Below are 144,179 nucleotides of genomic sequence, written 5' to 3'. Positions count from 1 at the left end.
TGTCCGTCTGTCTGTAAACATTTTAGTTTCCGGCGCATAACTCAAACTATCAGGAATTTTTTCATGAAACCTGACAGTAATGTTAAGTGACTAGAGAAGCTGTTTTTTTTTTTTTTTTTTTTTTTTTTTGACATTTTGGGATTTCTGTGATAATTTTTTCCATATTTCCATGGCAACCAATTCAACTTAGGAAAATTTGGAGTGGGGTTTCATGTGGGGGCCGAGGGGATATGTTATCTCCTGATGACTCTTGTTGTAATCTTGTTCATATGCAGGGAGAGTCAATATGTTTTTTGGTAACATGACAAGCATTTCTCAGTGTTTATGTCTTCTTAACTTAAAGAAAGGAGAAAAATAGGGGCTGGTGAGGGAATGATAGGATATAACTGTTTTGAGTGATAACAGGAGCTACACTACCGTTCAAAAGTTTGGGGTCACTTTGAAATGTCCTTATTTTTGAAAGAAAAGCACTGTTCTTTTCAATGAAGATCACTTTAAACTAATCAGAAATCCACTCTATACATTGCTAATGTGGTAAATGACTATTCTAGCTGCAAATGTCTGGTTTTTGGTGCAATATCTCCATAGGTGTATAGAGGCCCATTTCCAGCAACTCTCACTCCAGTGTTCTAATGGTACAATGTGTTTGCTCATTGCCTCAGAAGGCTAATGGATGATTAGAAAACCCTTGTACAATCATGTTAGCACAGCTGAAAACAGTTTAGCTCTTTAGAGAAGCTATAAAACTGACCTTCCTTTGAGCAGATTGAGTTTCTGGAGCATCACATTTGTGGGCTCGATTAAATGCTCAAAATGGCCAGAAAAATGTCTTGACTATATTTTCTATTCATTTTACAACTTATGGTGGTAAATAAAAGTGTGACTTTTCATGGAAAACACAAAATTGTCTGGGTGACCCCAAACTTTTGAACGGTAGTGTATCTTGTCTCATGGAGGTATCATGACATGAAATATAACAATAAATGGTTGTAATTATTGGCAAATTGCTGTAGTGTAAGAGGAATAAATCACTACAGGATGCGCTGTTATTGGAAACTAATCCACTTTGGGGTGATAATGGCATAACATTACCCAGCCATTGCTTATTGTCCTGTTACGGTTTATTCTTTATCTATCATCAATATTTTAAAATTGACCGTTTTTTGAGTCAACAAGACAGATGGAACAAGTAAGTGGAATATAATGCAAATTCAGAACATGCATGCATACTCACTATGGTTGGCAGTTGATTAGATTTATACAGTTCACAGTTAATGGAATGCATATAAAAATATGTCATACAACCCCAATTCCATAAATTTGGGACACTGTGTAAAACGTAAATAAAAAACAGAATAAGACTGTTTGCAAATCATGGAAACCCTGTATTTCACTGAAAATAGTACAAAGACAACATATAAAATGTTGAAACTAAGAAATTTTATTGTGTTTTGAAAAATATATGCTCATTTTGAATTTGATGTCAGCAACAAGTTTCAGAAAAGTTGGGACAGGGCAACAAAAGACTGAAAAAGTTGTGTAATGCAGAAAAACAAACAAACCCTAATTTGGTTAATTGGCAACAGGTCAGTAAAATGACTAGGTATAAAAAGAGCATCCCAGAGAGGCGGAGTCTCTCAGAAGTAAAGATAGGGAGGGGTTCACCGCTCCATGAAAGACTGCGTGGGCAAACAGTGCAACAATTTAAGAATAACGTTCCTCAATGTAAAACCGTAAAGAATTTGTTGATCACATCATCTATGGTACATATCATCATTAAAAGATTCAGAGAATCTGGGGAAATCTCTGTATGCAAGAGACAAGGCTGAAAACTGACACTGGATGTCTGTGATCTTCAGGCCCTCAGGAGACACTGCATTAAAAGCAGACACGTGTCTGTAGTGGAAATCACTGTATGGGCTCAGGAACACTTCAGAAAGCCATCATCCGTGAAAACAGTTCATTACTGCATCCACAGATGCAAGTTAAAACCGGATATAAACAATATCCAGAAACACCGCCACCTTCTCTGGGCCCGAGCTCTTTTACGATGGACTGAGGCAAAGTGGAAAATTGTCCTGAGGTCTGACGAATCAAAAGTAGAAATTCTTTTTAGAAATCATGGACACCACGTCCTCCAGGCTAAAGAGGAGAGGGACTATCCGGCTTATCATCAGTGGACAGTTCAAAAGCCAGCATCTGTGATGGTATGAGGGGGCATTAGTGCACATGACATGGGTAGCTTGTACATCTGGGAAGGCATCATTAATGCTGAATGATTTATACACATTTCAGAGCAATATGCTGCCATCCAGACAAAATCTTTTTCAGGGAAGGCCTTCCTTCTTTCAGCAAGACAATGCCAAACCGCTTTCTGCGCATATTAAAACTGCATGGCTCCATAGTAAAAGAGTTCGAGTGCTAAACTGGCCTGCCTGCAGTCCAGACCTGCCTCCCATTTAAAACATTTGGTGCATTATGAAGTGCAAAATAAGACAAAGGAGACCCGAACTGTTGAGCAAATGAAATTGTATATCAGGCAAGAATGGGACAACATTTCTCTTTCAAAACTAAAGTAATCAGTCTCCTCAGTTCTCAAATGTTTACAGAGTGTTGTTAAAAGTAGAGGCATGCCCCTGGCCCAACTTATTTGAAATGTGTTGCTGACATCAAATTCAAAATGAGCATTTTCAAAAAACAATAAAATTTCTCAGTTTTAACATTTGATATGTTGTCTTTGTACTATTTTCAATGAAATATAGGGTTTCCATGATTTGCAAATCGTCACAGTCTGTTTATTTACATTTTACACAGTGTCCCAAATTTATGGAATTGGGGTTGTATATAGCAAGGGCTGACTCCAGGTACTGCTTACTTTGCTGGCTAAGGCTTGTATAAATAGATGAAGAATATAGCTATCTCTCATTCACAGCACCAGGGCAAAGGGAACTCTTATTTTGGATCAGCAGGTACAGAGGTCATGTGAAAAGGCAGCCATGTTGTTTCAGTGCCAATATCATAAAGCTGTATTCAAGAGCTTATCTACGTCATAACGCATAATGCGCTCAAAGACAATGAATTCCCCTCTACTACCAAAATAGCTTGTAGTGCATCATTCTCATCCAAGCCAAAAGATCAATAACTTCATTCCCATTTTAGCCTCTCTGCCCCGTCCCAGAATAGGACAGCTTGCAAAACCCATATGCCGTGTCAGCTAATCACATCTGTGCCATGCAGGCCAACTCCAGCAGTCTTGCCAAAAGGTCACCAGGGGTCTATGAGGTCTAAAATATATTCAACTTGCCATTTTGATTTAAAGGATGTCCTCTAATTTGGCTTAGAGCATGTGGCTTAGTTTGAACCAATAAGCCAAGGTGTAAAGATCTGTGAAATAAGGGGCCTTGACAACAATTATAAATCAGTTACATATACTGTAGTCACATAATGAGGACATTATGTGCTTTACAATCATTCTGGTTACACTTTACCTTGTATTACAAACCATTGTAAAAATATACCAAGTAATGCATGAATCATAGTTGGGTCTGTCTCAGAAACTGGTCTCTCATTTGGGACATTATGGTCAAAAAATTAATTTTCTAATTTTACTATTTTTTTTTGCATTTACCTAACACTCAGTGTTTCTTTTGTCATGTTTAATAAGAATAAAGATAGTATCTTGCTTTATCTGGCCTCCACTGTGGAAAATTTTTTTGATTACAATTCAAATGCTTTTGTAAAATTGATTTACATATAAAATAACATCATCATGAAGAATTAAAGCCCCTCCTTCACAGATGAGTGAAAATATTGAATAAATTTCCTCTTTTTGATTGCTTGGGTTAAAAATGCCAAGTTATGATGACTGAATTGATTATTCACTTAAATATGAATAATATGATACATTTTGGGTATTTGATATGGCGAAATAGGACACAATGGAAAAATCAAGAACACACCGGAAAGATGAGAATAACGGCGCTGGTAAAAGAACAGCGACTGTACCAGCTGAAGGTCACGCGGGTCTCTGCTGTGGTGCGCAAGCAACGGGACATCACTACCACACCGGACGGAGCGCGCCCCGGGGGCGGGGCAAAATGACTGGCAGTAGATTCTATCAAAAGTTCGATCTAAATTGACCATGGTTGCAAAATATTGGCCAAAAATATGCAAACACTATGAAATATGAAAGTAAGATGAAAAAGAAATACTCTATTGCCTTATACTGCAAGACTAAGGCTACATCCACACGACAACGGCAACAAGATTTTTTTTTTTAAATATCACGTCCACATGGGCAACGGATCAGTAAAATATCAGGTTCATATGGCAACGCAACGCTTGCTGAAAATGATGCAATACACATGCCACACCTCTACGTGCGCTGTAAGACGGTCCCATCGGAGACACCAGAACAATAGAAGAAGTAGACGCATACGCATAAACCCCTTCTTCTGTAGCATTTAGCATTAGCCACATAAAGTTTTGATTATTAATCAGTAGCACAAAACGAAAGACGCGGAAAGAGGAATGAACGGGGGTAGATGGAGAGAGAGAGGAATGAATGGGGGTAGATGGAAGCCGGTACGCCAACATTCTGATATCCTCCAGAATTCTTTAATGGTCCGGAATAAATTGAATGCTACACGTTGATGGATTACTTTGTTCTTCTACGCTCTTTTTGAGGAATGTATTGTCGGACTTAAACCAACATCTGAAGAGGTGAGATCGCTCCTTTTTTTTTCCTATGTTTGCTGGCGGGATTGTTTTTGTTTTTGGAAAGCGCACGGGCGGTGCGCGGTTTGGTACTGCTTCCGCAGTGTTTGGACTAAAGACTCTGCCCTAAGGGCTATTCTCTCTCTCTCTCTCTCTCTCTCTCTCTCTCTCTCTCACTTTGCACCATTACACAATAAATATTCACAGTGAAAATATTTTGTAAGCGCGTTTCATGAACCAAGTTATAGGATTTGTTGACAACTCGCATCGAGTTCGTTACACTTCTACCCGGCGTGAAGCACTGACAGTCATGTGGTTGTGACGTCATCGTAAACAAATCCGTTCTACTCATCCAGACGACTTCGCAACGGCGCCATTGCCAGATTTTTTCACTCTGGAACCCGTTCTCAAAAGATTTTGTTTTGGGGCACCCAAAACGCCGGTGCCGTGTGGACGCCAGGCTGAAACGATAAACAATTTTATCAGATTCACCTGAATCCGTTGCCATGTGGACAGGGCCTAAAACAAAATAAAACTGTCAAAACTCACCTTTTCAGTGATAACGTCCGAACAGATCACTCGCGTAACAGAAAGACCGCAAATGGAAGCACAATCAACTTCTAACTGTTGGAGTGGAAAATTCCATTCTACACATGCAAATTGTTAATGTGTGTCCTTCCCCGCACACAAATAACACGCTACAGTAAAAAATAGACCACGACTCATTTTATAGCTCAGAAATTCATACAAGACCAGCTACCATCGTAACACATTCTGTAAGAAACATATTCTATACCTAACTTTCAGCTTTCGTTTTAAAAAACAAAATCGCAGATTTATAACTACATTTTTATATGGCGTAGTGATTTTAAGTTACTACTTTTGGTGAGGTGACCTTGACCCTGAGGCTTTCCGTTTAGATCAAAACACACGATCGTATTGGTTTTGGGTCTGCGGAAAATGGAGTTACAACGGTGATCAAATATTTTGCATGATATTTTATTACGGTTATGATTATTCTGTGAGCGCACCAATCCTTAGGTGTATAAAGTTACAACTTAAAATACAATTAGTGATAACTGTAGACTTTTCAGTGGACTACAACCTTTTTAAGGGAATGCGATGTAGTCAACCATTTATCATGTCCCAGATCGAGCTGCCATTTTTCCACAAATTTGCAGAATTTTTGCCAAATTCTGAATAGAGTATTCACATCAAAGATTTAGTTTTATCTGTATTATTTCTTTCATCATTTTATTTCAAATTAAAACCAACATCACCATTCAAAACCGTATAGTTTATTGACTGTCAGTATATTTAGTGGGGTACCCCCACAGTACCCAGTTTCTGACACAGACCCAGTTACAATATTCTGAATGTACAAATGATATTATCAAATAATTCTGATGATTCAGTGACTTTAGGATCCTGAGCCATAACATTTTAACTCTCGGTAAGGTCAAAGCAGACGCAACTTATCAATATTATATATTTTTAATTACTATTTTGTTGTAAAGGTATCTTAACGTCATATACATAACCTATTTATGACATATTGTGCCATAACATCAGCTAGAATTTGTAGCTTCATCTACACTAGAACCCCCCCCCAACACAAGTCCGAAATGTAATTTTTCATTTCAATTCAATGTTACTTGTATAGTACATTTAACAATAGACATGATCATAAAAGTGGCGGCACGATGGTGTAGTGGTTAGCACTGTCGCCTCACAGCAAGAAGGTTCTGGGTTTGAGTCCAGCGGCCAACGGGGGCTTTCTGTGTGGAGTTTGCATGTTCTCCCCGTGTCTGTGTGGGTTTCCTCTGGGTGCTCTGGTTTCCCCCACAGTCCAAAGACATGCAGGTTAGGCTAATTGGTGGCTCTAAAATGCCCGTGAGTGTGAATGGTTGTTTGTCTCTATGTGTCAGCCCTGCAATGACCTGGCGACTTGTCCAGGGTGTACCCTGCCTCTCACCCATAGTCAGCTGGGATAGGCTCCAGCTTGCCCGCGACCCTGCACAGGATAAGTGGCTACAGATAATGGATGGATGGATGGATGGATGGATGGATGGATGGATGGATGGATGGATGGATGGATGGATGATCATAAAAGCAGCTTTACAGAAATCTGTATGTAGCTTTAGATCCTTAGTGAGCAAACCTGAGGCAACAATGTCAAGGAAAAACTCCCTGAGATGACACAATGACCCAAACAACCAGACTCAAATGAGAACCCATCCTCTTGTGGGTAACACTGGATAGTGGGATTATAAATCATCACACTTCTATAACTGTGTTGTACAGATACTAGAGAAACATTTCTAGCCGTGTTGCATGGATGTTCACAATAATATAATGTATATAAGAGTCCTGAAATGAGCACAGGACAGTGTTTATGACTACAGCAGCAGTACTTAAGTGCAAGTCTACAGTATCCACATGAGATTATCCACTAAGCAAAGCGTGAGTTGTGAGCATCAGTGACTGTAAAAATTCATGGAGAGCGAAATGTCTGTAAAAGTGAAGCAACCACAGGTCTAGTGCCCCTGCTGTCTGGCTGCAGTATAATGTGTAGCTCTGCCCATCCCCATGTGTTTCAGTGACAAAATTGTCTCTTTTCCATGCCACTTTTCTCATCTAAATTGTCTTCCCATCTACAGTGTCTAATTTAGAAGAAGAACAACAACAACTTTATATACACTTGTGAAATTCCTCTCTGCATTTAACCCATCTGAAGCAGTGAACACACACATGCAAACAGTGAGCACACACATACTCAGAGCAGTGGGCAGCCATGCTGCAGTGCCCAGAAAGCAGTTGGGGGTTAGGTGCCTCACTCAAGGGCACTTCAGCCCAAGGCTGCCCCATGTTAACCTAACCGCATGTCTTTGGAGGAAACCGGAGCACCCAGATGAAACCCACGCAGACACGAGGAGAACATGCAAACTGCACACAAAGGCCCCTATCTGCCACTGGGCTCAAACCCTGAACCTTCTTGCTGTGAGGTGACAGTGCTAACCACTACACCACCGTGCCGCCCTGTTAGTTTTCTCTATGTTGATATCTGCACATTTTTTTATTGTCTCATCTCATCTCATTATCTCTAGCTGCTTTATCCTTCTACAGAGTCGCAGGCAAGCTGGAGCCTATCGCAGCTGACTACGGGCGAAAGGCGGGGTACACCCTGGACAAGTCGCCAGGTCATCACAGGGCTGACACATAGACACAGACAACCATTCACACTCACATTCACACCTACGGTCAATTTAGAGTCACCAGTTAACCTAACCTGCATGTCTTTGGACTGTGGGGGAAACTGGAGCACCCGGAGGAAACCCACTCGGACACGAGGAGAACATGCAAACTGCACACAAAGGCCCCTATCTGCCACTGGGCTCGAACCCAGAACCTTCTTGCTGTGAGGCGACAGTGCTAACCACTACACCACCGTGCCGCCCTGTTAGTTTTCTCTACTAGTATGTTGATATCTGCACATTTTTTTATTGTCCCCCAGAAATTAGTTATTAAAATGTCATTCTCCTATATTGTAAGAAGGTATGGATAAAGTTGGGAATGAAGCGATTGACAGCCTTGGTGATGCCGCACTGGACCTTGGTATTGGGAGAAGGTGGTGGGCCTGCTAAATGAGTAGGTTTACCTGACTTTGACTCTTGTTTCTACTGCACAAACTCTGGAGTACTTCATGGAGTATTTAAAGTAGGAAAAAAAGAAAAGAAAGAAAGAATTTGTGTGTCGTCTCGGTTTTTTATACTAGATTACCTCCCCAACAGTGTTTTTAGACTGAAAGTCCTAGTGTTGTAGTCAAGACCACCTAAATCAAGACCAAGTCATGACCAAGACCAGAGTGTATTGAGACCGAGACAAGACCAAGACTTGGAGGGGTTGAGATCAAGTCAAGACCAAGACCAAGGCAGGGTGAGACTGAGTCAAGACCAGGACCAGACCAGTGCGTGTGAAGGGGGGTGGGGAGGGGTGATGGCCGTTAATAGTAACGAAAATTTCAAATTAGCAATGAGTCACATTATTGGTTGCATTTGAAGCAGGACATTTTACATCCAATCACAGTAACAATGTTAACAAATAAATCAGACAATGCACAGGCAATTTAGTGAAATCCCCGCAGTTGTGGTCTTGACCAGTTTTGAAGTCAAATCCAGAGTCTCTATGTCTGAGACCGAGATAAGACCGAGTAAAAACGTGGTTCATTCTGAGACAAGACCTTCAAAAAGTAGTCTCGAGACTGGTGTCAAGATCAAGACCAGTCTCAAGTACAACAACACTAGATAGTACTCTTAGCCTATGACTGAGTGAACCAGTATCAGGGAGTATTTATTGATACAGACTTTGAAACACTTCTGTAAGTTGCTCTGGATAAGGATGTCTACCAAATGCCATAAATGTAAATGTAACCTCCAAGCAGATGTAGATCATGAGCATGAAACAGCATCACTGCCTTTGTGTTGATTTGTGGTAATTCTGACACAATTGTGCAGGTGAGATCTTTCGTGTCAGTATGAAGACATGATTTATTAATATGATTTCATAATTTTATGATTATTTTTTACATTTTCATTTCTTTTCATGTATTACTTTTAAACCAGTTGTAAAATCTAGCGAGTAGTTACAGCAGTTAGTTAGTACAACCCCAAATCAGAAAAAGCTGGTATGGTATGGTGAAATTGAAACTAAAATTTCTGACCTTTATTACAGTAAAAACAATACAATGGCACATTATTTGATGTTTTGCCTCATTAATTAATTAATCAATTCATCCATCCATTTATTCATTTTCAAAATAAACACATTTCAATTTTGATTTTTGCAACATGTTTCAAAAAAGTTGGAACGGTAACGCATTTACTACTTTATAATGTTGCCATTCCTTTTTACAACACTGAAAAAATGTTTAGGGACTGAAAACACCAAGTGCTGAAGCGTTTCAGGTGTTATTTTGTCCCATTCTTTCTGCAAACAGGTCTTAAGGTGTGAAACAATACGGCATTGTCATATTTTTTTGTTTCTAAATTCGCCACACATTCTCTATTGGGGACAGAGGGGACGCACTCTCTTCTTCCACAGCCATGCCTTTGTAATGTGTGCAGAATGTGGTTTTGGATTGTCTTGTTGAAATCTCCCTGGAAAAGATGTAGTTTTGAAGGCAGCGTACGTTGCTCCAAAATCTCAATGTACTTTTCTGCATTAGTGCTGCCATCACATTAGTGAAAGTACCTTTACCAAGGGCATTGACACAACCCCATACCATGATAGACCCTGGCTTCTGGACTTGTTGCATGGTCCGTTTCTTCTATGGTCTGGAGCACACTGTGTCCATTTCTTACAAAATGAAAAAAAAAGTTATACTGATTTGTCTGACCACAATAAATGATACATGTTTCCACCGTGTAATGGTCCATCCCAGGTGCCTCCAAGTCCAAAGAAGTCAATGATGCTTCTGGACACAGTTAACATAAGTTTTCATTTTTGCAGAGAAAAGTTTGATTCAAGATTCGTTTGTCATTTTTCCCACACTTCCATACAGTAAAGCATGAAATACCATTCCTCTTAGCCTAAAAAATGTACATTAAATCACTATGGAAAGAGTTTTAGTTACAAATAACTACTAAAAAACACATTCGCTCACACATTTACATTTAGCAGCAATTTTCGTTGAGGTAATTCTTTTTATACATTAGTTGCACGGTGTGGTGAGTAAGAATTGCACTAGTGGAGTGACTCCATATTGTAGAGCTTGACAAAGTTTTGACAAAGTAATCCTGAGTCCATGTGGTGATATCAGCTGTACAACCCTGATTCCAAAAAAGTTGGGACAAAGTACAAATTGTAAATAAAAACGGAATGCAATAATTTACAAATCTCAAAAACTGATATTGTATTCACAATAGAACATAGACGACATATCAAATGTCGAAAGTGAGACATTTTGAAATTTCATGCCAAATATTGTCTCATTTGAAATTTCATGACAGCAACACATCTCAAAAAAGTTGGGACAGGGGCAATAAGAGGCTGGAAAAGTTAAAGGTACAAAAAAGGAACAGCTGGAGGACCAAATTGCAACTCATTAGGTCAATTGGCAATCGGTCATTAACATGACCGGGTATAAAAAGAGCATCTTGGAGTGGCAGCGGCTCTCAGAAGTAAAGATGGGAAGAGGATCACTAATCCCCCTAATTCTGCGCCGACAAATAGTGGAGCAATATCAGAAAGGAGTTCGACAGTGTAAAATTGCAAAGAGTTTGAACATATCATCATCTACAGTGCATAATATCATCAAAAGACTCAGAGAATCTGGAAGAATCTCTGTGCGTAAGGGTCAAGGCCAGAAAACCATACTGGGTGCCCGTGATCTTCGGGCCCTTAGACGGCACTGCATCACATACAGGCATGCTTCTGTATTGGAAATCACAAAATGGGCTCAGGAATATTTCCAGAGAACATTATCTGTGAACACAATTCACCGTGCCATCCGCCGTTGCCAGCTAAAATTCTATAGTTCAAAGAAGAAGCCGTATCTAAACATGATCCAGAAGCGCAGACGTCTTCTCTGGGCCAAGACTCATTTAAAATGGACTGTGTCAAAGTGGAAAACTGTTCTGTGGTCAGACGAATCAAAATGTGAAGTTCTTTATGGAAATCAGGGACGCCGTGTCATTCGGACTAAAGAGGAGAAGGATGACCCAAGTTGTTATCAGCACTCAGTTCAGAAGCCTGCATCTCTGATGGTATGGGGTTGCATTAGTGCGTGTGGCATGGGCAGCTTACACATCTGGAAAAACACCATCAATGCTGAAAGGTATATCCAGGTTCTAGAGCAACATATGCTCCCATCCAGACGACGTCTCTTTCAGGGAAGACCTTGCATTTTCCAACATGACAATGCCAAACCACATACTGCATCAATTACAGCATCATGGCTGCGTAGAAGAAGGGTCCGGGTACTGAACTGGCCAGCCTGCAGTCCAGATCTTTCACCCATAGAAAACATTTGGCGCATCATAAAACGGAAGACACGACAAAAAAGACCTAAGACAGTTGAGCAACTAGAATCCTACATTAGACAAGAATGGGTTAACATTCCTATCCCTAAACTTGAGCAACTTGTCTCCTCAGTCCCCAGACGTTTACAGACTGTTGTAAAGAGAAAAGGGGATGTCTCACAGTGGTAAACATGGCCTTGTCCCAACTTTTTTGAGATGTGCTGTTGTCATGAAATTTAAAATCACCTAATTTTTCTCTTTAAATGATACATTTTAAGCATTTGATATGTCATCTATGTTCTATTCTGATTAAAATATGGAATTTTGAAACGTCCACATCATTGCATTCCGTTTTTATTTACAATTTGTACTTTGTCCCAACTTTTTTGGAATCGGGGTTGTAGATGAATGACGGTTTTTGATGCAGTGCCATCTGAGGGATCAGAGATCACAAGTGTTCAGCTTAGGCTTGCGCCCTTGCCCTTTTACGCGTGGAAATTCCTCCAGATTTCTTGAATCGTTGAATGATATTCTACACCATAGAGGATGAAATATCCAAATCCTTTCCTACATTTCTTTGAGGACCCTTGTTTTTTTAAACATTTCAATCATTTTCTCGTGCATTTGTTGACAAACTGAAGATCCTCGATCCATCTTTGCTCCTCAAAGACTAGGCCTTTCATGGATACTGATTTTGTACCAAATCATGATTACAATCACCTAGTGACATCACCTGTTTCAAATCACATCATTATTTAATTGCTTTACCTCATTACTAGCCCTGAATTTCTCCCATGCCAACTGTTTTTGGAATGTGTTGCAAGCCTGAAATGCAGGAATGGATGTATATTAACAAATGAAATGAAGTAAATCAGACAAAACATGAAATATGTTGGGTTCAATCTGTCTGCATTGAAATACAAGTCAAAGTAAATTTAGAAAATCACTGCTTTCTTTTTTTTTTAATTTGCATTTTCCATACCATCCCAACTTTTTTTCTGATTTGGGGATGTACTTTGGAGCTACTCTCTTTTTACTAGTTAGACATTGGGTAATGTTTCGACACGTTGACATCAGTTCATTACGGAGTATTTCAGGACTGAGGATAATGGACAACATAAAGCATGATTGTTGAAATCTATATGCTCTTATATACAGATTATTTGGGGTAAATGTGAAAATATTTCTTTTATAACTCGCTGGAGATGGCCCATTGGCATGTCATTAATTTAATTAAAGAGAAAACATCCGACTGTGAAACAGTTCTGAGTACGAGGTGACTCAAAGCAATTGCAGGAATTTTAGGTTATATTCTTACATGATCATGTCGTGAAACACAACGACATCCTTGACCCTCCAGCAAACCGTATTCACATCACAAGTGTGTGTGTGATTCTCCAGCAGGAAACACAGCATAAACAATGTTTATTAGTGCAGCAGGATTGTGTTGTCATGAGCGTGAAGTCAGAGAAACTGCAGTAAGTTGTCTCTCAGGAGGTGCATTGGTGGAACTGACAAATCTGTGTCATAAGGAAGATGAGTTACACTTGATGCAAAGGAAGATAAACATACTGTGACTCACACACACACACACACACACACACACACACACACACACACACACACACACACACACACACAATTCAGGTCAAGAGCCATAGTGGGCAGCATATGATGCCCTGAGGCTATAGAAGAGTGGAGTACGCATCAGTCAGTGCCCTGAAGGCACACACACACACACACACACACTACAAACACAAGGTGAATTCCTACTACGAGAAGAATCCAGAGCATAGAGTTTATTCCAATAACAGTGTAGCATTTCTGTTTTTAACTGACAGAATAGTGGATGTGCCTCTGTTCCTGAAAGAAGGTTATATTTCTTGTAAAACAGTACAAAATACATTTATGATTTATGTAAAAATGAACATCATATTCTGATTGATTAGAGTTCTGTGTATTTAAAACTCAACCTATGCTTTCACAATTCCATGAATGATTGGTGATGTAAGAGTAGGAATATCAGATGCTCGCTGGCCGTGCTGTGAAAATTGTCCATGCAGACACTCATCTAAGTTTCCAAATCTGTCATTGCTTAACTCTTGAATATTTTCTATCATGAATACTATCATTAAAAAGCTTATAATCTGCTTTCCAAAGAAATGTATCCCGTTAAGATCTGTTCAATGCTTTGGGAGTAACAGCAGGTTGAAGTTGGTACAACAGAGAAAAAACTCTGCTCGCATTACGTCGGGAAACTGCTGGCGCTTTTTGAGTCATGGGAAAGCAGTCAGTCTCTCTCTCTCTCTCTCTCTCTCTCTCTCTCTCTCTCTCCTGATCAGTTTCCGACTGGATTACTTGTGAATATTAATCAGGTAACCTTTATAGGGATGTTCTCTCGCTCTCACTGTTTCTGATGAAGTATTCAGCAACATTTTCCGTCTGCTAAACTGTGGGTGGTAGAAATGGGCAACTGGACTTGCTTGAAGATTCTTGAAAACGTTTCACCTCTCGTCCAAAAGGCTTCCTCAGTTCTGTCTGACTAATAGGGAGTATCAGATATTTATCCTCTCCTGGATCAGATATTTATCAGAGGATAAATATCTGATACTCCCTATTAGTCAGACAGAACTGAGGAAGCCTTTTGGACGAGAGGTGAAACGTTTTCAAGAATCTTCAAGCAAGTCCAGTTGCCCATTTCTACCACCCACAGTTTACTATGACCTGGATGATTGAGAATCTTCACAGACATGTTTCCGTCTGCTAGTTTTGATGTTATGATTCACAGGAGACTTTGAAGTGAGTTTTCATAGCTTTACCTACTTATTTTTTCAAATCAAACTGATTCATGTAAATAAATAACTATTTTAGAATATAACTGTAGCTGTTTTGATTAAAAATATTGAGATCTTAGTGGTTGGAATGATATTTTCAAAAACCGGAAGTCAGAAACGCGAGTGTCCATTTCAATTCAATGAATGTGAATTGTTTATTGGATGTGGATCGCACAGGTTTTTTTGAGGTTATCTTTGAAAGCTGTGAATATTAATCAAAATAATCATTTATATTCTTTCATATAAACACTAGTAGGCCCTACTTAGAAATACAAAGGCCTATAGAGCACAAAGAGGGAATTAGAAATAATCTTTTATTCCTTTTTTTATTTTGATAGAGAACGGTAGATGTGAATGAGATTCAATGCTTATTTGTGCATATTTTATCATTAACATTGATTTATCCGTCTTTGTGATGTATAAATGAGAGTTAAGGTCAGCTTTATATTGCACAAAGAAAGCCATTTGGTGAAACTTTGAAGAAGAGAGTGTACCAATTTAACATTGTTACCTAATTAGCATAATCAAATACTAATTTGCATTATTGGTTTGCACTAATTTTTCAGATTTTGTATTCTGTATTGAGGTATTTCACCTGACGTCACAGGGTCACGTGACGCCCCGGTGTCCGCCATTTTGGACGGCAAGCTAGCTAATGTCAACAACAGTAGCTGGTATGTTACTGTAGCAATGTTTACATTCAGTCATTTGGATGACTGTTAAAACCTTTCAGTCTCAAGTTTTTCCTTTACTGGATTTACTAGTTTACTGAGCTAGCGCGCGCCAGCTGGCCGGCCGGCCGGCAGGCTGGCTAGCGCGAGCTAGCCAGGCTCCCGGCCGGCAGGCTGGCTAGCGCGCGCTAGCCCGGCTCCCGGCCAGCAGGCTGGCTAGCGCGCGCTAGCTCAGTAAACTAGTAAATCCAGTAAAGGAAAAACTTGAGACTGAAAGGTTTTAACAGTCATCCAAATGACTGAACGTAAACATTGCTACAGTAACATACCAGCTATGATGTTGTTGACATTAGCTAGTGCTAACAGCTAGTTGCTAATACACTGCTACAACTACACCGACCCTAATAATACAGTTCTTAGTCATTGCCTGGTAACAGCAAATTTATAACGGGCCATGTCTCAACAGACTAAGAAGTTATTTCAATGACATTTAATAACATTTTGTTTATCCTGAGGACCGAAAGTAAATGAAAATGTGAACAAACCTTAGCTGTAATTAGATGGCGACCACTGGCTCCAGGGACGACCCGCTGATGTAGGCATGTTACCCAGCCTGACACAAAATATTTGTAGGTATCCAAACTCGTATACGCTTTCAGATCAATACCTGTGTATGGCAATGGGTTTTTAACAACATAGGTATACAGATCATGTGGGCTGAAGTCAGGTAAAGACGAGGGCTTCGTGTACTTCCGTACATCAGTGAACAATCCTGGTGGAAGCAGGTAAACGTCGTTCTCTAAGCCTGCTAACCTCAATTTTTGCAAATACCTCTCCCTCTGCTCGCCCTGTAAATGCCCTACGTCGCTGGATAGTGAAGGTGTTTTCTGCATCTCGCTCCTTTTTCTTCTATGTTTTTCGTTTGTCGCCTTCCTCGCATTCAAACTGATTCGAGCCATGCCGTCCAAAATGGTAGCATCACATGACTTGGTCACGTGAGTGAAATACCTCAATACAACCATCTATGTGCTGCCAATTTCCATGTGAATATCTTGAAAAACAAAAAGTTATTAAGAAAAAACATTTGAGCTCATTGGTTAATGAGGCCCATTTTGGACCACGTGATCCTCATACAGAATATTACGGCAGTTTTCTAAAAATTAAGCCATTTTTTCAATCTTTGATTTGTAATATCTCAAGAACAGATAAACATATTTTAATTATGTAAAAAGTATGTTGTTCTGCATTCAATTCTGAATTCAATGAGAGAAGTTTTAAGCAATTTGGATTGAATTTTCACCTGCTATGCCTAGCAAGAGAAACAGCCTCCCAGCTGCGGAAAACTCACGAACCTCTATTACACACTAAAATCTCATGTACCACTGTTGAATTTTCAAATCTGATTGGTCAGAAGGTGTTGATTTATTTTCTATAACAGCTCTGACGCTATTGCTGGCTATAATTACAATTACAAGTTTAGATTAATGTGTTTGTTCAAGTACCTTAGAGTTTCGACAATAACAGTATACACAGAAACATGTATGGTAGATACTCCACAAAAACATTATCCTTAACATGCTGAAGAAGTCATCTCCGATGTCAGAGATTTGTCTCATCTCATCTCATTATCTCTAGCTGCTTTATCCTGTTCTACAGGGTCGCAGGCAAGCTGGAGCCTATCCCAGCTGACTACGGGCGAAAGGCGGGGTACACCCTGGACAAGTCGCCAGGTCATCACAGCGCTGACACATAGACACAGACAACCATTCACACTCACATTCACACCTACGGTCAATTTAGAGTCACCAGTTAACCTAACCTGCATGTCTTTGGACTGTGGGGGAAACCGGAGCACCCGGAGGAAACCCACGCGGACACGGGGAGAACATGCAAACTCTGCACAGAAAGGCCCTCGTCGGCCACGGGGCTCGAACCCAGACCTTCTTGCTGTGAGGCGACAGTGTTAACCACTACACCACTGTGCCGCCCGTCAGAGATTTGTAACAGTAAATACATTTTTTTTGCCTTCAGGATAAAGGAGTTTAAATTTATGTTTTCTCCATACCATGACAAGATACACTACCTGGACAAAATAAAGTCACCATTTGTGTGGAGTTTTATTTTTTTTTAAATCCTGCCCTCTCTCTGAAATAGCCCCTGCTATTTGCAAAACTGTACTTGATTGCTAAACCTACACACAAGCAGGGCCTATGTGAGAGGAAGGGGGAAACATTCCCTGTGTCCGAAATCGCTCACTCATTCACTACTCCCTACTCACTATATAGGGAATTACTATATAGATGGAGCGGTGCGGTGGTGTAGTGGTTAGCGCTGTCACCTCACAGCAAGAAGGTCCAGGTTCGAGCCCCGTGGCTGGCGAGGGCCTTTCTGTGCGGAGTTTGCATGTTCTCCCCGTGTCCGCGTGGGTTTCCTCCGGGTGCTCCGGTTTCCCCCACAGTCCAAAGACATGCAGGTTAGGTTAACTGGGGACTCTAAATTGACCGTAGGTGTGAATGTGAGTGTGAATGGTTGTCTGTGTCTATGTGTTGGCCCTGTGATGACCTGGCGACTTGTCCAGGGTGTACCCCGCCTTTCGCTCGTAGTCAGCTGGGATAGGCTCCAGCTTGCCTGCGACCCTGTAGAACAGGATAAAGCAGGTAGAGATAATGAGATGAGATGAGACTATATAGAGGACTATATAGTGAGGTAATTGGTAAAATGAAAAAAAAAAAAGCTTTCGGATACTACTCCATCGCGCTGGTATTTACGTCATTACTGTCGCACAATTAAAACGTGCCAGATCAGTCACCTAGTGTTTTTTTTAATAATAAATGCATGCATGTATTTTTGTAATAAATCCATATTATACTGAGTGTATTTCCCACATTAATCAATACAAAGTACCTGCATCTTTCAGTTATTTTAAATCAAGGCTGAATACTTTCTTCTTTGCCGCTGCCTTTTATTAAATCAAATTTGAGACTTTTAATTTGATTTCTTTCAGCGTGACCGCAATGCATGATGGGATATATTGCTTTGGTTAGTGACCATCGGTTGTACACTACTTTTTGTGATGCATTGTGGGATACTTGGAGTGCACTATATAGGGTGTAAATAATCCTCACTAAGGTTTCAGACAGCACTACAAAATGGCGTCCTCACCATATAGTGCCTTAGGGAGCGATTTTGGACACAGGGTTTGTAAAATGTGAACATGAAATATTGAAAGATCACACTTGATTAAAGATAGGAATAAAACTCCAAACATTTGGCATTTTTCTCCTGTGGGTTCACCACCCACAGAGGTAGCAGTAGGGGACTGGTGCAGTGTGGATTGGGTGGCAGTCGAAGGCAGGGGCCTCGACGACCTGATCCCCGGACACAGCGGCTGGCTGTTGGGACATGGAATGTCACTTTGCTGGGGGGGAAAGAGCCTGAGCTTGTGCGGGAGGTTGAGAGGTACCGGCTAGAGATAGTCGGGCTCACCTCCACGCACAGCTTGGGCTCTGGAACCCAGCTCCTCGAGAGGGGCTGGACTGTCCACTTTTCTGGAGTCGCCCGTGGTGAGCGGCGGCGGGCTGGTGTGGGCTTGCTTATAGCTCCCCAGCTCAGCCGCCATGTGTTGGAGTTTACCCCAGTGAACAAGAGGATCGCCTCTCTGCGCCTTCGGATTGGGGAGGGGGCTCTTGCTGTTGTTTGTGCCTACGGCCCAAATAGCAGTATAGAGTATCCGGCCTTCTTGGAGTCCCTGGGAGAGGTACTGAGGGGTGCTCAGACTGGGGACTCCATTGTGCTACTGGGGGACTTCAATGCTCACGTGGGCGACGGTGACACCTGGAGGGGCGTGGTTGGGAGGAACGGCCTCCCCGATCTGAACCCGAGTGGTGTTTTGTTATTGGACTTCTGTGCTAGTCATGGTTTGTCCATAATGAACACCATGTTCGAGCATAGGGGTGTCCATAAGTGCACGTGGCACCAGGACACCTTAGGTCGGAGGTCGATGATAGATTTTGTAGTCGTTTCATCTGATCTCTGGCCCTATGTCTTGAACACTCGGGTGAAGAGAGGGGCTGAGCTGTCAACTGATCATCACCTGGTGGTGAGTTGGATCCGCTGGCGGAGGAGGAAGCTGGACAGACCTGGCAGGCCCAAACGTATGGTGAGGGTCTGCTGGGAACGTCTGGCCGAGCACTCTGTTGGGGAGGTCTTTAACTCCCACCTCCGGGAGAGCTTTTCCCAGCTTCCAAGGGAGGCGGGGGACATTGAGTCTGAGTGGACCATGTTCTCTACCTCCATTGTGGCCGCAGCTGTTCGGAGCTGTGGCCGCAAGGTCTCCGGTGCCTGTCGTAGCGGCAATCCCCGAACCCGGTGGTGGACACCAGAAGTAAGGGATGCCGTCAAGCTGAAGAAGGAGTCCTATCGGGCCATGTTGACCTCCAGGACTCCTGAGGCAGCTGACGGGTATCAGCAGGCCAGGCGTGCTGCAGCTCGGGCAGTTGCGGAGGCAAAAACTCGGAACTGGGAGGAATTCGGGGAGGCCATGGAGAAGGACTATCGGTCGGCCTCGAAGAAATTCTGGTAAACCATCCGGCGCCTCAGGAGGGGGAAGCAGTACTCTGCCAACACTGTTTACAGTGCAGGTGGGGAGCTGTTGACCTCGACTGGGGACATTGTCGGGCGGTGGAAGGAATACTTTGAGGATCTCCTCAATCCCACCATCATGTCTTCCACTGAGGAGACTGAGGCTGATGACTCAGAGGTGGACTTGTCCATTACACAAGCCGAAGTCACTGAGGTGGTTTACAAGCTCCTCGGTGGCAAGGCACCGGGGGTGGATGAGATCCGCCCTGAGTATCTCAAGTCTCTGGATGTTGTGGGGCTGTCTTGGTTGACACGCCTCTGCAACATCGCGTGGCAGTTGGGGACAGTGCCTCTGGAGTGGCAGACTGGGGTGGTGGTCCCTCTTTTTAAGAAAGGGGACCGGAGAGTGTGCTCCAATTATAGGTGAATCACACTTCTCAGCCTCCCAGGGAAGGTTTACTCCAGGGTACTGGAGAGGAGAATTCGACCAATAGTCGAACCTCGGATCCAGGAGGAACAATGCGGTTTTCATCCTGGTCGCGGAACACTGGACCAGCTCTATACCCTTCATAGGGTGCTCGAGGGTTCATGGGAGTTTGCCCAACCAGTCCACATGTGCTTTGTGGATCTGGAGAAGGCATTCAACCGTGTCCCCCGTGGTATTCTGTGGGGGGTGCTTCGGGAGTATGGGGTTCGGGGCTCTTTGCTAAGGGCTGTCCGGTCCCTGTACGAACGGAGCAGGAGTCTGGTTCGCATTGCTGGCAGTAAGTCAGACCTGTTCCCAGTGCATGTTGGACTCTGGCAGGGCTGCCCTTTGTCACCGGTTCTGTTCATAATTTTTATGGACAGAATTTCTAGGTGCAGCCAGGGGCCGGAAGGAATCCTGTTTGGGAACCACAGGATTTCATCTCTGCTTTTTGCGGATGATGTTGTCCTGTTGGCTTCTTCAAACCAGGACCTTCAGCATGCACTGGGGCGGTTTGCAGTCAAGTGTGAAGCGGCTGGGATGAGAATCAGCACCTCCAAGTCCGAGGCCATGGTTCTCGACCGGAAAAGGGTGGCTTGTCCTCTCCAAGTTGGTGGAGAAGTCCTGCCTCAAGTGGAGGAGTTTAAGTATCTCGGGATCTTGTTCACGAGTGAGGGAAGGATGGAGCGCGAGATCGACAGGCGGATCGGTGCAGCCTCCGCAGTGATGCGGTCGCTTTACCGGTCCATCGTGGTGAAGAAGGAGCTGAGCCAAAAGGCGAAGCTCTCAATTTACCGGTCGATCTACATTCCGACTCTCACCTATGGTCATGAGCTTTGGGTAATGATCGAAAGAACAAGATCGCGGATACAAGCGGCCGAAATGAGTTTCCTTCGCAGGGTGGCTGGGCGCTCCCTTAGAGATAGGGTGAGAAGCACAGTCACTCGGGAGGAGCTCGGAGTAGAGCCGCTGCTCCTCCACATCGAGAGGAATCAGTTGAGGTGGCTTGGGCATCTTTTTCGGATGCCTCCTGGACGCCTCCCTGGGGAGGTGTTCCAGGCATGTCCCCCCGGGAGGAGGCCCCGGGGAAGACCCAGGACACGCTGGAGGGACTATGTCTCTTGGCTGGCCTGGGAACGCCTCGGTGTTCTTCCCGAGGAGCTGGCCGAGGTGTCTGGGGAAAGGGAAGTTTGGGCTTCCCTGCTTAGACTGCTGCCTCCGCGACCCGGTCCCGGATAAAGCGGAAGAAGACGAGACGAGACGAGACGAGACAAGACGAGATGAGACGAGAGACATTTGGCTTTAAATAAGCAAATATTTAAGAGCCTTTGATTGGATAATTACTGCAGAGATTAATACGTTTCAGCTGGCATCAAAACTTTTAACCCGAACTGATGCAGTGAGTAGCTTCTCATTTCTTAAATAACCATGTAAGACGATGTATCCTGTGGTCATGGAAAAGATGTTACTGTTTCAGAAGGGTCAAATTATTGGCCTGCATCAAGCAAAGAAAATAAGTAAGTAAATTGCTGAAATTACTGGAATTGGCTGAAGAACTGTTTAATGCATTATTAACCCCTGAATGTATAGCGGTGAACTTTCTGGATTCAACTTTGGAGTCAACTTCACTGAATAAACATGGTCAGAAAAAAATCGTGACTGGCCATGATTGGAGAGCACTTAAATGCTTGGTGAAGTCAAATCATAAAAAAAATCAACAGTAGAACTTACAACTATGTTTTATAGTGAAAGTAAGAGCATTTCCAAACTCAAAATGTAACGAGAACTCACAGGATTGGGACTAAACAGCTGTGTGGTAGAGGTCTGCGCGGGACAGAATTTTCAGTCCCGCTCCCGCCCGCTCCCGCATTGTGCGGTCCCACTCCCGCTCGCTCCTGCAAAGAATTATGATTTTCAGTCCCGCTCCCGCCCGCACCTGCCATATTTTGTCCCGCTCCCACCCGCAAATCCCGCATGATGCAGACGTTCGCGTTATTTCTCATGAAAGTTCTTGTCATTTGCTTGGGGAATTAAACATGCTGAGCTTAGCTGAGCTCTCCACTGACCGATCTTTCACCTAGCGCACGTAGCGAGGGTGCGCGTTGCCAGGCGGCATGCGCAGCTGAGGCTTTACAGAGATACCCAACACACCTACCAAAATCTACAGTGGATATTAAGAATATTGTACATTGCACATAGCTTATATGTCACTCCTCACATTTACATTCTTGGAAATACAAGTAGGCCTATAAGAAATTAATATAATTTAAAGACACAGCATGATGGTGCCCTGCCCCCTACTTTGAGTGGATTTGAGCATAAATATCTACAGCTCACGTTCAGGGCTGCGTTTCCCAAACAACCAACCAAGTTAGCATTAAACCAATATGGTACGATGTAAGTTTGAACTAACTAACATCCAAAAAATGACTGTTTCCCAAAGCTGTAGTACCAACTTGGTCTGAACCAAGTTGATTTGAACCAACACAGTTCAAACCACGATGTTTTCAGATGTGTTCGGATGGTCTCGTTTATTGTCGGAATTCAGAGAAGCAACCCGAAGTTGGCTGACAGTGCAAATGGCATTTCACCATTAAATGACCGTTAAGCCAAATTTGGTGCATCCATAATCTTCCCCTGATGCTTGCAACTTGGTGTAGATGTTCATTTAGACTAATATAAAATTGCAATACTCTTCATTTGGAAATCACGTGTAAACAAAAGGCATCTCCATAAATTAAAGCATCATATACTAGTTTTGGCTATAAGGCTATTTGCCCTGATTAAAAATAGCTAAGCAAACTGCTGTGAAATGGCACAGATAACGTTATGTAGATCTACATGTTGTGTATTTATAGGTGGCATTGTTAGGTTTATTGTAAGTTTATTGTTTAGACTCTGACATTCTACTGACACATTCCAAGTTGAGCGCTGCATGCGCTCATGATTGACAGCTCTCACTTTGATTGACAGCTCTCGCTTTGTGCACTCGCACTCCCACTTCCAAGTCTGTGGCGTTATAATTCCAACCGCGATTTCATTCTCCTCTCATATGAAGTGTTGCACAACCACAACCAGCTCCTCAGATTATACACTGTCTATTTCTCGCTTTAAATTGAACAATCTGTGCGATACACCGTCAAACAACTGAAATATTTAAACATCGAGACATTCCGTCCGCCATGTTGAATGCAGTTGACACCTTCAGACAAAGTTGGTTAGGTGAAACTAAGCACTGAGAGGTGCAGTAGATCTCAAACACGGAAGAGCGGAAAGGAATCGGAAACGTACGCGAGATTAGACCACATCTGCAAATTTAGGCATCTTAAAATGTTTTTATTAATGCCAAATAAAATATCCAGCACAAATTATATATGATAGACATAAATTATTAATTTATAAATTTTATTTTAAACACGTTTTTAGTTAGCGGGACTGCAGCTTATCACCTCTCCCACCCGCTCCCGCATTGTGCGCTCCCGCCCGCGCCCGCAATGAGCTTTCAAAATTTGTCCCACGCCGCACTGCTTTGCGTTGGGTCCCGCGGGAGTGCAGGGCTCTACTATGTGGCCAGAAGAAAACCACTTGTTGGTGAGACTAATCAAAAGAAAAGGCTTCAGTTTGCAAGGGAGAAAAAAGACTGGACTCTGGAGGAATGGAAAAAAGTTATGTAATCTGATGAGTCCAGATTTACCCGATTCCAGAGTCATAGGTGCATCAGGGTAAGAAGGGAAGAACATGAAGCGATGCACCCATCATACATAGTGACCACTGTACAAGCCTCTGGAGGCAGTGTGATGATCTTGGGTTACTTCAGTTGGTCAGGTCGAGGCTCAGCAACATTATGGGGCAATAAAATGAAGTCAGCTGATGACCTGAATGCACTGAATGACCAGGTTAACATCACATCAATAGATTTTTTTCTTCCCTGATGTCACGGGCTTAAAATTGGGGCTCAGATTGTGAAAGAGTGGTTCAGGGAGCATGAGGAATCATTTTCACCCATGAATTGGCCACCACAGAGTCCTGAACTTAACTCCATTGAAAGTCTTTGGGATGTGCTGGAGAAGACTTTACGGGGAAAATTAATGCAACTCTGGATGGAAATAAATGTTGTGATGTTGTAAGGGTGTCGAAACAATGCCATGGTGAATGCATGCTGTAATCAAAGATAAAGGTGGTCCAACAAAATATTAGTGTGTGACTTGTCTGATTATGAGAGAGAGATAGAGATTGTAGCTGTTGTAATCTATATCACAAGCAGCAAAGTTTGTTTGTTTGTCTTGAACTAATGTCGCCATTTCTCGACAGATTTTCACCAAATTTGGCAAGTAGGTCCGGGGATGACCCGGAATTTTGCAGATATAAACAAAATTCATGTACGGGCCCCAGGGAGGTCCCTGGGGGGCACAACATCCACCCACCCCCTCCCTCAATGCCTTTACGTTACATTTATCAACACAAACTCTTGATAGATCTTCACTAAACTTGCCACGTAGGTACAGGAGATAGCCACAATTTTGCAAAACTCAAAAATTCCATATTTGGGCCCCAGGGGGTCTCCAGTGGGCCCCTGGGTGGTGGATGTTTGTATTTTTGCTTGTCTTGGGTTAACATCACCATTTCTCAATGGATCTTCACCAAATTTTACATGGAAGTCTGGGGGTAACCCAGAATTTTGTGAAACCCGGGCAACGCCAAGTAACCTGCTAGTGTAACTATAACCTGATAAAAAAAAGATGTTTTAATTTGAATCACTGGCAAAATGCTGTAGTACAATAGTAATATAACTAATAAAGCAGTAAAATACTTCAGGATGTACTGCTGCTGATTATTTTCCTTTAACAGCATGCTCCATTGGGTTTTATTCCTTACATAACAAAGTCTCAGGTCATGCCATTGGAATTTATGTATCCCACACTCTGGCCAAAGTGCACGTCTGTCTTCCTGGTGATGAAACCAGCTGGATTGCTTTTTCTCTTACCTTGTTCATATATCCAGAGAATTCCCCCAGGGCAGGGGTGATTAAACTGGAGCAAACATAAGTCACAAGTGCTACAGTAGCCCCATCCACAGTACAGCACTGATGAAGAGAAATTACTTTGTAGAAAGAGAAATGTACGGTGTTTTAAAAATTTCAGTCCCAGTTTTTGACATGGCACGCTTCCTCTCCGTGCTAATGCAAGCCAGCAGTTATTTCTAAACAGAATGATAATTAATTTGTGCTCTGATCTTATCATGAAGTCACATTCCCTTCAACAAGATACCATCTGACCATCCAAACACCATTAAATGAAAAAGATTTGAATCATTTTTAAGGTTTACATTTATCAAGCAATTTATACTGATAGGGACTCATTAACGCCTGATAAATCTATAATGATAATGATAACACGAAGTAACTGCTCCTCTTAGTAAAACCCTGCTTTAATTCAATCTGTCTCTGGCTTCATATTCGTTTTTTTCTTTCTTTCTTTTTTTTTTTAACCCCAGGCCCCCCTCCCCTACAGGGACATTAACTCTTTCAGGAGTATAATTTTAATCGGATGCTTTTTGTTAAATGTTTAACTTAAATTGGAGCCCTCATAAATATTCCAAATCACTCGCCTAGTGTTTGATGAGGAAATGAGACTCCTACCCACTGAGATTCCCCAGGCTATGAGATGAAAAAGAGAAAAATTCCTACAACTTAATACTTAGAAGTAGTCGTCCGGGCCACATTCTGATGCAGAGAGCCTACTCAACATAGTAAGAGATGCCCGTGCACATAAATGATTATTGAATTTTTTTTTCCATAGTGCCAGCGTGCATTGTAGGCATTGACCAATTAAGATTTCACTTTGAGCTTCGTGAAGAAAGAGCAGGTGTGAATATTTTATATCCAGCTAATTGAGTAACTCAACAGTATAAAAGAAAAACATATTAAATGCTCCTTGGAATTTATTCAGTCAAGATCTTCTGGTATTTTATATCGGATCTTCACTACCAAACTGTCATGTGAATACTTATTATACAACCTCTGAGATTTTTTTTTCCCATTTGTGTGTGTCTATGTTTCATTATACTTTGGAACAACGTATAGGTTCCAGGTCAGAATTGTAGGTCAGGTGGAATTTTTCAACCTAGGTTAGAATTTTTTAAACCAGTTCCTAATTTGCTACTTATATTAGGGGTACTTACTATATCTACAGTGGATATAAAAAGTATACACGCCCCGTTAAAATGATAGGTTTTTCTGATGTAAAAAAAAAAACCCAAGACCATGATAAATAATTTAAAAACTTTTCCCACCTTTAATGTGACCTATAACCTGTACAATTCAGTTGAAAAACAAACAAATCTGTTAGGGGGAAAAACATTTTTAAAAAAAAGTACAGTAAGCTGGTTGCATAAGTGTGCACACCCTTAAACTAATACTTTGTTGAAGCACCTTTTGATTTAATTACAGCATTCAGTCTTTTTGGGTTCACAGCTGCCATCAATTAAAATGACTGATTAACTCCAAATAAAGTTCAGACATTTACTCAGTTGCATCCTCCAGCAAAAGCCAGGGTTCACAGAGAGCTTACAAAGCATCAAAGGGATCTCATTGTTGAAAGGTATCAGTCAGGAGAATGGGTACAAAAACATTTCCATGGCATTAGATATACCATGGAGCACAGTGAAGACCATCATCAAGAAGTGGAGAAAATATGGGACAACAGTGACATTACTGAGAACTGGACGTCCCTCCAAAATTGATGAAAAGACAAGACGAAAACTGGTCAGGGAGGCTGCCAAGAGGCCTACAGCAACACTGAAGGAGCTGCAGGAATTTCTGGCAAGTACCGGTTGTGTGCTACATGTGACAATCTCCTGTATTCTCCATATATCTGGACTATGAGGTAGGGTCAAAGAAAAACATCCAGGCCCGGCTAAATTTTGCAAAAAAAAAAAAAATCAACTCTCCCAAAAGCCTGTGGGAAAATGTATTATGGTCTGATGAAACAAAGGTTGAACTTTTTGGCCACAATTCCAAAAGGTATGTTTGGCGCAAAAACACTGCACATCACCAAAAGAACACCATACCCACGGTGAAGCATGGTGGCGGCAGCATCATGTTTTGGGGTTGTTTTTCTTCAGCTGGAACAGGGGCTTTAGTCGAGGTGGGGGGAATTATGAACAGTTCTAAATACCAGTCAATTTTGGCCCAAAACCTTCAGGTGTCTGCTAGAAAGCTGAAGATGAAGAGGAATTTCATCTTTCAGCACGACAATGACCCCAAAGAAGTTTTGGAATGGCCCAGCCAGAGCCCAGACCTAAATCCAATTGAAAATCTGTGGGGTGACCTGAAGAGGGCTGTGCACAAGAGATGCCCTCGCAATCTGACAGATTTGGAGCGCTTTTGCAAGAAAGAGTGGGCAAATATTGCCAAGTCTAGATGTGGCAGGCTGATAGACTCCGACCCAAAAAGACTGAATGCTGTAATTAAATCAAAAGCTGCTTCAACAAAGTCTTAGTTTAAGGGTGTGCATACTTATGCAAACAGCTTATTGTATGTTTTTTATTTTTTATGTTTTTCCCTCTAACAGATTTGTTTGTTTTTCAAATGAACTGTACAGGTTATAGGTCACATTAAAAGTGGGAAAAGTTTTTAAATTATTTATCATGATCTCATTTTTTTTTACATCAGAAAAACCTAGCATTTTAATGGGGTGTGTACACTTTTTATATGCACTGTAGGGTTAGGATTTGGGAAGACTTTGTATTTTATAATAAAACAAAGTACCTTAGGGGTTAGGTTTCGGGTTAGGATTTGGGAAGACTTTGTATTTAAACTCCTTGATGATATAATAAGACTGGACTCATTAATAAATTCAAATTATACATCACTTCTTCCATCACAAGCATCGCTAGTCTAGTGGTTAAGAACCATGGTATGGTATAGTATGGATTTATTTAGTAAAATTGATCCATGTAAAAAAAAAAAAACAAGTATAAATAGCACCGAGGATGACACATAGAAGTACAAATACACTCATTTCCAATGTGGCCCTCTAAATCAGAAGGTTCAGAGCTCGAATCTTGGTTAAGCATGAAAGATTTTTTAAAAAATGCTAATTAGGTAGACAGGAATAGGTAGACAGACAGACGAGAAAATACTAGGTAGGTGTAGACAGAGAGGAAGTGGATGGAAGAAAGAGAGACAAAAGAAGTGATGGAAAATCCTTTTTAAGAATCTTAGATAATCCAAAATTTTACTTAGGTTGGAAATTATGAGCCATGTTAAAAATTTTAACCCAGGTCAAAATAAATAAATAAATCACAGAGTCTGAAATTTTTTGACCTGTAACATATATACAGTACATGTTACAAATCTCAAATATAATGCTAGACTTCTTCATACTAGGTTTTTCCCCTTCTAGTTCGCTTTCCATTCTTTCCCCCCTCTCTCTCTCTCTTCTATCAGTAACAAGTGAAAATAAGTAAAACAACTCTTCCTCCCATCATTTCTCCCCCCCTCCCTCCTTGTCTCTTTTCCGACTTCTCTCAGCAGACAGGCAGACAGGACCGTGAGTCTGTGCCATGTTCTGGGGTCATGACCTCAGTGTGGCAACCACACCAGGAAGTCTCAGTTACACACTGCAGGAAGCCTTCAGTCAGCAAGCAGGGAGATTGTGCCACCTCGCACAACCCACTCCATTTACATATGCAACGCTTTAGCAGCATCTCTCAACCTCGACGGCTGCCGCAGCCACGTGGCCAGTCAGAATACAAATGTCACTCAGGGCACGAAGAGGGCAAATCAAGACATGTGGGGAAACTCTTAATGTCGTCCTGTGGTGAGCTGAGAGGACTAACAATGCAGTGCACTTCCATCAGTGCTACATATGAACTAAGGTGAGGATTATCATGATAATTACCAAACAAACACCGTCTGAAAGACAGCATGAATCTACACACTGCACAATTAACTGTTAATTAACCACAGAAATGTTTTTTAAAGGATGAACGAACTACCCAAGTATCCACCACTTGACATGTTTGCATGATGTTAACTTGCGCTCACACATAAAATACTGTATTTGGATTCTTTTTTGTGAAAATGACGCAGATCGAAGAGCATAAAGAGATAAATTAGGCTCTCCGTTATTTATTCTTAAGATACTACAACTGTTTGCGTGGAAATTATATTAAAACTGAATCCCAGGTTAAGTTAACTTAAGCCCACCGCACACCTTCCCGATTCACTTACGATTTTGTCGGGCCGATTAAATCGCTTGCGAATCGTAAATATGTGCGGGGCCACCTCGTAGCCGATTTCATCGGTTCTCGGTTGCTCGGTTCAGATCAAACTGGTCTTGATATTGTCGGACACGATCTCCTCGTACGCAACGCTATCGGTAGTGTGTGCGTTGTTACTACGATCTCATCGGTTACGATAATTTTAAACAGCCAATTGGAGTGCCAGGATTGATCACACGTGGACTGCAGACTGGGAAGCACAACTTGTGTCACTTTGGGAAGGATCCACCTGTCTTTATGACATTATTTCACCTGATTGCAGCAAACGGGAAAAGAAGAACGAGACTATGGCTGTAATCGTGCCAGCTTTGAAAATGCCTGGTAAAGTATTATAGCATTGTCAGTGGTACAGAAATCGCTTGTCTGGAATCCTGGAACAAGTTGAATTTTAAGAACGACTGAACAAATTAGAATCAATTCTTATTATTGATTTGTTTAGTTGGGATTATTATCCTTTGTTGATTCTAATATTCAAAATTTAATACTTCTCTATGTATGTACGTACGTATGTATGTACTGTATGTACAGTGGTGCTTGAAAGTTTGTGAACCCTTTAGAATTTTCTATATTTCTGCATAAATATGACCTAAAACATCATCAGATTTTCACACAAGTCCTAAAAGTAGATAAAGAGAACCCAGTTAAACAAATGAGATGAAAATATTATACTTGGTCATTTATTTATTGAAGAAAATGATCCAATATTACATATCTGTGAGTGGCAAAAGTATGTGAACCTCTAGGATTAGCAGTTAATTTGAAGGTGAAATTAGAGTCAGGTGTTTTCAATCAATGGGATGACAATCAGGTGTGAGTGGGCACCCTGTTTTATTTAAAGAACAGGGATCTATCAAAGTCTGATCTTCACAACACATGTTTGTGGAAGTGTATCATGGCATGAACAAAGGAGATTTCTGAGGACCTCAGAAAAAGCATTGTTGATGCTCATCAGGCTGGAAAAGGTTACAAAACCATCTCTAAAGAGTTTGGACTCCACCAATCCACAGTCAGACAGATTATGTACAAATGGAGGAAATTCAAGACCATTGTTACCCTCCCCAGGAGTGGTTGACCAACAAAGATCACTCCAAGAGCAAGGCGTGTAATAGTCAGCGAGGTCACAGAGGACCCCAGGGTAACTTCTAAGCAACTGAAGGCCTCTCTCACATTGGCTAATGTTAATGTTCATGAGTCCACCATCAGGAGAACACTGAACAACAATGGTGTGCATGGCAGGGTTGCAAGGAGAAAGCCACTGTTGTCCAAAAAGAACATTGCTGCTCGTCTGCAGTTTGCTAAAGATCACGTGGACAAGCCAGAAGGCTATTGGAAAAATGTTTTGTGGATGGATGAGACCAAAATAGAACTTTTTGGTTTAAATGAGAAGTGTTATGTTTGGAGAAAGGAAAACACTGCATTCCAGCATAAGAACCTCATCCCATCTGTGAAACATGGTGGTGGTAGTATCATGGTTTGGGCCTGTTTTGCTGCATCTGGGCCAGGACGGCTTGCCATCATCGATGGAACAATGAATTCTGAATTATACCAGCGAATTGTAAAGGAAAATGTCAGGACACCTGTCCATGAACTGAATCTCAAGAGAAGGTGGGTCATGCAGCAACACAACGACCCTAAGCACACAAGTCGTTCTACCAAAGAATGGTTAAAGAAGAATAAAGTTAATGTTCTGGAATGGCCAAGTCAAAGTCCTGACCTTAATCCAATCAAAATGTTGTGGAAGGACCTGAAGCGAGTAGTTCATGTGAGGAAACCCACCAACATCCCAGAGTTGAAGCTGTTCTGAACGGAGGAATGGGCTAAAATTGCTCCAAGCTGGTGTGCAGGACTGATCAACAGTTACCGGAAACTTTTAGTTGCAGTTATTGCTGCACAAGGGGGTCACACCAGATACTGAAAGCAAAGGTTCACATACTTTTGCCACTCACAGATATGTAATATTGGATCATTTTCCTCAATAAATAAATGATCAAGTATAATATTTTTGTCTCATTTGTTTAACTGGGTTCTCTTTATCTACTTTAAGGACTTGTGTGAAAATCTGATATTGTTTTAGGTTATATTTATGCAGGAATATAGAAAATTCTAAAGGGTTCACAAACTTTCAAGCACCACTGTATGTATGTGTATATACAGCGGTGCTTGAAAGTTTGTGAGCCCTTTAGAATTTTCTATATTTCTGCATAAATATGACCTAAAACATCATCAGATTTTCACCCAAGTCCTAAAAGTAGATAAAGAGAACCCAGTTAAACAAATGAGACAAAAATATTATACTTGGGCATTTATTTATTGAGGAAAATGATCTAATATTACATATCTGTGAGTGACAAAAGTATGTGAACCTTTGCTTTCAGTATCTGGTGTGACCCCCTTGTGCAGCAATAACTGCAACTAAACGTTTCCGGTAACTGTTGATCAGTCCTGCACACCGGCTTGGAGGAATTTTAGCCCATTCCTCCGTACAGAACAGCTTCAACTCTGGGATGTTGGTGGGTTTCCTCACATGAACTGCTCGCTTCCGGTCCTTCCACAACATTTCGATTGGATTAAGGTCAGGACTTTGACTTGGCCATTCCAAAACATTAACTTTATTCTTCTTTAACCATTCTTTGGTAGAACAACTTGTGTGCTTCGGGTCGTTGTCTTGCTGCATGACCCACCTTCTCTTAAGATTCAGTTCATGGACAGATGTCCTGACATTCTCCTTTAGAATTCGCTGGTATAATTCAGAATTCATTGTTCCATCAATGATGGCAAGCCGTCCTGGCCCAGATGCAGCAAAACAGGCCCAAACCATGATACTACCACCACCATGTTTCACAGATGGGATAAGGTTCTTATGCTGGAATGCAGTGTTTTCCTTTCTCCAAACATAAGGGTTCTCATTTAAACCAGAAAGTTCTATTTTCGTCTCATCCATCCACAAAACATTTTTCCAATAGCCTTCTGGCTTGTCCATGTGATCTTTAGCAAACTGCAGACGAGCAGCAATGTTCTTTTTGGAGAGCAGTGGCTTTCTCCTTTCAATCCTGCCATGCACACCATTGTTGTTCAGTGTTCTCCTGATGGTGGACTCATGAACATTAATATTAGCCAATGTGAGAGAGGCCTTCAGTTGCTTAGAGGTTACCCTGGGGTCCTTTGTGACCTTGCCGACTATTACATGCCTTGCTCTTGGAGTGATCTCTGTTGGTCAACTACTCCTGGGGAGGGTAACAATGGTCTTGAATTTCCTCCATTTGTACACAACCTGTCTGACTGTGGATTGGTGGAGTCCAAACTCTTTAGAGATGGTTTTATACCTTTTCCAGCCTGATGAGCATCAACAACACTTTTTCTAAGGTCCTCAGAAATCTCCTTTGTTCGTGCCATGATACACTTCCACAAACATTTGTTGTGAAGATCAGACTTTGATAGATCCCTGTTCTTTAAATAAAACAGGGTGCCCACTCACACCTGATTGTCATCCCGTTGATTGAAACACTTGACTCTAATTTCACCTTCAAATTAACTGCTAATCCTAGAGGTTCACACACTTTTGCCACTCACAGATATGTAATATTGGATCATTTTCCTCAATAAATAAATGACCAAGTATAATATTTTTGTCTCATTTGTTTAACTGGGTTCTCTTTATCTACTTTTAGGACTTGTGTGAAAATCTGATGATGTTTTAGGTCATATTTACGCAGAAATATAGAAAATTCTAAAGGGTTCACAAACTTTCAAGCACTATCACGTGATATCTTGAACATGTGACCATCTATTCAGACTGAACGTATATGATGTGTGCGGGGAATTTTGAACTGATCAAATCAGAACTGTATACTCGTAACTGATCGCCTGACACACAAAGCCCCAGTGAAATTGGGAAGGTGTGCGCTGGGCTTTAGCTAATTATAAAAATAACAAACTACCTTTAGCTTCCAGCATCAAGAAAGAAAAGTTTGATGGTGGAGTGTTGTTGGAGGAGTGGCTGGCTACTTTATGTCCCAGTACACCTTCATGTCTGTGTTACCTTCTGGCTTTCCCTTTTAGTTATGCTGGCATAGCTAGTCTTTTTGAAGTCCCTGGTTGCACTCAGCACACAATGTACACTATTCTTAACCATTATGTGACACTGAGTATACCTAACAGTCTCTCTCTCTCTCTCTCTCTCTCTCTCTCTGTCTCTGGACCTGATCCATCCTGATGCCCTACTTCTAGTTGGTACTCTCATCACATCGCTCCTGTGGAGGACGGCCCTATATGGACAGCCTAAAGATACACTTAGAAGATGGCTTTGGAAAATTAATACAAACAGTCTTGCTACAATGTCTTAGGACTACAATTGACATAATAATTTTAGGACTGCAGTTGCCATGAATAGTTTTGCACTCAAATCTCCATCGGTAAACAGTCAATAACTTCAGCAAAATAGACCTCGTCAAAACTTTAATGAATTTCCTGGTTACATAATTGCACATTTTGACCACATAAAACATAGTTAGAGAAGCGAGTTATTTATAATCACGCTATCTGTTATTACTCAAATGAGGATGGGTTCCCTTTTAAGACTGGTTCCTCTTACGGTTTCTTCCTCATGTCGTCTCAGGGAGTTTTTCTTTGCCTCCATTACCTCAGGCTTGCATATTAGGAATAAATTTATACATTTAAAATTTATATTTCTATAAAGCTGCTTTGTGACGGTGTCAATTGTTAAAAGTGCTTGTGATGGCCACAGCCACACGAGGTAAGATCAGCCCACATTCTACCTTTGCACCTTCTTAGTTTACTACACAGTCTATCATTTACAGTCATCTATATGATCATACTCAAACAATTAACGGAGTTTGTCTGATTTACAGTTTATTTGCTTTAACCTTACATTGTTTTTATGGAGTGCACACATTTTAACACTGTAGGGTTGCAAAAGCTATGTTTCTTTGTTTGAGCTTTTTTTTTTTGAGTTACCTTGAGCATTGGGGGAGGTCCCTTCCTGGTCGGGCAAATGGCATGGCTGAGGGCTGAGGAGACCTAAATCTTGGAGCCTGCCCATTAGGCTGTACCATGTCTCACCATGCACCCAAGGGGGAGTTTGCCTTTAGTTACTTTTGCTTTGTATCTGTTTGTAGTCAATGTTTATTTTTGTTTACCCCTTCTGTGTTATTTGGTTTGGCCAAGCCACTATATATGTTCCCTTTTGTCTCATTGTGTCAGGTCAGTTTTTCTTCAGTTAATATCATGTCAGATGTTTGTGTTGTGGTGTCCTGGTTATTATTAACCCTAGATATGAAGTTTATCTTTGAGTGGTGACCATATTTCTGCGTTAGCATTGCAAACGAGTGAAAATATTTTTCAACACAAGATAAACTTCATATCTTCGCACCACCATGTAATGTTCTTTATATTATATAGACACATCCACAAAAAATACACAAGTTCATCAAAAGAATTTTAACTTTGAACCGGTTTGCCATTTTGACAATGTGTGTCAAGTCAGCGGGAAAACACTGGGAGTGACATCATCGGAGTGAAATATTAGGAATTATACATACGGGCCACTTTTTCCATGGAATAAAAACATTTATTTTTTTCATGGTCCGGTTTCCATCAAATCCTGCGCTCTGATTGGCTGGCGAGCAGGTCCGTATCCTATGATACAGACCCCAGTTATGGACCCCGGTTATGGACCTCTGGCGACTCGTTCCTTCACAACAACAACAAACATAGTAGCATTTTTTGTCAACATTTATCTTTTTTTAATAAGTTTTATTTATAAGATTATCAAAAATCTTATAAATTTTTGCCAGCATTTCTCAGGAGAATAGCATTAATTTTACAGCATGGATAGTGATAACGACAGTTTTCACAGCGAAAGCGAGTTTTACTACCCTGAGGAAGAAGAAATAAAAGAAAACATTTCAGGAGAAAGCTAAAAACCTCTAACGGCTGCCAACGCCGAGCAAAAACATGGCTGAATCCTGAATGACTCAATTTTGTATAAATAGGGGACTACATAGGCGGCAAAATGTAGTTTTTTTCCTGCCATGGAAGTGCACTTGTATACTGAGGAGGAAGCCATTTGCATTACAGCTGTGAATGAGGATTCAAAATGGCGGCTTGCCTCGGCTCGGCTCGGTTTTCCCTTTCGGGCGCTCTCGTTTTCTGTTAGAATTTGTTAAAGAAAAAAATAAATATATTATTTACCAGCTTAAGGTTGGTCCGTATGGTGAAATACCGTGACCTCGGCCTTGAATACTGACCTCAGCCCAGAGGGCCTCAGTCAGTACTTTCAAGACCTCGGTCACAGTATTTCATGATACGGACCTCCCAGCTGGTAAATAACATGCATGTATTCTATTCCCTTCTAGTGGGTTTATTGATGGCATGCAATATTATCATATCGCTTATCCTACATGTATTACACCACTCTCCCCAATGAAGAATGAGCGTGCAATATTGTTATAGTATTGTACGTTGTCAAGACAACATGACAACACACTTTAGAGCTCATGCGAAGATCCAATGACAAAACTTTTCTGCTGCATATGCGCACATTATTTCTTTGTTGGCCGGGAAAGAGAGAAGATGGGGTTAATTCAGTGCTAGGGTCAAGAACTAAATAAATGAACTGAAAACTGAAACTAAAGATGCGCTGAACATCCGATCGGCTACCAAAACTTCATTACATATTCTTCATGCATATTTACAAGAGAAAAACATACCAACGGACATAAAAAAACTGGAAAAGAGACACATTGGAGATGTCAAATTTCCGTGCTAGCGAGTAACTGTGACAGTTTGTACACAAACATGGCTGCAAGGTTTGCTTCATTAAAAGTGGAAGATTTAAAGAGATAGATGCGCTGAACACCCGAAAGGCTACAAAAATTCATTTGATATTCTTCATGCATATTTACAAGATAAAAACATACCAACGGACATCGAAAAACTGGAAAAGAGAGCAATAGTGGAAATATTGTCAAAGTTCTACTTGGAGGTGAGGAAACATGATGGAGACTTTTACTCGTGGACTTCACTCAGCAAAGCCCTTTTGTTTTGAACAACTGCAATGTAACAATTAACTAGAATCAAAAGTAACTTTGAACTTGAACTGTAAACCTGTATATAGTTTGTATATAAGTTGGGTTCTTGTTCAGGTTTTTTGTACTTGTGCCATTTTTATTGTTAGAACTTTGACTTTGTACAGTACACTGGATTGACAGAACATTGAATTACATTCGATCAGAATCAGCATTCAATATTGATAAGTTTCCCCCTGTTCTTAACTTTTTGTAAAATCTATAATTGTTCCGGGCGGCACAGTGGTGTAGTGGTTAGCACTGTCGCCTCACAGCAAGAAGGTCCGGGTTCGAGCCCTGTGGCCGGCGAGGGCCTTTCTGTGCGGAGTTTGCATGTTCTCCCCGTGTCCGCGTGGGTTTCCTCCGGGTGCTCCGGTTTACCCCACAGTCCAAAGACATGCAGGTTAGGTTAACTGGTGACTCTAAATTGACCGTAGGTGTGAATGGTTGTCTGTGTCTATGTGTCAGCCCTGTGATGACTTGGCGACTTGTCCAGGGTGTACCCCGCCTCTCGCCCGTAGTCAGCTGGGATGGGCTCCAGCTTGCCTGTGATCCTGTAGAACAGGATAAAGCGGCTAGAGATAATGAGATGAGATAATTGTTCCATCGAATGTATATGTATAATAATATTGGCTGTTTTTTTCATGGTATATCAGATATATTCCATTCAGCTACTCGTCTTTGACTCATTCAATATCATGCTAGCTGAATGGAATATATCTGATATACCACTCAAAGCCAGCCAATATCATTTAAATACCTCACTCAGATCCGTGATGTATTTTGTATGAAAAATGCGAGTTTTTCAACACAAGAAGATATGAAGTTTATCTTCAAGCCAACATGTGATTTTCTTTTTATTATATCGACACATTCCCAAATAAAAAGTACCCAAATTTCTCAAAACAATTCATCAGTTTCCTCACAAGTAACATATAGAGATTGAGTCACGGTTTTGGTTCTCCACGTCCTGGATGGAGCTTGTATGAAAATTACGAGTTGTTTATTTCCCAGTAAAACACTTGTGTCCATATGATATATAGATATGATTCATCACATGTACAGTATGTGAGTATATTAGAATACTCCAATATGGCTTTTACCAAAACAAAGCACAGTTAAGTGTCCAAGATAAATTTACTGGGAAGTTTTTAGGAGTGCTAACTCTAAGTGGATTAAATTGCAGTGAAAACTTGAGTGAGGTCTGATTTATGTAATGAGAACGAAATAAACACATTGAACTGAATTTACTGAGTTTGTCTATTTATCTTCTCTTTTACTTATTATGGTGCCCATCTATCCATCTATTATCTGTAGCCACTTATCCTGTGCAGGGTCACGGGCAAGCTGGAGCCTATCCCAGCTGACTATGGGCGAAAGGCGGGGTACACCCTGGACAAGTCACCAGATCATTGTAGGGCTGACACATAGAGACAAACAACCATTCACACTCACATTCACACCTACGGTCAATTTAGAGCCACCAATTAGCCTAACCTGCATGTCTTCGGACTGTCGGGGAAACCGGAGCACCCGGAGGAAACCCACGCAGACACGGAGAGAACATGCAAACTCCACACAGAAAGGCCCTCGCTGGCCACTGGGCTCGAACCCAGAACCTTCTTGCTGTGAGGTGACAGTGCTAACCACTACATCACCACATCTTTGTGATGAGACACTGGCATGTATTAAATGTAACACAAAATCCTTTCCTGAGGTTTTTTTAAGATGAATTTTTCAAAATTGATGAAAACCGTAGCCATTTTCATATGATACTGAATGAAACTGTTCAGTGAGACATTTTATTAGAGCACACATCTAGTGTTTTAATAAGAACAGTCACCTATGAGACCACTGTGTACAGTCCATTATGTACTCTCTCTCTCTCTCTCTCTCTCTCTCAGGTCACCCCCGCTGGTATCGCAAGCACAGCAGTCACAATATTGTTGTACAACACAGACAGATTGCTTATAATAACCGTTAGAGACCTTTCATTTTTCACTGTCAGCAATTTACAGGATAATTTTGGCATCCTTTAAGGATACAACTCTACTAATAAGAGGATAAAAATAAACAAGCTAGTTGTAAAAGCTCTATATCAGGACAAACTAATCCTGTTTACAAGTCTCAGTGCATCTCTGCCAATGATATTGAACGACACCAACATGCTTAGGTGTGACAATTTTCACTATTTTTAAAAGCAAGGTTCGCTTGACCCAAAAGCTTTTCAGTGCCAGAAAGGATAAGAGGATCAAACGTCATGATTCGAATTTCATTAGAAAAGACAAGCTAAGAAGAAGCAATTCACCTAACAGTGAAATACAGCCACCTCTGTTTGCAGTCAACCATATCATCAGTTGTTTTTTGTCTTTGCTATTATTGATCAGTCATACAAGGTAATTCAATGAAATGCTCGTAGAGTCGCTCAACCAAGAGCACTTTACAGCATGACTGTGAAGTGGAGTCCAGAGAAAGTTTTAAACGATCGTGACAGTATCGGAAATTAAAAACGTAGTAGCACAATATGGAACTGGATCATTTATTCACAGAATTATGCTCTAATCAGCCATATTACTGCGGAAACCTGCTGTACACCTGCTGATACATGTATTTTTCCAAACAGCCAATCATGTGCAGAGGCGATTCTAGTGTCTGTTGTGGCCCCAAGCAAAAATTTCCAGGGGGCCCTTCTGACCAGTGTTCATCACCACTATGTTATAAATAATCTGGCACCAACGAAAAATGTATGAAACCAAAGTTTTTTAAATTCCAACTGTGAAAATACAATGGTAAAGAACAATAAAAACAATAAAAAACAAAATAAATAAGCCCTCGGGCCCCGACTCTTGGGGGGCCCCTGGGCCAGGGGGCCCCAAGCAGTTGCCTGCCTTGCCTGTTCACAAGCTGCGCGTCTGATCATGTGGCAGCAGTGCAAGGCATAAAATCATGCAGAAACAGGGCAAGAGCTTCAGTTAATGTTCACATCAAACATCAGAATGGGGAAAATGTGAGCTCAGTGACTTTGTGGTATGGTTGTTGGTGCCAAAGAGAAGAAGAAGAAACCTTTATTTGTCACATGCACACTTCAAGCACAGTGAGATTCATCCTCTGTATTTAACCCATCTGAAGCAGTGAACACACGCACACACACCCAGAGCAGTGGGCAGCCACACTACAGCGCCCTGGGAACAGTCAGGGGTTAAATACCTTGCTCAAGGGCACTTCAGTCCAAGGCCACCCCACGTTAACCTAACTGCATGTTTTTGAACTGTGGGGGAAACCAGAGCACCCGGAGGAAGCCCACACTGACACGGGGAGAACATGCAAACTCCACACAGAAAGGCCCCCGCCAGCCATTGGGCTTGAACCCAGAACCTTCTTGTTGTGAGGCAACAGTGCTAACCACTATACCACCGAGAGGCTGGTTTGAATATCTCAAAAACTGTTGATCTGGGAGTTTCATACACAGCAGCCACTAGCGTTTACAAAGAATGGTACGAAAAACAAAAAACATCCAGTGAACAGTGACGGTAGAAATGCCTTTTTGATGAGAGAAGTAAGAGGAAAATGACCAGACTGCTGCAAGTTGACAGGAAGGCCATGTTAACTGAATTAGGCCATACTCTCACTAGGCATGGTTGCCTTGTACCATGCCTGAGTACGATTGCCCCCCTCCCCCGCTGGTCTGTGCTCACATTGAGTACGTTTACATCATCACAATGCGACTTTTTTGTGTAGAAGAAAAGTGCTCACGCATAGCACGATGGAGACTGTTTTTACATTGTGGCTTATTTGGAGTTGTTTTGGGCGTGGTGACACACGACCCTTTTACATGCCATAAAGATTTATCAATTACTTTACATTGCATTGATGGCATTTAGCAGACACTCTTATCCAGAATGATGTACAACGTACCCAGAGCAGCCCGGGGAGCAGTTGGGGGTTAGGTGCCTTGCTCAAGGGCACTTCAGCCATTCCTGCTGGTCCAGGGAATTGAACCAGTGACCTTTTGATGTCAAAGCTGCAGCTTGAACTTTTAGGCCGTGGCTTCCTTTTCACTTATGACTCTGAGGGAGGAATTTGCAACTTTACTTGCTGACTACAATTCACGTGCATCAGTAAGGTGAGAACCAGCTGACCTGCTATTAACCCAAATATTCTTAAATGAATTGAAAAGTGCACATGTGACTTCCATGCTTGGGTTAGGTTCGTGATCACACTGATGCATACCGAGCCCAAGTTCAGCTGAACCGTGCCCAAGCACACCTCTTCCAAGCGGGCCAAGTGAACCATGCTCACGTCTGGCACACAATTATTAATAATAATACAACCCCGATTCCAAAAAAGTTGGGACAAAGTACAAATTGTAAATAAAAACGGAATGCAATATTTACAAATCTCAAAAACCGATATTGTATTCACAATAGAACATAGACAACATATCAAATGTCGAAAGTGAGACATTTTGAAATTTCATGCCAAATATTGGCTCATTTGAAATTTCATGACAGCAACACATCTCAAAAAAGTTGGGACAGGGACAATAATGCCGCTTTTCCACTACAAACGCGGCTGAGCCGTGCCGTGCCGAGTCGAGCTGAGTCGGGCTGAGCGGGGCTGTTGGAGTTGCATTTCGACTACAACCGCGCTGAACCGTGCTGGTTGGAAGTGGGTGGACACATTGGGTGGAGTTAGCGAAAGTGGGTGGACGTCATGTGATGTCGTTAAGCAGCGCAAACAGTGACATCAGTGACAGTGGCGGAACAAGTCAGAGCCGGGCCGGGGGCGGGGCAAATGACCGGGCCCTTTATTAAAGCTTATCATAACATCATTTTAGGCTACAAAATGTCCGCAACTGCGGTGTTTACCAATTTCAACACTACCGGGTGCAACTATGTTATTTAGTACATCAAGTCCTTCAAACGAACATGTAACTCAGAAACAAAAAACATTAGGATACTGTACATGGCTCATAATAAAACATCAATAGCCTATACTGCGCACATTATTTGAAGGGCATACGAATGAGCGCTCAGAGTGGTGACAGGAAGAGTCAGAAATAAAAGGAGGGCGGTGCAAACCTCACTGAATGCACTGTGTTTACCAATTTCAACACTACGGGGTGCAACTATGTTATTTTGTACATTAAGTCCTTCAAACGAACATGTAACTCAGAAACAAAAAAACATTCGGCGACATACTGTACATGGCTCATAATAAAACATCAATAGCCTACTGCGCGCATTATTTGAAGGGCATACGACGAGCCTTGCGCTCCGCGAACTCGTCCACGATGCTCTGTATGTCACTGATTCAGTGAGCTTTTAAGCGGTAGTCTCATGACCCGGAGAGTAAACAATAAACATGGAGGACATGGAGTCGTTAGTGTTGCTGGTCTCGGTGCTGTGGCTTGACAACGCCAACAGATACTGGCAAGAGCGTATAGATGAGGCGAGGCGCATAAGGCTTCAGAAATTCTCGTAATTCGTAATTATTCTTCTTCCGGGTTTGCGGTGTTTACAGATCCCAGCGCGCTCGCGGGGCGTGTGTGGGCATGTGAGGACACTCCTCCTCACCAATCAGTGCACAGGGGAGTGTCTGCTCACGCCCCCAACCTCAGTCAGCACGGTTTGGCTCGCTTCAGCCCCACTCCAAAACGGTGCGAGTTTTAGGGGCTAAGCAGGGCTGAAACGAGCTGAGTCGTGCTGGTTTTTGGTAGTCGAAACGCGAGCCGTGTCGGGCTGAAGTGAGCTGAAGCGAGCTGAAGTGAGCTGAAAAAGGGTAGTGGAAAAGGGCCATAAGAGGCTGGAAAAGTTAAAGGTACAAAAAAGGAACAGCTGGAGGACCAAACTGCAACTCATTAGGTCAATTGGTAATAGGTCATTAACATGACTGGGTATAAAAAGAGCATCTTGGAGTGGCAGCGGCTCTCAGAAGTAAAGATGGGAAGAGGATCACTAATCCCCCTAATTCTGCGCCGACAAATAGTGGAGCAATATCAGAAAGGAGTTCGACAGTGTAAAATTGCAAAGAGTTTGAACATATCATTATCTACAGTGCATAATATCATCAAAAGATTCAGAGAATCTGGAAGAATCTCTGTGCATAAGGGTCAAGGGCGGAAAACCATACCGGGTGCCCGTGATCTTCGGGCCCTTAGACGGCACTGCATCACATACAGGCATGCTTCTGTATTGGAAATCACAAAATGGGCTCAGGAATATTTCCAGAGAACATTATCTGTGAACACAATTCACCGTGCCATCCGCTGTTGCCACCTAAAACTCTATAGTTCAAAGAAGAAGCCGTATCTAAACATGATCCAGAAGCGCAGACGTCTTCTCTGGGCCAAGGCTCATTTAAAATGGACTGTGGCAAAGTGGAAAACTGTTCTGTGGTCAGACGAATCAAAATTTGAAGTTCTTTATGGAAATCAGGGACGCCGTGTCATTCGGACTAAAGAGGAGAAGGACGACCCAAGTTGTTATCAGCGCTCAGTTCAGAAGCCTGCATCTCTGATGGTATGGGGTTGCATTAGTGTGTGTGGCATGGGCAGCTTACACATCTGAAAAAACACCATCAATGCTGAAAGGTATATCCAGGTTCTAGAGCAACATATGCTCCAATCCAGACGACGTTTCTTTCAGGGAAGACCTTGCATTTTCCAACATGACAATGCCAAACCACATACTGCGTCAATTACAGCATCATGGCTGCGTAGAAGAAGGGTCCGGGTACTGAACTGGCCAGCCTGCAGTCCAGATCTTTCACCCATAGAAAACATTTGGCGCATCATAGAACGGAAGATATGACAAAAAAGACCTAAGACAGTTGAGCAACTAGAATCCTACATTAGACAAGAATGGGTTAACATTTCTATCCCTAAACTTGAGCAACTTGTCTCCTCAGTCCCCAGACGTTTACAGACTGTTGTAAAGAGAAAAGGGGATGTCTCACAGTGGGAAACATGGCCTTGTCCCAACTTTTTTGAGATGTGTTGTTGTCATGAAATTTAAAATCACCTAATTTTTCTCTTCAAATGATACATTTTAAACATTTGATATGTCATCTATGTTCTATTCTGAATAAAATATGGAATTTTGAAACGTCCACATCATTGCATTCCGTTTTTATTTACAATTTGTACTTTGTCCCAACTTTTTTGGAATCGGGGTTGTAATAATAATAATTAGTTCAATTTATATAGCACCTTTCTCACACGCAAGGTCGCTTTACAATTAGAGGGAAAAAAAAGTCCACCCAAAAAGGATTAGGACGTAATTCCAATCATGTAGCTACCTACAGTCCCACCAAAAGGCACACAAAGATAAATCCCACACTGCCTGCATAGCCGCCGCGACGCCACTGGGCAACATTGCTTGGAACACCCCGCCATGGATCCACGAAGTGAGCACAAAAGCACCATCACACAGAGTGCTGGTATGTCCCAAACAGTGACGGAGCCAGACAATTTTTCTAGGGGTGGCCAGACTGATACCATTGTTCACACAGGGGTGGCACATAAATTAATATCTTCTTCTTGTTATTTTTCTGTGTGGCAAGTCACTGTAGGTCTAGTGGTGTTTCTTGGTCACTCACTCATTAATTTGGGCAGGCAGTGACTGCCATGTAGAATTACATCATGAAGACCTGCATAATAAGCTTTTTAATGTATTACAAAGCTCATCTCATCTCATCTCATTATCTCTAGCCGCTTTATCCTTCTACAGGGTCGCAGGCAAGCTGGAGCCTATCCCAGCTGACTACGGGCGAAAGGCGGGGTACACCCTGGACAAGTCGCCAGGTCATCACAGGGCTGACACATAGACACAGACAACCATTCACACTCACATTCACACCTACGGTCAATTTAGAGTCACCAGTTAACCTAACCTGCATGTCTTTGGACTGTGGGGGAAACCGGAGCACCCGGAGGAAACCCACGCGGACACGGGGAGAACATGCAAATTCCGCACAGAAAGGCCCTCGCCGGCCCCAGGGCTCGAACCCAGGACCTTCTTGCTGTGAGGCGACAGCGCTAACCACTACACCACCGTGCCGCCCCGTATTACAAAGCTGATAAAAAAAAAAAAACAGTTGTGAAAATTGTGCCTTTTTAATTGGCGATAAAGCTCACACAATAATTAAAAAAATTTACACACATAAATAAAAGAGAAGGTACTTATAGGTACTTATACTTGTGACCGTGGCACATTCCGATTTTTTAGAATTCCGTCTGTGATTCAGAAAGAGGGCAACTCTGAAGCTTAATACGGAGAGGAGACGAGGGGATCGGGACATTTCGTCCAATGACCATTTCATCCAATAGTTAAGACATTTCGTCCAAAGCCTTTTTCATAAACACTATCAATTATTTTATATTTCAGGTATTCCAGTGTTCGCGAACGAAGCCCCCGGGAGAGCACTGCTCTGCGCCTAAAGATTTAACATGATCCAGCCAGCTTTAAAAATTAATAACTCAGCCAACGGAGCTTACAGTGAAGCCAAATTTTACAGGCACCTCCCCCTAAGCCTCCTCCTTGGAAAGAGCATGGTCTCGGGTCGATAGGACCGCACCTCAGCCCGGGATTCGCGAACAAAGCCCCCGTGAGAGCGCTGCTTGGCGCTTCAAGATTTAACTGTTTCCCTGTAAATGTTGTTCCAAATCTTGTGTTATGTTGTGAAGCACTTTGGGGCCAACTTTGTTGTATTTAAATGTGCTATATAAATAAAATGACTTGACTTGACTTAACATGATCCATACTATGGCACTCATTTGCTTTACAAAAATGTGTTTTGCTTTGGTCAAATTCCATTGAGAATTCCTCCTTTTCAGTTGAATCCAATCTCAGTTGAAAAGGGTAGAAAGGCAAGATATCTCAGAGCACATGCAGTTAGACATAGCAAGTGGACAGATACAGCTCATGAATGCCTGTTCTGTGGGAAACTATGCAGATCTAAAGCTGGCCTTGCAGCCCACGCACATTAGTGTTCCACGTAAATTCCCAAAAATCATAGTCATCATCGTTTACGATAGACGACCTATACCTATCTATCTTCGCTCAGTCATTGAAATCATAGTAATACTGAGAAAATTCAGCATTGTTTACAGACACGCTTTCAGCAGCTACCATCCGAGTTGCTTTGTGTATCCACGATCATGGCGGATGCTCATGACATAGCACGTTTTGATCACGTGGTTGCAAGTCATCTATAGACAGCCATAGACATATGAACATAGACGCTGCCCTCTGCGTAGAATCATACGTCATCCTCGCCACCATATTGGATGTGGCAAAGTAGAGATTCTTCAACCATCTCTGGTATAGCGTCTGTCTAGACAGTAGCCGAGAATAAAGATGCCTCATTCATGTGCTGCGTTTAACTGTACCAACAGGTTTACCGTCCAAACGAGATCACATGGGATTACCTTTCACAGGTGAGACTGGAAAAATACTTTTCATTGTATTTGGTCATTATAACGTAATTTTACGAACAGATTTTTCTGACTTTGTGGCTAATATGAAGTCTCGTGCATAATAGCCGCTCGGTGAAACCTGTCTCCAAACAACGAAGTATTTCCTTCGTAACTACGCTGATTGTTGTTAGTTGCTTAGCTAACTTTTCACATACTATGTAGGTTTCCCAAAAATAAAGACATGAAAAAGCAGTGGGAGACAGCTGTGCGACGGGAAGGGTTTTCTGCTACTCCGTCATCCATGCTCTGCAGTGAACACTTCAGAACGGAGGATTTTGACAGAACAGGTCAGACAGTCAGGATCAGAGAGGGAGCTGTTCCTTCAGTCTTCAGTTTCCCAGCTCATCTCCACCGGGAAGGTGTAGAGTTATAAGCAGTGAGAATTAGATAATACAGTGCCACACTATGATGAACGTATGATGAATGTTTTTAACCTTTCTGAATGTGAAGGAATCAGTGATGTATTTTGTTTTGGTATGGCGTTAGAACCTGGCCGAACTCAGTTTGGCGGTCATTCAGCTCACTTTATTCAATGAGAGTAGGTCTGTGTGGTGACTCAATAAATAAAACAGTACATTTTTATTTTCATTCACTATTTCCAGTTTTTCCACTATTTCCATCATTTATCATATTCAGTCTTGTAGGTTGGTTATTGTGGCCTCAGGTTTTGGTAGCTTGCTACGGAATGCTGACTGATTAGCTTACCTGAGCTATCTATCGCGTATCTGTCGCTAGTTTGCAGTGTACAGGGTATTTCACACACTATTTATAACCATCACATTAAAAGTTATATATGTTGTTTTGATGCCTGTTTGTTTCCCAAATATATATGTGTGTGTCTTAATGGGTGAATAAAAGGCATCGAGTTAAATATTATTGTAGAAAGGGGTTTATGAAGTTCAGTCCATTTACTTGCATTGGTTTACGGGGAAGATTTGCCACATCAAATATGGCAGACACTCTGACGTATCCCAGCAACAGGTCCACCAGCTCAATGCGGCGTCTATGTTTATATGTCTATGTAGACAGCTACTTGTTCTTCTTCTGTAATTGTGTTGGTGGTGGTTGATATTCAAGTTGAGTGTATTACCACCACCTACTGTTTGGGTGGAGAACTACTATTTCGAGAGTGCACTGTTAAATTGCGTCCGTATGGGAACTACTGCATACAGACATCTCATCTCATCTCATTATCTCTAGCCGCTTTATCCTTCTACAGGGTCGCAGGCAAGCTGGAGCCTATCCCAGCTGACTACGGGCGAAAGGCGGGGTACACCCTGGACAAGTCGCCAGGTCATCACAGGGCTGACACATAGACACAGACAACCATTCACACTCACATTCACACCTACGGTCAATTTAGAGTCACCAGTTAACCTAACCTGCATGTCTTTAGACTGTGGGGGAAACCGGAGCACCCGGAGGAAACCCACGCGGACACGGGGAGAACATGCAAACTCCACACAGAAAGGCCCTCGCCGGCCCCGGGGCTCGAACCCAGGACCTTCTTGCTGTGAGGCAACAGCGCTAACCACCGTGCCGCCGCATACAGACATAGTTCTGCAAAAATGTTGCTGATAAAGCAGTGTTGGGGGTGGCCAGAGGGGTGGCCAGACATTAATTTAGGGTGGCCTTGGCCACCACTGGCCACCCCTTAGCTCCACCCCGGTCCCAACCCACCTGCACAGCCACCGCGACACCACCGGGCAACATTGCTTGGAACACCGCACCAAGCACAGAAGCACCACTGCACAGAGCGCTGGACAACCCCGATGTTAAAAGAGCAATGAGCTCACTGCAGTCCATAGCAAGGAGTACAGGCATCATCCACAGCGGACCAAGGCCTGAAAGAAACCGATGCCCAAAACTGGGTCTGGAGCTATGCCACAACCAGTGGACAAAACATTCAAAAATAAATAAATAAACAAACATCAAACTATACAAACACAAAAAGAAAAACAAAGGGAGGAAAAATAAAAATTAAAAAAATCCTGTGAGAAGTGGCAGCCAAAATGCGCACAGTGTACTCTTAATCGGAAACAGAAATGATGTCCAAATGTCCAAATAATCCTGCTCAGGCATGGTACAAATAGCCTAGTGTGACTATGCCCTGAACTACTTACAGCAACAGCATGAATCCATGGACTCAGCCTACAACAGTTCAGGTTGGTGGTGGTGGTGTAATGCTGTGGGGAATGCTTTCTTGGCACACATTGGGCCTGTTTATCCAAACTGAGCATTGTTTCAATTCCACAGCTTTGATATTGTTGCTGACCACATGAAGGCCTTTATGGGCACAATAAAACCTGGTATGAGTGTGGGGTTCCTAATAAAGTAGCTGGTAAGTGCATGGATGATTTTATCATTTTTCCAAAATAGATGTCGGCAAAGAGTGTGTAATTTGTAAGAGGTGAAACTCATTGTATATTCGTTATTTTAATGAAACTTTACATGGAGAGAGAATGAGTGTGCCAAATCCAATCACTAAACCAATATAATAATAATAATAATAATAATAATAATAATAATAATAATAATAAAATGTTCTTTAAATCTGATTAATATCCAGTTACTTTGCAACATTGATCTTTTGCTGTTTTCTTTTCTCTGATTACCTTATGTCATCTTTTTAACAATCTGTTGGGCTCTTGTCCGGGCTTTCGGTTTAGACTCACATTATTCAAACTCTAACGTGTATAAACTGTCACACACCAGTTTTTTTTGCAGGATGTACAGTATCTTTACAGGAACAAAATGAAATAAAAACAAATGACATTCATTTGTGTGGGTTACACACTTCCATTCCTCCACTTTCTTTTATGTATCTAATATTTCTAATTTAGCACCGGCCAGAAAAAGCGACACAAGAAGCCATAAATTCCCTCCTAATTCCAAATAATTCCGATTACATGGACGAGTAGTTTTCAATCAGAAAGATAATCTTGGTGATAGATGGTGGGATAATTGGCTGTCTCGGCGACGTAAATATTGTGTCGTTCTATTAATCTTGCCGAATGAGGTGTCAACCTGTCACTCATTCGTCAAACTGAATTAGGAAATATAACGAATAAATAAATGCATGCAAGTCAGGCTCCTGGAGGAAGAGCATGTGTGTGTATGTGTGAGTTTGTCTGGGAGAAAGAGAAAGTGTATTGAACATCCGTAGAATCTTCTATGAAAGAGGTTTCCTCTCAAAAGCGATTCTTTAAATTGGCTTTAAATAATGTGACTGTCATCTAGTAATGTAGAAACATATGAATAGCATATGCTTATGCTACATGCATAATAAACTTTTTTGAGAAATATTGTATTCCTTTTGGGCGGCACGGCACGGTGGTGTAGTGGTTAGCACCGTCACCTCACAGCAAGAAGGTTCTGGGCTCGAGGCCAATGGCGGATGGGGGCCTTTCTGTGTGGAGTTTGCATGTTCTCCCCGTGTCTGCGTGGGTTTCCTCCGGGTGCTCCGGTTTCCCCACAGTCCAAAGACATGCAGGTTAGGCTAATTGGTGGCTCTAAATTGACCGTATGTGTGAATGGTTGTTTGTCTCGATGTGTCAGCCCTGCGGAAAATAACGAAGTACATTTACTGAAGTACACTTTTTGATTATCTGTACTTTACTTGAGTATTTTTTTTTTTGGAAACTTATGACTTTAACTTCACTACATTTGAAAGACAAATATCGTACTTTTTACTCCACTACATTTCTATCAAGGTCCTCGTTACTCATTACTATGAAGCAGCTTTGAAAGTTGATGGGCTTTTTTCTTTTCTATTCTAAAACGTGATTGTTTTTTTTCGCAGGTGACACTGAGACAGCCGATCAGTAATCACTAGGGTCACGTCACGTCCATAGACTGGATAAAATCAAGTTCAATTATTTCTCAGCAGCATTATTTGAACACGATCAGTTGATGGCAGAATGGAAGGAGGCGGTTCTTCTGGAGAATGCACGCCCCCATGGCCCATGAACCCATGTTTCAGTTTTCCGAAAGGATTAAAGATTCATTTCATTTTAAATGTTTGCTTTGTTTACCTAAAACGAACCACATCACGGCCTCCAAAAACTCGCCTTCCAACCTACAGAAGCATATTGAGGTCTGTGAACGTTTTATTCCAAGAGAAAGCTTGCAACAAAGTTGTCTGTGCTTTTAGAGCTAGCGATAACGTTGCAATAGCTATGCAGTCTGGTTAGTCAAATGACTTTCTATGGATTTGCCCGCCAAGTTGCCGTAGCCTTGTCCACGGCTAACGTTAACACATAGCTAGTTAACTTGGACACTGTTAGTTAGCATGTAAAAACAGAGTTATGCTAACATGAATAACGTTAACTGATCTGAAGTCCTTTCAGAAATATGTTTAGCATAATCTTGCCAAATTAACAGAATGTAGAAATCTTTCTTTTCTAGTAGCGTTAGCTACCCAATATGATTTCGAGTTTGAAAAGAGTTTGCTAGCATGGCAGGTGGAGTTTCACTGACTAGCTAGCTTAACATTAAACCACCATGATGGCACGGCATGCGTTCATTTTGTGAATTCACATTTCTGTCTTTGCTAACGGCATTAGGTTTTGTAAGCATTGTGGCAATAATACAACCATGCGTTGACAGAAAATGTACTTTTAATACTTAAGTATTTTTAAAAGCAAGTATTTCAGTACTTAAGTAAAAATTTGACTGGACAACTTTCACTTGTATCGGAATAACATTTGACCAGTGGGATCTGTACTTTGACTTAAGTAATGAAGTTGGGTACTTTGTCCACCTCTGCCTGTGACAATCTGGCGACTTGTTCAGGGTGTACCCCACCTCTCGCCCATAGTCAGCTGGGATAGGCTCTAGCTTGCCCGCGACCCTGCACAGGATAAGCGATCATGGATAATGGATCGATGTATTCCTTTTGTACTTTTGGGAAATGTTTTATTTCAGAAATTCATTCACTTAAAGTGCTAGTCTTATGAAAATGACATCATAAAATCCCAGGTTTTCTGTGTGTGATATGCTCAAATAGGTTATAAAGTTTACCAATAAATGAAAAATCGGTTTGAATTTTTTTTTTTTTTTTACATCTGAATTCCGTTCCAAAAATCACTAAAAGCTTGTCCGCCATTAGATCGCAGCAATTTATTGGTCAGGGGTGCTGCATGTGTGACGTCATATGTACAACTGCCTTCTTTTGTAAAGCTCTCTCCACAACTTTATGACAACAGGGACGAAGAAGTGATTCAGAGTAAGCATGTTTTGGTTTGTTTTTAGATCAGTAATTGTCTGTCATCTATCTAAGTATTATATTTGGCCACGTAGAAACTACCTTAGAATGTTATTGATCTGACTAAGGACAACTAACAAATTAAAGCAACAGGCTAAACACAAGCTCGACACTTCCTGTGTGGCAGTGAGCTCTTTGGGATGGCGCTTCGGACTTCTGTTTCCAGATCGTAGGAGCTGCTCTGCGTACCAGACGTCGCTTAAATCCTTCTATGTGAATTTCCATCCATCCATTATATGTAGCCGCTTATCCTGTGCAGGGTCATGGGCAAGCTGGAGCCTATCCCAGCTGACTATGGGCGAGAGGCGGGGTACACCCTGGACAAGTCGCCAAGTCATCACAGGGCTGACACATAGAGACAAACAACCATTCACACTCACATTCACATCTATGGTCAATTTAGAGTCACCAGTTAACCTAACCTGCATGTCTTTGGACTGTGGGGGAAACCGGAGCACCCGGAGGAAACCCACACAGACACAGGGAGAACATGCAAACTCCACACAGAAAGGCCCTCGCCGGCCACTGGGCTTGAACCCAGAACCTTCTTGCTGTGAGTCAACAGTGCTAACCACTACACCACCATGTCGCCCTCTTTGTGAATTTGCCTCACAAATGTATCTTTTTCAAAATGTATGGAGCAGACACCAAGCCATCCTGTCGGCTTGAAGTTGCCTGTCTTTGTCTGTACAAATCGAACCCATTCTTTCCATAAGTCTCATCTCATCTCATTATCTGTAGCCGCTTATCCTGTTCTACAGGGTCGCAGGCAAGCTGGAGCCTATCCCAGCTGACTACGGGTGAAAGGCGGGGTACACCCTGGACAAGTCGCCAGGTCATCACAGGGCTGACACATAGACACAGACAACCATTCACACTCACATTCACACCTACGGTCAATTTTGAGTCACCAGTTAACCTAACCTGCATGTCTTTGGACTGTGGGGGAAACCGGAGCACCCGGAGGAAACCCACGCGGACACGGGGAGAACATGCAAACTCCGCACAGAAGGGCCCTGGCCGGCCACGGGGCTCGAACCCGGACCTTCTTGCTGTGAGGCGACAGCGCTAACCACTACACCACCGTGCCGCCCCATTCCATAAGTGTCCTGCCGAATTTGGGCTATAACGGATTGAAATTCCGCTTTTTTATCGGCTACACTTGAACACCCTTGAACGACACACCTCTCAGGACGCATGCTTTGGTTTTAATTTTGTTTTGGAATAAAAAACATGGGGCGGCACGGTGGTGTAGTGGTTAGCGCTGTCGCCTCACAGCAAGAAGGTCCGGGTTCGAGCCCCGTGGCCGGCGAGGGCCTTTCTGTGCGGAGTTTGCATGTTCTCCCCGTGTCCGCGTGGGTTTCCTCCGGGTGCTCCGGTTTCCCCCACAGTCCAAAGACATGCAGGTTAGGTTAACTGGTGACTCTAAATTGACCGTAGGTGTGAATGTGAGTGTGAATGGTTGTCTGTGTCTATGTGTCAGCCCTGTGATGACCTGGCGACTTGTCCAGGGTGTACCCCGCCTTTCGCCCGTAGTCAGCTGGGATAGGCTCCAGCTTGCCTGCGACCCTGTAGAACAGGATAAAGCGGCTACAGATAATGAGATGAGATAAAAAACATTGTTAAAAACGTGCTACACTTTGCAAAGCAAATGAAGCCAGAACTTTCAAGCGTTGCATGTATGACGTCACTTCCTTTGAATTAACAATAACTTACTAGGAACGCATCCGTGTATTGGTGGACTCAAAGAGCCAAACTTTACCAGCTAAATAGAACATGTTCCCGGTCTCGTATTAAAATACAATTTAGGCAGTAAACTATTTCACCTGTCTAGTTTTATAAGGTATAATTTTCAGGGGTGACGTCATTTTGGTAAGACTAGCACTTTAACGTAGAGTATAACTGTACTAACACTTAAACTTCTGATTGAAATAGATTATTTTAATATTAGATTGAACTGGTTTTCAGGATGTCTGTCTCATCCCAGTAAGGACTCTGCATGCTACTGGAAATATCTGCCCACTCACTAACTTGTGGAAAAGAAAAAAAAAAGCACTGACATCTTCTTAATTTAATTTATAAAGATCATAATTAATGACCTCCAGGCAGCAGAAGAGCACCCCATTTTAATGTGGCAACTAAAAAGGCCTGTGCTATAAGAATAAAAATGAAGTTTTCATTGAATTCAGAATGAAATATCAAATATCAGTAATGTAAAGGAAAAGGTCAGCCCTAATAGAGTCCCTCCCTGCTTCTTAATGGCCCATAATTCTCTTTAAGGAGCTCAACTGGCACGGCTACGCTGAGAGCTAATTGTAAACGATTAATGAATTCAGCATCAGGTGTTGGTAAAGGCAAACAAAGGCTGCGGAGAGACGAGCAGCGCCGCTGCCCTTCGACATCATCATTAGCCACCATCAGGTGAGTGAGTGCGAGGCCGACGCGTGACAGATTACATTTTCTCGGACGACAGGCTGCAGATTTATCTGCGTTATAAAGTAAGAGCAGTAAGCGGCCTTCAATCACAGGAAAGGGAAATTGGATTAACGAGCTAATGATCACAACAAGACACAGAGAGAAACCAAATGTGATGGCTATTAATGCGTGCTGGCTGCTTTTCCGCAATCGAAGAAAGACCTTGTGGACAGATCTGGACGTTTGATTCTTTTTTTTTTTTTTTAAATACAGATAAGAATGGAAACATTTCATTCTAAAAGTACATGCAGATGTAAACTAGGTATGCTCTCAGTCAAATGAATCTTCTGGTTGAGAGGCAGATTCATTTATCCTATTTTCGTCCTGTCTGCATATGTTATGGCCCCCTCTCCCTTTCTTATTAAATCACTAAAGCAAAAAGCCTATATGTAGAATCAGGCTGTCATTCCATGGGGCTCGTATCGCATCCCCAAATTTACAGTGAGTGTCAGAAGCTTGTGTATGTACCAACCCCCCAACATATATGCCTCAACACCACCAAACATGGGTCATGCCCTTCTGCTCATACACACACACACACACACCACCACCACCACCACCAGTGCGTGCAGGATGTGTGGCCCAGGCCTCATAAAGCTGACATCTTCACTAAACTATGCTAACAAGGCTCAGTGATTTGTATATGCACAGCCAGGTGGTACGGCTATGCGAGAGGTATGGAGAGCCACGGGACAGCTAGAAGTGTGCTGTAAGTATGAGGAAGCATGTGCTTGAGAGATTAGGCAGAGAATCCTCTACACAGGGGGGCAGCCATGATCAAAGCACAGTGTCCCTGCATACTAGTCCATCCTGTTGTGCAGGGCACCATGAGCAACCCTGTGGGATCGCGCCTCTGAAGTACGGAACATTCCAGCACTGAATTAACACACTGAGCAGAATTTACGATGCGTCCTGCCTTGTGGTGGATGCAGGTGGAAAAGCAGACAGCTGCTCTCTTCTCTATGGGTCTGGATCTTATTTTAGGACTGTCTCACTGAGACTTTAATATACAGTATATTATTCATGTATATATTTATATAATTATACATACAGGACACTTTTTCAATGGAATAAAAATGTGTATTTTATTCCCTTCTAGTGGGTTTCATTCATTTTGTTGATAGCATGCAATAGCATGTACCAACCCCCCAACATATATGCCTCAACACCACCAAACATGGGTCATACTGTACAACTCTTGATTTGCATATCACTTATTCTACGTGTATGACGTCACTCTACCCAATGGAGATGTTGAATATGGTTTACGATATTACATGGTTGTCAAGGCAACATGATGTCACGCATCGGAGATGTAAAACTTCCGTGCTAGCGAGCGACTGGGACAATTTGTAAGCAAACATGGCCGCCAGGTTTGCTTCGTTAAATACGGAAGATTTTGAAAGAGAAAGCTGTGTCGAACACCTCAAAGGAATGTGTATGAATAATAATAAAAATATTGGCTGGCTTTTTTTCACGGTATATCAGATATATTCCATTCAGCTTGCATGATATTGAACTCGTCTTCAACTCTAATTAGCTGAATGGAATATATCTGATATACCACTCAACACCAGCCAATATCCATTATCTGTAACCGCTTATCCTGTGCAGGGTCGCAGGCAAGCTGGATCCTATCCCAGCTGACTATGGGCGAGAGGCGGGGTACACCCTGGACAAGTCGCCAGATCATCGCAGGGCTGATGCATAGTGACAAACAACCATTCACACTCACATTCGCACCTACGGTCAACTTAGAGCCACCAGTTAACCTAACCTGCATGTCTTTGGACTGTGGGGGAAACCGGAGCACCCGGAGGAAACCCACGCAGACACGGGGAGAACATGCAAACTCCATACAAAAAGGCCCTCGTCGGCTACTGGACTTGAACCCAGAACCTTCTTGCTGTGAGGTAACAGTGCTAACCACTACACCACTATACTTTCTTACTGTACAGTTGACCGTTTATATTTTTAACTTGAGTAAAAAAAAAATTTTTTTAAAGTAAAAATTGTATTTCAACCATTACCAAAATCTGTTTAAATGCATAATTGCACTTTTGTGTATTCCTGTACCCTTTTCCCTCCACTAAACTGAGGTCAGGACAGAATAAATTGCAGTTTGTAGAATGTAAAGTCTCATTGTAGCTCCATCTCCAGTCACATCGCATTTTCCTTCTTTTTCATTTACATTATTCTTCCCATCACTGCCTTTGCTGCGCAGGTGCAATTAAGCCACAAACCCACTCACCAAACTTGCTGCGAGATTCTAGAGGTCTGTGCTCTCAGCGCTGGTGACTGTCAGCAGCTGTGGAGTGAAGCCATGCAGCACTGTTGTCAGACGGTGTCACGTTTCCAGCCCTGACACTGTCCTCCTGTGTGCTGCCCATGGCTCTGCCTGAATGGGGCTTTTGATGGGGCTAGCCCAGGGTCTTTCATCACCTCCTGCCTGCCCTGGAGCACAGGGGTGCGGGTCACGGCACACAACACCTGGCAGGTACACCGCACCACGTGCCACGAGTCTGGAACAAAAGCGACTCTGTCCTGGACGTTTATTGCAAATTAATTTCCTCTCTCGCTTGCCATCTTCTCATCGTTTTCACATTCATGAAATGTGCCAAGGGAAAGGCAGATCATGCAAAGTGAATCAGTGCAGGATTAACTATGACAGGAAGCTACCGTTATGAGGACTTCATCTTGGCTCCATGTTGTATTCTGACCTAATGCAGGGAAATTGTCCTGTCTAAGTGTAGTCTTTTGTTTTAAATTGCTCAAAGATAAATAACACGAAAGGGCAGATCTTTATGCTCAGCACATGTTATTAACTTATATAGAATCACGCCTCTGCAGGCTCACACACCACACAGACATAGGAGACAAAGGAGCATCACTGGACCCATCCTATAACATGCTTATCTGTGGTTCAAAGCTTGATGACTGAATTATCTCCGGCTGGGCTGGGGAGGAAGCGGATATCGGTATCCTCTCAGTGTGGTGGGCAGCACGGCGCTCCCTCTGCTCCCTCCTGCTTAACTCAGCCTTGATGAATAATCCACATGAAGAGAGATTGCTGAGAGAAGGGGATGAGCAGAGGCTACCGGTGGCAGAGGCATGATCACAGGGTCTATTTTCTCTATCTATTTCTTACTGTCTTCCTGTTTCAATCTCTGCCTCACTTTCATTTCCTCTGAACTTGAACGCTATTGAAAAAGGTGTGCGGGCTAGGAGTTGATGGCGGGAATGAAAGCTTCATCTCTTGTTTGAACACCGAAATTTCAGTTGCTGAAAGACGGACGATTATCACAATCTGAGCACCTGCTCGAGAGACACACTATCCCGAGCTTCAGCTGCTTTCGAAGCTCTTGGAAAGTAAGAGAGTACATCGATCCGAATAAATATAAGGTTTTAATATTAAAAAGAACAGTATGACTTAGTTCATTCTAATACGCCTTCACAATCCAACCTGAACCACTCACAAATCTCCATCAGCCATTAGCATCACCTCTGACACGCAAGGTCACCTGCCAATGAGTCTCCACTCTCCAATTAACGGCCCTGATGGACACTGCTAATTGAGAGGATTTATAGATCTCTTTTATTGGACTTTATGAGGAAGGCAAGTGGAGGGCATTAGCATTTATGGGCCCCAGGGTCCACGTTGAGAGCGTGGTGCTGTACGCTCCTCCTTAGCCTGCTGAAGATCTGGCCCATTACTTACTGAGGGAGAGGAGCCAAGAATAGAGCACTACAGCACTCAATAGCTGAAGAGAAGACAAGAAAACATGAGAGAAATGAGACGTGGAGGTAGATAATATATAGAGAAAAAAACAAACTTGGAGAAGAAACAGGAAGTCCCTGACAAAAAAAGAAGTTTATTCAAGTGTGTTTCAAGTATACTTCTTTTAAACTAAAAATAAGGGAGTATGCTTTCTGTTTACTTTTTATTTACTTATCAGAGATATACTTAATAAAGTTATAAGTATACTTGCGGGCGGCACGATGGTGTAGTGGTTAGCGCTGTCGCCTCACAGCAAGAAGGTCCGGGTTCGAGCCCCGTGGCTGGCGAGGGCCTTTCTGTGCGGAGTTTGCATGTTCTCCCTGTGTCCGCGTGGGTTTCCTCCGGGTGCTCCGGTTTCCCCCACAGTCCAAAGACATGCAGGTTAGGTTAACTGGTCAGCCCTGTGATGACCTGGCAACTTGTCCAGGGTGTACCCCGCCTTTCGCCTGTAGTCAGCTGGGATAGGCTCCAGCTTGCCTGCGACCCTGTAGAAGGATAAAGCGGCTAGAGATAATGAGATGAGATACTGAAAAGTATATAGAAAAGTCTAAGTATATTAAGCTTATATTTATACTTTTGATCAAGACATACTTAACACAAGTGTAATAAAGTATTAAAATATTTGTGCCTTATGTTTAAGTGTACTTGCCCTGTAGTTGTGCTTATCCTTTTGATAGTAGTCTATAAAATACTTCCTTTTCACACATATTGGCTTCTTTGTGATATACGGCAGCATGTTTTAAATCCCATCTTTTAAACATACATGTACCATAAGTTTGTGGTCAGCTCAAAACACTTAAGTTGTCTACTGGTAGTGTGCATGAGGTAAGGGTTAGGGCTAGAAAACTAATAGTATATCTAGAAGGGTAATTGCAGTATACTTCAAAACTAAAAAGTGGACTAGATGTATATAACTAATAGTATATTTCCAATATGCTATAAAGTACACTTTTATAAACTAAAAAGTGGACTAGAAGTGTGTAACGAGTAAACCAATGGTTGTTGGCTCCTTCGATCTCGAAAGATCATGGTGATCTGCGCCAGGGGTCATCCATCAGTTGTCGAGTTGCAGCACCTATGACTGTATAGGCCAATGTGTGAGCTACAGTTGCTGTAGGTGAAGTTGCTTGGTTGGGTGTCTGTTGGTGCCGACCAAGCAACTTCCAAACCAATAGTATATTTCCAGTATACTACAAAGTATACTTTAGTAAACTAAAAAGTGGACTAGAAGTATAAAACAAGTAAACTCATCGTATATTTCCAGTATACTATGAAGTATGCTTTTGTAAACTAAAGAGTGGACTACAAGTATAGAATTAGTAAACTATTAGTATACAAGTTTACTTGTGGTATACTTGCAGTTAAAATAAAAAATACTGGGACGCCGTGCCATGGGTCCGGGGACCCGGGTTCGATTCCGACTTGAGGTCATTTCCCGATCCCTCCCTGTCTCTCTCTCCCGCTCATTTCCTGTCCTGTCTCTACACTGTCCTATCCAATAAAAAAGCCCCCAAAAAATCTTAATAAATAAATAAAAAGGCAAGTTTATTTATATAGCACATTTCATACACAGTGGCAGTTCAATGTGCTTTACAGAAGTAAAAGCAAAACAATAGAAAATAAAATTACATAAAATAAATGGGGAAGAAAAATAAGAATTAAACAATAGTAGAAATAAAATAAATGAAGAAAAAGTTCAGTAAAAAACCAGCAGAATAAAATAGAATAAAAGTTAAGTAAAATTTAAAACATGCAGAGACTGTAAAAGTAAAGAGTTTAAAACATGTAGAGATGACAATATTAATAATTTAGCAGAAAGCATCTGAAAATACTACTTGCATACTCAAAGATTACTTCTCTTAGACTTAAAGTATACTTTTTATAAACTAAAAGTGGGCCAATTTAGTCCCAAGAAGTATTAGATTAGTAGTATACTGTAAGTACATTGATATCAGTATACTTGGTACACAAAAGTATACTTAAGGGAATATACTTTAACTTTACTTAAGTATACTAAATAAAATGAACTTGAAGTATACTTCTTTTTGATAAGGGGTGGATATGAGAGAGAGAGAGAGAGAGAGAGAGAGAGAGGTCATGTAATGTGTGTGTGGTTATTGATTGTATTGTCAGCAGGGTTATGCAGGGTCTTGAGTGGTGTGGACTCCAGTCCATCTGTGGACAATAGTCAGTTACAGCTCACTGCTCTGTCTAATAAAGCACAGACAGATTCATATCACACGGTGTTTTGTGTGTGTGTGTGTGTGTGTGTGTGTGTGTGTGTGTGTGTGTGTGTGTGTGGTGGAACACTGTACACCTCAGGATGGGGAAAAGAGCAAAGGTTAGAGATTTCATTTCTAAAATGTCATTGGCCTGTGTTGTTTTAAAACGTGCGGCTCTTGTTGTGAAGGGATTCCTCACTGGCTATAAAATCTGATTTAAAAAAAAACAGGAGAAAAAATTCATGATGGGATGGAAAGAAGAAAAGGACAGTACACTCAATTACAGCTCAGCACTCCATTTAATAAATATAGCAGATGTCATGGCGAAAATTTGCTTGGATACGTCAAAATAAGCTGATACGCTTCATCCTTGGCTTGGATCCATGAGCACACCTCTCTGTATCTGACTTTCGAAAGGTTGGGTGGTTACCTGTTGAGCAAAGCGTATGGTATTCTGGTGTAACTCAACTGTTTAAAGCCCTGAATGGCCTTTCACCTTCATACTCGCAGCATGACATAACTAGAGTGACAGATATCCATACTCATGACACTAGGTTTAGTCGATACTCTCTGGCAATACCCGAGTCTGGCAGCCATGGTCAAAAAACGTTTGTGTTCAATGCCATTACGTCGTGGAATGATCTGCCAAAGAGCATTCAGTCAATCCAGTCTCTCTCTCTCTCTCTCTCTCTCTCTCTGTCTCTCTCTAGTTTTAAGCACAAAGTAAATAGGCATTTATTTAACTGCCTTCAGACAGCAGAGAGGGGGCAGTTTTAAATTATTACCTCGCCCACGATGGAGTAAGCACGGTGAGGTATTGTAATCAGTTTGTTTGTTTGTTTGTTTGTTTGTCTGTCTGTTAACAATCTAGCGTCTAGACGGTTGCACCGATTGACTTCAAATTGTCAGAGTAGGTGGGCAATGGTCCGTAGATTACCTGATTACATTTTGTGGGTAATCAGGTCAAGGTGAAGGTCACCGAAAAGGTCAACGTTTCGGTCAAAATAGCATATTTTCCATTAAACGGTTGCCGATAGACAGATGTTTACTATTATGAGCATACAGGAACTCCCATATGGCCTTTCATTTGGCACCATGATCTTTGACCTTGAGTTTCCTTGAAAGGTCAAACTCAAGGTCACAGATTTTCAGAGGGCTGTAACTTGAAAACGGTTGATGCTAGACAGATATTTACCATCATCAACTTATAGAAAGTGCCATATGGGCTTTCATTTGGCACCATGATCTTTGACCTTGAGCGACCCTGAAAGGTCAAACTGAAGGTCATGGGTTTTCAAAGGGCTGTAACTTTAAAATGGTTCATGATAGCCAGATGTTTACCATTATCAACATATAAGAAGTCCCATATGGGCTTTCAGTTGCCGCCATGACCTTTGACCTTGAATGACGTTGAAATGTTAACCTCAATGTCATGGATTTTCATAGGACTATAACCTGACAGCTGATGATTGAGAAATGTTACCATTATCAACAAATAGGTATAAAATAAGTGCTGCCGGGCGAGGTTTGTTTTTCCTGACAACACTTGTTCTGGTTTGTTTAATTTAACTGGTCTGCAGTTAGCCTTCTGCATGTTCTGCAATAGGGTTCTTGACGTGATCGTTCTGTGGTGCTCAACTACATGGTGCTACTCTTGGGTGCATTATATAGTACTATCGTATCTTGACTTTTTATATCCATGTTTAGCCAGCAATTTAAGGGTTGGGTTTTTCTGTGCCGTTAAAGTTTTTTTATTATTCTACTCAGTGCCATTTGTACAAATTTAGAATTGATAATACACTTAATTCCATTATTAAACAGTCAACGTAGCACCATCCTGAAAGTTTTCTTCGGACCACAATGGAAATAAGTGTTTTACACTTTGTTGTTCTAGCCTTGGTTTAGTTTTATGTATTTAGTTCAATTGTACATTAGTATATTGTATTTGCATGTAATTTTACCTTAATCTATCTATCTATCTATCTATCTATCTATCTATCTATCTATCTATCTATCTATCTATCTATCTATGTAACATTGTTGTTTCTCAATCTCCTGCACTTATGGCTGTCGGTGGAGCAGAAGCCCAGCACACCGGCCTACCACACATACACACACACACACACACAGGGCACCTAAGGTGATGCCTTCGAGCACTGTCAGTACAGTACCTTTTTTGTGGCCTAATGGAAAGATGAGAACATAATTGTCCATTCAAGCAAAGAGAAGAGCTGAGTCCTTAATCGAGCATAAAACAACTTCCTGTTTACCACAGTGAAATTCAAAGCTTATACAGCCATGCATGTTCAATGCACATTTTCGCTCCACTGTGAAAACGTTCCTGAGAGGGTGTGAATACTTGTAGCAGTCGATCATGTGTATATTCAAACTCTGTGCATTTACTGAAACCAATAAGGAAAGGTTTTAAATATGGCAATTAGCCCTTTACAGATGGCACCATAGTCCCAGAAATGTTGGCGCAGAAGTATCTGATATGTGGTCTTGGACTGAGTGATGAACCTAGGTGGCATGAGCGATTGCCCACGAGCAGCCAGCCAAAACCAAAAAATCAATAAACAATCTCAATGTTTCTGAGGGTCCCACGTCCAACCTAATAAACGTCTCCATTCACTGTTATGACTTCATTTCTCCTTAACGTTTTCTTCATGTGTCTCCCACACTGATCAATTCTTAAAAGGGGGTTGTTCTCATGACACCCTACCTGGCATTTCTCTCTCACTTAAACACACACACGCGTACACACACACGTATCCACATACCTTCAGCCATTTACCTTCAGAAAAGACATTATCCTACCTGCATCTGACATATCTTGCTTTGAAAAGAGAAATACTTCTGACAAGCTAATCCCTAAAAAGGTTTATACAGAGAAGGATGGGTTGTTCTCATAGCTATCGCTAAGGAATGCAATCGGATATATTTTTAAAAGCCTGATATGTTAAATTCTACCCGTTATCTAGAGCTAATCATTCAGCTAAAAAAAACAACTGACAATAACAATCAAGAACCAGTCCTTTAATCATCTTGAAAATGAGCTTCTAGTGTTTTAGAAATCATGGATACTTAATACAACTAAAAGGGAACTTGGTAGAGTGTATACCTCCACCAAGCCACATATTAACAACATCAAAATCAAGTCACTTGAACCTAGGATAATACTAAAGCTGTACACCAAATTTCATCAAAATCCGTTCAATACTTTTTGAGTTATGTTGGGAAAAGACAAAAAGATCCTGGATCCCTATACAGTACTGTGCAAAAGTCTTAGGCACATGTAAAGAAATGCTGTAGACCCAAAATGGCTTAAAAATAATGAAATGAAATGTTTCAATATTAAAAAAAATACTATAAACAGTAATCAGTAAGCCATAATAAATGAAACAAAGTCAGTGTTTGGTGTGAGATGATCTTTTGCTTTAAAAAAAAAAAAAATCAGCAGTCTGACGTACAATGAGTGCAGTTTTATAAGGAAATGAGCTGTAGGTTTTACTGAGAACCAGCCACAGTGACACAGTCTGAACACTTTGTCATACTTGCTTCTTAATTTGCATCAAAGCCTTCATTATGTTTTCTTTTTTCATCTGAAAAGTGGTCTCTTATGTATGCTGTATGCTGCTCAAATAAAAAAAAAAAAAAAAACACTTTTTTTTCTCTGTCATGTTTAATTTTGTGCTGGAAAATAAACATTTGGACTCTAAAATGTTTTTGTACCGACTTGATAATGTAGAAGTCATAAAATAGAAATCTATAACAAAGTTTGTATTAAAAAAAATAGGGTACCTAAGACTTTTGCACCGTACTGAATGTATCCAGATTTGCATCAAAATCTAATCAATCGTTTCTTGGCCCATGGCTTACCTTTCCTCAAAATTTCATCAAAATCCGTTCAGTACTTTTTGAGTTACGTTGGGAACAGACAAACGAACAAACAGAGGCGAAAACATACCTTCCTCCAACAAAGTAGGTAGAGGTCATAAAGTTCATTTGAATGTACATTTTGAATTCTAAATCCTATCCATCCATTATCCGTAACCGTTTATCCTGTGCAGGGTCACGGGTAAGCTGGATCCTGTCCCAGCTGACTATTGCCCCTTTTCCACCAAAGCAGTTCCAGGGCTGGTTCGGGGCCAGTGCTTAGTTTGGAACCGGGTTTTCTGTTTCCACTGACAAAGAACTGGCTCTGGGGCCAGAAAAACCGGTTCCAGGCTAGCACCAACTCTCTGCTGGGCCAGAGGAAAGAACCGCTTACGTCAGCGGGGGACGGAGTTGTTAAAACCAACAACAATAACAAGACCGCGAAAGATCGCCATTTTTAAGCGATGAGAAGCAGCAGCTGTACAAACGCGAAGTCAGCCATTATTATTATTGTTGTTGCTGCTGCTGCTTCTTCCGTGTTGTTTTTGCTTCGATATTCGCGCCAAGGTTTATGCAAACGTAGCGACGTAACTGACGTATACAGCGACATAATGACGTGTCTTCGCTTAGCACCGCGAGCTATGGAAAAGCAAACTGGTTCTCAGCTGGCTCGCAAGTTGAACGAGTTGTGAACCAGCACCGGCCCCGAACCAGCCCTGGAACTGATTTGGTGGAAATGGGGTATATGAGTGCAAGGCGGGGTACACCCTGGACAAGTCACCAGGTCATCGCAGGGCTGACACATAGAGACAAACAACCATTCACACTCACATTCACACCTACGGTCAATTTAGAGCCACCAATTAGCCTAACCTGCACGTCATTGGACTGTGGGGGAAACCAGAGCACCCAGAGGAAACCCATGCAGACACAGGGAGAACATGCAAACTCCACACAGAAAGGCCCCTGTCGGCCACTGGGCTCAAACCCAGAACCTTCTTGCTGTGAGGCGACAGTGCTAACCATTACACCACTATGCCGCTGAATTCTAAATCCCAGGAATAAAAATAAAAATGCATTAATACACATGGCTAATACACATACCCCAAATCACATACTACTGGACTAAATGGCAAAAAAACAAATTCATCCACCACACTTGGTTATCATCATTTAGTAAGATAGTATTTGCTTTAGGGCGGCACGGTGGTGTAGTGGTTAGCGCTGTCGCCTCACAGCAAGAAGGTCCTGGGTTCGAGCCCCAGGGCCGGCGAGGGCCTTTCTGTGTGGAGTTTGCATGTTCTCCCCGTGTCCGCGTGGGTTTTCTCCGGGTGCTCCGGTTTCCCCCACAGTCCAAAGACATGCAGGTTAGGTTAACTGGTGACTCTAAATTGACCGTAGGTGTGAATGGTTGTCTGTGTCTATGTGTCAGCCCTGTGATGACCTGGCGACTTGTCCAGGGTGTACCCCGCCTTTCGCCCGTAGTCAGCTGGGATAGGCTCCAGCTTGCCTGCGACCCTGTAGAAGGATAAAGCGGCTAGAGATAATGAGATGAGTATTTGCTTTAAGTGCTACTTTTGGACAACATATTTTTTAAAGAATATTTTCAAAACTGTAGCTAATGGAATCCCATCATTTGTTGCCTCTATAGTTATCAATTTCCCAAAACACTGCATAAAATTTGTAACCAAAAAAAAAAAAAGCATGGAAACAAGCATAGAAAATGACAAACCCTCTCTTCTAGCATGTGTCCCTTGTTACCTGTGCTGTCTCAAAGAGGAATAAGATCAGCCAGGTTGAGTGACAGACACATCAGAGACTTCCTCCTATACCTCATTCACAGGCCAAAGCAACCTTTCTATCTCTGTTCCACTGGTGAGAACACCACACACACACACACACACACACACACACACACACACACACACACACACACACACACACACACACACACACAGAGTATATTCTTTCTCTTTTCTCCCATTGATCCTGCCACTACCCATTACTGTCAATCAAGCCCAGAGCATCAAAGAGAATGGAACCAAACAGGCCTGGACGCAAAGAAGCATTGAGCAGTTAGGAGCACAAATCGCAATGGTAAACAAGATAAACTTTCAACCACCAGCACTGCACCATCACACTTCCCATTAGAGGCTGACATCCTGTGGGTCCCTGGATTCCTGCAGAACAGGAGTCAGTTTCACTATTCATCATGTGACTGGGATAGGAGAGGAAAAAAGTCAAAGGGAGTAGGCAGACGTGAATCATAATGACAATGTCAGTTTTTATATATGCGTAAATATTCAGTTCTAATATGAATAAACACTATTTTCTTTATTTTGAACATCATGCTTGTCAAAACAACACGGGAACAGGATGGGACAGGAGTCATCCTTCTGGGATTGGGATGGGAGAAGAATTTGTTTTAATTCCATCATGGGAGTGGGATGGAACAAGAGTGAAAATCCACTCCCATGTCACCCTCTACTTCCCAGCCACAAGTCCACTGGGCCTTTTCACCTCCCAGCCATGACATTACTGCACCTTCACATGGCAAAACCATGGCTGCAATTCTGTGCATGCAAACCACCACACCCACTGCAATTCCATGTGTCCAGTTCAAAACACCACTGTAGCCTCATACCTCCTTGCCATCATATCCTTGCATGTCCATGCTTCTCAGCCATCACACCCCTGCACTTTCATACCTCACAACCATCACATTGCTTCACCATCACCCTTTCCAACCACCATGTCACTCCACTTTCACACCTGCACACCATCTACCAGACCATTGCACCTCAACACTTTCAATCCAGTGCAAGAGTGCATCTTCAGACTATCTACTAGACCAGTGCACCTCCACATTTTCTACCAGACCACTGAACTCCCATACTGTCCATAACCACCAGACCACGGCACCTTCCCACCTGCAAACCACCACACCACTGTACCATCACAACTCAGAACAACCACACGACTCTATCTCCAACATCTTTCAACCACCACACCACTGTACCTTCACAACTCAGAACAACCACACCACTGTATCTCCAACATCTTTCAACCACCACACCACTGCACCTTCACAACTCAGAACAACCACACCACTGTATCTCCAACATCTTTCAACCACCACACCACTGCACCTCCACATGTCCCAACCACCACACCACTGCACCTCCACGTCCCAACCGCCACACCACTACAACTTCACAACTCAGAACAACCACACCACTGTATCTCCAACATCTTTCAACCACCACACCACTGCACCTCCACATGTCCCAGCCACCACACCACTGCACCTCCACATGTCCCAACCACCACACCACTGCACCTCCACATGTCCCAACCACCACACCACTACACCTTCACAACTCAGAACAACCACACCACTGTATCTCCAACATCTTTCAACCACCACACCACTGCACCTCCACATGTCCCAACCACCACACCACTACACCTTCACAACTCAGAACAACCACACCACTGTATCTCCAACATCTTTCAACCACCACACCACTGCACCTCCACATGTCCCAACCACCACACCACTACACCTTCACAACTCAGAACAACCACACCACTGTATCTCCAACATCTTTCAACCACCACACCACTGCACCTCCACATGTCCCGACCACCACACCACTGCACCTCCACATGTCCCGACCACCACACCACTACACCTTCACAACTCAAAACAACCACACCACTGCATCTCCAACATCTTTCAACGACTACACCTTGGCACCTCCACATCTCCTATCCACCACAGACTACCACTGCACCTCCACAACTCTAAACCACCATACCACTGAACCTTCAAACTACCAAATCACCATAACACAGTACCTTCATGTCCAAACCACATCACTGCACTCCACACCTCCCAACAGTCACATTACTGCATGTCCACATTTCCACCTGTATAAACTACCAAACAACTGCACTTCCAAAACCAGCCAGATACCACAACTCTTGAACCTCATTAATAAAACATTACTTTCCTGATACCAGACCTTTGCACCTTCATATCCTCCAGACACTAAAACACAGTCCCTCTTTACCTCCCAACCACCACATCAATGCATTTCTAAACTGCACCTCAACACATCTAAGGTGGGGTTTACATTAGACCGTATCAGCGGATCATCAGATTAATGTTTTTAAAACGATTAGTGTGCACACAGCAACGCCAATACACGATTCGCGTGCACACAGCAACGCCAATACACGGATACGCTCGGCTCCGCAGGCATCCTGCGCTCCAAATCACTCCGCCCTGAACAGCGAGTGCCCTCTGGAGGGTGCGCACTCCGGCCCTGCGCAGCTCACAGAGCGCGCGAGTGAAGCGCACGAGCAGTGATTTGGGACTGAGCCGCTGTGTGTGTGATCTCAGTGCATGTCGGGCATGCGCGTCACTTACCACTTGCAAGTGGAAGGATGGCAAGCCTAAAGACAATCATAACTACACAATGGGCAGTATTTGCATCAGTATTTGCAGTATTTTCATACTTTTATACTCTTTAATGAAAGGTGATACAAGGCGGAAGTCCGCGCCGTTTTTCAGCAGTCGCGTCACATGACCAACGCCAGCGAATCAGGAAGGTGGATGTCACAGTGACGTTGTCCAATGACGACGCCAGCTAGAGCTCAGCACAGCGTATCCGCGTATCCACGTATTCTCAATGTTTACACAGCACCGGACCAGACACGATCTGGATTGAATACGTGGACCCTGGCGGATTCCCGTTTCCCGGCGTTTCCAGGCGTTTTAATGTAAACAGACAGTGCATCCGCGAAGAAAACGAGACAGATACGGTCTAATGTAAACTTGGCCTAAGGTACAACTCTACTACTAACACGTCAGATACCTACCACATTATGCAGTAGGAATATGACTCAGGCAAAAACAAGTCTAATGTGTAGTATTTGTGAATGTACCCAGTTCTGGATTTTTATTAGACAATACTGTGCAAAAGTCTTAGGCACCCTATTTTTTTATTTTATACAAACTTTGTTATAGATTTCTATTTTATGACTTCTACGGTACATTATCAAGTCAGTACTAAAACATTTTCGAGTTCCAAACGTTTGTTTTTTTCCAGCACAAAATTAAATGTTACAGAAATTTTTTTTTTGCATCTGAGCAGTGTATTACATAAGAGAGCACTTTTCAGATTAACAAAGAAAACATAATGAAGACTACTGGGTTTTGGTGCAAAATTAAAGGAGAACTGAAAGCAAATTTTTTTATTATCAAAATTCTATTTATCTCATTTTATTAAATATCGGAATGCATTTTTGATCGCTATTTTGTCGCTGCTATAGCAAGTTATGAGTGTTTGAAATATACTATGTAATATATCAGTCCATATGTCAAAGCAATGACCGTAAACAAGATTTGATGAGACCTGTGCGAGACATCGTAGGATGGAAGTACAGTAAAACATACAGCGGAAATCAAAGTGACCGACATCTGCCAATGTTGTCAAAAGACGCACGTGCCCCTTTTCGAATGCTGACGTAATCGAGCCGGAAGTTTTGTTTGTTTTGATAGCAATCAGGAAAGTTTGAAAAAAGTAGGCAGTAATCGTCATTTAAACTCGTTTTTGTGCAATATTTCATTTGGAAAACAGTTTTCAAAATGGCGGCACTGACACTTGGCTGACATTTCACGTTTCGAAGTCTCGCACAAGTCTCGTGAAGATCGCACGGATAAGTGACGCCTGCCGTGGACCAAACGAACTAAATTCAACATGGCTAAAAACCGAATAGGCCGATAAGTATAATATTTAATTGCAATTAGTTGCCAATACGAGTCACGATATAAGGTTACTAAAACCGAAAACGTGGGGCGGCACGGTGGTGTAGTGGTTAGCGCTGTCACCTCACAGCAAGAAGGCCCAGGTTCGAGCCCCGTGGCCGGCGAAGGCCTTTCTGTGCGGAGTTTGCATGTTCTCCCCGTGTCCGCGTGGGTTTCCTCCGGGTGCTCCGGTTTCCCCCACAGTCCAAAGACATGCAGGTTAGGTTAACTGGTGACTCTAAATTGACCGCAGGTGTGAATGTGAGTGTGAATGGTTGTCTGTGTCTATTGGCCCTTTTCCACTACCCTTTTTCAGCTCACTTCAGCCCGACATGGCTCGCGTTTCGACTACCTTAGAGCAGCACGACTCAGCTCGCTTCAGCCCTGCTTAGCACCCAAAACTCGCACGGTTTTGGAGTAGGGCTGAAGCGAGCCAAACCGAGCTGAGTGAGGCTAGGGGCATGAGGAGACACTCCCCTGTGCACTGATTGGTGAGGAGGAGTGTCCTCACACGCCCACACACGCCCCGCGAGCACGCTGGGATCTGTAAACCCGGAAGAATTACGAATTACGAGAATTTCTGAAGCCTTATGCGCCTCACCTCATCTATATGCTCTTGCCAGTATCTGTTGGTGTTGTCGGTGACAACAAGCCACAGCACCAAGACCAGCAACACTAACGACTCCATGTTTATTGTTTACTATCCGGGTCGTGAGACTACCGCTTAAAAGGTCACTGATGTCACTGTTTGCGCCGCCTAACGACATCACGTGACGTCCACCCACTTTCGCTAACTCCACCCAATGTGTCCACCCACTTCCAGCCAGCACGGTTCAGCGCGGTTGTAGTCGAAATGCAACTCCAACAGCCCCGCTCAGCTCGACTCAGCCCGACTCAGCACGGCACGGCTCAGCCCGACTCAGCCGCGTTGGTAGCAGAAAAGCGGCATATGTGTCAGCCCTGTGATGACCTGGCGACTTGTCCAGGGTGTACCCCGCCTTTCGCCCGTAGTCAGCTGAGATAGGCTCCAGCTTGCCTGCGACCCTGTAGGACAGGATAAAGCGGCTAGAGATAATGAGATGAAAACCGAAACTGTAATTGAATAACATGTTAATTAAGAAATGAAGCAAGTTTAAAAATGACTTCAGTTCTCCTTTAAGAAGCGAGTGTGATAGTCAAAGTGTCCAGAAGAACTGTGGCTGGTTCTGTAAGATGCTCAGCAAAACCTACAGCTCATTTCCTTATAAAACTGCACTCATTGTACCTGAGACAACTATTTCTTTTTTAAAGCAAAGGGTCGTCTTACACCGAATATTGACTTTGTTACCTTGTCCGCGACGGAGTAAGCGGGATGAGGTATTGTAATCAGTGCGGTTTGGTTTTATTTGTTTGTGTGTCTGTCTGTTAACAATCTAGCGTTTAGACGGTTGCACCAATTGACTTCAAATTTTCAGGGTAGGTTGGCAATGGTCCATAGATCACCTGATTCAATTTTGGGAGTAATCGGACCAAGGTGAAGGTCAAGGTCACCAGAAAGGTCAACCTTTCTGTCAAAATAACATATTTTCCATTATAACTCAAAAACGCTTGCTGATAGACAGATGTTTACTCTTATGAGCATATTGGAACTACCATATGGCCTTTCATTTGGCACCATGATCTTTGGCCTTGAGTGATCTTGAAAGGTCAAACTCAAGGCCACAGATTTTCAGAGGGCTGTAACTTGAAAACGGTTGATACTAGACAGATATTTACCATCATCAACTTATAGGAAGTGCCATATAGGCGTTCATTTAGCACCATGATCTTTGACCTTGAAAAGTCAAACTGAAGGTCATCGGTTTTCAAAGGGCTATAACCTGACAGCTGACAATTGAGAAATATTACCATTATCAGCATATAGGTATAAAATAAGTGCTGCTGGGTGAGGTTTGTTTTGCCTGGCAACACTTGTTTCATATATTATGGCTTACTGCTATTTATGGGGGGTTTTTAATGTCGAAACATTTCATTTGATTATTTTTTTCTTTACATGTGCCAAAGACTTTTGCACAGTCTTGTATGTAGCCTTAAGCTGTCGCAGATTGTATGTAGAAGTAATTAGTTAAAATGTGGCAGTCGTCCACTTTAGTTTAGTTTTAAAAGCATTGTGCTTAATGACTCAGGCATAATGCTTATGATAATATTAAAGTGCACAGTCTGCTCACTGTGTACATGCATGCATACTGTATGTGTCAGATTCTAAAATAAAGAAAGATATTTTTACGCTACTGTAAACGGTTTATATTTATTTTGAGTACTTGCAATGTACTTATGTCCCTTGTGTGTGTGTGTGTGGTAGGCTGGTGTGCTGGGCTTCTGCTCCACCGACAGCCATAAGTGCAGGAGATTGATGGACGTGCAGCTCACCCTCCCCACGCTGTAAAAGATTATGCGCTTGCCCGCTGGAAACAAAGCTATGATGGAAATTCGTCGCGCATCATCAGCAACAAAATATCTACACGCCAAGACAGGAGTCTCTCATTTTTCATGGGCTATATATTAAATAAAAAAGGGCATTAATGAAAGAAAGACGAGAGAAGGAAATGACAGAACATGGAAGTGGGAGCTGAGTGATGGAACTAGTTAGTGGTATTTTTTTAAATGAGGCCACTTGAATTTCAGAGATTATGGGGTTTTTATTGGCTGTCAGAGAGCAAAACTTCCTGCGCACCTCACATTCTCACATACCGTGGTCTGATTAGAATGTCAGAAAGAATGAAAAGGGATGGGAATCTGATAGAAAGAGGTGACGTGAGAATGCAAATGCAAGAACAAATTGCATAAGCACATGAAACCTTGGACAAACCAGTAGGCTAAATATTATCCGTAGATGTGAGTCAACAGAATCAAATAGAACTTTGACTCATTGAGGTAATTCACAAGAACTCAATGATATCATTTAAATGTAAACTGTTGACAAGACTGAATTACCATCTCATCTCATCTCATCTCATTATTTCTAGCCGCTTTATCCTGTTCTACAGGGTCGTAGGCAAGCTGGAGCCTATCCCAGCTGACTACGGGCGAAAGGCGGGGTACACCCTGGACAAGTCGCCAGGTCATCACAGGGCTGACACATAGACACAGACAACCATTCACACTCACATTCACACCTACGGTCAATTTAGAGTCACCAGTTAACCTAACCTGCATGTCTTTGGACTGTGGGGGAAACCGGAGCACCTGGAGGAAACCCACGTGGACACGGGGAGAACATGCAAACTCCACACAGAAAGGCCCTCGCCGGCCACGGGGCTCGAACCCGGACCTTCTTGCTGTGAGGCGACAGCGCTAACCACTACGCCACCGTGCCGCCCCACTGAATTACCAAAAGCCTCCAAATACAGAGTCTACTGCTAAGTACATTGGTGTGTTTGAAAACAGTAACTGACCCCAGTGAACCCTGTGACCCAACAAAACCAATTCACGTCTACTCTCTATATTATGTTAAACCTGCCCACTCAAAACCGCCAACAAGAGGATAGAAGAGAGCAGGACTAAAGACAGATCCAGAGATTAGAGTGAATCAAAGCTAGCCACTCCGTCATGTCTGTTTCTTCATGCCACGTTCACTTGACAGCTTTCAAGAGGTAGCAGCAGCAGCAGAGGCGAGTCAGGGAAAAAGAAAAAAAAACGCTCCTACAGATCAGGTACTGTTAAACATGACAAAGCTCACTCACTGCCACTATAGCAAAGCATTGATTTTCCCTCCATCTCTCCATCAATCTTTCAAAGGAGAAAAGCAAAGAGAGGAGAGAGACGAGACAGAGTGAGAGACAGACATCTGAAGATGTGATTTGTAACTCTGAACCAATAGTAAGCAGAGAATCGCCAGTCTATTCCAGCAAAAGTAAAAGGGGTGGAAGGCATCTTCAGTAGCTGTCCAAGATATAATATTAACCACATGCCACCTAATGATTGAGCTTAGGCCCCAAGCTTAGAGTCATTTGCCTGTCAGGGCAATTTAGGAGGCACAGAAAGTGTACTCTTAACTTGTAGATCACCAAGTGGATGGAGTTTGACTTATAGCACTCGTATCGTGTATCTGAAATTTCAAAATCAGATGGCGCAAGATCACAGCAAACTGGAACTCTTTCAAGTCTCATGACAAAAAAAATAGTGAAAAATATTCTACAGTGACCTGGACATAGCATATGAGAAAATATTCTATCCACATTCACGGGATGTGAGCAATCGCACACTCTGATTGGCTACTCTGCTACTAGGCTATCAGCTCATATACCGTGAGTAGAGAAAAACAAAAGGGCGGAGCATGCTGCTGAACCGACTGAGGACGAAATAAAAACTACTTGAAAACAAAACCACAAAAAATACAAAAAAGCGACAAAATATGGAATAAAAGTATTTCATTGTAAGAACGTATGTTTTTAAAATTATTTTTCAACAATTATTATTAGCGCATTTTTCACAAATTGCTACTGTTATTTCGCTGGTTTGTTTGCATTCTTATCGGAAACGATTCTGTCGGACGTTTTGTATAAAGTTTTTATTTATCGAATTTGCTAAAAATAAAAATAAAAGTGCTCCATTTCTCAAAATCCAGTGAATGTGGATAGAATAAAACAGTTTTTCCACTCAATCTCGTCACACATGGCTTATAGCCGACTCCACGCTACGCGCCTCATTGGCGATCAGCTCAATTTCGTGGAATAACTGTAAAATATACAAGAATTCAGCATGACTGGATCAAACAAAATAAGGTAATCACATATCAGATGTTTTATTTTTCATTACAATCCTTCAATTCATTCCAAATCTACTGACAAGCTATAGCTCACTGATGTACAATGACAAGTGCACTGAGATTTATATGCATGCTTTCTCATCCATAATACACATATACTGTAATAACATGATATCTTTGAGCAATATTTAATCTACAAAGAAACAGCTGCCCAGATGACAGTGATTAGATTCGCTCATGTGTGCCACACAACATTCCATTAATAAAAAGAAATGTTTGTACTCCAAGGGCCGTATTCAGAGTTGGTAATTTACGTCCGACCATTCATTACGTGTATATTTACACGGGGAAATTTGTGGAGTTCGGTTACGTACCTCTTTAAGTCAGTCAATGTTCTAGGTGGAGTGTCACAATTATGTCACAATTGGCACGGGATCATTTTCTGAGTGTATTTACAGCCCAAAACATGAATTTCAGCATGACATATTGTGATTACAGTATATCAAACTGTCAGACAGTGGCGCTGGACTTAACACTGCTCTTCACTCTATCTGGATATTGTACAAGGGGGAAAAAAAAAAAGAGAGTTAAAGTTTCAGGACAGAGTTGCCCATAACTGAGACACACCTCTGTTTTACTCAAACTCCACCCTGAATGTGTAACTCACATCACGTTTAAGTCTGGATTAGGTCTTAAGTCTGAATATCAATTCTGGTATTAAATCTTGCATAATTCAACTCTGAATACAGCCCAAATTTATAGATTTCATATCCAATTCTTGATATATGACCAGCAGGTACTGTCTTATACTGTTAACAAGAGCTGTTAAATATTTACCTGATAGTTGAAAGTGAAGATGGCTTGCAAAAATTCAAAGTATTTATCCAAACAAACAAGCATTAAACATGTATAATTATTACAGTACAGCACTGTATACGCTGTTATACAATACATTCAGAGCAGGACATGCAATAGTACTTTTTTTTTTTAATCAACGACTTCTACAGAAATTCCTTAGACATGTTTACAATAATAGAAATGATTGTGTTTGTTTTAAATGCTGTAATAATGTTAAATATGATATTTCATAACCTACATCACTCAAGCTGAACACTGTACCATTTATGGACCAGAAGCAGTAACTACTCAGATATTTTCATTTCTTCTTTCTTTTTTTTTTTTTTTTAAAAACACATCCTAACACAACACCATTCAGCAACATTACCTTTTTATGTCAGGGAACTCTGAAATCAGATACAGAAACAACTTCCTGCCCACTTGAAATATGACAGTTCAAAACGTGAGTGTGTGTGCGCCAAATACCATTTGTATAGTGTCGTAATTGTATTATACTGATGTTCATAAAAGGTCAACAGAGTCATCATTACGATTCCTCCATGTTTATCCTCCCCAGATGTGAAATGTTTGTTTACTCATATTTTATTGACTACCGATAAAAGGACAAATTCTGAATACTGCCACCTACTGTCCGGCATACACCCAAACTGCAAAAGGGCATCACACTTATTAATTTAAAAGAAGAAGAAGAACTTTTATTCATCACACGTACACTTGTGAAATTCCTCTCTGCATTTAACCCATTTGAAGCAGTGAACACACACATATATATGAGCAATGAGCACACACACATACGCAGCCATGCTAACAGCGCCCAGGGAGCAGTTAGGGGTTAGGCACCTTGCTCAAGGGCATGTCAGCCCATGGCTGCCCCATGTTAACTTAACCGCATGTCTTTGGGGGAAACCGGAGCACCCGGGGAGAACATGCAAACTCCACACAGAAAGGCCCCCATCAGCCACTAGGCTCAAACCCAGAACCTTCTTGCTGTGAGGCGACAGTGCTAACCACTACACCACCGTACCGCCTAGTAGTTTATCCTACGACAGCCTACTGTTGTCTAACAATTTTGACTGAATTTTATCGAAGCAAAATAGCTCTGAATGTGTTGGTCAGGACTTGATGCACAAGTGCATGCATGGTTTATGTTGACATTATCTTCAGGTGTAAGTGGCCACTACCCCCTCCCTCTCAAATTATACCACAGTGGGTGGAGACATGACTGGGCATCACTCACTTCTGCACTCCTAGGTGCCTTTGTCAGGTGATTGCTGGCAGAAAAAAAGGAAAACAGATCAATACATCTCCTCTGGGGCCGACAGGTAATCTTTACCAAGGATGAAATATGAGGAGCATCAGCCCACTGGATTCCTTAACTGTAGCTGAGGTGATTGACTGGGTGCACGCGTCATGTTGTCGCCCCACTCCCACTTTCTGCCCCCCGACGAAACTCATTTCAGGCTGCACACACGCAAAGGGTTGAGGGGCCCATGAGTTAATGTTGTCATGGTAACAACTAATTATAGACAGGTGAGGAAATAGGTTTGACGATTCACAAAAAAACACAATAAGGAAACGCAGTAAGCAATCTGTCAATTCAAGGCAGCTGGTCGTACGGATGAAGAGCGCAGTGGAAAAGGGACACTACAGTTCCCACAGCTGTCTGCACAGCCACGTTGGTCCATTTATAAATGACAACAGAAGCAAAAAGCAGGCTCATTATACTGATTGCTGAAGTAGAAATGGTTCCAGCAAGCAACAGGTATTAAATTTCAATAGCAAAAGCACAAGCGCATGAAGGAATCTCAGATGGTCCAGAAAATATTTACAGCAATTCATGCTGGTAATAATAATAATATTAATACACAAACTCGTGCTATCATCACGCAACTGATTCACACTGACCCCAAACTATGTTCAATATTATTACGACTCATCAGCTGCATTTCACCACACCAACCGAAACAGTAACCTCAAATTAAAATGCATGTTGAAGCAGGCACTGTGCTGCACCAACCCCCTTTTTTTTTTGGTGAACATTTAAATGTGGATTGTGAAGCAGGGTGTGGAGGCCCCCCGGAGGGTGCAGGAAAACACACACTCTCTCTGTTGTGCTAATGAGTGTTTTTAGAGCACTCGAGCGTTTCATATCCATGTTAATAAGGGACCTGGGTGTTTTCACTTTCAGTGGTCGATCTTCTGAACGTTGCATCGGCGTGGCGTAACATATCTGACTTTAGTGATCCGACACCATAAACTATTTCTGTAACATACATATTAAAAAAAAAAAATTTTTTTAAATTTAACCCAGTGGACGTTTCTATAGCTACAATGACAAATTTCTCCAGTCTCAATCTGAATGGGGTGATGACTGGTGGGTTAGCTGCCTTGGGCTTACATCTTGACCCAATTGACTGCATTAGCATTTTTCTCTGCAAGACGGTTGCTCGGTTGGAAAGACTTAATCCAGAAAGTTTTGTCACAGAGAGTTCTTTCTGTTCACTTCTGTATTCTCTGAGTGCTATGCTAGGTTTTCCACCCTGAGCAGCTGTGCCCATGAAGAGGGCAGCCAATGTGAGAGTGTGTGTCAGTCATCCTCGTGTTCCCTCTGACTGCTGAATGAAGTCCCTGGTTTGATGAAGTCTGGTGTGTGTGAAGTGGATGGCAAGGGGTGAGCACATTCTCCTCCAGGAGAGAAAGCCGTCTCACAGCATCGGTTAGCCTCTGCCTGTCTGGTCTCCTTACGGAATGGGAGGGAAGCTGAAAAGGAAAAATATCATGGACATCTCAGTATGGGGATTAGTTCTTTTTTTTTTTTTTTGGAAAATTTTACTTTTAACTATACTAGTGCATCTCAAACAATTAGAATATCACAAATAAGTTCATTTTTTTCATAATTTCATTCAAAAAGGTAAAGTTTCATATATTCTATATTCATTACACGTAAAGTGAAATATTTCAATCCTTTTTTCGTTTTAATTTTGATGATTATGGCTTACAGCTCATGAAAATCAGAAATCCACTGTCTCAAATTATTAGAATATTTCCTAAAAAAGGATTTACAATACAGAAATGTCCAACTTCTGAAAAGTATGCTCATTTATACACTCAATACTTGGCTGGGGCTCCATCCATTATTTGTAACCACTTATCCTGTGCAGAGTCGCGGGCAAGCTGGAGCCTATCCCAGCTGACTATAGGCGAGAGGCGGGGTACACCCTGGACAAGTCGCCAGATCATCGCAGGGCTGACACATAGAGACAAACAACCATTCACACCTACGGTCAATTTAGAGCAACCAATTAGCCTAACCTGCATGTCTTTGGATTCGTGGAATCCTTTACCATGAATTACTGCATCAACGCGGCGTGGCATGGAGGCGATCAGCCTGTGGCACTGCTGAGGTGTTACTGAAGCCCAGGTTGCTTTAATAGCAGCCTTGAGCTCATCTGTATTTTTGGGTCGGGTGTTCCTCATCTTCTTCTTGACAATACCCCATAGATTCTCTCCAGGGTTCAGGTCAAGTGAGTTGGTTGGCCAATCAAACACAGTAATATCATGGTCAGCAAACCATTTAGTAGTAGTTTTGGCACTATGGGCAGGTGCTAAGTCCTGCTGGAAAAGGAAATCAGCATCTCCATAAAGCTTGTCAGCAGATGAAAGCAGGAAGAGCTCTAAAATCTCCTGGTAGATGGCTGTGTTGACTTTGGACTTGATAAAAAAAAAACAGTGGACCAACACTAGCAGATGACGTGGCACCCCAAATCATCACCAACTGCGGAAACTTTACACTGGACTTCAAACACCTTGGATTCTGTGCCTCTCCACTCTTCCTCCAAACTCTAGGACCTTGATTTCCAAATTAAATGCAAAATTTACTTTCATTTGAAAAGAGGACTTTGGACCACTGAGCAACAGTCCAGTTCTTTCTCTCCTTAGCCCAGGCAAGACACTTCTGACGTTGTCTCTGGTTCAAAAGTGGGTCGATATTCGGAATGTGACAGTTGTAGCCCCTTTCCTGAAGACATCTGTGCGTGGTGGCTCTTGATGTTTGTCAAAGAAAGACAAGAATGGATTTGGATATTTCACCCTCTATGGTGCATAATATCATTAACTGATTCAAGGAATCTGGAGGAATTTCAGTGCATCAAGGGCAAGGGCGCAAGCCTAAGCTGAACACCCGCAATCTCCGATCCCTCAGAGGGCATTGCACCAAGAACCATCATTCATCTATAGCTGATATAAATCACATGGGCTCAGAATTACTTTGGCAAACCTTTGTAAAGCACCACAATACAGAGTTACATTCACAAATGGCAGTTAAAACTTTACTCTGTAAAAAGGATGCCTTATGTTAACTGTGTCCAGAAGCACCGTTGACTTCTCTGGGCTTGGAGGCATCTGGGATGGACCATCACACAGTGGAAATGTATATTGTGGTCAGACGAATCAGTATTCCAGGCCTTTTTTTGTAAAAAATGGATGCCAGACCAAAGACAAAAAGGACCATCCAGACAAAAGCCAGGGTCTGTCACAGTATGAGGTTGTGTCAGTGCCCTTGGCAAAGGTAACTTTTACTTCTGTGATGGCGGCATTAATGCAGAAAAGAATGTGTGGCGAATTTTGAAACAGAAAATATGACAACAATGACCCCATACTCTTGCATACTTTAAGACCTGTCCCATTTTCAGGAAGAATGAGACAAAATAACACCTGAAACACTTCATCACTTGGTGTCTTCAGTCTGTAAACATCTTTTAAGTGTTGTGAGAAGGAATGGCAACATTATAAAGTGGTAAATGCTTTACCGTCCCAACCTTTTTTTGAAATATATCGTAAGAATCAAAATTGAAGTAACTGACGTTTTGTATAAAGTTTTTATTTTGAAAAAAATATATACAATTCATGAGGTAAAACATAAAATAAAGTGCTGTTGTATCATCTTGAGTACAATACAGGTCAAAGATTATTTACAAATCATTTTTTCAGTTTTAATTTCAACATACCATCCCAACTTTATATATCTACATTCACTAGATATGAGTAATCGCACACTCTGATTGGCTACTCTACTACTAGGCTATCAGCTCATATACCATGAGTAGAGAAAAACAAAATGGCACAGCGTGTTGCTGAATCAACTGAGGACGAAACAAAAACTCGACTCGAAAATAACCCCCCCCCAAAAAAAGCAGCAACAAAACATGGAATAAAAGTATTGGATGGTAAGAACTTATCTTTTTTTATTTTTCAAGAATTATTATTATACAATTTTTCACAAATTGCTACTGTCATTTCACTGGTTGGTTTACATTCTAAGTGGAAATGATTTTGTCGGCCGTTTTGTATAAAGTTTTTATTTATCGAATTTGCAAAAAAAAAAAAGCTCCGTTTCACAAAATCCAGTGAATGTGGATGGAATAAAACAGTTATTCCACTCAATCTCGTTGTTCATGGCTTAGAGCCAACTCGTATACAACTCGATTTCGTGGAATAACTGTTAAACACACACACACACACACACACACCACACACAGCCATTAGGCATCATAAAATTGTTACATCAGAAAAATAAAATGCAAAAAAACAAAAAACAAACAAAAAACCTAATGCTGTTATTATAGTGTCGTGATTGTTACTGCTGAATTGTCACTGCTTTTTAATGTTTTTATGTCTTTTTTTTCCACCAAGTGCTGCGCTCAGGAGAATCTTTTGGAAATGCTCACCTATGTTTTTGTCAGTTTTCATGAAGAGCTCATTTCGGTGTCACGTATGAGCACTACACTTTAGTAAAGACTTCCCTTACATCCTGTATAATTAAAAATATATCTAATGTGTGAATGTCAAACCATTATAAACTTCCATTGACAATAACATAGATCTCATCTCATCTCATTATCTGTAGCCGCTTTATCCTGTTCTACAGGGTTGCAGGCAAGCTGGAGCCTATCCTAGCTGACTACGGGTGAAAGGCGGGGTACACCCTGGACAAGTCGCCAGGTCATCACAGGGCTGACACATAGACACAGACAACCATTCACACTCACATTCACACCTACGGTCAATTTAGAGTCACCAGTTAACCTAACCTGCATGTCTTTGGACTGTGGGGGAAACCGGAGCACCCGGAGGAAACCCACGCGGACACGGGGAGAACATGCAAACTCCGCACAGAAAGGCCCTCGCTGGCCACGGGGCTCGAACCCAGGACCTTCTTGCTGTGAGGTGACAGCGCTAACCACTACACCACCGTGCCGCCGTCAAAATAAATAGTCTCATCTCATTATCTCTAGCCGCTTTATCCTGTTCTACAGGGTCGCAGGCAAGCTGGAGCCTATCCCAGCTGACTACGGGCAAAAGGTGGGGTACACCCTGGACAAGTCGCCGGGTCATCACAGGGCTGACACATAGACACAGACAACCATTCACACCTACGGTCAATTCAGAGTCACCAGTTAACCTAACCTGCATGTCTTTGGACTGTGGGGGAAACAGGAGCACCCCGAGGAAACCCATGCAGACACGGGGAGAACATGCAAACTCTGCACAGAAAGGCCCTCGCCGGCCACGGGGCTCAAACCCGGACCTTCTTGCTGTGAGGTGACAGCGCTAACCACTACACTACCGTGCCGCCATCAAAATAAATAGTGTAAAATATATATATGTTATTTACCAGCTGGGAGGTCCGTATCGTGAAATACCATGACCGAGGTCTTGAAAGTACTGAGTGAGGCCCTCTGGGCCGAGGTCAGTATTCAAGGCCGAGGTCACGGTATTTCACCACACGGACCGACCTTAAGCTGGTAAATAATATATTTATTTTTTTCTTTACCAAATTCTAACAGAAAACGAGCGCCCGAAAGGGAAAACCGAGCCGAGCCAAGCCGAGCCACCATTTTGAATCCTCATTCACGGCTGTAATGCAAATTGCTTCTTCCTCAGTATACAAGTGCACTTCCATGGCAGGAAAAAAAACTACATTTTGCTGCCTATGTAGTCCCCTATTTATATAAAATTGAGTCATTCAGGATTCAGCCATGTTTTTGCTTGGTGTTAGCAAGTTAGAGGTTTTTGGCTTTCTCCTGAAATGTTTTTTTTTATTTCTTCTTCCTCAGGGTAGTAAAACTCGCTTTCGCTGTGAACACTGTCGTTATCGCTATCTATGCTGTAAAATTAATGCTATTATACTGAGAAATGCAAAAATAAATGTTGACAAAAATTGCTACTATGTTTGCTGTTGTTGTGAACAAGCAAGTCGCCAGAGGTCCGTAACCGGGGTCCGCACCGTAGGATACGGACCCGTTCGCCAGCCAATCAGAGCGCAGGATTTGATGGAAACCGCACCGTGAAAAAAATAAATATTGTTATCTTACAGGGATTGTGTTACAGATTACACAACTGAATATCTTGTGTTTAATGAATTGCGCCAGTTTTCTAACTTTTTTATTTTTATACTTTTTAGTTACATGTTGGAACTTTGGTATTGGTAAACTATTCTAAACGAAAAGGGAGGAATAGAAATAGCTTTGGGGTATTAAAAAAAAAGTCCATAGTAAAAGGGAAAATGAGGACCTGAGGTATGCATTCAATGATTAAACAGGTTGACTACAATTTCTCAACGGTATAATGGATAGTTTATCTTTCCTCGAATTCAAATATTACATCCATGCAACATTTATCATTCCACAACAACCAGAACGCACAACCTGATCACTGCCTGCACGCTCCGAAATAAAAACATCAGTTAGAGTGTCCTGTCTATGTTGGTCACTTCAGAAGTTTGTTCATGTTACACAGCCATTTTGAGATGAGCTCCTGGGTTAGACGACTAAAGTGGGAACTAAAACTGACACTGTGGCTCTGAGCTGTCTCACAGGATTAAGCAATACAGCCGTCACTAACATGTGCGTTTGCTAGTTCCCATTATATCTGCCTGTGCCTCTTTCCAGATGACTTCCCCTCCAAACTCAGCCAGCACGGGAAGGAAGGCAGGATCATTGATTAATATTTCTGGAGGGAATGATGGCTAACCCGTAAGCTGTGTCTGACCTAAACAAAGCCAAACACTTAATCACATGACCATGAGAAACGGCTGACCCTCAAATATTTAAGAAAAGGTCAAGACTGTTAAATTCTGATCGTCATTTAATTTTAATTTCATTATCGTTCGTGCCTCGCTTTAGATATTTTTAAATTTGGATATTGTTGACAGAATTTTTTTTTACATTTTGCAAACGTTAATTAAAAGGATATTAAAAAAAAAAAATTCCTATAGCTTTGTATACACGAACAGCAGTGCTGCGATTCCCGCTACAGAAGCACTGGGTTTTGTAAAGTAATGATTTAGCAGGAATGAAAGCATTTGAATGTCTTAATGGCTCCTCGTGTTCAGCCTCTTAAAAAAAAAAAAAAAAAATCTCAACCACTTCCTGCAGTCCTGCCCTTCCAATGTTTATTAATCAGCTAATTACACATTGACAGTAATGAGGCTCCTGATTCATGCACTTAAATGAATAGGACTGAATTGCTATTTAATGATTAGCCCTTTGTGTGGCTTACTGCTTATAGCAAAGCAACATCCACTAGAAACTGAAGAGGACAACAGATTTGGCAAATGGAAAAACCACTTGATGCCATAGCAGTGTTCGAAGCCCCAGGTTGCTCATTCCCATAAATGTTCATAAAACAGATGTTGTAATAAAGCAAATGGTTAACAGTAAACGTGTCATTTCATTACTATTGACTGGCTCTAAAATGCTTAAACACTCCTGCATTATAAAGAGTGTATATTTTCAACCAGCACTCATTATTAAAGGAACAGTCCACCGTACTTCCATAATGAAATATGCTCTTATCTGAATTGAGACGAGCTGCTCCGTACCTCTCCGAGCTTTGCGCGACCTCCCAGTCAGTCAGACGCGCTGTCACTCCTGTTAGCAATGTAGCTAGGCTCAGCATGGCCAATGGTATTTTTGGGGGCTGTAGTTAGATGCGACCAAACTCTTCCGCGTTTTTCCTGTTTACATAGGTTTATATGACCAGTGACATGAAACAAGTTCAGTTACGCAAATTGAAACGTAGCGATTTTCTATGCTATGGAAAGTGCGCACTATAATGACAGGCGTACTAACACCTTCTGCGTGCTTCGGCAGCGCATTGATACGGAGCTCAGATATCAATGCGCTGCCGAAGTGCGCAGAAGGTGTTAGTACGCCTGTCATTATAGTGCGCACTTTCCATAGCATAGAAAATCACTACGTTTCAATTTGTGTAACTGAACTTTTTTCATATCACTGGTCATATAAACCTATGTAAACAGGAAAAACGCGGAAGAGTTTGGTCGCGTCTAACTACAGCCCCAAAAAATACCATTGGCCATACTGAGCCTAGCTACATTGCTAACAGGAGTGACAGCGCATCTGACTGACTGGGAGGTCGCGCAAAGCTTGGAGAGGTACGGAGCAGCTCGTCTCAATTCAGATAAGAGCATATTTCATTATGGAAGTACGGTGGACTGTTCCTTTAAAAGAGTGAGATTTAGGTTAGCATGTGTGATTATCACATGGTGATAATAGTTACACCCAAATTCAACTAGTTGCATAAAATACCTTGTCCATGCCAAATTACAGAAGTAAATAACATGCTGAAGTAATGAAGTAATTTTACAATGGGGATAACTTAAAGCTAGACGGCTTTCCGATTTCATAAAATTGGTGAAATTTAGTTCTCCCTGATATTTGGTCATTGTGATATATGTTTACTTCTGTAATATCTAAAAAAAAATAGGCTATTCTGTGGCTGGGAAGTTATTTAATTCGAGGAGATTCCTGAGCAAATAATGTGCATGAAATCACTCACTTTGCACAGTCAAGCAGACAGAGGAAGTCCGTGTGTGCATACGCAGGTTTACCTGCTTCCTCTTCTTCTTTTGGGTTTTACGGCAGCTGGCATTCACAGTGTTACATTACTGCCATCTACAGGTTTACCTTTGAGCGCGCACTGACAGTTCCATCATTCTATCGCTAAACGAACAGCTGATCACACCGAGGTGCTCGCTGACCGCCGATATTTATTAGTTTGGTGCTGCATTTTCTTTCCTTCGCATATAACATAACGTCTTTTCTTCTCGATTTCCGTTACTGTAGTCGGTCTTTGACGTTTCATTCGCGTCCTCCATTTGTCTCTCCTGTTTCAAATTTGTATCCCACAATGCCTTGTGCGAACGGGGAAAGCCCACCATGTGATATATGACGTAGTATCTTGTATTGTCATGGTGAAGCAGGAAAAAAATAGCGGAGAATTTAGGGCCACATGGCCCTAAATTCATTAATTGTTCGATTTAAAAAAAAAACCTAATAAAATTAGAAGTCTGTGATTCGAATTCAGTAGCTTTCGGTCCACTAAACAAAAATAATTGGGTGTCAGGGAAAATTCTTTTTATGACCTACACTTGAAAAACCTGAAAGGCGGTCTACCTTTAATGAACGTATAAGGGACTAGTTGTACCATGCGCTGTGATCAGAACAAGCTGCAGAATTCCTGACTGAGTGGCTTTCTAATGTCCTTCTGCAGGTGTTAAGGTTAGTATTTATCACTAAACCTACTCGATGTGCTTGATGTACAGGTTTTCATAATGGCTTTATGAATGATCGTGTGTCAACATATAAGCAGAGCGCTTTTGACGATTTACACTGGACCAAACCATACCAACTGATCCATGCATGAAGACTTTAGCTGGAGAAGAGAAGAGAAGAGAAGGACAGGAGCACGACAGGAGGAAAGGAGAGGATGGAAGAAGAGAGGAGAGAGAAAAGAGAAGAGAAGGAGAAGAAAATGGAGAAAGGAGAGAACATGAGGTTAGGGCAGGACATGATAGGACAGGATGAGAGGAAAGGATAAAAAAAGGACAGGAAAGAGAAAAGAGGGGAGAAGAGTACGGAGGAGAGGACAGGAGGGGAAAGAGGAGAAAAGCAGAGAGGAGGAGAGAAAATGGAGAAAGGAGGAAGTTAGGGCAGGACAGGAGGAGGAGAGCGGACAGGAAAGGAGGAGAAGAGGGAAGAGGAGAGAGAAGAGATGGGAGAAGAGGAGCGGCGAGAGGCACTAAGCGTCTCAGTGGTGGGCTTTTGAAGGACGCAGGAGGAGAAGGAGGCATGCAGAGTGGAGCGGATGAGGGCGAAATAGTGCGGTGGGCTGCATTTCTGTCAGCAGAAGTGATGGCTGAGGGCTGGCGTTATTTGTCTTGCGCTGCCATATGGCCCTCGCACCGGCGTGGGCATTAATGAGAGGGGGCCGGACCGCCGGGCAAGAACACCAGGGCCTCAGATGCAGGTGATCTGTCACCATGGGTGTGTGTGTTTGCGTGCGAGAGAGAGAGAGAGAGAGATGGGGAAAGGAAGAGATGGAGATAGGGGATTGAGAGAGAAGGGTAAAGGCAGACAGACGGAGGAAAGGTAGAAAAGGGCAGCACAGGAAACACAGAGAGAGAGAGGGATGACACTCTCTAATGGTAGCCCAAAAATAGAAATGAAAGCTGGCATGGTGCTTTGCATTCCAGCACAAAGGTATGCCCTTGCTAGCGGGTTAATGATGCTCGCTGTTTTTAAGATATCAACCTGATGCTCTAATGACACATCAAACTATATGAGCATAGATTTAAGTCACGGTCTAAAGCAGAATTTAAGATGATAATTCAAATGGCAACATTAACAAAATAATTACAAAAATAATTATGAAATCCATTTATTGTCTTCGATGCAAAAAATATTTCGGAGTTAAAATGGCTTGAATATAGTCAGATTTATCTCATGTTTTTATGATAAGATTATGATAAAACAACTACAAGCATAAAAGGTTTCAATGAATCAGTATTAAATTACAGCTGCATGTCATTACACTGTAACTGGAGTTTACATCATGCCTGTTTATGTTTATGTTATGAAAATAATCAACAATAGAGTGGTGTGATGAATTATTACATCTAACTGAATCAGTGGCGGCTGGTAGTCTTTCAAACAGGGGAGGCTGGTCGGTTATGATATTTACAGATTTTAAAAGAAAAAAGAAAAAACACATCAATTTTGCCCATACTCTTGCCTCTGATCTGGCTGATTGTTGGCAGGGTCACAAACTGTGAAATAACAGGTTCTTTTGGCCCATTAGCCTACTGTCCAATATACATGATGGTGGTGTTGGGGGGGTATATTTTAACATTTTATATTTTAAAATTGTAGCATGTTGTTTAAAAATTGATCATTATTGAAAGCAGCTCTTTATCAGGAACCTCGGCAGTAACAGCAGAGTGTTCTGGAATAGGCACAAGCACTGACCTTGGGGAGCCAAACAAAGAGCTGGGTGCCACACATTTCATTCAATGACACTTTCCCTATATTTTACTTATTTTGACTGAGAAATGTTTTATTGACAATTTTGATAACCCTTCACTTTTAATCTAGGTCTGTAGTGTGAAATGTTCTCGGCTGTGTTTTTGTTTAAAAATGTTTTCCAAATTGTAGCTGTGTTTAATTCATATCCAGAGAAATATATATTCCAATATAATATACTCAGCATAAGCATTTTAAATAGATTCTATATTTTTGGTCCATCCATGACATATTACTAAAGTAGCCTATTTACTGTTGTTGATGTGGGTCACTTGCTGTTAGCCAATTCACTTTCTCGTACCAGGAGAGCTGAAAGGAACGAGTATTATTCCCTACCTTTTTCACCAAGTCAATTTGAGGCGTTGGTCTACCCTGCTCTTTAATTTTAATTTTTTCCTCGAAAGGAAGACTGGCAAATGGCTTCACCAAAATTAAATCAGCAATGCTTGGCATCCGTGCGCAGCTTTCTTGCTAGCTGACTAGCCCCCTCAAGTTCAAGTTCAGTCACTCAAATAAACGAAATTTCTGGAACTAAGATAGCAAACTTGACAACACTATATTTACACTTTATTTACAATGAAAATATATACAAACTAAAAAAGCTGGTAGAAACCGTATGTAATGAATGAAATCGAAATGTAAGCTGATCTCTTACAATACACCACAGCACTTGCGAATCGGCATGGGACTGAACTGAAATTCACCGCTGCCTGTCTATATTTGAAACGAGCTGTCAATCAAAGAAAATATCCGGCCGCTTTCACCAATCACCAGTCTCCTCGCGGAAACTGCCATGTCCCTCCCATGTGAGGCTCGGAGTCCGTGCGCGGGTGTTTTCGCAGTATTTGTCCAATAACCGTCTTGCATTTTGATATTGAAAAGCGCAGAGCTCCCAAATGCCATTGAAGTCCACTGAGGCTGGGAGTCTGGTGGGCGGGCGTTTTTGCAGTATTTGTCCAATAACCGTCTTGCATTTTGATATTGAAAGCGTATAGCTCCCAAATGCCATTGAAGTCCACTGAGGCTGGGCTGCATCGCGTTGTCACGAGGGGGAAAAACTCACGCACACATTAGGCGAACTGGGGAAAGTTATAACGGAATGATTTCGCACTGTAGTTGGGTCGAGCACATATATTTCTATGATTCTGGATCTGAAATAGCAATGTTATAAGGTCGGCTATAACATAAGCCTAGCGCAATTCATCCTACACGATGTTCGTCATTTTTAGAGGAGGCTGAGCCTCCCTCGCTGTCTTAGAGCAATCGCCTATGAACTGAATACTTCTGCATTATAGTATATTATAGCATGGGTCTTGTTCCTCTAATACCATAACCATTTCCCAGCTATTACTTTCCTAATGTACATAGAAACTTACTTACTTACTTATTTTTAAGGCTACATAGATACCACAAAAGTGCAACATCCTCGGACTTCTTCCCCCCCATCAGAAAACTTCACATTCCTCTGACTATTCCAAAGCAGTGAAACTGAAGACTCCTTCCATAAATGTTACATAAACTAATCTTTACAGAAAGCTGCACCATATCAGTAATTATTCTATCCACATTCACTGGATATGAGCAATCACACGCTCTGATTGGCTATTCTACTACTAGGATATCAGCTCATATACCGTGAGTAGAGAAAAACAAAATGGCAGCGTGTGTTGCTGAACCAACCGAGGATCAAATAAAACTCTACTCAAAAACAAAACCCCCAAAAATACAAAAAGAAGCAACAAAATATGGAATAAAAGTATTTGATGGTAAGAACGTATGTCTTTTTCAATTTTTCAAGAATTATTATTATTATAGCATTTTTCACAAACTGTTCCTGCCATTTCACCGGTTTATTTACATGCTAAGCGGAAATGACTTTGTCGGAGGTTTTGTACAAAGTTTTTATTTATCGAATTTGCTAAAAATAAAAATAGAAATGCTCTTTTTCTCACAATCCAGTGAATGTGGACAGAATAAAACAGTTATTCCACTCGATCTCGTTGTACATGGCTTATAGCCGACTCATGCACGACTCGATTTCGTGGAATAACTGTTAATTATACTTTGTTAAATAACACTGCATGTTGTATTACATCATTTCTTTTTAATAACACATAATTTTTATGGATAAATGCATCATTACCTCGCCCGGGGCGGAGTCCACCAGGGGGCGAGGTATTGTTTTCGGACGGGTTTCTTTGTTTTTTTGTTAACAATATTACGGGAAAACGGCTGGATCAATCTTCATGAAACTTTCAGGATAGATGGGCACTGGTCTCAAATAGAACCTCCAACATTTTGAGGGTCGTCTGGTCAAGGTCACCAAAAAGGTCAAAATCATTTTTGTTGTGTCTACTGCCTCATATAGAGGCGCTGGCCACTACGTCATCATGCTGTAAGAATGTAAGAGTGTAACAATCGCGCACTGCGCATGCGCATACACGTGTTCCGATTAAAATGGCCGGTGAGTGAATAGAATTCGGTTCACCATTCGAAATTAATGGACTAGAATAAAGAAATCGCTTTCAGACATGTTTAGGCTTATTACAGAGGGAAAGTGCGTTCCACTGAGCTCTAGCGCCGAGCCATTTCCGGGGAAATAAGAGTTTGGGTCATGGCGACAGCGTGTGTATGTCAGCCTCGGTTCGGAGGTTTCAGTTTCAAAAACTGTAAGAGGTAAGAGTAGAATAATATAAAGTACAGACACTTGGTATATTTTACTTCTGTGATTTTTTTTTTTTAAATTGTTCATTTTTGGATTACGCTTCATTTTTGTGGCTACTGCTTCATAGAGTAAATATATATGCTATATTTACCGTATGGACATGGGATCAGAAAACGATTTTATTTATAAGCAGTAGCCACATGGACCCATAGGGTACCTATTTTTTTTTTTCGCGAGATCTTCCTTCATATTCATCATAAGTGCTGCCGGGCGAGGTTTGTTTTGCCTGGCAACACTTGTTTGTTAAGATTTTATTTATATGAAGAGGCCACTATAAACATTATGTGAATTGGCTGTTGCTATAGCAATATAGTAGTATTAATAAGATATCAGAATGAGCGCATTTGTATAAACCTGTCATTTATCTGCGAGTACTAGAGTTTCTGGTGAATCAGAACAGAGATTTCAGCAGTTTTGTGGTAGAAGGTGTAATAAACAATCCTACAGCCACTGGATTCTTGTACTGCTTCTGGTTTAGAACTTTGGGAGAAGAGTGTATTTGTATGGTTAGCTTAGTGACAGTGAGATGTGATTCTGGCAGCCAATTCAGACCTGCAAAGTGGAGTGCTGGTCCAATCCAAACAGTCTGATGAGTTCTCTCACAGCTAGCTTCAACACAATGTCTGTTAAGTGCTAAAGAGGTAAAGAGAAGGGCCTGAGCAACAGCTGGGTACAAGCAGCACAATACCCAGAGGAACCGCGGTAGCCACCTCATCCTGTCACCCACAAACACTGCTTAGCATACGCTTGAAAATCACACTGTCACACATTGTAGCCCTGGGCTGATTAGATCTCTCGCCAGGATTCGCGGAGTAACACAAACACAAATTAAAAGCAGGAAAGTAATTGCCATTTCAACAATCAAACAGACAATATCTTTCCGAGCGCCGCACCCGCTGACTCTAATACAGGCAGAGAGAGAGAGAGAGAGAAAGAGCTGGCCCTATGAGACGCCAAAGTAAAGATTTATACAGAGCAGATGCAGCCACAGACACTGACATTGGATGACACCCACTGCATGATAAATCACAACAGACCCACTCCAGACTCTACATTCAGGACATAAACATACACTGCAGAGCAAGGGCATATGAAAAGAAACAGCAAAATAAATAAAAGGAAATCGAATGACTGCGGAAAATGGATCAAGTTTTAAATTGTGCCATTTGTCGTTAACGCTGTAGATGCTAATATTTAAAATCACAGTTTTAAGCTTTAGTTCGCAGTGTTCAATCAGGCCATTAGACATCTTAAAGGAGAACTGAAGGCAAATTTTTTTATTATCAAAATTCTATTTATCTCATTTTATTAGATATACGAATACATTTTGATCGCTATTTTGTCACTGCTATAGCAAGTTATGAGTGTTTGAAATATGCTCTGTAATATATCAGTCCAGGGCGGCACGGTGGTGTAGTGGTTAACGCTGTCGCCTCACAGCAAGAAGGTCCTGGGTTCGAGCCCCGTGGCCGGCAAGGGCCTTTCTGTGTGGAGTTTGCATGTTCTCCCCGTGTCCGCGTGGGTTTCCTCCGGGTGCTCCGGTTTCCCCCACAGTCCGAAGACATGCAGGTTAGGTTAACTGGTGACTCTAAATTGACCGTAGGTGTGAATGTGAGTGTGAATGGTTGTCTGTGTCTATGTGTCAGCCCTGTGATGACCTGGCGACTTGTCCAGGGTGTACCCCGCCTTTCGCCCGTAGTCAGCTGGGATAGGCTCCAGCTTGCCTGCGACCCTGTAGAAGGATAAAGCGGCTAGAGATAATGAGATGAGATGAGATGAGATATATCAGTCCATATGTCAAAGCAATGGCCGTAAACGAGATTCGTTGAGACCTGTGCGAGACACCGTAGGACGGAAGTAAAACGTACAGCGGAAATCGACGTGACCAACATCTGCCAACGTTGTCAAAAGACGTGCGCGCCCTCTTTCGAATGCGGATGTTTTGTTCGTTTTGATAGCAAAAAAGTAGGCAGTAATCGTCATTTAAGCCTAGGTCACAACCGGACGTACGATTTTTTGGCCGTGTGATTTTTGGAGTTTCCCAAATCGCTGCGTTTTTTTTTTGTTCGTGGAGAAAGACGCACATTGGCCGTAAGTTTGTCTTGCAACCTGAAAAAAACGTAAGCGCCCGTAGAGTTTGTTTGACATGACAAAGAACCTCTGCGGCCGGTCTACGGCTCGAAAATCAGCACGTCACACGCGCGCCCTCCGTGCGTTTCTTGCATGTAGACCGGCCGTAGGAGCACGTATGGCCGGTTGCGACCTAAGCTTTAAACTTGTTTTTGTGCAATATTTTGTTTGGAAAACAGTTTTCAATATGGCGGCACTGACACCTGGCTGACACTTCACGTTTCGAAGTCTCGCACAAGTCTCGTGAAGATCGCGCGGGTAAGCGACGCCTGCCGTGGGCCAAACGAACTAAATTCAACGTGGCTAAAAACCGATAAGTATAATATTTAATTGCAATTAGTTGCCAATACGAGTCACGATATAAGGTTACTAAAACTGAAAATTGAATAACACGCTAATTAAGAAATAAAGCAAGTTTAAAAATGACTTCAGTTCTCCTTTAAAAGCTCTGAATGTAACTACAGCACAAAAGGTTTTCATAAAAAAACAATAGAAAAGTGGATTTTAAAAAAGTTTCAGGTTTTTTTCCCCCCATCACTGAGAAAATGTACAGTTGATTTTTGCAAAAGTATCTTGAAGGTGCTTTAACCATTTTAAAACTCTATTCAAGTGAGGTTAATCCTGTTTTCTGCAGGTTTGTAGGTAAGGCCAATGAGGAATACCCGGTTTCTGCCTGCCGCCTACAGAGAGGATGAAGGGGCAAGGGTGAGGCTTTTTTAAGTTTTATGGGAAGCGGCGTGGTAGCGTGGGAGGTGAAGGACAGAATGGCTGGCCATTCCATCACTCAGTGCAATAAATGGATGCAATCTGTATCCCTGTACAGCAGTGGCTGTTTTTAAATTCCACCTCTTTTATCCAAATGAATGATGGACTCTGGTACAGTGCACTGTGCGGCAATATTAATATACATCAGAGGCCAGCGCCCCTCACTAAATCAGAAAACTGGGTGCATTTGTTATTTAAATGACAAACAGCGCACCAGGGAAGAGGCGCAGGCTGAGGAGATTTTGGGGAAGAGGCGGACAAACCAATTCAGATTTCAATCGTGTGAAGCAGTGCACAAGAACCAAGGAACCATCAGTCTAATGAAAAAAGGCAGGTGGGTCGGCCCCAAACGGATGAAAGGCTCATGAATGGCGCCGTTTCCAATCCGTGTTTCTTCTCGTCTTCTTCCTCTTTCTAGGACTGCTTGCAAAAGTCAGGGATTTTCCAATCGCATGTACGGTAGACAGGGATTTTCAAAAATAACTATAGAATTGATTAAAATCTACTGAGAGCTGTTTATTAAATATGTTAATAATAATGAGCAGTGTATTTCAGGTCTCTATTATTTGGACTCGATGCTATAACCACAGTTAAGAAAAAGAGGAAAAAAAAAAGAGTAGGAGTCTATAAGGTCTATACGTGTTGGCCGTCACGTGAAATAAAAACTCTAATCATGAAGAATCCAGCTTCTTAGGAATTTAAACGCATGGCGACATTTATAAGAATCATCAGGAGATGACGTATGCCCCCAGTCCCCACATGAAACCCGTTCCAAATTTTCTAAGTTGAATTCGTTGCCATGGAAATACGGGGGGGGGGGGGGGGGGGGGGGGGGGGGGGGTCGCAAAATGTCAAAAGTCACAACTCTTCTAGTCACTTAACATAATTGTCAGGTTTGGTGGAAAAAATCCTAATAGTTTTTGAGTTAAGCTCTGGAAACTAAAATGTTTACAGACGGACGGACAGAGAGATAGTTTACATAAAAATACTAATGTGTGTATTTCAGTATCTCAGTATTGTTATTGTGACACTTTATTAACGAGATTTACTTAAATAATTCATTAATAGTAGTTTAGGGTTCAACAGTGAAATTGCGTTTTGCAGACTATATTTCTAACATCGATAATATGCCTTATACAAAATAAATAAAAATGGTCCTAGTTCAAAGCCTTGTGGTACATCTTTACTAAAGTCTGAAATTGAGTATGCAAGTGAGCTGTAACTGAGACCACAGGCGAGCTGGAGCCAGTCCCAGCTGACATTGGGTAAGCGAGGCGGGGCACATCCTGGACAGGTCACCAATCTATTGCAGGGCTAATACAGAGAAACAGACAGACAGTCACTCACATTCACACCTACGGTCAATTTAGAGCCACCAAATGACCTAATCCGCATATCTTTGAACTGTTGGAGGAAACCAGAGCACCAGGAGGAAACCCGCACATGTACGAGGAGAACATGAGCAATGTTTGAGTTTATTTAAGAGAATAAAGACCGTCAGCTCAGTAAAAATCTCATGAGTTCATATATAGCAGTCTTCTAAACTTCCACCATCTACTGATGATCCCGATAAACACTTCACACAGTTCACAAGTAAAGCAAAAAGACAGATGACTTGACTTGTATCTGAACCATTCCACTGCTCGATACAAAGCAAAGTAATTAACACATAACTTCAGTTAAATAAATAATCAAATAAATTAACGGTCAGAGTGTGTTTTTATTTAAATGATTAAAATTATTGAATAGCATATGTAACTCTGGACCTTTATCATATTAATTATATCAGCTGCACCCACAGGACATCCTTGTCATGTCAACTAGCAAAATGGTAAAGTGAGTGACCTATACTTCATTTGACTACATTGTTATTACTGTCCTTGATGGTTTCAGAATAATAATCAGAATCGGCAGCTCTGCAAGTCATTTTCAGACTTATAAAAATCCATTTGACATTGATACCCTGTTAAATATAAAGGTTTCTCTCTCGACCTTTAACCTTCAAGTCCTGATTTGTCAGCTGTCGTGTAAAAAGGTTCATATTCCAATGGAAACTTTCAAATGAGGAGCAACGGGTTGAAGATTCTTGACTGTTCAGTTAGATATCCATCCATTATCCATCCATCCATTATCTGTAGCCACTTATCCTGTTCTACAGGGTCGCAGGCAAGCTGGAGCCTATCCCAGCTGACTACGGGCGAAAGGCAGGGTACACCCTGGACAAGTCGCCAGGTCATCACAGGGCTGACACATAGACACAGACAACCATTCACACTCACATTCACACCTACGGTCAATTTAGAGTCACCAGTTAACCTAACCTGCATGTCTTTGGGGGAAACCGGAGCACCCAGAGGAAACCCACGCGGACACGGGGAGAACATGCAAACTCCACACAGAAAGGCCCACGTCGGCCGCTGGGCTCGAACCCGGACCTTCTTGCTGTGAGGCAACAGTGTTAACCACTACACCACCGTGCCACCATATCTCATTATCTCTAGCCGCTTTATCCTACGGACGAAAGGCGGGGTACACCCTGGACAAGTCGCCAGGTCATCACAGGGCTGACACATAGACACAGACAACCATTCACACTCACATTCACACCTACGGTCAATTTAGAGTCACCAGTTAACCTAACCTGCATGTCTTTGGACTGTGGGGAAACCGGAGCACCCGGAGGAAACCCACGCGGACACGGGGAGAACATGCAAACTCCGCATAGAAAGGCCCTCGCCGGCCATGGGGCTCGAACCTGGACCTTCTTGCTGTGAGGCGACAGTGCTAACCACTACACCACCGTGCCGCCATATATATATATATATATATATATATATATATATATATATTTTTTTTTTAACAATACTTAATTATTAAATTATGTAATTAATAGTTTATTTTTGTCTTTGCCCTTTATTTAAAATTTTAAAGAATTCACAACTTTGTATATATAAGACCAAGCCCATAGCACTATGTAATTATTTAGGTTTTTATGACACTGAAGAAGGCTGAAGGCCGAAACGTGTGTATATCTCATCTCATCTCATTATCTCTAGCCACTTTATCCTTCTACAGGGTCGCAGGCAAGCTGGAGCCTATCCCAGCTGACTACGGGCGAAAGGCGGGGTACACCCTGGACAAGTCGCCAGGTCATCACAGGGCTGACACATAGACACAGACAACCATTCACACTCACATTCACACCTACGGTCAATTTAGAGTCACCAGTTAGCCTAACCTGCATGTCTTTGGACTGTGGGGGAAACCGGAGCACCCGGAGGAAACCCACGCGGACACGGGGAGAACATGCAAACTCCGCACAGAAAGGCCCTCGCCGGCCCCGGGGCTCGAACCCAGGACCTTCTTGCTGTGAGGCGACAGCGCTAACCACTACACCACCGTGCCGCCCCGTGTGTATATATATATATATATATATATATATATATATATATCTCACACACACACACGTACATATATATGTGTGTGTAGATAGATATTTAGGTTTTTGAGTATAATTCCTTTTCTTCACATTTCTTAGGATCTCAGGAGCAAAGGCAAACATATAAATGTACATTGTCAGAAATAAGGGTACAGTATGAGTCCATTTCTGTTCCCCAAGGTACAATCTACACTAATGTACCCCCGAGGGCTCATTAGTGGACTTCAAGGTCACTATGTGCACCTTTTCAGGGCCTAAGAGGTACATACATGTTCCCAAACAGTATATAAATGGTACAAATACAGTGGTGCTTGAAAGTTTGTGAACCCTTTAGAATTTACTATATTTCTGTATAAATATGACCTAAAACATCTTCAGAGTTTCACACAAGTCCTAAAAGTAGATAAAGAGAACCCAGTTAAACAAATGAGACAAAAATATTATACTTGGTCATTTATTTATTGAGGAAAATAATCCAATATTACATATCTGTGAGTGGCAAAAGTATGTGAACCTCAAGGATTAGTAGTTAGTTTGAAGGTGAAATAAGAGTCAGGTGTTTTCAATCAATGAGATGACAATCAGGTGTGAGTGGGCACCCTATTTTATTTAAAGAATAGGGATCTATCAAAGTCTGATCTTCATAACACATGTTTGTGGAAGTGTATCATGGCACGAACAAAGGAGATTTCTGAGGACCTCAGAAAAAGTGTTGTTGATGCTCATCAAGCTGGAAAAGGTTACAAAACCATCTCTAAAGAGTTTGGACTCCACCAATCCACAGTCAGACAGACTGTGTACAAATGGAGGAAATTCAAGACCATTGTTACCCTCCCCAGGAGTGGTCGACCAACAAAGATCACTCCAAGAGCAAGGTGTGTAATAGTTGGCGAGGTCACAAAGGACCCCAGGGTAACTTCTAAGCAACTGAAGGCCTCTCTCACATTGGCTAATGTTCATGTTCATGAGTCCACCATCAGGAGAACACTGAACAATAATGGTGTGCATGGCAGGGTTGCAAGGAGAAAGCCACTGCTCTCCAAAAAGAACATTGCTGCTTGTCTGCAGTTTGCTAAAGATCACGTGGACAAGCCAGAAGGCTATTGGAAAAATCTTTTGTGGACAGATGAGACCAAAATAGAACTTTTTGGTTTAAATGAGAAGAGTTATATTTGGAGAAAGGAAAACACTGCATTCCAGCATAAGAACCTTATCCCATCTGTGAAACATGGTGGTGGTAGTATCATGGTTTGGGCCTGTTTTGCTGCATCTGGGCCAGGATGGCTTGCCATCATTGATGGAACAATGAATTCTGAATTATACCAGTGAATTCTAAAGGAAAATGTCAGGACATCTGTCCATGAACTGAATCTCAAGAGAAGGTGGGTCATGCAGCAAGACAACGACCTGAAGCACACAAGTCGTTCTACCAAAGAATGGTTAAAGAAGAATAAAGTGAATGTTTTGGAATGGCCAAGTCAAAGTCCTGACCTTAATCCAATCGAAATGGTGTGGAAGGACCTGAAGCGAGCAGTTCATGTGAGGAAACCCACCAACATCCCAGAGTTGAAGCTGTTCTGTACGGAGGAATGGGCTAAAATTCCTCCAAGCCGGTGTGCAGGACTGATCAACAGTTACTGGAAACGTTTAGTTGCAGTTATTGCTGCACAAGGGGGTCACACCAGATACTGAAAGCAAAGGTTCACATACTTTTGCCACTCACAGGTATGTAATATTGGATCATTTTCCTCAATAAATAAATGACCAAGTATAATATTTTTGTCTCATTTGTTTAACTGGGTTCTCTTTATCTACTTTTAGGACTTGTGTGAAAATCTGATGATGTTTTAGGTCATATTTATGCAGAAATACAGAAAATTCTTAAGGTTTCACAAACTTTCAAGCACCACTGTAAGTACCTTAGAAGGTATTGACCCAGTGCCAAGCTGTCGTACTGCAAAAGGTACAATAATGTACTTTATTTTCTGAGAGTGCAATACTATGTGATAAGCCTACAACTGGTTATCTTGTAATGGAAAAAAAAATGCCCACAAATAGAAAAGTATTTTTACTCATTAAAAAAAAAAATAAGTTGAGTTATATAGTCCTGAAAACACAATTTGTTTGAAAAGCAACTTGTAAAGCTAGAAATATAAACGTATCCGTTTTGCGGTGCTATTTTAAGGCAGCTGGATTTGCTCATAATCTAGACCTGACAGTGGGCCATACCTGAAGTGGCACTGGGAACAGCTACGGTTTTCCTCCTCCTCTTGATGTCTCCTCCACACAGCACTCCCAATTGTGCACTACGCTGTCTACCGAAAAAGAAACACAGAAATCATTAATCATCTTAATCTTAAGACAGAAATTTCATCAGAAACATATCTTCTGTAAGGGGGTCATCCATAATTTTCATCATTATCAAGAGCGTACAAACCGTACGTGGGGGGGAGGGGGTTAATGAACAGGCGTACACTTTTTAAAAATGAAAAAATGATGATCCATCAATGTGCGAATCGGCGGCCGCCATGTTAAAAATTTCGCGCCGCATCGGTGTTGCCAGCTAGCTCTACACGCTTTCTTTCTTCAATACAACAATGGCTGACCCAGATTTTGACCGCGTTTATAAATTTGTGAATAGCAGAAATACCGCTATTCACAAGACTCCTTCAAATGAGTACGAGCAGTTTTTAAACATTTATTGTTTCCTGCATTCATCTGAGAGGAGGCAGTTAGGGCAGGACAGGCTGCTTGGAAAGAATCAAAAACGAATGTTTCAAAGCCAAAAGGCAATGGCTCCCCTTAAAAAGACAGTTCCTAATTTTCAAAAATCAGACCCTCCAGGATATTGCGATTTGCAAATTCAACCAATCCCCGCGAATTCAGGGCGGTGTTGCAATCCAATCATTGAAACTTTCCCGCAAATTTGACCAATTGTTGGCGGCATCTTGAGGTGACGTTGACAAACTACCTTCCGCCTTTACTTCCGTGTATACGTTCAAGAGAAGCAGCATGTGCGAGTCAGTGTTTATATAGGCTTAAATTATTTTACTGAAAGTGTGTTATGTTTACAGTGAAGGACTGTGTGCACTTTACATTTTTTTTTACTTAATACAAGAAATTAATGGATGCCAACATTTTTACCAAAATGGTATTTTATTTTCCATTGTTTAGGCAGCTTCAGCATCATACTGTGAGATTCTGTTCAAATTTGTTTTTTTTTCTTCTATGAAGCCTGAGCCATTTATTTTATTAGTTTATAATTACTGTTTAATTTAGTCTTCAGGAGAGACTGCCTGCACACAGTACTAGTATTAATAGTGTTTTTTTTTCTTGCATGAAAGCTGAGGCATTTATATTATATTTTAAGGTAACTTCATGTTGTGCAGGTTCTATGCACTTTAACTTTTGAACCAACAGGTGCATTTGGATAAGTAAAGCCTATTTTTCTGCATTTTTGTAGTCCTGGTAATCTTTTATATTGGTAAAGTTGTTTATAGGACCATTTCTCAGTGTTTTTGTTTTTTTAATCAATAGTTTTTCAGTAATAACTTAATATTTAACATATCACTCAATTTTAATCACAAAAAGAGAAAATTGCAACAATTTCTCACAACTTTCACTTCCTCCCGCAATGTAATCGCAACAAAAACCTTAAAAAACACCGCAACTTTCATCGCAATTTTCTGGAAAACCCCCCGCAACATCTGACATTTTAGCCCACAACAATCACAAAAAAGGCCCGCGGAATCCTGGGGGGACTGTAAAATGAATCGCCTGCTTTCTATGAAAACTTCTGGACCCGTCTTGTGTCTTCTTTTCTTCTCTTGTGAATCTTTGTATTGTCCTGTCATCCGATTTTAATAAAAAGTAATACAAGACATGGTTTTATTTTGAATTCCTATTCCACGTAGATCCATCATCATTTTTTTGTCCGCTAATGTACACTTTTGGGGGGAGGGAGGGAGGTTGCTCAAAAGTCTACTCTTTGTAGACTCATGATAATGATGAAAATTATGGATGACCCCTAACTAATCAAGTGTAATGTGGACATGTTAAAATATTTAACAGTTATTCCATGAAATCGAGTTGTACATGAGCTGATAGCCGACGAGGCGCATACGGTAGCACCGAGTTGACTATAAGCCGTGTATGACGAGATTGAGTGGAATGGAATAACTGTTTTATTCTATCCACATTCACTAGATTTTGAGAAACAGAGCATTTTTGTATTTTTTTGCAAATTCGATAAATAAAAACTTCATACAAAACATCAGACAAAATAATTTCCGGTGAAATGACAGTAGCAATTTGTGAAAAATGCTATAATAGTAATAATAATTATTGAAAAATAAAAAAAGATACTTTATTACCATCAAATACTTTTATTCCATGTTTGATTCCTTTTCTTTTTGTATTTTTAGGGGTTCTGTTTTCGAGTAGAGTTTTTATTTCGTCCTCGGTTGATTCAGCCGTACGTTCCGCCATTTTGTTTTTCTCTACTCACGGTACATGAGCTGATATCCTGGTAGTAGAGCAGCCAATCAGAGCGCACGATTCCTCATATCTCGTGAATGTGGATAGAATAATTTGGTGTATCTAATCTAATGCAAACCACAATCTCCTTTAAGAGTAACTGAATCAAAAACTCTCAGAAGGGACTCGTGGCTCTTTTTAAAATATCAAATATACTGAAATGATCTATTCAGAAAGCAACTTCAGATTGTAAGAATGAAAAACAGCCCGGGGATTGCAGCAGTCCAAGGCAGGAAAGAGTAAGATGTAGTGCAGGAGTTTTAACAGAAATATCAGTGGAGGGAAAGGAGGTGCTCGGGCCGTGTGTCTCTGTCGCTGCTGGGTACAGATAAACAAATTACCCTGGCTGCAGACCCCCTGTTGTCTACCGCGATGTAAAGTTAAGGTCAAGGTCCTCTCCATTGCCGAGGGGGAAGGGACTGATGCTTTAAGAGTTGATCTGTGTGTAATGTGTGTGTACAGTTACCGTAGAGGAAAAGCACACAAGATATCTATTCTTAGTTGCGAAATTGCGGCATTCTTACAAATAGTCTTTTATTCAGTGTCAGGGTTGTTTTGTTTTGTTTTAAACATACGGTACGCTGGGGCTCACGTGTAAAACAATGGAGGTGTGATACCTGCTAGAGTGCAGCTCATCTCTGGCAGCCGTATAAACCCCTCACCTCACTCGTGCTGAGATAGGGACCTTTTAACTGCCTGTGCATTCCCTGACCTCAAAAGCCATAAATCACATGATACTCACACTACCTGAGCAGAGGGAAGGGGGGGAAGGTGTGTGTGTGTGTGTGAGAGAGCATGAGCGAAGTCTCTATGTTGTATAATCAATAGGTATAAAAATAAATGGCTTGACCGGTATTCTCCGCCTGCTACCTCCCTCTAATAAAATCTCTGTAATGCATATTTCATTTACTTTTATACTTATTGATTAGCTGTAGCCCAGTTAGTAAATCACGCGTCTATCGATCCCTCAATCGTAGCTCTGTCGGACAGCGTATAACCAGCCATTTGCTGCACTGATAAAGAGCTCAGCCATTGAACTCCCCACAGTAAATCTTTGCAAACTAACTTTTTAATTCCAAAATCAATGAGCGCTTAAACACCACATTATTTCACTCGCTGCTGCCATGGCCAGTATTAAACGTAATACCCAGATGCGTTTGTGTCTAATTCACAAGGGGTATGCGCCGCCCCCCCTCTCTTTCTCTCTCGCTTCCCTTTGTCTGTCATGATCTCTCTCAGTTAGAGACAGATCAGTCCAGGAGACGCTCTCACGGCGTCACTTCACTTCTACACTGGCTACAGATCCTCTATATGATCTCCAACTAGAAGAGAGTAAACAAAATACTTTTAATCCACATTTATGAGTTTATACATAAATTTTCGACAGATGTCCAAAATCTATAACACATAGTGCTGCTTGATGGTCTATAACAATTCACAGTCCTTTCAAGTAGGCTTCAATAAAGTCACTTATGGCACACTACTCTTATAAAAGTTCATTACAAAATGAATGGGTTGTGCATGTATCTGACAAATATGTCTCATGAAACTACCAGCTTTTAATCACAAGCTTTCAGTGTGAGGAAGAAAGGAATTATTTGATGGACTAATACTGTCTGGAGGACAGATTTTTTTTTTTAGAGAAGGGTTTTTGAAATTTTAGCTATTTATTCCTCAAAATAAAGAACAAAACTTTTTCAGATTACCAAAAAGACTTCGCTTCGAAATGTCAACTGAGTCATGGAAAAAAAAAAAAAAAGTGCTCGCAGTGTAAAGTCACACACGCCAGGGTCAATTGTCATTCGCATGTCCACGCCTCCAAAGCAGATATATCAATTAAAAATAATAAATCAAAAAGACATGAGAGCTACAGCTAGCTGCTGGCCCACCATCTATTTTCATTAAGTTCCAGGCCACTCCAGGTATGAGGAGGATCTCAAGATGAATAGAGGTATTCAAATGAATCAAAAAGGATTAGGGTCCCGTGAGATTGCAATCAATGGTAGCAAACCAATAATCAATAGGCCACTCACACCAATATACTAACTGCTGACATCAAGATCTCACAATTAAAATGAAAAGCAGGCGAGAGGAGTGGTGGAGGACTATGATTTATCTGGAGCTGCCGAATGTCATTTAGAAATAAATAAAGTCTATCGAGAAAACGTGCATGTGCCAGAAGCAGGTGGGATGTGGTTATGCATTTTAACACTGCATGACGGTGCGAGGTTTTACAGAGACAAGTACATGCTGGAGCTCACTGATACAAAACAATCTGGGTGGAGCTAATCGTACGCATGGTATAATCATATGAGCACACTGATTGGGAAAATTAGAAACAAATATCAGCTTGGCTTGGATAATTAAGATCACCTGATACATGCACAAGTGAATTTAATATATTTTTTAAAATCCCTGATATCATTAAAAAGTGATATCAGAGAAAAATATTAATTTATTAAAATCAGTGAAAGGTTTGTGTCCCTTTAAAAAAAGCCACCAGCGTTGCACTGACCAACAGCCATTACGAAGAAAATAATAATAATAATAATAATAATAATAATAATAATAATAAGGATAGGTTCCCTTTTGAGTCTGGTTCCTCTCGAGGTTTCTTCCTCGTGTCATCTGAGGGAGTTTTTCCTTGCCACCATTGCCACAGGCGTGCTCATTGGGGATAGATTAGGGATAAAATTAGCTCATGTTTAAAGTCACTAAAATTCTGTAAAGCTGCTTTGCGACAATGTCTATTGTTAAAAGTGTTATAAAAATAAACTTGACTTAACTTCACTTAATAATAATAATAATAATAATAATAATTATTATTATTATTATGGGGCGGCACGGTGGTGTAGTGGTTAGCGCTGTCGCCTCACAGCAAGAAGGTCCGGGTTCGATCCCCGTGGCCGGCGAGGGCCTTTCTGTGCGGAGTTTGCATGTTCTCCCCGTGTCCACGTGGGTTTCCTCCGGGTGCTCCGGTTTCCCCCACAGTCCAAAGACATGCAGGTTAGGTTAACTGGTGACTCTAAATTGACCGTAGGTGTGAATGTGAGTGTGAATGGTTGTCTGTGTCTATGTGTCAGCCCTGTGATGACCTGGCGACTTGTCCAGGGTGTTCCCCGCCTTTCGCCCGTAGTCAGCTGGGATAGGCTCCAGCTTGCCTGCGACCCTGTAGAAGGATAAAGCGGCTAGAGATAATGAGATGAGATGAGATTATTATTATTATTATTATTATTATCCATCCATCCATCCATTATCTGTAGCCACTTATCCTGTGCAGGGTTGCAGGCAAGCTGGAGCCTATCCCAGCTGACTATGGGTTAGAGGCGGGGTACACCCTGGACAAGTCGCCAGATCATCACAGGGCTGACACATAGACACAAACAGCCATTCGCACTCACATTCACACCTGCGGTCAATTTAGAGCCACCAATTAGCCTAACCTGCATGTCTTTGGACTGTGGGGGAAACCGGAGCACCCGGAGGAAACGAGAACATGCAAACTCCACACAGAAAGGCCCTCGCCGGCCGCTGGGCTCGAACCCAGAACCTTCTTGCTGTGAGGCAACAGTGCTAACCACTACATCACCGTGCCGCCCCATAATAATAATGATGATGATGATGGTCATATTGTAGAGATTTTGCTTATTTTTACATATTGTCAGACACATTATTGCTTTGGAAATGACATATAATTGTTGACATGGTACTTATTTTCTGTAATGGGGTGTTTAATTTGCATTTTTGGAAGGAGTCCAAAATTCAAAGTCCAGCACTTTGTAACCGTCAGAAGTAAAGTTTTAACTTTATGTTTCTGTAATTCTTCAGGACGAAGGGTTTTACGGTTTCTAGGTAGCATACCGGTAAGCTGTGTGGTGTTTTTTTTTTTTTTTTGCTGTCTTATTAACTTCAAGAAAGAAAAAAAAAAGAAAATCTGGTGAGGGAACAACATAAGCAATAACAGGAATGAATTTGTTTCATAGATGCTGGCATTAAACATAACTATAAACGGATAAAAAATACAACATGTTTTTAATGAGTAAAAACATCCAACACTGGAAGATTGTTGTGTTATAAGCACCATATATACACACGATCAGGACACGCTGCTAAATGAAAATGATAACTACGCAGAGGTAACAGTATCTCTGCTTTGCATCGGGCCACATTCCACCACCGTGTCGATGATTATTTTCCTGTACCATGATGCCCCATCATGTTTAATTCTTTACTTATACCCGGCACTTACAAACGAATACTTTTATGTAGTAGCAGCACGGAGAAGATTTATTCCTGGTGCTACAGTATTTTATTTTGTATGCACTGTACATATAGAGAAGTTCAGTGGTACGCAGTAGCGGCCTGAAGCTTTGCTGGAGGCCTGGGTCAGGAGGACACACGTCTTCTCCACGCAGGCCAGAACCCAGCAGCTTTGGGAGCTCAATGCGTCTGCTACTAACGGGCAGGACACAACAGACATACCTGACATCAACCTCCTCTCTACCTCGTTCATTTGGGAGTATGATTTATACTTTTTTGAAGGAAAGAGGATCTGGAATTCTTCTTTAAAGGAATTAAGAGGCGTCCCCTGTGTACAGCATTCAAATGAGAGCATGGCAAAGATACCAAGGCCTTTTAATAGACAGAAATTAGTATTCAACATGCTTCAAACTCCAATCTGAAGGAACCTTTCAGGTGGAGAAGAAAGGCAATGAGTATGAAAGACAGCGCTAAGAAGAGTGGCTGCTTTATTGCCGTTGTGTTTCTGCCCCTCATCAAGGATAGAAGGAGAGCTTTCTAGAGTGGCCCAAGAGAGACAGGGACAGACGAAGAGACAGAGCGCGAGGGAGAGAATTAAGAATGCACCGTAAATAGGCACCAAAGGCATAATGCGGTGAAGTCGAACGCTCTTCAGGCAATTAAACTCTAAATAAATACGCAGATCCTTCAGAGCCCGTATTTACCTCCAAGCATGCCTTCGCTTTGACGTACCATAACAGCAAAAAAATGAATAAATACGTATATTGGATTTTTTTTTCTATATTTAAACTCACTGGCTAGTTCTAGATTTTTGATATTTCTAACTGTACCTTAAAGTGCCATTCCACCATTGGATGTATTTTTTTGTCATAAAATACAATATATTTTATGACAACATGACTAGACAGAGAAATCTTTTAGCTGCAGAATGATATATCAAACATAATTTTTTGACAACGACAAGTATATTAATTTTGCGACCAAAGTCACCTACCCTTTCAATTTCCGCGCGGTAGTGAAACGTGATGTCATCGGCAGGTTCCCCTTCTTGTGTACCACGTCACGTGTGACGTGGCACAGATTATCAGCAATGGCGGATAGAACGCGATTGTCAGCTTCGGAAAAGAAGCGAAGGAAAATAGCAAGCGATGCCCGAAGGAGACGGTCGATGGTGAATATCGGCACAGCAATCGACAAGTGGAAATTGCGTTCTATCCGCCATTGCTGATAATCTGTGCCACGTCACACGTGACGTGGTACACAAGAAGGGGAACCTGCCGATGACATCACGTTTCACTACCGCGCGGAAATGAAAAGGGTAGGTGACTTTGGTCGCAAAATGAATATACTTGTCGTTGTCAAAAATGTATGTTTGATATATCATTTTGAAGCTAAAAGATTTCTCTGTCTAGTCATGTTGTCATAAAATATATTGTATTTTATGCCAAAGAATACATCCAATGGTGGAATGGCACTTTAACTGCACATATATTTTTACTTTATGGACTTATTTGCCCAATGTGCAAATTTATATTCATGCAAATGCACAAAACCTTGTCAAATCAGACACTCGTCATGTGTAGATCACAAAGGTCATGGTTTGAGGTGCACTCCTGAAGGATTTGTCCGCTGTAGTGATCTTACGCGTACACATCAAAAACACACTGACCCCAGCGCAAAACTTTCACGCAGGTCAAATCGGTTAACCCTTATACTGCGTCGCTCTATGCAGGCTTCATTTGCAGAAGTTAAGTAAAAATGCTCCATCAATATATTGAGCTCTGACAGCAGATCTGTTCAATGCTGCGTCCCAGCACCCAGGAGACGCACACACACACACACACACACCAAAAAAAAATCTTTTTATACATTCTGTAAGCAACTCAATCCTGCCTACAGTGAGGGGAGGTTTTGCTGAACTGAGTGGCATAAATACAATAGCGTTCACCTTGTCACTTGGCTCAATGATAATTTAGCAGAGTGTTTAGTGCGTATAAACAGAATGACAGAAAGCAAAGCGCAGTTATTTTACTCTGACAGGACAAAAGTGCTAATAAAAGTCAACCTGACGTTTTTCTGGTAATGACAAAAATCATTCTTACACAAGAAGACCATGGCTTTAAAAAAAAAAACTTGAATACAGAATATTTTGATAAATGGGATTCTTTTATTTTGAGATGGAAATAAAATCTACATCTGAAAAGCAGACAAACTCACCTGTTTTTACATTCGGATATGGAGCATCTTGGATGGGAGGCGTCTGGACCCATGCCAATAGGATACATGGACAGCGAGCACAAAGGTTTCAGCTGGAAATAAAAGGAAAAAAGAAAGAAAGAAAGAAAGAAAGAAAGAAAGAAAGAAAGAAAGAAAGAAAGAAAGAAAGAAAGAAAGAAAGAAAGAAAGAAAGAAAGAAAGAAAGAAAGAAAGAAAGAAAGAGAATATTACTACAGATGAACGACTCAAAAACGAACCACAGAACAGACTAATGAGATTGAGTCATACCTGTCTCCTGTCTCGCTTCCCATAGGGGGGCAGCCAAAACCTGGAAATAATCGTTATTCATTTAAAAAGCCATAAAGTGATTGATTAAATAATAATGCAAGCAAACAGATTTGAAGGGAAAAGCTTACTCTCTCTGATAGGAATCATGTGAGTAGTTCCTCAGTTTGTCCACACAAGCAGCGATATTATTATTATCCTACAACACACCCAAAAGACAAGCTCGGTGTATTGGGCGAAAAAGGATTGTAACACGGCGATACCTCAGACCCACCGGACGCTGCCAGGATTTATTAACATGCTGTAAAAGTAATGTGTACTGCAGCTCTTGTATAATGTTTATAATATGCCAGTTCACCTTGGCAGGCAATCTCCTTCTGCCTTTCCGAATGCAGCACGCAGTCACACCTGGCAAACGGTTTATACGAGCATGACAACCTGCAACACACACGGTTATAGCGCTCAGACACAAGGGGGACACTGGATAAGAGAGGAGAGGAGAGGAGAGACGCAGAGAAGGAGTGATACTGTAGATAGCCATGCTGCCTTTACATGCTCCTTCTTAAAACAGATCCCTATTGTACAATGTATCTAACAATAAGAGACAGAAATGCCATTGTCTACAGCGTAACTGGTGGAACATGAAAAAAAAAAAGTGTTCGTTAAAACAAGATCAACTGTGAGCAACTGTTCACTTACGTATCCCCCCCCCCCCTCGCTTATATCAGAATGCAAGTGATCGAAGGAATAGGACACTTATTATGAATGTTGACTCAACAAATAATTAACCCTGAAACAAGTAAGTAAAGAGCAGTGTCTCTCCCCCCAGGGGTTTCAAATAGCATCCTGGTAAACTGTCATTTTAAAATAGCATTTTGCTTCTTGAAATAGCATCAAAATCCACCCTTTTTTTCGTAAATACATTCAGTCGGTAAACAGGAAATTGATGTGCGACAGACCTGAAAACGGTATACACGGTATAGAACCCCAAGCTGAAGTTCTGTACCAAATATCAAGCAGTTGTGATTTGTAGTTGCTGAGAAAAGTGTTACGAAAATTTTGTAAATCCACGCTACGGTACAGTATATGTTTTGTAAATACATTCAGTTGGTAAACAGGAAGTCGATGTGCGACAGACCTGAAAACGATATACATGGTATAGAACCCCAAGCTGAAGTTCGGTACCAAGTACCAAGTGGCTATGATTTGTGGTTGCTGAGAAAAAGGGTGTTTCGGATGGACAGAGATATGAAAATACGGACAGACAGACGGACAGAGGGGGTATAATAAATAATAATAAAAAAAATTACTCACTGAAACTGCTATTTCCTTCACCAGAATCAAAAGGGAAAAGGTCAGTAACAAAACTCGGAAGCTTGCATATCAATTTGTTTCTCAATCAAGCTCCTGCTTGTAATTTGATCTGAAGTGACGTTCATGGGGGGAAAATCACATGTCGTTCTTTAATAAAAAAATAAAAAAGTTTGCATTGGTAAACTGCACAGTTAGAAGATGAATAAATCACTATGCGGCATGCTGTTATAGAAAAATAATCAACTCTGGGTTTGGAACAGTAACTCACACCACCTTGTCATTGATTATTTTCCGATAACAGCATCTCACACTCATATTTGACTCCATACTTAAGCAGTGTACTGAAATACTTTTATGCAGTAGGAGCATATCAAGAACTCATATTTATCAGGAAGTCATATACAGGGTGTTTAAAAAAATGTATATTATTTGAGATGTAAATATCCTAGAAACTACATAGTCTAGGCAAATGAACCTGAACAGGCTTAATGTTGAGTAATATACAGTAAGATTTATCCCTCAAAATTTCTCATCTCATCTCATCATCTGTAGCCGCTTTATCCTTCTACAGGGTCGCAGGCAAGCTGGAGCCTATCCCAGCTGACTACGGGCGAAAGGCGGGGTACACCCTGGACAAGTCGCCAGGTCACCACAGGGCTGACACATAGACACAGACAACCATTCACACTCACATTCACACCTACGGTCAATTTAGAGTCACCAGTTAACCTAACCTGCATGTCTTTGGACTGTGGGGGAAACCGGAGCACCCGGAGGAAACCCACGCGGACACGGGGAGAACATGCAAACTCCGCACAGAAAGGCCCTCGCCGGCCACGGGGCTCGAACCCGGACCTTCTTGCTGTGAGGCGACAGCGCTAACCACTACACCACCGTGCCACCCTCCCTCAAAATTTGAATGAGAAATTCAAAAGTATGTGGATTCCATGAACGATTTCACAAATTTTCAATATACGCGCCGCCTGAGACACGGCACACGTCAAGTCGAGCGTACTCGAACACACAAAGCGCCTTTTCTTTTCCAGTGAATGACATTTCTACACCTAGAAAGCCCAAAACAAAAAAAAAAACATTAAACATAAAATTCTGACCTGTTTCCACACATGCTGTTAAAATTTGAAGTCAACTGAATGAGAATTGCCAAAGTTATTCGATTGTGAAATGATATCAATTTTTTTTAAACACCCTGTACTTTATTTCCAACAGCATAAGAACGCATGAACAAAATCTTGTTCTATCACTCTTACGCAAGCTGTTTTTTAACCTTTAGGAACTTTTAAACAACATCCCCCTAGAGTCCGTCCGTCACCTCCTCACCCTGGTCATATCTCTCAAACTGCAGACCACAAGGGGGCCCCGTGTAAAAGCCTCAACCATGGTAATAATAACCATAGCATCACTGTCCCTTATTGCCAGAAATGATTAACTTAAGTAAAAACTATTGTTCATTATTATCTTACAATCTTACACCCCCCTGGTGGTTTGGGGGCCTTAAACTATAGCTAATAGCTCTTAGGTATTACATGTATTGTATTTAATCTCTGTTGTTCAACAGATTATATGTGTTGCTGATGTAATCTGATAACTATATGACAAGGCAAACATGGTAATTTGTGACGTTATCTGAACTGCTCATAATGATGTTTACAAACTAGGACCGTCACTGAGTTGCTTTGTTGCGAATGTTTCAGAACGGTCTAAGCAGACGCTGACTCTACCTCTCTGACTGGGTTGGCTTGGGTGGAGGAAAGTAGCCGAGTGATGGTTCTCTCTCATCGCGTCGAGTGCAGCAGGTCTAGGGGCTGTTTCCGACTCTCTGCTGGAGATCAGGCCCTGAACGCCGATACCTGATGCACATTCGCCTTCGAAGAACCAGTCGCTCTGTTCATCATCACCTGCAGAAAACAGATTAAACCGGAGCAACCAACTGAAATTCTGAAGTTATGATACCTAAATGATAAGTTTTCAGAAAAGAAAAGGCATTTGTTAACTACTGGTAGTTGTGAATATGGCAAAAATATATGGAATGAATAAAACATGACAGGTTGTGCTGTTATAGGAAAATAATCAATGATAGGATTTTCTTTTTATTTATTTATTTATTTATTATTAAAGAATGACATTTTGTAGTTTTATATTATATAATTATCCTTCCTGTGCTAGCACCTGATATTCCCAGGCAGTCTCCCACCCAAGTACTAATTAGGGGTGGGTTTCCCAAAAGCATCGTAGCAAAAAAGATCATCCTTAAATGGTAGAGCGAGCATCACAATGAACACTCTCTCTCCTTAGCGTTAAGAGGCTTTTGGGAAGGCCCTTAAAGTGCATATCTTGGACCAATTTCTTTTTTATATATATATATATATATATATATATATATATATATGAAAGTATGTCCCTTTACACACTCATCCAGAAGGGTAATTTTGCACAAGGCCATCTGTCTACAGCAGAAAAAAATAAAATAACAAAACACGTCTGGAAAAATCCCAATGGAGTCTGGAGCCAGATTCGTGACGTCACCTGCGGAAGCGCCAGCAGACTGTGAGAGCTTTGCGCAGTCTCAGTGCACAGCCTGCGTAGACCAAGCGCTCCCATTTCTCTCTTTGTCCGGTCTTTTGGAAAACGATGAGTGCTAATCCCATCATGATTGGTGTTGCTACACCCTCCTACGATACATCTGTTAACCATTTTAATAATTACGTGATAACGTCGAATAAATTTGCAGAAAACCACCAGGTCGTTTTCTCATAAACAAACCAGCGCTGACGCAGGATTCAGAGGGAGGCGTCCCGCACGCGACGTCACGAAAATCAGCGTTTGCCGGGAAATCCAAATGCCAACTTTTTTCAGAGGCGGACCAATTCGCCTCAAATGGCTTGATTTCAACTGAATTTTTCTCGTATTGTGCAAGGTAAAAAAAATTGCACAAAATGCAAAATGTGACAGATATTTGACCAAAGTTTAATATAAAATAGGAGAATTACATTGATCTTGCTCCTGAATTTACCCAAGATGTGCCCTTTAAGGCACATCAGGCGGCGCCGATCTCTGTTTCTATAGCCCTCGACTTCTCGCACAGTGGTGTAGTGGTTAGCACTGTCACCTCACAGCAAGAAGGTTCTGGGTTTGAGCCCAGCGGCCGATGGGGGCCTTTCTGTGTGAAGTTTGCATGTTCTCCCCGTGTTTGCGTGGGTTTCCTCCGGGGCTCTGGTTTCCCCCACAGTCCAAAGACATGCGGTTAGGTTAACATGGGGCGGCCTTGGGCTGAAGTGCCCTTGAGCAAGGCACCTAACCCCCGACTGCTCCCCGGAGGCTGTAGCATAGCTGCCCATTGCTCTGGGTATGTGTGTGTGCTCATTGCTTGCTTGTGCGTGTGTGTGTGTGTGTGTGTTCACTGCTTCAGATGGGTTAAATGCAGAGAGGAATTACACTGTACTTGAGTGTACATGTGACAAAGATGTCGTCTTCTTCTTCTTCTATTACATAGCTAGGGTTACAGTGGAGGGCTGATCCTCTGGTGACCACAAAGGTTTGACTCCCGATTCACATTGCCAGGAGGTACCATTTTTATGATGGTCTTTGGTATGACCCAACCACGAGTAGAACTCACGATCTCCCAGTTGAGAGGCGGACACACTAACCACTAGGCCAGCTACCGGTATATTATGGTTATGATATATTTCATGGTTTGGAACAAACTGACTCCTGTTATCACTTATGTTAAACAGTCATCTTTTCACTTTCTCCAAGTTACTGTATATAATATAACCAGCCAAAAAAATATATAAAAAATAAATAAAAAAAGAAGAAAATGCTCTGAGAGCACAATATCCCCCACTGGCAACTATGCCATAACTCTGGTCAAGTCAAGTTTATTTTTATAGCGCTTTTAACAATAGACATTGTCACAAAGCAGCTTTACAGTGTTTTTATGACTTTAAACATGATCTAATTTTATCCCTAATCTCTGATAAAAACGCAACTGAATTGAACGAAACTGCAATATGCGTACTACCGACATATAACAAGGAATCCTGCCAAGTTTCATGAAATTCCTCCTAAAATTGTGAGAGGAGTTGATTTCAGAAGGAAAACACACTCTCATGAAATTGTCAAAGTATAATTTGGTTAATCAAGGGCTGTAACTCTAGTGAAATGTTACCGAATTTAACGAAATTACAATATGCGTAGTACCGACATACTGTATAACAAAGAATCCTGCCAAGTTTCGTAAAATTCCTCCAAAAATTGTGAGAGGAGTTGATTTCAGAAGGTCAGCACCCTTCCTGGGATGGACGGACGGATGAAAATCGCCACGACATAATCCCCCTTCGGGCCTTTCAGCCAGCAGGGGATAAAAAACTGCAGCTTGCTACACAGAGGATATAAAATGCAACAGCTATACACCTGACAGTTACAAAACTCTGACAGTGGAGACTCCTTCCAAATCAATCAGTACATTTACATGCACACAGATGTTCCAATATATGACAATATTCTGAATTTGATACGTCTCATGTAAACACCATATTCCATTTGGATATTCCAAATCTGGCCTAATCCCAGATTAGGCATTTTCTGATTAAGATACGTAGGATATGCCGATATTCTTTGGGTTTTGGGAGCATTCTTTGGACATGTATACAGCATATTCGGAATACGTGTCTCATTTGGGGGTTTTATATCAGTTTGAGACACACTGCCTCTTGCCTGTTTGTAGTCCGCTCTGTGCGTTGTACACAAACCAACATGGGGTGTTTTACGTTACTCAGATTATACACGGCTGCATGTAAATGGGAATATTAGTAGAATATTCATTTTCATTTGCCATGTAAACAGCGTATAGGAATATTGGCCCTCATTTATCAGTCTAACATAGAAACCAGTGCAGATTTGAGTGTAGAACTTATCGCACGACAGGGTTCACTTGTGATTCATGAACGTTTGTATCTCTCCAATCACAGTGTAAGAATGCTGAATGTCTAAGAGTCTGTACTGACTTGAAAACTTGCATACACGAGGTGAGACTTGACATGAGATTTGATCATAGCCTCTAATCACGTCCACATTGATAAATGCCGAGCTTTGCGTGGAAATGATCATACGCCCAGTTTTCTGTCATACATTCATTTCATAAATGACTGCCATTGTCTTTTTTGGAATAAGGGCAAATAGTGAGGAATATTTTGTGCACGCAAAAGTAGTGAATGATTCGGCATGTTTCTTTGTTTAATAACATGTTTTTACTTCATTAATTACTAGACTTAGACCAGTCCCTGTGAATGAGCTGCTGTTATAGATAATTAAATCAACACCGTCTGATGAATCAGATTTGAGAACTAAAATAAAAAATATATACATAAATAGGGTTGCTAGGAAGAGACTATGACGTTTACTTCATATAAACATAATCTTAAAGGTAGGCTGCCTTTCAGATTTTTCAAGTGTAGGTCATAAAAAGAATTTTCCCCGACACCCAATTATTTTTGTTTAGTGGACCGAAAGCTCCTGAATTTGAATCACAGACTTCCAATTTTATTAGTTTTTTAAAAATAGAATAATTAATGAATTTAGGGCCACGTGGCCCAAAATTCTCCGCTATTTTTTTTCCTGCTTCACCATGATGCAATTCAAGATGCTACGTCATGCATCACGTAGTGGGCGTCCCCATTCACACAAGGCATTGTGGAATACAAATCTGAAACAGGAGAGGAAAATGGAGGATGTGAATGAAACGTCAAAGACCGACTACAGTAATGGAAAGCGAGAAGAAAAGACGCTATGTTATATGCGAAGGAAAGGAAACGTAGGACCAAACTAATAAATATCGGTGGTCAGCGAGCACCTCGGTGTGATCAGCTGTTCATTTAGAGCAGCCTTTCTCAACCGGGGTGCCATGGCACCCTGGGGTGCCGTCTGGCTTCATTAGGGGTGCCGTCAAAAAATTATATATTCTAATATTGAAATAAATAAAATGAATTAAAATTCCAAAAAAACGATAGCTACACGAATGCAGATCATCGCCGCCTCATGCATCATCAAAATTTGTCTCACGGCCCTCTTTCCCATGTCACAACGTCACTGCCGGGGTCAGCGTATGGTCAGCGTGACTGCGTATATTTTATATGGGGGTGCCTTAAGAATTTGCATACTTCTGAAGGGTGCCGTGACTGAAAAAAGGTTGAGAAACGCTGGTTTAGAGACAGAATGACGGAACTGTCAGTGCGTGGTCAAAGGTAAACCTGTAGATGGCTGTAATGCAACACTGTGGATACCAGCTACAGTACCGTAAAACCCAAAAGAAGAAGAAAAAGAAGCAGGTAAACCTGCGCATGCGCACATGGACTTCCTCTGTCTGCTTGACTGCGCGAAGCGAGCAATTTCATGCACATGCTCAGGAATCCCCTCAAATTAAATAACTTCCCAGCCACAGAATGACCTGATATTTTGTGAGATATTACAGAAATAAACATATATCACAATGACCACATTTCAGAGGGAACTAAATTTCACCGATTTTATGAACTCGAAAGGCCGTCTAGCTTTAATATAAATTTACCATGATGTTTCTTGATTCCTGGCCTGCCTGCAATTATATCAATTAAGTGACTCGATGTTTCTTCCCAGTAAATAATTTCAGAAGAATCATAAAATTTCAATTACAGCTTCATGTGCCCTCTGTGTCGAATGATGTTAAGTGAAGTGCAACCTCAGTGCTGCTCCGGGGTCAACCAGGGGCTTAGTTGCAACCCTGTTCATAACTGAAGTGCAAAGGAGACGCCACCTCACACACACACACACACTCCCATTCCTAGACATGGCGGTCTCTATGGACCTGTCAGTCAGCGACACAGCGAGGCCATGCCTCTCACAGTCAAGGTGTAGTGACAACTGTTAAATCAGAGGATGCCTAGCACCTCCACACCTAATGAGATTAGCAAAGCCTTCAGCGCTCATTAGCACTACATGACAACCTCTCATTAGAACTGCATGGGCACGCGGTGAGTGCCACCCACAGCAATCAGGCTACACGGACACATTATCCTATTTGTTTTTCCTTGTTATGGTAAAGAACATTTTCTGGTATGATCAGTTTGGTTATACCGTAATACAGTATAATACAGTAAATCCTCTTGTAAGGCTGGTTTGGTTAAGGATTTGAAACACTATACATCGAGACACATTTGTATCATCATGTGTTTAAAACATAATAAATAAGTGTCCCAAAAAGCAATGTCTCTTTTTTTTTTTTTTTTTAATGGGGTTCTTCTTCACAGGTCAATCATTGACCTTGTGTCCATTTCCTAACCTTTGAGTACATCTCAGGCTTATAGTACTCACGTCCAGGACTAATTTTAAGGACTCATGACTCGACTTGGACTTGAGCACTGATGACTTGGACTCGGACTTTTTTCTTTATTTTTTGTAACATGCCATAATAATTTGGCATAAGATATTTATATCTGGGCGGCACGGTGGTGTAGTGGTTAGCGCTGTCGCCTCACAGCAAGAAGGTCCGGGTTCGAGCCCCGTGGCCGGCGAGGGCCTTTCTGTGCGGAGTCTGCATGTTCTCCCCGTGTCCGCGTGGGTTTCCTCCGGGTGCTCCGGTTTCCCCCACAGTCCAAAGACATGCAGGTTAGGTTAACTGGTGACTCTAAATTGACCGTAGGTGTGAATGTGAGTGTGAATGGTTGTCTGTGTCTATGTGTCAGCCCTGTGATAACCTGGCGACTTGTCCAGGGTGTACCCCGCCTTTCGCCTGTAGTCAGCTGGGATAGGCTCCAGCTTGCCTGCGACCCTGTAGAACAGGATAAAGCGGCTAGAGATAATGAGATGAGATATTTATATCTACATTAAGTTTTGTACTAATTTCGTGCAAGAGTGTCGCACCTGCGCGCCTTGGCGTGTGCATCAGGTGGACTCTCGCGCACGCGCCGGAAACGACTCGCACCTGCACAGGATTAAGGTGCAATCAGCGAGCCAATATAAAAACTGTGAAAACACACTTGCTTTGCGAAGTATTGAGTTGCGTTGCTGATACATTACCAAGCCTTATTTCCTTGTTTGGTTTCCTGATCCCTGATTTCCTGTTTCTCGTCTTTGATTCTGCCGAGTCTACGATAGCCTGTTTGTGCCTCGCTCGACCTATTGCCTGTTTCACTGTTTTACAATTTTGCATGCCGTTCTGGATTGTTTAACGTCTTCACTTGGATTAATAAACACACCTTCTGCATTTATATCCATCTCCCAACCATCTCTGACAGAATGCACATTCATACGTCATGTTCAGGAACAAACTAATGTTAATGGCGCAGTTGGAGTTTTGTTCTCGGACTCGACTCAAAAATTTTTTTAATGACTCGGACTTGAACACTGGGGACTCCAGACTGGACTCAGACTCGAGGTGTAGTGACTTGACTCCAACACTGGTACATCTACATGTGTATCTTGGAATCAAATTACATGCTTTCAAAACAGCATAATTTATCCAAGTACAGTATTCTTACCTTGTCTTCCCTCATCATTGGTGAAAAGACCAGGGTCACTGCTGCACACGCTGCTCGTCTCACTACAGGAAAACAGAGAACAAGATTTATCATCTAAACTTTCATTTAGCTCCCAGTATTATCATTTTTCCCTCCATTTTAATTAACAGGTCCATTAAACTGCACACATACGTACAGTAACAAAACATCTTTCAGGTTTTGACATTCATGTATATTTTTAAAGCGTCTTCAAAATCCGGTATGTAAATGGAATCAGATCAAATGTAGCAGACAAGGTCCTTGCTTTGGCTTTGGAGATCAAAAACGCAAAGACGCCAGGGAGGGGCAGGTACAGATGTGGATCGAAGCTCTTGAGTGACATGCCCAATCTAATTGAATATCCCTCCCTGTCAACTCCAATCTAATCTGCCCAGCCTTTTCTAAGGATGACAGCAATGCGCCAGATTTTTTTTTCCCCTCCCGCTTTCTCCGTCTGCTGAGAAGTGCTCATGCACAGAATGGACCTCAGGCCTCAGGACTTTGACTCGTGCAACAACTGGACAGCATCTGCTCTTCATGACACTGAGGCCTGGAGCAATAGCTCACAGTGGAAATCTGCAACAGATTCACTCCAACCTCAGGTTACTGACACTGAACAGTACTAAGCGGTGGCAGCTCATATGCACTGATCAAACAGTTACTTTGGTCATTTACTATAATGAAATGCATTTAAAAAGGTACAACGACAATCAGATTCCTTCAATCATTTGTTCAATATCAAAGTTTTGTTGTGGACAGGATCACAGTGAATCTGGAGCCTATCCCGGGAACACAGCCGAGGAATTTAGGACGACACACTCTGGTTGAGGTTCAGAGCTATCAGACAGATTTGTGTGTTAAAAACTGTTTAGTCAAATACAAAAACATTTCGAATGTTGTTGGACTTTGTAAGCGGTGGTGTAGTGGTTAGCACTGTCACCTCACAGCAAGAAGGTTCTGGGTTCGAGCCCAGTGGCCGACAGGGGCCTTTCTGTGTGGAGTTTGCATGTTCTCCCCGTGTCCGCGTGGGTTTCCTCCGGGTGCTCCGGTTTCCCCCACAGTCCAAAGACATGCAGGTTAGGCTAATTGGTGGCTCTAAATTGACCGTGAATGTGAGTGTGAATGGTTGTTTGTCTCTATGTATCAGCCCTGCAATGATCTGGCGACTTGTCCAGGGTGTACCCCGCCTTTCGCCCGTAGTCAGCTGGGATAGGCTCCAGCTTGCCTGCGACCCTGCACAGGATAAGCGGCTACAGATAATGGATGGATGGATCTTTAACAATCAACTAGTGCTATTCTTACAATTATTTCCTGCATGAAAAGCTTTTAAAATAAATCTCATGTCATATGTTTATGCTAATTAAACCTCCATACATTTGCACATTTTAGAAAACCAACAGTCATGTTATTTCAGATTAAATACACTTTTACAGAATAGTTGGTTGGCATATATATTTTTTTTTTTTTTTTTTTGGGGGGGGGGGGGGGTCTGTTTAATCAAGAAAATAGCATGTGCTGTTATAAAATGTTTCTGAGATCATTTTATAGTACAAATATCTAATACAAATCTAACAAGTGTTGCCAGGCAAAACAAACCTCGCCCGGCAGCACTTTTGATGAATATGAAGGAAGATCTCATCTCATCTCATTATCTCTAGCCGCTTTATCCTTCTACAGGGTCGCAGGCAAGCTGGAGCCTATCCCAGCTGACTACGGGCGAAAGGCGGGGTACACCCTGGACAAGTCGCCAGGTCATCACAGGGCCGACACATAGACACAGACAACCATTCACACTCACATTCACATCTACGGTCAATTTAGAGTCACCAGTTAACCTAACCTGCATGTCTTTGGACTGTGGGGGAAACCGGAGCACCCGGAGGAAACCCACGCGGACACGGGGAGAACATGCAAACTCCACACAGAAAGGCCCTCGCCGGCCCCGGGGCTCGAACCCAGGACCTTCTTGCTGTGAGGCGACAGCGCTAACCACTACACCACCGTGCCGCCCATGAAGGAAGATATCACAAAAAAAAAAAAATAGGTACCCTATGGGTCCATGTGGCTACTGCTTATAAATAAAATCGTTTTCTGATCCCATGTCCATACAGTAAATATAGCATATATATTTACTCTATGAAGCAGTAGCCACAAAAATGAAGCGCAATTCAAAAATGAACAATTAAAAAAAAAAAAATCACAGAAGTAAAATATACCAAGTGTCTGTACTTTATATTATTCTACTCTTACCTCTTACAGTTTTCGAAACTGAAACCTCCGAACCAAGGCTGACATACACACGCTGTCGCCATGACCCAAACTCTTATTTCCTGGAAATGGCCTGGTGCTAGAGCTCAGTGGAACGCACTTTCCCTCTGTAATAAGCCTAAACATGTCTGAAAGCGATTTCTTTAGTCTAGTCCATTTATTTCGAATGGTGAACCGAATTGTAGTCACTCACCAGCCGTTTTAATCAGAACACGTGTATGCGCATGCGCAGTGCGTGACTGTTACACTCTTACAGCATAATGACGTAGTGGCTAGCGTCTCTATATGAGGCAGTAAACACAACAAAAACGATTTTGACCTTTTTGGTGACCTTGACCAGACGACCCTCAAAATATTGGCGGTACTATTTGAGACCAATGCCCATCTATCCTGAAAGTTTCATGAAGATTGATCCAGCCGTTTTCCCGTAATATCATTAACAAAAAACCAAAGAAACCCGTCCGAAAACAATACCTCGCCCCCAGTGGACCCCGTCCCGGGCGAGGTAATTATGCATTTATCCATAAAAATTATGCGTTATTAAAAAGAAAATGATGTAATACATCATGTAATGTTATTTAACAAAGTATAATTAACAGTTATTCCACGAAATCGAGTCGCGCATGAGTCAGCTATAAGCCATGTACAACGAGATTGAGTAGGATAACTGCTTTATTCTGTCCACATTCACTGGATTGTGAGAAAAAGAGCATTTCTATTTTCATTTTTAGCAAATTCGATAAATAAAAACTTTATACAAAACCTCCGACAAAATCATTTCCACTTAGAATATAAACGCACCGGTGAAGTGACAGGAACAGTTTGTGAAAAATGCTATAATCATAATAATAATTTTTGAATATACATACATATATTTTACCGTAATACCATTAACAAAAAAACAAAGAAACCTGACCGAAAACAATACCTAACCCCCTAGTGGAATCCATCCCGGACGAGGTAATAATTATCAACATTTTGAGAAAACAGAGATGTAAATTTCATGACTATTGAGGTATTTCACCTGACGTCACAGGGTCACGTGACGCCCCGGTGTCCGCCATTTTGAACGTCAAGCTACATACTAACGCTGCAGACAGAGAGGGAGAACCAGCTTGAAAAAAAACGTGTTACAGACACCTAGAATAGATTAATTTGTCGGTAAGCACTCTATAAATAACCATGGTGTTTGCTTGTTGTGCTGTTGGCTGCCACAACAGACAGGGACAGCGTGCAGGACGCTCCTTTTACCCGTTTCTAGTGATGGGAATTTCGGCTCTTTTTCGGGAGCCGGCTCTCTTGGCTCTTCTTACTATAAAGAGCTGGCTCTTTCGGCTCCCAAACGGCTCCTGAGATTTTATTTTTGATTTAATTGCTGCAATTAACTAGTTAATTAATTACATTATTATTTATATTTTATCAATAGGATGTTTTCCATTTTATTTTTTAGTTTTTGTAGCCATTGTAAAGCTTTGTAAAGTATAGCAGTGTAACAATGTTCTAGCTATAGAAATAAAACTTACCAATTAATAAATTATTTTCTCACAAACATAATGCAAAACTGTGTTATATTACCAATATAAAATACACAGCTGATTTTCCCCTCCTCAGGTGCCTCACAGACTCGTCTCCCCTGCGCTCCACAGCTTTAAGCATTACACCAATTTTCCTATTTTCGCAGCTGTGAATGACATCAACCCCCCCAACCAAAAAAAGTAGGCGTACACCATGCTACTTTTTTTCCTTTGAATGGTAATAGACAACACAAAGACGCAATCGGACAGCAACTTTTTTTGTGAAAGTCTCTCTCTCTGAGGCACCTAAGGACAAAAAACTAATTCGGCTCCCCAACTCGGCTCCCACCGAAGAGCCGGCTCTTTGAACCGGATCGTTCGCGACCGACACATCACTACCGGTTTCCTACTGACCCAGACAAGAGGGCCAAATGGATTGCAGCTGTGAAGAGACAGGATTGGGAGCCAACAGAGTACTCCAGACTTTGCAGTGATCATTTCATTTCAGGTTAGTTTATCAGTTAACGCAATTTTGATAAAATATATAGCAAAAAGTAAATGGGTCAGTGTTTGTTAACCCATCTGAGCAGTGAAACAAGGCAGTGTTAATTTGTCTAGGGTTGCACGTAGCAGACATCAGACATAAAACGCAATAACAGAGGCTAGAAAGAAACGGGACACAGAAATAAATAAACAGGGCTCCATACCAAGGCTGGGTACAGTGTGTGTGATAAAAGACAGATCCAATTTAACACGAATCACAGCTTACTTTCTTGTTAAAATGTGCAAAGGTCTCCACCATCTCATACCGCCTTGCACTGAAGGACTTAAGCGTGCCGTCCAAAATGGCTGCGTCACGTGACTTGGTCACGTGGGTGAAATACCTCAATAGGTAATGTAGAAGCTAATATTTTTGGTTCTAAAAAATAAATGTGAAAATTAAAGGTTTAAAAGGAAATATATGTCATATGTCATAAGACAAAGTGAGATACACATAAGGAAATATGTTTTCAAGGATATATGACATGACACGACTGAGGCAATTGCTCGTTTTTAAATAATGCAATTCAAGTGATAAGAATTGCAAGCAGATAAAAATGCTGAAATAAATATGGTCCTGTTGCATTTTTACATTTTTAGTACGGCAATGGAAAACATACTGTTGATGCAATTTATCCAAAAAACTCAACGAATGAAATATTAACTTGGAATTCCTTGGCTTCCAGTAAGCTACAGAATTGACTTTAAAGCATTGCTGCTGGTGTACAAATCTCTAAATGGTACAGGGCCCAATTACCTCTCTGATATGTTGCAGCGGCCTAACCCAATCAGATCTACCAGATCGCAGCAGAAAAATTTACTGGTAAAACCTGTTGTTAAAACAAAGTGTGGTGAAGCAGCTTTTAGCTACTATGCAGTACAGCTATGGAACCAACTGCCAGAGGACATCAAAAATGCTCCTGCTGTTGGCAGCTTCAAATCTAGACTAAAGACCAAGCTGTTTTCAGATGCTTTCTGCTAAATTATTAATATTGCCATCTCTACATGTTTTAAACTCTTTACTTTTACAGTCTCTCCATGTTTTAAATTTTACTTAACTTTTATTCTATTTTATTCTGCTGGGTTTTTTTTTAATTGAACTTTTATCTCATTTTATTATTTTATTTCTACTATAGTTTAATTCTTATTAATTTTCTTCCCCATTTATTTTATGTAATTTTATTTTCTATTGTTTACTGTTTTGCTTTTACTTCTGTAAAGCACATTGAACTGCCACTGTGTATGAAATGTGCTATATAAATAAACTTGCCTTGCCTTGCCGTACATCAATAATATGTACAGTATATGTTTATATCAAAAATGATAAATATTAGTATTAATCCGGATAGCCCGAAATGTATAATCTGATATACAAGAACTTTTGTCAATTACTGCTTCACGCTACAGATCATGTGAGACAGAGCGGGTGAGCCTGGAGTCCAGGGAGGAGCTGACAGATGCATCTGCACCGCAGTTTGCAACTTGCTGATCAGAGTTGACCTTGACCATGAGGAGAGAGGTTGGTGTGGGTCACACACTTGCTGATGCAGGACTTCACCATATTGGGCGCCGGGCGGCCCAGTGTACCGGCACGCCATGCATCAGTAGAAGCAGATGGCCTCCGCACTGCCGCACCCTCACACACCCAGGAAGCAGATGTGGGAGGGGGAACGTAGTCTCAAGGGAAGAACACAGGCTTAGCCCAGCATTCCTGGATAAGCACATACATGTGTATCATCCCCCCCCCCAGCTGCCTCTGCCTCTGGAAAACAGGCTGAGCATCATCGCAGTGCTTCGAAGACGATGCCTACTGTTCATCCTGGCATTGCGAGACTCCTAATGAGAGTTAATCACTCTGTGAAGACAGCAGCATGAAGAACAAGTGCTTTCCTCATGGCAGAGTGCTGGCCTGGTCACACCCAGGAACACGTATGGCATTACAGAGGCTGTTTTATTAATTCATAACAAGGGAAATGAGTAGGTCAGGTGACTTTGGCTTTGAAACTATAAAGCAAAACAACTTCTCAACTGTCTACTATATATCATTAACGATTTCATTTCTAGTAAGTGATTATTAACAGCGGATCCGTGCAAGAAATCAAGCCGTTTTGGACACGAGCGCGTTTAAGTGATGAGCGTATCTTTTCGACTCCGAGTGAAACTCGATCTCTGTTGATGTGCTTAAATGTCAAAGCAGAGGAAGAAGTGTGCTGGTTTTGAAGAAGAATGATAGGTACAATATAAACAATTAATTAGGACTGCGCATTAAGTATTAAACATTATTAAAGGTGTAATGTGATGTTGCCTTGAGAGGCTCGCTGCCAATATGAAACGGTTTCCATTAAGTAGTCGCTAATTAATGCCATGCATTATTGAAAATAACATTTTTCTTTCAGCGTGTCGGAGCCTCCCTTCCCCCTCTAACATGACCTTCAGCGGGAGAACTTTTCAACCGAGTTTATCTGTCTCTGTCTTGCCTCGTGTTAAGTAGAACTATGCATCAACAAATACAAAGATGAATAATACATGCTCAAACAACGCTCATACTGACATTTGATTCATCATCTAAATTCCTGCACGCAGCCCAGGACCTCTAGGAAGACGTCTCACCAACAGCTTGCTTTAAATGAGCTAATCTCTTCCCCCTTCTTGCCTCGTTGCCTACATACATCCTGGGGAGGTGAACCCAAAACACATTTCTGAGACAGGGTGTAATCAATAGGATATAATCCCACCCTCTTGAGACCAATAGGCCAGTTTGGGGTGAGATTACTGTGCATTGAGCACTGGTTTATTCTACACTCCAGAACAAAGACGGAAAACTAGGAGGGGTGTTTCACTGATAACACAGAGACCCATTCCGACACCATGCCCTCTTCGAGAAGTGTCTCATTAAAAGGGTCTTCCAGCCTCCCTCAGCATAGATAATTGGATTAGTCTCAGGGATTTGTGAAAATGAACTTGGGGTAGTTGGAATACAATCCCAAACTCCTTGCCTACTTTCCCAAATCAAAATTATTGCAGTAATCACAAGTGGAAGCAGCTACAGAACAGAAAATTGATAATGCAACGGATATTAGCATCTAACTCGTGAATGAGGAAGCTTTAGTGCTGAAAGAATGATTGAATGAATAAATAAATAAAATACTTTATGCTTGCTTTTCAGACTTACTGGTCAATTTGAGCATTTGTTTAGCTAAGCAAAATAACCAATATCAGACGCTCGCTGGCCGTGCTGTGAACATTGTCCATGCAGACGCTCATCTAAGTTTCCAAATCTGTCATTGCTTCACTCTTGAATATTTTCTATCATGAATACTATCATGGGGCAGCACGGTGGTGCAGTGGTTAGCGCTGTCGCCTCACAGCAAGAAGGTCCGGGTTCGAGCCCCGGGGCTGGCGAGGGCCTTTCTGTGTGGAGTTTGCATGTTCTCCCCGTGGGTTTCCTCCGGGTGCTCCGGTTTCCCCCACAGTCCAAAGACATGCAGGTTAGGTTAACTGGTGACTCTAAATTGACCGTAGGTGTGAATGTGAATGGTTGTCTGTGTCTATGTGTCAGCCCTGTGATGACCTGGCGACTTGTCCAGGGTGTACCCCGCCTTTCACCCGTAGTCAGCTGGGATAGGCTCCAGCTTGCCTGCGACCCTGTAGAAGGATAAAGCGGCTAGAGATAATGAGATGAGATGAATACTATCATTAAAAAGCTTATAATTTTTGTGTTCCAAAGAAATTTCTCATTAAGATCTGTTCAGTACTTTAGGAGTAACGGCAAGTTGAAGTTGGTACAACTTCAGAGTGCACGCTCTACTCACATGACGTCGGGAAACTGCCGGTGCTTTTCTTTTTGAGTCACGGGAAAGCGGTCAGGCTCTTTCTCTCTCTCCTGATTGGTTTCCAACTGGATTACTCGTGAATATCAATCAGATAACTTTTATAGGGATGTTCTCTCGCTCTCACTGTTTCTGATAAATTATTCAGCAAAATTTTCCGTCAGCTAGTTTTGACGTTCACGGGAGACTTCGAAGTGAGTTTTCAGAGCTTTACCTACTTATTTTTTCAAATCAAACTGATTCATGTAAAGAAATAACTATTTTATATTTAAAATATTAAATATATTATATAATATAACTGGAGTTGTTTTGATGAAAAATATTGAGAGCTTAGTGCTCAGAATGATATTTTAAAAAACCAGAAGTCAGAAACGCGAGTGTCAATTTCAATTCAGTTAATTGGAGTTGTTTACTGGATGTGGATCACACAGGTTTTTTTTCAAGGTTTGCCTTGAAAGCTGTGAATATTATCATTTACATTCTTTAATATAAAAACACTAGTAGGTCCTAATTTTGAGAAACACAAAGGCCTATAGAGCACAAAAAGGGTATTATAAATAATCTTTTATTACTTTTTTATTGAGTGTACCGATTTAACGGTTTTACCTAATTACCATAATTTGTTTTTACTAATTTTTCAAACTTTGTATTCAGTATACAACCATTTATGTGCTGCCAATTTCCATGCAAATATCTTGAAAAATAAAGAAAAGTTATGAAGAAAAAAAACATTTGATCTCATTGGTTAATGAGGCCCATTTTGGACCATGTGATCCTCATACAGAATATTACGGCACTTTTCTAAAAACTAAGCCATTTTTTCTATCTTTGATTTGTAATATTTCAAGAACAGATAAACATATTTTAATTCTGTAAAAAAAAAGTATGTTGTTCTGCATTCAATTCTGAATTCAATGAGTGCAGTTTCAAGCATTTTAGATTACACTTGACTTTTCACCTGATACCTGATATGCCTCAGAATCTGAATGAGCGTGCGTAATTTTTAATAACGACATGGATGCCATTAAATATGGTGCAGACTTCAGGAAAATAAAAAAATTAAAAAATCATCATCAACCTCTGCAGGCTCAGCTCGTTGTCATACAAAAAATAAATAAATAAAAATAAAAAATATGTAACTGTGCCTTTCTCAAAATAAGCTTATGTTGCAATTTTAAAATTGACTTTCTTAAGGGAAAATTTTCACAATCTTTGTCCTAGATATATTTAGCTAAAAATTTATGAATTAATTCATTAATCTTTAGTAACCACTTTATCCTTTAATCATATCCGAAGACTATTCTAGCAAAACCGGGCACCGATCCATCGCATAAAAACACACCTTACTGAAGATGATTCACATTGAAATGTGACTGTAATTCTCCTCAATTAAGGCGGGGTCGCTGTGTGCTGGAGATACAGTGCCGGTGAGTGTGTGTGTGTACCCACAGGTGAGGCCTTCCAGCCAGGGCAGACTGAACACCAGGTGGTGCACCATGCACTGGGCCCAAAGCCGGTCTAATCAAGGATGTACGGCCCAGCTGGAGCTGCCAACAGATGCTTCACGCACACTTGGATTGGTTTAAGGAAAGTCTGGACAATGTCTGTGCGCTCGGGCCAAGAGGGAAGATGAGCTGTAACTCACATACACCACATGCTTAAAACTAACATCTGGCCTCACTGTGTGTGTGTGAGAGAGAGAGAGAGAGAGAGAGAGAGAGAGAGAGAGAGAGAGAGAGAGAGAGAGAGTGTGTGTGTGTGTGTGTGTGTGTGTGTGTGTGTGTGTGTGTGTGTGTGAGAGAGAGAGAGATGACCCTAAGGGTAGAGCTGTTATTTGCATTTTAAAATGCATTAACTATCCTGTTCAACTTCATCCCTGTGACTTTCAAGACACCCATCCTTGTCCAGTTCTGATTGTGATTCAGACAAGCTTTAAATTCCAACGTCATTAAAGCACTTCTCTGCAACGCTCCCATCCAATCCAAGTACATGGCCATCAGGCATGAGGGGCACAAGTGTAAGTGAGAAATGATTGACAGGGCAACACAGTGTTCCCATTTATTTCTTCTCCGGAGCTGTTTTCTGTCATGAGGCGTATTGATTTTTCCATAAAATAAGAAAACAAGCACCATCGAGAGGCCACGTGGGGTCAGCACAAATTAAAGTAGAAGATGTAAAGCCGGCTGTCGGCCCATTATTGGCTGACGCTGACGCTTCACTCTGTCCTTTAAACCAACCCACAGATAATTACATCATCATGGATCTGAGGAAGGGCTACGGATGGAGCGGAGGTCTGAGTGTGGGATAGAGGGGAGAAGAAGTAGTGAGATATATTGTCTATTATTATACATACAGGACACTTTTTCGATGGAATAAAAACATGTATTCTATTCCCTTCTAGCAGGTTTAATAGCATGCGGTATCGTTAGCATATCGCTTATCCTACGTGTATTACATCACTCTACCCATTACATTACAGGCATTTAGTGGATGCTCTTATTCAGAGCAATGTACAACATTCCCAGAGCAGCCTGGGGAGCAGTTGAGGGTTAGGTGCCTTGCTCAAGGGCACTTCAGCCATTCCTGCTGGTTCAGAGAATCGAACCGGCAACCTTTTGCTCCCAAAGCTGCTTCTCTAACCATTAGGATCATTAGGAGAATGAGTGTTGAATATGGTTTACGATATTGCATGGTTGTCAAGACAACATGACGTCACGTGTCGGAGCTGATGCAAATATTCGACGAGAAAGTTTTCTGCTGCGCATGCGCCCAAGCATTTCTGTGTTTGCCAGGAAAAAGAAAGACACCTTGAACACCCGAAAGGCTACCAAAACTTCATTATATATTCTTCACGCATATTTACAAGAGAAAAAAACATACCAACGGACATCGAAAAACTGGAAAAGAGCCACATCGGAGATGTAAAACTTGTACGCTAGCGAGCGACTGTGACAATTTGTAAACAGACATAGCCACCAGGTTTGCTTTGTTAAATACGGAAGATTTTGAGAGAATTTTGAAAGAGAAAGATGTGCTGAACAACTGAAAGGAATGTATTATAATAATAATAATAATAATAATAATAGGCGGCACGGTGGTGTAGTGGTTAGCGCTGTCGCCTCACAGCAAGAAGGTCCGGGTTTGAGCCCCGTGGCCGGCGAGGGCCTTTCTGTGCGGAGTTTGCATGTTCTCCCCGTGTCCGCGTGGGTTTCCTTCGGGTGCTCCGGTTTCCCCCACAGTCCAAAGACATGCAGGTTAGGTTAACTGGTGACTCTAAATTGACCGTAGGTGTGAATGTGAGTGTGAATGGTTGTCTGTGTCTATGTGTCAGCCCTGTGATGACCTGGCGACTTGTCCAGGGTGTACCCCGCCTTTCGCCCGTAGTCAGCTGGGATAGGCTCCAGCTTGCCTGCGACCCTGTAGAACAGGATAAAGCGGCTAGAGATCATGAGATGAGATAATAATAATAATAATAATGCCTGGCTTTGGTTTCATGGTATATCAGATATATTCCATTCAGCTACTCGTCTTCGACTCGTTCAATATCATGCTAGCTGAATGGAATATATCTGATATACCACTCAATGCCAGCCAACATTATTTAAACGTTACATACTGATGGAAAAAGCAGCACCTAACATACAAGTAAATTCCTGTAATAATAAGTTTAAAAACCCTAAAACATACAACAGTATTTACATTCTGTTACATTTATTACTAAATAGTTTTCCAAGACAAATTCACCTTACTGTAATCCCAGACATAATATCACACATCACTCTTTCCTCCTTCAGTGACAGATTGCGCTTCAGCCATCTCTGAAGTTCCTACCAGCCCGAGTTAAGTAAATTGAGGGTCTCCACTGACACAGAAGTAATTCACTGAGTCAAAGTCAATCGTCAGACATTTGTGTGATACACATCATCCTCGATACTGCAGGTGGGAGACTCAGCGATCCACTTCATCTCAAATTTAATTAACTTGGATTCTATTAAAACTTCATTTCTCACTGATCAATACAATACCAAACATCTTATTCGTAATTTTAGAGAAGAGGCATCCTAAGCTAATTGTAGCTTTGAGGCAACAAGCAACAGCAAATTCCCTCGACTGAGAATCACCACAGCAACAGAGGACTACATGCCTCATGGCCTTCATTTTTAATACCTATCCAGATGATGAATTGATGCCTGTATGAATTATGGTGCAATGAGGCCACACTGACTATTGACAGTGAGATTTAGGGAAGCATCTAGATTGTTTTAAATGTCTTCACTTTTGTGATCGCTGCCAGAGTTGTTATGAAGCTTAATCACTAAAATGAACGAAGGGGGAAAGAAAAAAAAAAAACACTTCTGCTGTGTAAAATTATTCTGAGTCTCTCTCTCTCTCTCATTATCTGTAGCCGCTTTATCCTGTTCTACAGGGTCGCAGGCAAGCTGGAGCCTATCCCAGCTGACTACGGGCGAAAGGCGGGGTACACCCTGGACAAGTCGCCAGGTCATCACAGGGCTGACACATAGACACAGACAACCATTCACACTCACATTCACACCTACGGTCAATTTAGAGTCACCAGTTAACCTAACCTGCATGTCTTTGGACTGTGGGGGAAACCGGAGCACCCGGAGGAAACCCACGCGGACACGGGGAGAACATGCAAGCTCCGCACAGAAAGGCCCTCGCCGGCCACGGGGCTCGAACGCGGACCTTCTTGCTGTGAGGCGACAGCGCTAACCACTACACCACCGTGCCACCCTCACCATAAGCCTTTATATGAATTTTGTCTCACTTGTTTGTTTTATGTCTTTTGCATTATAGAAACTGGTTTAGATTTCCAAGCATACAGTTTCCTTTAAAAAAAAAACATTGTAAGAATCATTGTATGCTGTTAAACAGTGTCGTAGTCGAGTCACTAAACTTCGAGTCCAGTCTCGAGTCCCCAGTGTTCAAGTCCGAGTCAAGTTCAACCATGAAAAAAAATTTCGACTCGAGTCCGAGTCCAACACTCCAACCGCACGATTTGATGGTGGCTGTTTTAACGCTATTAACATTAGTTTGTTCCTGAACATGATGTATGAACAGGTGAATGTGCTTCTCTTTGTCAGGGAGTGTAAAGTATTCTGTCAGAGATGGTTGGGAGATGGATGTAAATGCAGAAGGTGTGTTTATTAATCCAAGTGAAGACGGTAAACAATCCAGAACGGCAGGCAAAATTGTAAAACAGTGAAACAGGCGATAGGTCGAGCGAGGCACAAACAGGATATTGTAGACTCAGCAGACTCAAAGACGAGAAACAGGAAATCAGGAAACCAAACAAGAAAATAAGGCTCAGTAATGTATCAGCAATGCAACTCAATACTTCGCAAAGTACAGTAAGTGCGTTTTCATAGTTTTTATATAGACGCACTGATTGCGTAAACTTAACCCTGTGCAGGTGCGAGTCGTTTACAGCACGTGTGAGAGTCCACTTGGCACGTGTGCTGTCCGGAGTGTGCCCGAGAGTTTATGTGATGCACGCGCCAAGGCGCGCAGATGTGACACTCTTGCACGAAATTAGTACAAAAATTAATGTAGATATAAATATCTTATGCCAAGTTATTATGGCATGCTACAAAAAAATAAAGAAAAAATCAGAGTCTGAGTCATCAGTGCTCAAGTCCAAGTCAAGTCACGAGTCCTTAAAATTAGGGCACGAGTCGGACTCGAGTACCACAAGCCTGCTGTTAAAAAATAAACCACTTTTAAGATTAAAAAATTAAAAAAGGTGAGACAGCTCAAATCTCCATGTTTAAACAGCCTACCTGTCAATTTCCTTTTATAACTGCTGAATTATTATTAATTTTTTTTTACTGTTTATTGCACTTCCATCCATTATCTCTAGCCGCTTATCCTGTTCTACAGGGTCGCAGGCAAGCTGGAGCCTATCCCAGCTGACTATGGGTGAAAGGCGGGGTACACCCTGGACAAGCCGCCAGGTCATCACAGGGCTGACACATAGACACAGACAACCATTCACACTCACATTCACACCTACGGTCAATTTAGAGTCACCAGTTAACCTAACCTGCATGTCTTTGGACTGTGGGGGAAACCGGAGCACCCGGAGGAAACCCACGCGGACACGGGGAGAACATGAAAACTCCACACAGAAAGGCCCTCGCCGGCCACGGGGCTCGAACCCAGACCTTCTTGCTGTGAGGCGACAGTGCTAACCACTACACCACCGGTTTACTGCACTGAATAGTACATTTTTGATATTTTCATTCATATTCATTCATCTTCAGTAACTGCTTTATTTATCCTGGTCAGGGTCACAGTACTGTCGATGATACTACTATTTTTGTTTACTTTCTTTGCTTCAGTGTATCAGGGGATATTCTTGGGGGGGGGGGTTCGTAATCTAATTTCAAATTTTTTATATTTTCAAAATACCATTCTGACATGTTCTCATCCGACGCCTCTTTCTTCTCTTTGGCCTGGCGCAGGATCTTGTCTTTCCAGCACTCTTGAGACAGGCCTCCGACTCCAGTCCCCACAGAGCCGCCGTCCTGCTTCGACCAACCCCCGGAGCGCTTCTTCAGCCGGATCAGTCTCTGCTTCTTATAGGACCTCTGATGATGATGATGATGGTGGTGGTGATGGTGGTGGTGATGGTGGTGATGGTGATGACAGTGACGATGGGTTTGTTCACCTCTGTCCAATCCACACACTCTAAATCTCTGCTGCATGTTAACATTTACGTTTGGCGGCATGCGTTTGACTTTGCGGCGTCTGCGCAGAGGTCTTCCTGGTGTGTTCTCTGTGAACGAGTCTGACTCTGGCCAGGAGTGCTGTCTGGTCCGGAAGGACAGTGATGACGGAGTCCAGCGCTTGACGATCAGCGTGTCATCAGAATCACTGTGGTTCATAGGACCTGCTGCTATGGCCACAGCTCCTGCAGCACCGTGTCTCTGTTCTCTTGCAAAGGCTTCATCCAGGCTGGACTCGGACGCTTCGCTGAGGCAGAGGCTGTGCTCAAAATCACAGCGTCGTTTGCGGCCCCTCCGCCTGCGAACCTGGCGCCGGTGCTGCAGCGGCCGAAGTACCATCTCCTGCCACAGATCATCTAGCTCGGCCTGCTCCGAGGTCTGCTCCAGCGCAGACACCAGGTCCTGTACCAGCTCCTCCATATCTGTAACCCTACTGGCAAAACAAAATGAGTGTTACTGCAATACTCAATTTATACATTCCTCATTTAGATGTTTTCACACCTGGAAATATTGTTAAGAAGCACCATACATACAACAAGGCATTCTTCTCCACACACTGACGCATGGCAGGGTTTGTATGAATTATGTTCTAGCCTCCTGTCTGTAACATTAGAACACCAGTAGAATGCTAATAGAACGCTGCTTTTACAGTCAAATAAGTGTGGTTAGTTTCGCAGATGTTCCTTCTTCATTACACCAAATAATATTGTATAGTCAAAAGTATGTGAACACACAACCATCCTACCCATATGTACCCATTCCAAAAGAGAACCATGGGCATGAACATGGAGTTGGTCCTCCTTTTATGTTATATTAGTATAAATACAGAGGTGATGATAGGAAATCGCACGCTCTGATTGGTCGAGAGATTCAGACTATTTCTCAATAATCACCTCAAGCAACTTGGCAAAATGGCGGCCAAGTGCTAAGAGAGGAAGAATTACAAATTCATTCATTCATTCATTCATTATCTCTGGCCGCTTTATCCTTCTACAGGGTTGCAGGCAAGCTGGAGCCTATCCCAGCTGACTACGGGCGAAAGGCGGGGTACACCCTGGACAAGTCGCCAGGTCATCACAGGGCTGACACATACAGACAACCATTCACACTCACATTCACACCTACGGTCAATTTAGAGTCACCAGTTAACCTAACCTGCATGTCTTTGGACTGTGGGGGAAACCGGAGCACCCGGAGGAAACCCACGCGGACACGGGGAGAACATGCAAACTCCACACAGAAAGGCCCTCGCCGGCCCCGGGGCTCGAACCCAGGACCTTCTTGCTGTGAGGCGACAGCGCTAACCACTACACCACCGTGCCGCCCAGAATTACAAATTATGAAAGAAAATGCTGTTTCTAAAAGCACTCAAGATGCTACGAAGTTTGGTCTAAAACGATTCAAAGTTAAGGTGGAATTGGGATTTATTTTATCTGTTTCAAAACAAAGTAATTTATGTGACTCGGTGTAGACAAGTGACACACATCTGCGCACATGCTGCAAAACTGCACGCATTACATTTGCATGCTGCTTTTAAAGACTGAAATAAATTGTTTTGTTAATATGATTTTTTAAAGTAATCACCTGTTTATTTATACTAAAACAATTTTCTGCCTCAGTTATTATTCACTTCACTTTTAGTGAATAATTGTTAAATAACCTCTGCTTTTATGGGAAGGCTTTCCACTAGATTTTGGAACGTCACTGTTGGGATTTGTACCCATTCAGCCAGAACAGCATTAGTGAAGTTGGGCACTGATGTCAAGTGAGATGGCCTGGTGTGCAGTCTGCGTTCCAGTTCATCCCAAAGGTGGTGAGCGGGGTTGAGATCAGAGATCAGTGCTCAGCCCACTCAAGTTCTTCCACTCCAATCTTGGCAAACCATGTCTTTACGGAGCTCGCTTTGAGGCGTTTCAATGAATCGTGACACATATCTCTTGGCCCCTTAGTTCCAGTGAAGGGAAATTGTAAAGGTACAGTATACAAAGACATCTAAGACAATTGTGTGCAAAATTTGCAGCTTCAATTTTGAGAAGGCCCAAGGTTTCGACGTACGCCTGGCCATGTAGTATGTGTAGGGGTCTCTGGCAATCAGTTACTTTCATTTATACACTACCGTTCAAAAGTTTGGGGTCACTTTGAAATGTCCTTATTTTTGAAAGAAAAGCACTGTTCTTTTCAATGACGACCACTTTAAACTAATCAGAAATACACTCTATACATTGCTAATGTGGTAAATGACTATTCTAGCTGTAAATGTCTGGTTTTTGGTGCAATATCTCCATAGGTGTATAGAGGCCCATTTCCAGCAACTATCACTCCAGTGTTCTAATGGTACAATGTGTTTGCTCATTGCCTCAGAAGGCTAATGGATGATTAGAAAACCCTTGTACAATCATGTTAGCACAGCTGAAAACAGTTGAGCTCTTTAGAGAAGCTATAAAACTGACCTTCCTTTGAGCAGATTGAGGCTACGTTTACATTAGACCGTATCTGTCTCGTTTTCTTCGCGGATGCACTGTCCGTTTACATTAAACCCCCTGGAAAAGCCAGGAAACGGGAATCCGCCAGCGTCCACGTATTCAATCCAGATCGTGTCAGCTCCGGTGCTGTGTAAACATTGAGAATACGCGAATACGCTGTGCTGAGCTCTAGCTGGCGTCTCATTGGACAACGTCACTGTGACATCCACCTTCCTGATTCGCTGGCGTTGGTCATGTGAGGCGACTGCTGAAAAACGGCGCGGACTTCCGCCTTGTATCACCTTTCATTAAAGAGTATAAAAGTATGAAAATACTGCAAATCACACATGGACTGGCCATTGGGAGTAGCGGGAGTTTTCCCAGTGGTTCAGTGTGGGCCGGCGGAGAAAAAAAAAAAACAGTTGCGCGCTGGCCTTTAATATGATAAGCAATGTTAACAGTTTCTTTAAGAAACTGTTAACATTGCATATTACAGTTAACATTGCTTATTACAGTTGCGCGCTGGCCTTCAATATGATAAGCAATGTTAACAGTTTCTTAAAGAAACTGTTAACATTGCTTATCATATTAAAGGCCAGCGCGCAACTGTTTTTTTTTTTTTCTCCGCCAGCCCACACTGAACCACCGGCCCACCGGGAAAACTCCCGCTGGCCAGTCCGTGTGTGCTGCAAATACTGATGTAAATACTGCCCATTGTGTAGTTATGATTGTCTTTAGGCTTGCCATCCTTCCACTTGCAAGTAATAAGTGATATGCGCTGGGATCTCACACACAGCGGCTCAGTCCTGAATCGTGGCTTGTGCACTTCACTCGCGCGCTGTGTGAGCTGCGCAGGGCCGGAGTGCACACCCTCCAGAGGGCACTCGCTGTTCAGGGCGGAGTGATTTGGAGCGCAGGATGCCTGCGGAGCCAAGCGTATCCGTGTATTAGGCTTGCCATCCTTCTACTTGCAAGTGATGAGCCTTGCGCGGCTTGCCATCCTTCTACTTGCAAGTGGTGAGCCTTGCGCATGCCCTAAATGCACTGGGATCATGTTACGCGCCGTCTGAAATGCACTGGGATCATGTTACGCGCCGTCTAAAGTCATGTGATTAGCGTATCCGCGTATTGGCGTTGCTGTGTGCACGGCTAACGGTTTTAGTGTAAACGCGAATGGTTTTAAGAACGTTAATCTGATGATCCGCTGATTCGACGTAATGTAAACGTAGCCTAAAGTCATGTGATTAGCGTATCCGCGTATTGGTGTTGCTGTGTGCACGGCTAACGGTTTTAGTGTAAACGCGAATCGTTTTAAGAATGTTAATCTGATGATCCGCTGATTCGACGTAATGTAAACGTAGCCTGAGTTTCTGGAGCATCACATTTGTGGGGTCGATTAAATGCTCAAAATGGCCAGAAAAATGTCTTGACTATATTTTCTATTCCTTTTACAACTTATGGTGGTAAATAAAAGTGTGACTTTTCATGGAAAACACAAAATTGTCTGGGTGACCCCAAACTTTTGAACGGTAGTGTACAATGTCAAAAAGGTCCTGTTCAATATAAAATCTTTAAAAATATGTCAGGCAAAAGGGGAAAAAAAAGAAAGCCTAATAAATAAATTCTGCCACAAAATTGAGTCATTTGTTAAGTCATTTGGCCATTCTTCATTTAGGGATACCACGATCACTGCCTGGAATGAACTACCAAGTCAGTTGCAGTCCATAACTGTTTGACATAGGTTTAAACCCAGTGTGGGTGGCACGGTGGTGCAGTGGTTAGCACTGTCGCCTCACAGCAAGAAGGTTCTGGGTTTGAGCCCAGTAGCCGACGAGGCCCTTTCTGTGTGCAGTTTGCAATGTTCTCTCCGTGTCTGTGTGGGTTTCCTCCGGGTGCTCCGATTTCCCCCACAGTCCAAAGACATTCAGCTAGGTTAATTGGTGGCTCTAAATTGACCGCGAGTGTGAATGGTTGTTTGTCTCTATGTGGATGACTTGTCCAGGGTGTACTAGGCTCCAGCTTGCTCGTGACCCTGCACAGGATAAGCAGCTACAGATAATGGATGATTGGATAGATAAATCCAACGTCAAGAATTCATTTGATCAATTTTATCAGCATTCACAAAATCCTTTTATTATATCCTACGTAGTTAACCTTCTACTTCATGCCATATTTTATTTTGTACACCTTCTAGATCCCCCACCCCTTTTTTTTTAATCGCCCCTTTTTTGGCACTTGATACACTTGGACCACAATGGAAATAAGTGCTTACACTTTATTGCACTATCCATGTATTCTAATGTTCACTACCACTTGTATTTTATACATTATTTTACGAAATAAACTCATCATCATCATCATCATCATCTTATCTGATCTGATGAATGAATTAATGATTATATATATGGGGTTAATGAAAATTATGTTAACACTAATGGACTATTTTTCTTCTCCTGAATGTGTGGTGCGCCGTGACCGCTACTGGCGTAATTGGGCCCTATTTTTTTGACACCCCAACAGTGACATCAGACGTCTCCTTACAGATGGTGCAGCAGTATGCCATTGATGAACTTCCACTACAGATCTGATTGGTGGGGTATTTCCAACAGGATGGCGCACTGCCGCATTTTGGCCGTACTGTTCGTGCTAACCTCGACCATACATTTCCAGGTCGATGGATAGGTCATGGTGGACAGGTCATGGTGAACCATTGCCGTGGCCTCCACACTCCCCTGATTTGACATCCTGTGATTTCTGGTTATGGGGTATGGTGAAGGAGCACGTGTATAGCAGGAAAGTTCATGATATCAATGACCTCAAGGACAGAATAAGAACTGTGGTATCATCTATTCCTCAGGAAATGTGTGTCCGGGCTTTAAACAGTACTATTGCTTGCTGGGTTTTGAGTGTTGAACACGATGGCAAACAAGTTGAGACTGTCCTGTAAATCATCTTGCACACATGATGTAGGTTCTGCGAATAAATGGCTTCTATCATTTAAGTGTTAACATAATTTAGACTAACCCTGGATGTGTGTGTGTAATTTTATATATATATATATATATATATATATATATATATATATATATACACACACACACACACTTGTGTGTAATATATATGGTACTTGAAAGTTTGTGAACCCTTTAGAATTTTCTACATTTCTGCATAAATATGACCTAAAACATCTTCAGATTTTCACACAAGTCCTAAAAGTAGATAAAGAGAACCCAGTTAAACAAATGAGACAAAAATATTAGACTCAGTCATTTATTTATTGAGGAAAATGATCCAATATTGCATATCTGTGAGCGGCAAAAGTATGTGAACCTTTGCTTTCAGTATCTGGTGTGACCCCCTTGTGCAGCAATAACTGCAACTAAACGTTTCCGGTAACTGTTGATCAGTCCTGCACACCGGCTTGGAGGAATTTTAGCCCATTCCTCCGTACAGAACAGCTTCAACTCTGGGATGTTGGTGGGTTTCCTCACATGAACTGCTCGCTTCAGGTCCTTCCACAACATTTCGATTGGATTAAGGTCAGGACTTTGACTTGGCCATTCCAAAACATTAACTTTATTCTTCTTTAACCATTCTTTTGTAGAACGACTTGTGTGCTTAGGGTCGTTGTCTTGCTGCATGACCCACCTTCTCTTGAAATTCAGTTCATGGACAGATGTCCTGACATTTTCCTTTAGAATTCGCTGGTTTAATTCAGAATTCGTTGTTCCATCAATGATGGCAAGCCGTCCTGGCCCAGATGCAGCAAAACAGGCCCAAACTATGATACTACCACCACCATGTTTCACAGATGGGATAAGGTTCTTATGCTGGAATGCAGTGTTTTCCTTTCTCCAAACATAATGTTTCTCATTTAAACCAAAAAGTTCTATTTTGGTCTAATCCGTCCACAAAACATTTTTCCAATAGCCTTCTGGCTTGTCCACTTGATCTTTAGCAAACCGCAGACAAGCAGCAATGTTCTTTTTGGAGAGCAGTGGCTTTCTCCTTGCAACCCTGCCATGCACACCATTGTTGTTCAGTGTTCTCCTGATGGTGGACTCATGAACATTAACATTAGCCAATGTGAGAGAGGCCTTCAGTTGCTTAGAAGTTACCCTGGGGTCCTTTGTGACCTCGCTAACTATTACACGCCTTGCTCTTGGAGTGATCTTTGTTGGTCGACCACTCCTGGGGAGGGTAGCAATGGTCTTGAATTTCCTCCATTTGTACACAATCTGTCTGACTGTGGATTGGTGGAGTCCAAACTCTTTAGACATGGTTTTGTAACCTTTTCCAGCCTGATGAGCATCAACAACGCTTTTTTCTGAGGTCCTCAGAAACCTCCTTTGTTCGTGCTATGTGTTGTGAAGATCAGACTTTGATAGATCCCTGTTCTTTAAATAAAACAGGGTGCCCACTCACACCTGATTATCATCCCATTGATTGAAAACACCTGACTCTAATTTCACCTTCAAATTAACTGCTAATCCTAGATGTTCACATACTTTTGCCACTCACAGATATGTAATCTTGGATCATTTTCCTCAATAAATAAATGACCAAGTGTAATATCTGTGTCTCATTTGTTTAACTGGGTTCTCTTTATCTACTTTTAGGACTTGTGTGAAAATCTGATGATGTTTTAGGTCATATATAAAAAAATATGGAAAATTCTAAAGGGTTCACAAACTTTCAAGCACCACTGTGGAGATATATATATATATAAGGTTTGGGACATTTTTATCCATGTTTGCACTTCAGTTGCATTGCTGTATCCCATCAACTGTTTCTCCACAGACAGAGATGCAGCATGCGGAGCTCTGTGCTGCACCAGGCATGGATGACGTATAGCTATGACGTCATGCACCCTCAGTCCAAGAGCACAACAAAAGCACGCCGCATATAGATTACATAACACTGATGCCCTTCAGCAGGGATCGCTTACAAACGCAAAAATATATCTATCTGACATCTGCAGACTGCATCGGTCTCTACATTCATGTCATTCCGCAAAAAGATTCATCTCGTTTTCCACCAAAATGAGAGAAACGTGAGCGATTCATTGCTTGCATTTTTTTTTTCCAACATAAAGACAAAAACAGCTGCTTGGTCCTGTAGGACTGAGTGCTTCAGCTCACACTATCAGGGTCTGCATCAATAATAATCATAATCATAATAACAACAATACGTGATAGATTATAAATGCCACTGTCCCACACTAAAAGGTTACAAACACTGACCTGAAATAAACTCATCAGCTGTCAACAGTCAACCACAAACCTTATTACACTCTTTAAAGGCTGTTAAAATAATCCTAAAACTGTTATTTTTCATAAAACGTAAAGCACCGCGTTGTTTATCACTCACCGTCGCAGTTCCTGCTTTTTGTTTTGACAGTTGAAAGCACGGAGGGCGCTTCCGCCCCGCCGATGATGTCACTTCCGCCTCTCGCCATTTCAAAACCCTTCCATCGAGTATTATGTTTGCAATGAAAATGAACTGATGAAAACTTAAACCTCTTCAGGTTACATTATTACCTCAAACGATATTGTTCAAGGGGGGGGTCAAGAACATGCACTTTAATGCCTCGACGTTTTCTATTTTCAATTCAATTTAGTTTCAGTTTAACAGAAATCTGCATGTAATGTGTGCATCATGATCCAGAGGTGATAATGTCAACTCTCGGAAATAGTACGAGGAAGAAACCTAAGTTGAGAGGAACCAGATTCAAAAGGGAGCCCACTCTCTTCTAGTTGACGGTGGTGTAGTGGTTAGCACTGTCGCCTCATAGTCCGAAGGTTCTGGGTTCGAGCCCAGTGGCTGACGAGGGCTTTCCTCTGGGTGCTGTGGTTTCCCCCATTAGGTTAATGTGGCTGAAGTGCCCTTGAGTGAGATACGTAATCCCTGGGTGCTGTAGTGTGGCTGCCCACTGCTCTGAGTGTGTTCGTTGCTGCAGAGGATGAATCTCACTGTGCTTGAAGTGTGCATGTGACAAATAAAGGATTCTTCTTCTATTAGGGTTATAAATCATTACTCTTCTACAACTGTATACAATAAAGACCAAGGACTCGTTATATAAAATAAAAAAAAACACCCATATGTACGGCATGGGGCGGCAAGGTGGCGTAGTGGTTAGCACTGTCGCTTCACAGTCCGAAGGTTCTGGGTTTGAGCCCAGTGGCTGACGAGGGCCTTTCCTCTGGGTGCTCTGGTTTCCCCCGTTAGGTTAATGTGGCTGAAGTGCCCTTGAGTGAGGTACTTAATCCCTGGGTGCTGTAGTGTGGCTGCCCACTGCTCTGAGTGTGTTCGTTGCTTCAGATGGGTTAAATGCAGAGGATGAATCTTACTGTGCTTGAAGTGTGTGTCAAGTGTATGTGAGCATCAGGGTTTCCCACACTTGAAAGGGAAGGACTCGGACACAGGATTCCACTCGTCTTGTATTTTATTGGTTTTCAGTGGAACTGAAGTTAGAATCAGAAGTAGAATCAGAGGTAGAATCAGAAGTAGAAGCTTGGAGCTTGAAGCCGAAGCCAGAAGGTGAAAAACCTTTAAACATACAAACATAAAATAAATGTATGAATAAATGCCTGTTTTTCTACAACAAAGCATGCGTGAATAAATGCTTGTTTTTTCTATAACTAAGCCCAAGTTAATTAGGCAACAATATATAAATATTTATGTATAAGGTAAATTAAGTATATTTTAACCATTTTTAATCATTCAGGTAATATGTTGCTGAACAAATATAAATGAACAGGTAACCAGTTTTAAACTAAGAACCATTTTAACCATTAGCCCTTTCACAGGCAGTTTAACTGAAGATATTTTACTACACGCCACTGATAAATAAAGTTTAAATCATTAAACCAATCACAGGTAAGGAACAAACATTTCTCATGCCCACGGATTACTGCGAGCGCAGCGTTTGCATATAAATAAGTTCAGTGGGTTTACTGGTAGCCTTTTTTGTCCTTTTTTCCCTGATGTGCTGTAAAGTTTGTGTTAGTAGCGAATTCTCTTTGCAGCTGCTGCGCTGCTGCTTCGTTACAAACTGAATGTCAATTCTGCCTATCGTTCTAGAACGACCACTGCCCTGCTAACTAGCGTTGTGATTGGCTGCCCTGCTAACTAGCGTTGTGATTGGCTGCCTGTTCAGCGCAGCGTGCGTGCGCTGGTAGCGCAGCGATTCAGCGTAGCAGGAAGTGGCGGAGGCAGCTGTCAATCATGCGAGCCTGCGTTCAGGCACTCCTTGTGGCAGGTCGCCGCAACACCTCCCACTCGATCTTGGTGTGGCGCGACACGGGAAGATCGCACCCATCAGGCGAGCTGGTCTCTGCTGACTTGTTCCTCCACTGGGAGGAGGACAATGAGGCGTCGCACATCCCGATTCAGTGTGGTACCCTGTGGGTCCCAGGACTTTTCGGTTGGCTTTGGAGTCTTCACCTGAGCACGTCCACCTAGGGGGACTTTCACATGGACATCCTGGACAATGCCTTTGGAGTCTGCATTCACGCTGACCACTCTTGCAAGCTTGAATTGCCCCCTCAGTGCGTTTTGGTCTCAGAGCCACACTATGGCCGAATCCCATTTCACCCCTTGGACATACCCCTTGGCCCTTCCCCTCCATTTTGCGCGTTCACGTGAAGGGGTAGGGGTATCCCAATCCCAGTTAACGCGGAGGGGAAGGGGTAGGGCTTCTGTACCCCTCCAAACGGAGATTTTCCTGGAGCTGACTCCGAACGAAGGGGTTTGAGTGATTTCCCACAATGCCATGCGGATTTCAGCGAGATTTCATGTGGATTTCAGAAAGATGGCGGTTCCCGCGGCGAAAGATTGTCATAAATGTATTTTCTCCATTATTTACGTGTTTTAAGTTGTTATCCAGAGGAAACACGCCGCTTGATTCGCTTTCGAGCTGAGAATGAGCAGCGATTTCTGAAATCCAAGCTGCTGCTAAAAAGCTTTGGGAGTGAGTATTGTTTTCGGTTGCTTGACTGCGTACGTTTTGTTCTGTTATTCTCGCTTTTATTGTTTACATGAGTGTTCTGACACCTCATTCTGTCGGATGTGGTGCACGAAGCGCCAAAGATATCCCATTCAGTGGTGTTAGTTAACAAATCACACCCTGCCAGCAGAGATTTCTGGTTCTGCCTCTGGCTCTGACTGTAGCGGCTGGTCGCAGCCAGTGACGCATTTGGTCGCGTTTTGCTAACGTAAACGCTGACGGAGGTATGCGATGACGTATGCGATCGTTGAAGGGCTATCCCAATACATAGGGGTTGAATTTCAAGCCCTATCCCTTGTAGCTCAGTTTCAAGGGGAAGGGCCAAGGGGAAGGGGGAGGGGAAGGGGTAGGGGTAGGGGTAGAAATTAGAATTGGGATTGGGCCTATGTCTCCGACGGCAACATTCCTTTTTGCAGTGTGCCACTTGCTGCGGATGAACAGGTTCGGACCTGCAAGTTGGCTCCAGGACCTCCAGAAGTGGCTAACTTGTGTTTGCATTTCTTGCAGTCTCTTGAAGGGGTAGGTGGTGTAGTCTACTGTTTTGAAGTCTCCAGTTTGTGTGGCTCGGCCAAGCAACAGTGTGTTTGGGGTTACGTAGTTGATGCGGTCCTCACGGCTCTGAACTCTGGCATCGATTGGCCTTTCGTTGGCAAGGTTAGCAGCTAGCTTAAGCACTGTCAGGAACTCACTGAAGGTAAGGCCTCCTCCGCCACCGAGGCTTTGCAGAGCTCTTTTGGTGACCTTGACAGCAGCTTCGGCAGCACCATTCCGGTGGGGTGAGTCAGCTGGAAGGATTTTCCACATCCAGCAGGTACCGTTTTTGGCAGCATACTCTTCAAGTGATTCTTTGTTCAGTTGTCTCAGGTAAGTATACATTTCTTCCAGGACAGGTTTCGCTCCAATGAAGTTTGTTCCAGGATCGGACCAGATCTTCTGCGGATGACCACGGATTGAAGTGAACCTCTGGTAAGCAAGGAGGAAGCTCTCTGTTGTTAGAGTGTTTGCCAGTTCGACATGGATGGCTCGGCTTGAC

The 144,179-nt window shown here is 42.0% G+C and overlaps 1 protein-coding gene across 3 annotated transcripts; it reads right to left on the bottom strand.

Moving 5' to 3' along the window:
• Window positions 1-74,326: 74,326 nt before the first annotated feature.
• On the bottom strand, window positions 74,327-140,555 carry LOC132894596 (G patch domain-containing protein 2-like). Of its 3 annotated transcripts, none has more exons than XM_060934645.1 (10): window positions 140,509-140,555; window positions 132,360-133,109; window positions 117,755-117,816; window positions 110,963-111,139; window positions 108,268-108,347; window positions 108,041-108,108; window positions 107,913-107,952; window positions 107,625-107,716; window positions 98,841-98,926; window positions 74,327-77,932 (listed from the first exon to the last, which is right to left on the bottom strand). In XM_060934645.1, exons 2-10 carry the CDS (start codon window positions 133,094-133,096, stop codon window positions 77,760-77,762), a joined length of 1,515 nt encoding a protein of 504 aa, XP_060790628.1. In that variant the 5' UTR covers window positions 133,097-133,109; window positions 140,509-140,555; the 3' UTR covers window positions 74,327-77,759. The 3 variants fall into 3 exon arrangements, with proteins under 3 accessions (XP_060790628.1, XP_060790629.1, XP_060790627.1); XM_060934646.1 differs by having other exon boundaries at window positions 132,360-133,106; window positions 140,509-140,532; XM_060934644.1 differs by lacking the exon at window positions 140,509-140,555 and adding an exon at window positions 140,382-140,469.
• Between the last annotated feature and the right edge of the window lie 3,624 nt (window positions 140,556-144,179).

The sequence above is a fragment of the Neoarius graeffei genome, chromosome 11 (genome assembly GCF_027579695.1).
Source record: "Neoarius graeffei isolate fNeoGra1 chromosome 11, fNeoGra1.pri, whole genome shotgun sequence".
Classification (NCBI taxonomy): domain Eukaryota; kingdom Metazoa; phylum Chordata; class Actinopteri; order Siluriformes; family Ariidae; genus Neoarius; species Neoarius graeffei.
Note: the sequence above shows the minus strand (reverse complement) of the source record. Positions and strands in the feature narration are given on the sequence as shown.

Coding starts and splice junctions, on each gene's coding strand:
- LOC132894596 (XM_060934645.1), bottom strand. CDS start 133,096: ATGGAGGAGCTGGTACAGGACCTGGTGTCTGCGCTGGAGCAGACCTCG. Junction 111,140..117,754: donor CAATGATGAGGGAAGACAAG/GTAAGAATACTG, acceptor TGTTTTCTGCAG/GTGATGATGAACAGAGCGAC. Junction 107,953..108,040: donor CATGATTCCTATCAGAGAGA/GTAAGCTTTTCC, acceptor GATTATTTCCAG/GTTTTGGCTGCCCCCCTATG.